Raw genomic sequence first — 126,470 nt, 5'->3', positions numbered from 1 at the left:
GGACAGCAGACAGGCCCTGTGTGGTGTGCAGGGCCATACAAAGTCCCAGACTTTGGGTACCTCTAATCTGATGAGGGAGGTACAATTCCCGCCCTAAGATAGCCCCCATTCTGATGGGGGGAAATGCCTCTAATTTGGTGGGGGAGAGCCAGATGCTGCTTGTGGAAATAAGGGAGACACACTCCAGCGATCCCGAGGGGGGCCCGGACAGCAGACAGGCCCTTTGTGGTGTGCAGGGCCATACTAAGGGTGAGCGGGGTCACCCGGGCCCACCCCTACCAGGGGTTAGGGAAGACTTGTCAGAAAAGGCACATTGAAGCTGAGCCCTTACTGATGAGTGGAGTCAACAGACTGGGGGAGGAGAGTATTCCTGGCAGAGGACGCAGCTCAGCAAAGGCCCCAAAGAGAGAGACAGCAGAGCACACAGGAGGCCTGGGGAGGCTCCTGTGCCTGGAGCCCAGAGAGAGCAGAAGGTCGGCAGGGCCAGATGGGGAAGGGCTTACAAAGAGACAGGCTAAGGGGTCTGGACTACATTCTGAGAACACTGGGGAGCCATTGAGGGGTTTTGAGCAGGGGGTGCCACAGCCAGCCTTCATCTAAGAAAGCCCTCACTCTGGGGGCGGTTGGGAGGGTGGAGGGCGGCGGGAGAGGCGGGGAGGTGCAAGTCAGTGGCGGCCAGAAGTATAGGAAGCCGCAGGGATGGTGAAAATAGGCCATTCGGAAAAGCTGCTCAGAGCATGCAGAATTGGGAAGGGGGGCCGGAAGTGGCTGCTACTGGCCTGGGGTCCCCAGGGGTAGCGGAGCAGAGAGCCTTATAGCTTTCATGCCACAGATTCGCACCCCCTCCCCCAGCACATTGTGGAGAAACCCTCTCTGCCTTCCTTCAGCCTAAGCTCCACGCCTCCTTCTCTAACTCCCGCTGCAAAGGCAAAAATGCTTATCAGCTTCCCATCTGTAACCCTCAGAGGGTTGCATGAGGCCCCTGCCAGCTCCTGCACACTCACTGCTTTGCTCCAGCCATCTTCATCCTCTTTTGTGTTCCCCCACACCAGCCCTCTTACAATTCTTCAAGCTTCAATGTTCTCTTTGGCCACAGGACCTTTGCACATGCCGTCCTTTCTGTCTGGAACACTTGCTCCTTCTTTCCCAAGGGCTTCCTTGGGGAAGCTCTCACCATACTCTAGACACAAATCAGGTTTCTTGATTCCACGTCCGAGGACATCATGTTCCACTCCTTTTCTTTGCAATCAGGGACTATTTGAGTGATTATTTGATTACTGTAAACGCCAAGAATCCAGAGACAGGGTCTGGTTTTGCTCACCTTCTAATCTTCAGCACCTGGCCTGGCATAGAGCTGGCACCCAACAAAAATTTGTGGAATAAATGAGTGAATGTGCTCTCAAGCAGCACTGTCCAATAGAAATATTGGATATATGTGATTTTTAATTTTCTAGTAGCCACATTACAAGAGTGAAAAGGAGGCAGGTGAGATGAACTTCATATTTTATTTAGCCCAGTATAGACAAAGGATTATTTCAACATATAATCAATACTTTTAAATTGTTAATGAAATATGTTTAATTTTTTTTCCTACTAAGTTTTCAAAATTCAGTGCGTATTTTATTCTCACAGCACATTTCAATGTGGACTAGCCCCATTTCAAGTGCTTATAGCTGCATGTAGCTAGTGGTCATCACATTGGGCAGCCAGCTCTAGGGACTCATACCTCCCAGAGTAGGAACTCATTCGGAGCCCCTAGCGGGCTCAGAGGACCCATAGAGGCTGCCTTGCTTCTTCCCATGTCATCAGTCCCCTTATAGTTCTATAGTTCTCCCCTCCCACCCCACCCCCACCCCCATGGCCTCTCTCTGCTCAGGCTGGGAAACCTCCCTTTATCTCTTTCATTCTCTAGGCTAGAGGATGAGACCCTTCATCTTTGCCCGCCCATCAGGGCCCCTTGTCTTCCCCTAGTGCCTCCCTTCCCTCTTTCATCCAGTTCAGTGAAGCTGAGATGAGACTGGAAGCATGTGAAAGGCCTCTTCATCCAGTGAGGAGGGGTGTGGCGGGGCCACTGAGCCTGGAGCCCAGTGCTGGGGGGGGGGGGGGGGGGCTGGGCTAGAGCTCGGATCAGGAGAAGACATTTCCCATGATGCTCCAGGCTGGGGGGGTGGGGTCTGCTGACCGTATGCCTGGGGTAGGCGGCTCCTCAGATAATGCAAAGCAGATTCCTCCCCAGCTTTGTGGCAGCTGGTGGGCAGAAGGCCAGGGGACAAAACTGAACCCCCTTCTGGGTGCAGGAGAACAGAGGCAAAGGGGGCACCTTCGGCCTCCTGCCCCCTGTTTTCTGACTGCCCCCAACACCCCTGCCCTCACTCTGACCCTCCCAGCTACAGCAGGCTCCCTGCTCTGGGCCCCCTGCCCCAGGCTCCAGAGCCCTCTCCAGCCCCAGCAAAGTCCCCCACTTCTCAGCACATGACCTTGATGGTCTCTGGGGCAACGCCCTCATTCATTCGGGGACCCAGTATTCTTCCCAAGGGAGACGTTGAGAGGGAGACCCTCTTCATGCCCACGTGCAGGGGGATTCCTCCCAGGCCTGACTAAAAGTTAGGGCTCCGCACAGTGGTCCCCATTTCCACAGCCCAACTCTACCCTCTGAATCCCCCAACCACGTCGGAAGATGCCAGGAACATTTTCCTAGGGCTCTGTCACGGAAGAATACTCCGGAACATTCCAACTCTCACCCTCCGTCCCCCCAGGGCCCTGAGTCCAACCCTCTTCCCACAGCATCCGGGTACTTCCCAATCCCCGTGCCCTGCCCGCAATCCCCGCTCCGGCTGTTTCCAGCAACATTCCCAAAGGGCTCCCGGGAAAGGTAGGACCAGGTCTCCTCCCTGCTCTGAGGCTCTCTTTGGAAAAGTCTGGGAATCCTCCCATCCCCTTCCCCTATTCGAGTGACTCATAGAATCCGGTGGCCCTTGTGCGTCATCCAGTGGGAGCCCAATGTCCCCCTGAGAAGCCCTCCACACTCTCTGGCCTGGGCTCGGGGCTCAACGTCCACATTCCAGGGGCCCAGCCCTACGCCGGGGCCTACGGCTTCAATCAGCAGTCCAGATGGTTCTCATTCTACTCCTACGGACCGTGGGATGCCAGCAGTCGGCGCCGGAGTGCGGGCCAGGGGCACAGAGCAGCCCAGCTTCCATTGGTCAACCTCGGAGCCCAGGGAGGCCACACGGTCGTGACCTCCTGGAAGATGGTGCGGACAGCCCGGAAGCCAGCCACCTGGGAGCTCCCCTCTCCTCACCCTGCGTACCACTTTAGATTCCTGCTGCAAGAGGGAGAAAACCCAACCCAGGGCGGTTTAAGGGAATGTACTCTCCGTCGGAAGGAAAGGTCTAGGGGTAGGGCCGGCTCCAGGCACAGCTCGATTCAGAGGCTCCAATAACATCTCAGGGCCTAATTTCTTCCTCTCCATTTCCTGCCTTCATTTCCTTCCCTGGACGATTCCCTTGTGGTGATCAGAAGGCTGCAACAGCTTCGGGTCCAGGCCTGTGGGAACAAGAACGCCTCAGTTCTAGAATCCCCCAGAAAGTCTCCAGGCGTCCTGGGTTCCGCCTGGCCCGTCCCGTGGCCGTGGAATGGCCATCACTGATTGGCTCAAGTGGAGGTCATACTCCACCCCGAGGCAGGAGTGTCGCCCCTCTTGAAGCATGGGGACCGGTGGGGGGAGCGGAATTGAGTACAGTTACCAAAAGGGGGGCCCCCCTAAAGGACAAATGTAGCCCCCAACCTAGCTCAGCATTTGAGTTTCTTCCTCCTCGCCAGGCAACCCAAGCGAGACTCCACCCCCAGACGCAAGGACGTCTTTCTAGTAAGAAACGCTGTGAAACAACACAGACGTTGAGGTCAAGGGCAGCCAAGAGGCACTGGGGTTCCAAAGGTGGAGGAAGTCTTCATGGCTGCAGGGACCCGAGGAGGAACCTGGAGGGGAGGCTTGACCTGAGCCTTGAACGATGGGCAGGATTTGGATTGTGCGGGGTGGAAAAAATGGAGGGAGACTATTTCGGGCAGAGAAAACAGCTGGAACAAAGACCAAAGAATGAGGACTCAACTTTGACTGGCATAAATAATAAGGGGAACAAAGTGAAGATGAGGCCAGAGCTAGCAGGGCCCCCAGTGCCAGCTACTGAAGTTATCTAAGCAGGAGAATGTTCTGGAAGGAGAGGCAGGAAGCCCTGCTGGGAGGCTGGTGCTTCAGGCACGAGAACTAGCAGTGGGGAGGAAAAGACGGGAGCAACTCAGGAAATATTAAGTAGGGAGAATGACCTCGCACTGGCACCAGATGGGATGGGAAGCAGCACGGCGGAGAGGAGTCTCCGTGACTCCCCGTCTCCAGCTTTGGCAGCCGAGGGCATGATGGTGCTGTGTTGTTTATCCAGTCGGCAGCCGGGGAGGAGGAGCAGGCTTTCGTGGAAGATCTTGCACTCCCTTTTAAGTGTGAGAAGCCTGGGGGCCATTCAGGGGAGAAAGGCAGGAGGCATTCGGTTATCCGTGTCAGGAGCAGGGAAATTCCAGGGCTAAAGTGGAATGTTTTTAATCATCTGCCAGCCCCTGGGTGAGGTCCCCATTGGACAGAAGGAGAGAGAGCCCTGGGACAGGCCTGCTGAAGTGCCCGAGAAGAAGGAGACAGAGATGATCAAGAAGGGCCAGTGAGTGAGTGCCTGGACCTTGCAGCATCAGGGAAGTCTACGAAGAGAGCAAGTGTCCAGGAGGAGGTGCAGGTGATCCCCAATGCCAGTGCTAAGGGGACACCTGGGGGGGGGACTGGGATGAGCCACTGGATTGGAGGAGGGTGTGCAGGAGACAGATGGCGGTGGCCAGAGGAAAAGGCGGTAGGTGAGACAGTGGAGGCCCTATATAGCTTCTCCTAGAAGCTTTGCTGAGAGGGGAAAGAGATAGGGTTGGCCTGGACGAGGGACTTTGCTGTGGGGAGCAAGAGGAAGGAGGTGATCTCCATGGTCAAGGAGGGCTGACCTTGAGCCATCCCTCTCCTCTTGGACACCAGAGCCTGGCTCCATCAGCCCAGCCCCTCTGTGGGATGCTCCACAGCCTGGAGGGGCCAGGCCAGCAAAGGGGATGTGCTTTGGTCCTCAGGGCCCTACCCCTCTTGTTGCCCCAACCGTCTCGCCCTCTATCCCCCACGCATTTCTTGGTCCTCCTCACATCCACCTCACTGCCCCCGGTGCAGGATTAATTGGCAAGAGCCAGTGCCTCGTTCTCAAGGAGCTCAAAGTTCAGTTAAACGGAAGAGGGAAATTGTCTGAAAATCTAAATGGGATCGGATTCTGCCCGGAGAACCACAGCCCAGATCCCCTGTCAAAATGCCACTTCTTTTGAGACTTTACTAACAGCCACTGGGCTCTGTGAGTGAGGGCCTCGCCCCAGCCCTTCCAGGGGGTGACCGGCTGAAAGCCAGGGCAGGAGTGAAAAAGCCCCCAGCATCACATTAGATTCATGCGGAAGCCACCTGACCGGCTCTGGGCACCAAGGCCCACCTCTTCCTGGGGTCACACATGGGCTGGGCACGTGCCCAGAGAGTGCCACATGCCTGTCAGGCTGAGGCCTGCCTCGCGCCTCTCCAGGGAAGCTGCCAGAAGCCCCGGAGCAAGGCAAACCAGAAGAGTGACTCAGGCGGGGGGCGGGCCTGGGGCGGGAAGGCTGCAGTCCGGGCCAGACCGGGGCATTTCCACCCCACCCCCCACTCCCCAGCACCAGGTGCAGGCTAGTCAAGGGACATGAGAGGGAGCATGGGTGCCAGGGGTGGGGGCTTGGCTCCCCCATCTGGGAGCGTGCTACACTTTAATAGGAGGGAAGTCACCTTGGCAGACTGGCATAGAGGCTGTCTCAGGCTGACCCACACTCAGAGTTGGTGCCTCGATGCCAGGCAGTCCTCCGTCAACAAAGAGTCTCTATCGAGGAAGGGCTGGTGCAAAGGGCTAGTCTGGGGAGGCGGGTAGTCTGGAGTAGGGACATGAATTCAGACAGAAGGATGGAGGGTGAAAATAAGCTGACCCCATCGAATATTTCCAAAGGCTCATTCCTCTTCCAGAATCCCCTGCCCCCTCCCACAGAGCGGCAGGGACAGCTGGAACCCCCCAGGGGAAGAAGACAGGGGATCCCAGTTCAGAGCCTGATGTCTTAACCTTGATACCACCACCCACACCCCCTCCCCTCTGCTCCCAGCCCCCCACCCAGGCTGCAGGAGGCTGGCGCCACTGGGAGCCTGGCACGGAGCCACATAGGTCAGCCCCGGTGCGGGGGGTAGACTGGCATGGCCACTGTGCCATGGACCCTGTGCCTGGACCCCTCTGCACATCCCCACCTGCCCACTACTCTGCCTGTCACCCTGCTGGTCCACAGAGACTCCTCGGGGTTTGAGACCTCAATTTGGGATTCAGATAAGCCTGCCTTTTCGAGACATCCCACCCCTCCCAAACCCGGGCTCTCCTGGCTCCTACTGGGCAGCCCCACACGGACTGTCCCTGGGCCCCTAAAATGAAGGCTCTGTGCCCCAGCCAGAACACTCCTCACACCCTTGCTGTTGCTCATTTTGCCTCTGTCACCCAAGGGACACAAGTGGAAAGAAAGTGAGTGTTCAGAGTCACAGCGTCCTGGGTTCAAACCCTAGCCTTGCCACTTCCTAGCTCTGGGATCTTGGGCCTGGGGGTAAGCATCCTGACAGAGCCTTTGTTTCCCCACTGTAAAATGGGAATAGACGGCATCTACCTGGGAGATTTGCTGCGAGACTTAATGTTAATATATGGGAGGCTAGAATTAGCATAGCCCTGGGGCCCAGTGGGTATCTGAGTCATCATCATCCCCACCCTGGCATCAGAGGCCCCGTAGGAACCCCACGCTGCCCTTCCAGCCTTGCTGTGCCTGCTGCCTGTGGGACTGTCTCCTCAGCCCTTTCCAGCTCCTCAAGGAAGCCCTCCCAGACCTCCTTCTCACAATGCCTCCGGATCTCCTCAACGCCTCGCATAGAAAGGACCTTACTTCATTTGGGGTCCTTGCTTCATATCTTCTATTAGATTTGTATCTTTATAGCTTTAAGAAATTTTTTATTAAATTCTAAGCTGATTCCTCTCTGCAACCCATCCTATCCTCACTGTGTCCCCCTTCCCCCAGCACTTGGGGGCTCACGAGGTGCCCCAAACCCAGGGATGCCGATCGCCTTCCTCTTCCCTGGATCGAGCCCAGCCCATCTCCCTTCCACCTGCCTGGACCCACTTCCACACGGAGACCTCACACCATCCAGTGAGGACACTGCCATTCAAGGGGAACCCGAATGGTACTCGGAGAGAGAGAGCAGAGAGAGAAGCACGTGAACGCCGGCCAGCCCTGTGATTTAATCCAGCTTGACACGGTTTGGCAAAAGCCAGTCACGGTTGTCCCTCTGGTTCCAGCCAGGCCGGCAGCTCTCGCCTTCCCCCATTCTTGGCTGACGATGTGGAGAAGGAGAAGCCACCCACAGACAGCCGTTTGCAAGACGGACGTAGCCTGGGCCTCTGGGCTGGAGCTGGAGGAAGGCTGTGGGTGGGGGGAAGTAAAGTGGGGGACAGTTCGGAGTTGGGCTGCAGCTGACGCAGCCGTGGAGACTAATACATCAGACACCTGTTTGCTTTCCGGGCTGCTCCCCCCCCACCGAACCCCCACACAACCCCTTTTAGACTTTTACTAAGGTCCCTTCATTTCACCTGAACTGTAAGCTCTGTGGGAACAAGGGACTGGCTCCTACTGATTAATCCCGCACACCTCACGCTGTGCCTGATGAACAGCTATTTGCACAACCACCCCACTCTATAGATGAGCAAATTGAGGCTCAAAGAGTATAGTGACTCTCCCAAGGTCACACCATGGGTGTATAGCAGAGATGGGAACCCATTTGAGACGTTCGCCTCAAAACACCTTGGACCCTTGTCACCGTCCCCTGGGGGCAGGGGTCTCAAGGGCAAGGTATTGCTGCAAACAAACTCCCAAAGCTCAAAAAGGTCTGGAGGATTCCAGGGCAGAAAGCAGGCTCCTTTGGCCTGCCCCCAACCTCACCTGCATGTACCCCGGTTCTCCCAAACTGACCTCCCAGCTTAGAAGGCCCTGAGCAAGGTCACTCACCACAGACCAGAGGAGCTTCTGTCCGGTTTTATAGCAAACCCCCACCGCTCCCCCTTCCCGTGCTGCCCTGGTTCTGCGGGGAGGACCCAGGACCCCTGCAGCCAGTGAGGCCCATGGAAGGCTGTGCAGGGGTCTGGTCTGCAGGTTCCAGTCTGTCTCACACTCTGAGCCATCCCTGTGTAAAAGCTCCTATCCCTCTCTTCTGCTTTAGGTTTAACCTCAGTGTCTTCTGCTCTTTAGAGCAGATTTTAAAAACGTGTAGAGCAACTGCTAAGAAGCCCCCAGACTGAGGAAAGGCATGGTTCTTGTCTCGAATCAACTCCCAGTCTGATGGTAGAAACAGGTCCCACACGGAGGACAGCAGAGACCAAGAGCGGTGGGCATCCATGCAGGGGATGGGGGAGGCAGAGGGAAGTCCACGTGGATGGACTGGTCAGCAGCAAAGAAGGATTGGGTGGGAGGGGGGAGTGTTTTTGGCCTGCGGAAAGGCCTGAGGGAGAAGCGGAGGCTTGCGTGGGTGGGGACAGAGGCCGCCTGCCAGGACCAGCAGAGGGAGCCGAGGTGGGGGAGTGGGCAGGACCCTGGCCCTGGGGGCCCCAGATCCTGGACTGGGCTCCTTCTGAGAAACATAAGCCTGGGGGTCCTCCCCCTTCCCAAGGCTCCGGTGCTAAAAAGCCCACGACATTTACGACTTCAGGAGGGTAAAGAGCCTGAGAAACGAATCACAGACCATATGGATTTGTTTCCTGGGTTTAAAAAAAATCCCTCTAATTAGGCCGGGAAAAGCCATTGGCCTCTGTCTCGAGGCCCTGGATTCAATTACCGCCCAGCTTCCCCCACTCGGGCCGAGACCCTCCCCACCTCCTCCACGCACGGGGTCAGGGCTGGGTGCACTGAGCAGGGTGGCCAGAGGGAAATAGGGGGACACAGGGTTTATATTCATTTCTGATGATTCCATATTAAATCCCAACCCAGCACCCCCCCCAGTCCCCTCACCCCTCCCAACCCCTAGTCCCCACCCCAGCCCCTTTGTCTTCCCACCAGTCCCCCCTCCCCCAACCCTAGCCTCCTTGTCCCCCCCAGCCCCCTCATCTGCTAGGCTCTGGGAGGGCCAAGGTCTTGGGGCAGGACCTCCTTGGTTTCCCTTCCCTTCTGCCAGGAAAACTTCTTGACCTCAGAAGAAAAAGGAATCTTTGAGCAAGTTGAGAGCTGTAATTATGGGTGTTTTCCAAAAAAGAATGTTTTAAAGTTGGTGTAATACCTTTTCTACAATAAATCGAAATAAGCCATGAAAAAGTCCCTTACGCCTCCACCTGTGCTCTGGATTCTCTCAGAGTCTGTCCCCTTAGTCTATAAACACTCTCCCACTTCCCTCATCCTATAAACACCTTCTCTGAGCCCCGCCACCCTCAGGCTTCTGTCCTCTCACCTTCCTGTCAAACTCCAGATTCTGGGAGAAAGACGTTCACTCCGTCCTCCCTCCTGCTCTCAACCAACAGCACCCTGCTCTCCTCCCACCCCAGATGGCCCCCCTCTTTGTGTGATCCAGTGGGGCCTCCAGAGACTCACCCTCCCAGCGTCTAAGGAAGGGCCTCACCTTCCCTGGACTGCTGTCCTCTCTGATACAGTTACCTGTCCTCAAGGCCAGAGCTTCGGGGTCCCCTGCTGGGCCTTCCCCTCTCTCTAGGCCATGCTGTCTTCCTAGCTCATAGGATCTACTGCCATGGTGACCCCTGTGTCTATTACCTCAGCACCCCCTCTCTCCTACACCCGATTTGCCAGCTACCTATAAAAGCCAACAGCTCAAACTCCACACGCTCAAAATGCAACAAGAATTCCTCTTTATCTGCATTGCCCCTCCAAAACCAAAACAACAGTAACGAAAATTCTGCCCCCAGTGCTCTGTTCTTTTTTGTGTAATTAACAAACTTGATTTTTTTTAGAGCAGTTTTAGGTTCACAGCAACATTGAGTGGAAATACCAAGAGTTCCCACATACTCTCTGTCCTCGCAACACACGTCCGTCCCTACTATTTGCATCCCACACACCGCACGTGCGTTACAATGGATAAAACTACACTGACACATCATGTCACCCAAAGTCCATATCTACACTAGAGCTCACTTTCTGTGTTGTACATTCTATGGGTTTGGACAAATGTATAATGACATGGATCCACCACTGTAAGTATCAAGAAACTGCGAAATCATCTTCCAAAGTGGCCATACCATTTTTGCGTTCCCGCCAGGAATGAATGAGAGTCCCTGTTGCTCACCAGCATTTGGTGTATCCATGTTTTGGATTTGGGCTGATCTAATAGGTGTGGAGTGGTGTCTCACTATTTTGATTTGCGCTTTCCTAATGACATATGATGTGGAACATCTTTTTGTATGCTTGCTTGCCATCTGTATAGCTTCTCTGGTGAGGTGTCTGTTCAGGTCTTTTGCCCATTTTGAATTGGGTTGTTCATTTTCTTATTGTGGGCTTTTAAGAGGTCTTTGTATATTTGGGGTAACAGTTCTTTATCAGATGTGTCTTTTGAAAGTATTTTCTCCCAGTCTGTGGCTCATCTTCTTGTTCTCTTGACATTGCCTTTCACAGAGCAGAAGTTTTAAATTTTAATCAAATCCAGCTCATCAATGATTTCTTTCTCGGGTTGTGCTTTTGGTGTTGTATCTAAAAAGTCAGCAGCAGGGCACCTGGCTGGCTCAGTCAGTGGAGCATGCGACTCAATCTTGGGGTTGTAGGTTTGAGCCCCACATTTGGTGCAGAGATTACTTCAAAAGAAAATCTTTAAAAAATAAAAAGTCATCACCATACTCAAGGTCAACTAGGTTTTCTCCTGTGCTTTCCTCTAGGAGTTTTATAGCTTCACACTTAACATTTAGGTCTATGATCCATTTTGACTTAATTCTTGTGAGTAATATAAAGTCTGTCTAGATTCATGTTTTTGCATGTGGATGCCTCTGTTGTTCCAGCACCATTTGTTGAAAAGACTATGTTTCCTCCATTGTATTGCCTTTGTTCCTTTGTCAAAGATCAGTTTGCTGTATTTATATGACTCTGTTTCTGGGCTCTCTGTTCTTTTCCTTGATTTATTTCTCCATTCCTTTGCCAATACCACACTGCTTTGATTACCATAGCTTTATAATTAAGTCTTGACGTCAAGTATTAGTCTTCTGACTTGTTTTTCTCTTTTAATACCGAGCTGGCTACTCTGGGTCTTTTGCCTTTCCACATTAAATTTCAGAATCATGTTGTTGATATCCAAAAAATAATGCTGGTATTTTGATTAAGATTATGTTGAATCTATAGATCAAGTTGGGAAGAATTGAGATCTTGGCAAAACTGAGCTTTTTAATCGATGAACATGGAATGTCTCTCCATTTATTTAATTCTTCTTTGATATCTTTCATCAGAGTTTTGTAGCTTTCCTCATATAGATCTTATACATATGTTGTTAGATTTATATCTAAGTATTTCCTTTTGGGGGATGCTAATGTAAATGATGATGTGTTTTTAATTTCATCCGTTGCTGGCATATAGGAAAGTGATTGCCTCTTGTATATTAACCTTGTATTCTGCAATTACTTATTAGTTTCAGGAGTTTTATTGTCAATTCTTTCAGATTTTCTGCATAGATGATCATGTCATCTATGAACAAAGTTTGATTTCTTCCTTCTCAATACCTTTTATTTCCTCCTCTTGTTTACTGCAGTAGCTAGGACTTCAGGACAGTGTTGAAACACAATGATGAGAGAAGCATCCCTGCCTTGTTTCTGATCTTAATGGCTTCCAGTTTCTCACCATTAAGTGTGATGTTAGCTATAGGTTTTTGCAGATGTCTTTCTCCAGTAGAGGAAGTGCCCCTCTATTTCTAATTTACTGAGAGGGTTGTCTTTTTTTTTTTTTTTTTTAATCATGAACGGGTGTTGAGTTTTGTCAAATGTTTTTTCTGTAACTATTGATACTATCTTGTAACTTTTCTTGAGCCTGTTGATGTGATGGATTACATTAATTGATTTTCAAATACTAAACCAGCCTTGCATATCTGAGATAAATCCTACTTGGTCATGGTGTATAATTCTTTTTATACATTGCTGGATTTGATTTGCTAATATTTTCTGAGGATTTTCACATCTGTGTTCACAAGAGATACTGGTCTGTGTTTTCTTTTCTTGTAACGTCTTTGTCGGCTTACATATTTGGGTAATGCTGGTCTCATAGAGTTGGTTAGAAAGTATTCCCCAATCTTCTGTCTTCAGGAAGAGCTTGCAGAGAAATGGTAAAACTTCTTCCTTAAAGGTTAAAATTCACTCATGTGGCCCATCTGGGCCTAGTGGTTTCTGTTTTGAAAGGTTATTGTTGATTCAATCTCTTTAATAGAGATAGGCCTATTCAAATTGTCTACTAGTACTCTACTCTTAACTGATGACACTTCTACCCATGCAGGTTTAGGGTCTTGGTTATCATTGACTCCACCTCACCCCTATTTCTAACTGCACTTTTTTACCTCTGGCACCAAGATTCTCTAGGCTTAACTGGTGTATCTCCTGCCCAGTTCTTAAAATCAGCCATTTTTTCCCTCCAAGAACCCCTGGTTCCTTTTGTTGGAGAATGGTATTAGAAATTAAGATCTGGAGACATTTGCGAATGTCTTACCAGATAAAGGTCTAGTATCCAAAATCTATAAAGAACTTATCAAACTCAACACCCCAAAAAACCAAAAAATCCAGTCAAGGAATGGGCAGAAGACATGAACAGACATTTCTCCAAAAAAGACATACAGGGGCGCCTGGGTGGCTCAGTCATTAAGCGTCTGCCTTCAGCTCAGGTCATGATCCCAGGGTCCTGGGATCGAGCCCCGCATCGGGCTCCCTGCTCAGCAGGAAGCTTGCTTCTCCCTCTCCCACTCCCCCTGCTTGTGTTCCCCTCTCTTGGCTGTGTCTCACTCTGTCAAATAAATAAATAAAATATTTAAAAAAAAGACATACAAATTGCCAACAGACACATGAAAAAATGTTCAACATCACTCAGCATCGGGGAAATACAAATCAAAACCACAACGAGATACCACCTCACACCAGTCAGAAAGGCTAAAATTAACAAATCAGGAAATGACAGATGTTGGCAGGGATGTGGAGAAAGGGGAACCCTCTTACACTGTTGGTAGGAATGCAAATTGGTGCAGCCACTCTGGAAAACAGTATGGAGGTTCCTCCAAAAATTAAAAATAGAGCTACCTTATGACCCAGCAATTGCACCACTAGGTATTTATCCAAAGGATACAAACATAGTGATTCGAAGGGGCACATGCACCCCAATGTTTACAGCAGCAATGTCCACAATAGCCAAAATATGGAAGTAGCCCAGATGTCCATTGACCAGTGAATGGATAAAGAAGATGTGACACACACACACACACACACACAGAGGAATATTACTCAGCCATCAAAAAGAATGAAATCTTGCCATTTGCAATGACGTGGATGAAACTAGAGGGTATTATGCTAAGCAAAATAAGTCAGTTAGAGAAAGACAAATACCATATGATTTCACTCATATGTGGAATTTAAGGGAAAAAAACAGATGAACATAGGGGGAGGGAAGGAAAAATAAAACAAGAGGAAAACAGAGAGGGAGACAAACTATGAGAGACTCTTAACTCTAGGAAACAAACTGAGGGTTGCTATAGGGGTGGGGTTGGGGGGATGGGGTCACTGGGTGCTGGACATTAAGGAGGACACCTGATGGAATGAACACTGGGTCTTGTATGCAACTGATGAATCACTCAATTCTACCTCTGAAACTAATAATACACTATATGTTAAGAAAAAAAAAAGAAAGATCTGGGCACTAAGTGTGCTCATTTCTAATTTGGTGTGGTTACTTCAAGGGGCTCTCAGTTGACAGGACAGCAAAATATATGTACCCTAACCCTTGTAGATAAATATGTCTATAAATATTTCTACAGGTAACCATCTGTATCTATATTAAGCTAAACATACAGTAATGCCTCCACCTCTAATCCATAAATCATCCTATCATTCTAACCCCCTCTCCTTGCTTACCTACACCACTACCCGGTGAGACACCTGGCCTTTCAGGTTTGCCATGCATTTCCCTTGAGTTCAATTCCCGGATACATCTATACCGGTATCAGAATTGTTAACTTGTACCTCTGTGGGCAAGAACTATCTACTAGAGGGGCGCCTGGGTGGCTCAGTTGGTTAAGCATCTGCCTTCGGCTCAGGTCATGATCCTGGGGTCCTGGGAATGAACCCCGCGTCGGGCTCCCTGCTTGGCAGGAAGCCTGCTTCTCCCTCTCCCACTCCCCCTGCTTGTGTTCCCTCTCTTGCTGTGTCTTTCTCTGTCAAATAAATAAATAAAATCTTAAAAAAAAAAAAAAGAACTATCTACTAGAGTGCAGTTCTAATACACAGTTTCTGTTGCTATTAGTCTCACAGATGCTACTCATTTCCAAAGCGACTTAGAACAGCACCCTCTCTCCCCATCTCCTTTTGTGATGTTGTTTCATACATTTGTAATAGATGCTTTTGTCACATTCTGCATTCTTTCCTGAGATCTCCCAACCTCCTAAATGATTTTTAAAATTCGCATACGGGGCTCTTCACTTTCTGCAAAGTTCCATGGGATTGACAAATGCACAGTGGCATCATGGCGGTGTGAGAGTTGTGATAGTTTCATCAACCTAAAATGAAATCCTCTGTGCTTCCACCATTCAATCCTTCCTTCTTCCCCCACAACCTCCTTGCAAACATTGATATTTTCACCATCACCATAATTTTGCCTTTTCCAGAATCATCTAATTGGAATCTTATGTAGCCTTTTTAGACTAGTCTCTTTGACTTAAAATATACATTTAAAATTCATCCATATCTTTTCTTTATCACTGAATAATAATCCTCTGGAGATATATATATATAACATATATATATATCTCCAGTTTGTTTATCCATTCACCCTTTGAAAACATCTTGATCGGTTCCAGTTTCGGGCAATTATAAAGCTGCTAAAACATGTGTGTGGACATAAAGTTTTCAAGTCAGTTGGGTAAATGCTTCCGAGTGTGATTGCTGGATCATATATTTAGCTTTGTAAGAAACTGCCAAACTGTCTTCCAAAGTAGCTGTACCACTTTGCATTCCCACCAGCAGTGAATGAGAGTTCCTCTTGCTCCCCATCCTTGCCAGTAATTGGTGGTGTCTGTTTTTAAAATTGGAGCCAATCTAATAGGTGTCTTGTTTTTGTTTTAGTTTGCAATTCCCTAGTGACATATATGTTGAGTATCTTTTCCTATGTTTACTTGCCATTTGTGTATTTTCTTTGGGGGAGGTGTCCGTCCAGATTTTTTGCCCATTTTTTAATTGGTTTGTTTGTTTTCTTGTTGAGTTTTAAGACTTCTTTGTATATTTTGGATACAAGTCATTTTTCAGAAATATGTTCTGTAAATATTTTCTTCCCAGTCTGTAGCCTGTCTTTTCATTCTCCTACCAGTGCCTTCAAAAAGAAGATTTGTATTTTAATGAAGTCCAAGTTAGCAACTTGCTTTTTCACAGATCCTGGTTTTGGGGTCATAGCTAAGAAATCTTTGCCTAACCCAGTTATAAAATAAACAATATCTTATTAATATCAATCATTAATATTTTATTAATAAAATTAAAAATACTTTCTCTTATGTTTTTTCCTAGAAATTTTATAATTTTAAGTTTTACTATTAAGTAAAACTTTATGACAAATTTTGAGTTTGTTTTTGCATATGCTGTGATATGTGCGTCAGTTTTTTGTTTTTTGCTTTTTGTTTTTTTGCATATAGATATCCACTTGTTCTAGCACCGTTTGTTAAAAAGACTGTCCTTTCTCCACTGAATTGCCTTGGTGCCTTTGTCAACAATCAGTGGCCCATACATGTGTGGGTTATTTCTGCACTCTATTCTGTTCCACTGGTCTATTTGTCTATCTTTACACCAATACCATATTGTTTTGATTATTATAGCTCCACAATAAGACTTGAAATCGGGTAGTGTTTGCTCTCCAACTTTGTTCTTCTTTTTTCTTTTTTTAAGGTTTTCATTTGTTTATTTAAGTTATCGCTACACCCAACGTGGGGCTCGAAATCACGACCCCGAGATCCAGCGTCACACACTCCACCCACTGAGCCAGCCAGGCACCTCGTTCTTCTTTTTCAAAAGCAGGTCCAGAGCAGCACTTGGTCTAGGGCTAATTATTCCCCATTCCTGGGTAGTCTCCCCAACGCTGCATGGGTTGTGAGCTTTTCCAGTCCAGCTGGTGAGAACAGACACTCTTGCCAGATGGGCACTCCTTTCAGAGGAGAGATCATCTTTTCCAGCCTTGGGTCGTTTCCTCACCCACATGCGCTGGTCAGTACTCAGCCTAACACTCAAGGGGTCCCCTCTACAGATCTGGGGGTACCCTCTGTGCAGACCTCTCCTCCCGGGTACTCTCTCCTGCCAACTCTAGACGCCATGTGCCTAGCTCTCCACCACCCACCCCCAGACTCTCACTTCTACCCCTCCTCTCTGGGAGCCCCTCTACCCCCCTGCCTGGGCCCTGCCTTGGTCTCTCCCCCTGGGCCACAGCCTAGACACCCTCTCCAGGCAGGAAGCTGGGGGATCGGAGGGTTCAACTTGTTGTTTCCTTGTTTCCTATCCCTCGGGGATTATTGTCGTTGCCTGACCTTGTTTCACACATTCTGTCTGTCTGGTTGTTTTGGTTCTATTTGGGAGGGAGGGCAAACATAATCCCTGTTACTCCATCCGGGGCAGAAGCTAAGGGAGTGTAAAGTCTCTTCCATCTTGAAATCTCGCCGTTAATTAAGACTCCTGGCTGATCTCCCTGTGCCACACCGGTCTCCTTGCTAAGTCCAAGGAGACTCTGCCGGGGCGCAGGAGGGGGAGATGGGTTGGGCAGGGTGAACTGTGCAGGGCGTGGAGGCAGGGGTGGGCCAGGGGCTATGGGCAAATAAGAAGTAGGAGAGCAGCCCCCCGGAGGAGCAGAAAGGGAGGGCAGAACCAGATTTTCCTGGGCCCAGAGGTGCATCCTCCCTCCAGGAGGCGGAGGGGAGCCCCTGTTGTATGAGAGGCTCTGGCCTGGAGATTTCACGGGAGTCCAGAACTCCCACCTCGTGCCCCGCGTGGCGCCAAGGACTGGGGGCAGGAGGCAGCTCACGGTAAGTATTTTATTGCGCCCCTGAAGATTCTGAGGGCGGGGGGTGGTGTGGCCCTATCGTGTCAGCCTGGCAACTTGCTGAAGGTGCACCCCCTGGAGATTCGGGTTCAGTGGGGCTAGGCCTCGGAGCCCCAGGTGATTCTCGTGGTCTGGGATTCCATCTTGAGAAGCACTGTTCCATGCAGTGGGCATCTGTCACCCACAATTTTTTTTTTTAATTTACTTGAGAGAGAGCGAGTGAGCACAAGTGGGGTCAGCAGCAGAGGGAGAGGGAGCAGCAGGCCTCCCGCGGAGCAGGGAGCCCGATGCAGGGCTCGATCCCAGGACCCTGGGATCATGACCTGAGCCGAAGGCAGATGCTTAACGACTGAGCCACCCAGGCGCCCCATGTCACCCACAATTTACTGGGAAAGTGGCAGGCCGGGTAGTCTCTGTGCTCTGGGAATCTCCCAGTCAGGAGCCCAGTGGGACATCTAGGTCTGGGAAGAGCACTGGTTGATGGGGAGGGAAGGAGCCCAGGCAGGCAGAGGTAAGCCTGCAGGGGACGCTGTAGGCACCCTTTCAAGTCCCTGGTGTCCTGGGTTCTCTCCCATCCCAGATCTTATCTTTGGGTGCCTGTCCCTGGACGGAGCTTTCTCTGGGGCACCTCAGGATCCCTGGGGCAGAAGGGGGGGCAGATCAAAGGGCAGGCGCCTGACAAGGGAATCTGAGATGCTTTCTTTGTCTGCATCCTGGAGAGGCCCTGCCTGAGACAGGATGGATGGGAGCCCTGGGCCGGGGGCTGGGGAGGGGGGTGTGAGCAGAGAAACACAATCCTGGGGTATTCACTGTGGACAAAAGAGTTTGGAGAGAGGGTCAGTCTCCTCTCACCAGCTGCTCTGGCTGGAGGCTTCCAACAAGGTCTTGGGACATCTGGGTCAGGTTCTCTTCAGGGGCAGAGAAGACCCAAAGGGGGTGGCGTTTGCACCCCTATTGGTTGGGGACCCAGGTTACTCACATCCAGGAGGAAGCCTAGGAGCAGAGCTGGGGAGCGGGGGATGCAGTAGGAAATAGACCCCTCCCAGATTCTCCAGTCCCAGACACCCCTGACATCCTTGTCCCTCCTGGGAGAGCAGACCAGCCACTTGGGTGTAACACTATCCCTAGGCTCTGGGCTCCCCCACATCTGGAGCCCCAGCTGCCGACCCACCATGGAGGCTGTGAACTCTTCCCCTGAAGCCTGCCTGGTCCCAACAACAGGAGAAGAGCCGAGGGGAGCAGCAGCTGTGTGTGCTGGGCTGTCTGGGCCATAGGCAGGCGCCGGGGTTCTCAAGGGGGGCCGGAAGGGGGGAGGATCCGTGTCCCACCTGCCTTTATGGTAATTTGGGGGCTTACAGTTGTTGTTAGGGTTGGGGGGGCTGTTTGGGATACTGTTAACCTTATCCCAACTTTGGTCTGAATTCAAGGAAACCCCGAGACAAGGACCCCCAAGCCATGTACCCCTCAAGTCCCCCACTGAGACCTACTGGACTCCACATAGGCTCACTGGACCACACCTCAATACTGCCAAGCCAGGTCTGGAGGTGGAGATGGGTGGGGGCTGGGGCAGGGCATGGGGTTCCCTCATACCCCATGACCCCCACCCCCGCCCCCGGCATCCTACCCTGAGGTCGGTTGTTCTTAAGCCCCCTGGATTTGTTGCTGAGTAACAAAGTGCCACAAATTTAGCAGCTTACAAAACAACACACATTTATTATGTCATGGTTTCCATGGGTCAGAGTCTGGGTCCAGCTTCACGTCAGGGTCTCACAAGGCTGCGGTCAAGGTGCTGGCCGGGCTGCACTCCTTCCTGAGTTCGGGGTCTCTTCCGAGCTCCCTCTTTTCTTGGAAGAATTCAGTCCGCCTTCCGGAGGCTGCCCTCAGCTCTTTGCCACGGGGTCCTCTCACTACAGGGCAGGTGACTTCCTCAAGGCCAACAAGAGGCTCTTTCTGATCCCCCTCTTAAGAGCTTTCACCCGATTAAGCCAGACCCACCCAGGACCAGCTCCCTTTTGATAACTCAAAATCAACTGATTTAGAACCTGAGTTACATCTGCAAAAGCCCCTCACCTTTGTCATAGTTTATAGGCTAGAAACGAGTCACAGGTTCTGTCCACGGTCAGGGGGAAGGGATTATCTGAAGGTGTGATTCACTGGGCATCACCTTAGCCTTGCCTCCACCACACCATCCACTGAGGGTCTTTGTAACGTAACTACGTCATCTTCGCAGACCCCTGCCATTTCTGGGCTGTGTGACCGCCACCGTGCCCCCGGCCAGGGGAAGGGGGCCAGGTATGGACACTTTCTTTTCTCAACTTCTACTTAACAAAGGACAGTTGAATGTGCACACAGCATGCAGATTAGTGAGGCCATGACTCTGGCCTCTGAGACCCTCATCCTCAAGGGGGAGCCCAACCCCACATAAAGAAGCCATTTTATACCTTTAGGGGCGTCCAGGAAAGCTTCCGAAAGGAAGGATACTCTGAGCTGGCTCCAGTGGGATTGTGAAGGCAGCCAAGGTTGGGAGCCGGCAGGGGAAGGGCTGTTCTGGCAAAGGGACAGCTTGATGGCAGTAAATTTGGGGAGCATTATGGCTGCTGACCACAGGGCTTCAGACTGAAAGATCAGACTAGAAAGCCAAGAGGGAGGGCTGAGAAGGGACCAGGTGGGGAAGCAGCAGGGGATCGCGAACATGAACTTCTACGAGCAGGGGAACGAGACATGACGATATCTTGTCAGGGACAACTCCTGAGAGTCCCACCTCCCTCTCTGTATTGAGCCCCCAGAATGAGACAGACACGGGGTTTGACGCTGTGAACCCAATATTGAATCAACAGAGGGGGGACCTCAGGGATCTCAGACGAGTCAGGGACACAGACATCAACCAAGTCATCAGTTACATCTGGAATATGCGCTAGGAGGTGTGAACGGGCTGTTAAGAGCAAAGACCTGGACCCTGACCTCGTCTGCTGAGTCCACTGAGGCTGGGGGCGGGGGAAGGTGGCCCGTGTGTCACACCCCAGCAGCACCAAGATTAGGGGAGAGCACCTGGCCTGCTCTCCCACATGCATCTTCAGTCTGAAAGCAGACTGTCCCTAATGCTCACCCTCTCTCAAAGCAAGGCCACCAACACTGCTGCGTGCCCAGGACTGGGCCAGCACGCTCGCTCCCTCTGCCTTCCCACGCTGCACGGGCAGAGGCCACCGCCAGCTGGAGGAGCGCAGCCCTGGGCCCCCAGGCCCAGGGAGCCCCGCTGTGCCACCACGACAGCCCCAGGGACCCTGCTGCACTGGCTTGCAGCTCTGCAGACCCAGCCCCAGATGTTCTCACGCCCCGTCATCCCAGACAGAGCCCCAGACAACTGCACAGCTGGCTGGCTGGCCTGTGGGACAGGAGGGCAGAGAGGGGACACCTCAGACACACAAAGCCAACTCCCTGAGCCAAAGCACACACAGGTCAGAGGCCTGAGCAAGCAGGCTTTGTGTGGGTTTGTGTGTGGGGGAGGTTAACTCTTTCTCTCCCAGCGCGGCCCCAAGAAGTCCCCCACGAACTCATCTCTGCCATTCCCCTCCCTCCAGCCGGCTGTCTGCACTCCTTAACCGTGCTGGCAGAGACTCTTTGGGCTGGACAAGGAGAGTCCTTCCTCCCTCTCCAGCGAACAAGCTCACTCATTCACTCCTGTGTACAGAAACAAAACCCACTTGTGGTCCCCCAAGGAGCCAGGGTCTGGAAGTTCTTTCTGTTGTCTGACCTTGCTCCCACCCTGCCTGGGTCACCGCTGTCCATCTGCTATGGCAGCGGCTGACCACCCCCCTCTCATCTCTAATTCCCCTCAGTCTCCAAGCAGAGAGCCAGGAGATGGGTCTAGGAACAGTCGGAGCAGAAGTGGGGGTGGCCGGGTCTGGAGGAGGCCCTGTGGCCTCCGGACAGGCGGCCGAGGTCTCTGCTACCGTGTCTGTGAGGTGGCATCTGTGCTGAGCCCCTAGACCCATGTTGGCACACCGTAACTGCTCCGCCAGCGCCCTCCTCGATCCTTCCCACAACAGCAGTGCCCAGCTTTCGCCAGGCAAAGACCCAGTCCGAACCATCTGAATCCACACTTTAGTGGCCGAGACGGACACTGATCATGTAAGCAACCAGCAAACAGGATCATCCCAGACTGTGACAGGTGACAGGAAGGGACTTAGAAGGTGGCGAGCAGAGCTCTGGGTGGATGGTTGGGAGGCAGCGTGGGGTGGGTTGGGTGTTCATAGAGGGAGGCCGTTGGCCCCTCTCTCCAAGTCTGTGTCCTGGTGTGCAGACAGAGATTTGCAGGTGAGAAGGCACCAGGCCCTGTGCCCGAGACTTCCAGGTCCTGATGGATGCTCAGAGAGACACAGGTTACAGGGGCCCAGAGCGGGCAGGGGGGAGGAGTGAGGCTTGGGACCACTGGGGAGGACTCTGAGGCTGGGATGATGGAGGTCTTATGAGGCCAGGTGTGAAAGGCTCTGAGTGCCAGGCAAGGAGTCAGGATGCTCCTGGGGCAGTGGGGAGCCATGGAAGGTTTGAGGCTCGGAAGTGACAGTTTCAGGTGCTTGTTTTGGAAGGACCATCTGGCTGTGATGAGAAGAGATTGGAAGGGCTGCCCACCCACCCCCAGGGGTAGAGGGAGCCAGGGAGCCCAGGCAGGGCCACGTCTGTGTTTAGGAGGAAAATCAGTAGCTCCTGGAGACTTCCTGGACCTGCAAGGGGAGAAGCACATTCCCCCCAGAAGCCAGACTGGGACTCCCCACACACTGTTCACTTCAACACCTCTCAGTGAGCACCTGCAGGGGGCCGGGTGTGGTGCTCGTGCAGAGAGAGCTGCAAACAAGTCCGGTGAGGATCTCACAGAGATCCCAGCCCCTGGGGGAAGACAGACATTACACAGATCGCAAGGGGAAAGATGGACTTACAAATTATTAAAGGAAAGTGTCTGCTGTCGGGCTGTCCGCTCCAGACCTGGGCTCCCTGAGGACAGGGGCGGTGTCTCCCCTTCACCCTAGAGATGCCTGAGGTCAGGGCAGTGTTTTCTCCATGAGGCTGGAGGGTCCCTACGAGAGGGTCTGCCTCCTGCCAGTGCTGGGGCTGGTCGCCCGCCCTGCTCCCCACTCCTCCCAAGGGGCCAAAAGGAGAGGGGAGCGGGTTGTGACATCCTGGAACACTCGCAGGCTGCCTGCCATTTCCTGGATGAGTCCACCGTCGCTGGGGTGGCAGGGCCCCCACCCCCACCCACCTCAGGCACACCTCTGGGGTGTGGCCGGGCCTGGGGACAGTCAGCTGCCCACGGAGTCTCCCCTGGGGCTCAGCCCTGCTGCCTCCTGCCCTCCCCCCAGCTGTAAGCTCACTCAGCTGCCCACCTCAGCGGGGAGTGCTCACTGGGGCACTGGGCTGAGGCCACAGGTCTACACTCACCGTCAGGAGGGGCCTGAGGGCAGGAGCAGGGTTGGAAGAAGACTCAGGAGAGGTTGCTAGAACAAGGAGGGTCTAGAGACAAGTTCTGGGAGGCCTCAGGCCTCTCCCCTCAATTCCTGTGGGCCCTGGGCAAGCCCTTTCTGTTCTATTGGCCTGTTTTCCCACAATGGGATGGGCTTAGGAGGGTCACTGTGGTCCCTTCTGGCCCTCAGGTTTTCCCCTTTAATTACAAAAGGGACAGTACATCTTGGAAAACTGCAAGGTCAGGAGACCTCATGTGAGAGCCCCATGAAGTCAAATGAGAGGAAATGCTCCAGCGTGAGAGAGTTGAGGCTGATACTAAGAAGGACTTTCTGGAAGGAAGGGGTATGAGTCCCTGGACAGGCCCTGTGTCACTGCTTCCCAGGACCCCACCTGGCTGAATAGCAGGAGGGACCTGTGGCCAAGGCAGCATGGGGGTGGGTGGTTTGCGGGGCTGGGGGGGGAGGGCGGGCGGATACCTCCTGGCAGGATTGGGTCCTGGTCAGGCTGGATTTCCCTTCCAGGCACTCTGACATTTGACCTTTGACCTTTGGCTTAGTCATGCTCTAAGGCTGATTGTCCACCCCCCACCCCCTTAGGGTTAGGATTGTGCAGAGCCCCAGGCCGGCTCTGAGAGGGGCTGGCAATTGGTCCGTCTGTCCGGTCCGTCTGTCCCGTCCGTCTGTCCATGGAGCAGACATAACCCCTGCTCTCGGGACACCCTCAGGGAGCTCTCATCCAATGGGCCATGCTTGGCTTCTGCCTGCAGGGCCCCCAGTGGAAGGGAAGGGTCGTAGTCCCTGCCTCAGGGAAGAGAACTGTCCCGGGGAGATATGACCCAGGAGTCAGACAAACACCAGATCCCCGACTCTGGAGGCAGCTGGACCCCCAACTGCGTGTGAACCTGAAACTGGAGGCAGAGGGATGGCAGCATGCCCAGCAGTGAGTGCAGTACGGCGGGGGCCTTACGGGGGCCAGGTCACCATGCACCCCTCTGCCCCCCGCCTGTCTGTAGACATGTGCAGGGGTGCAAGGGAAGGGGGGTGGGCGAAGGCCCTGCTGCAGGCTGTGTGCACCTGTGGGCCGATGTCGGGTACCTGTGCTCAGGCCTGGGGGATGGGAGTGCCCAGGTGAATGGTTCTAGGTGCTGGAGCAGGCTCCCCATGGAGACTTTGCGTCAGGATGTGGACCCCTGGTGAGGTGGGAAGCCTGGGCCCATTGAATCCCATGAAGTCGTGCTGGGTGTTCTGCATGCCCTCCCCAGGCCTGGGGTCCCCTGCACAGAGAGGGGGGTGTCAGAGGGCTGTGTGAGTCTTCCCCAGCTCCATCGATCTGTGCTCTAAGCTTCAGAGCAAGCCCCAGGGGCACCCCCAGGGGGCCTGTACGCCCACCTCCAGGCCTCTTGTCTACCCCTGATCCCTGTCCTGTGCCCACCAACTGTGCCTGACCATTGAATGCAGCCTGGGCCAGCTGTCACTGTGACTTCCATTCTCCTCGGAGGGCTGGGACCGCCCACCCAGCTCCCAGCCCCACTCCCTCCCCCCTTTCCCCCTTCCCATGGCACTCCCACAGCTGGGGATCAGGCTGGTGGCACCTGGGAGCCTCCCCGGGTCATGGGGTCTCCTGGGGTTCTGAGCCTTAATCCCTGAGATGGGAGGGAGCAAGGTGACAAGGAGCTCTGCTCCTGGCACCCCCAGAGCCCCCACTTTCCACTGCCCCTGCCCTGAGGACTGCCGGGGCCTCAGCCCAGGCCGGGAAGAAGTCTGCTCATTTGCATATCACTTACATCTGATTTACATGTGTCTCCTGGCATGTCATTTCCAAGCAACCCCGGATTCTGATCTCAGGGGGTGCTGAGCCTTCTCTAGAGGCTTCCTGCTCTCCACCCCCCCATCCCAATGCGGCCTAAGGGAGAGTCACACACACCCACAGCCCCAGTGCCCTCGGCACACCCAACTCAGCTTCGCCCAGGGGCCCGGGGCCTGGGCTGGTCTCCGTGCCCTGGCTGGCTGCCAGACCCCCAAATGGGCAAGACTGGCAGGGGTCCTCACAGGAGGCGGCACTCATCAAGCTTCCCGCCCAGCGGGTCCCCAGGTCACTGCAGTCCTGCAGCTGGAACCTTCTCCCCACTGAGCTCCGCCCGCACTTTCTGGCCTCACGCGGCTGCCCGGCCCAGACCTTGCCCCAGTAACCCTCAGCACAGCCTCCTTGGGTGGCTCTGCCTTCTTCCCGGATGGGCTTCCCTCCCGACAGCACACGCCTCAAGTCCCCCCTCAGATGTCACCTCCTGGGTGAATCAAGCAGAAGTCACCACTCTTCACCCCGCAGCTCCAGACGCTGAGCAGAGGGCAGGAAAGACAGGGTTGGCCCCGGTATCCGTACAGGGGCTGCGGAGGGCTTTGGGGGCCTGCGATCTTCCATTTGTAAGAAGGTGCTAGCAGATGACGCGGAGAGCACTTGGGTCTAAATTATATTTTATTTTAGGGGGAGGAGCTCGTGCACCAGGGCCAGACGACGGTGCTTGCACCCTCTCTGCTGTGAGCCTTTGGGCGAGTGTCGCAGACTTGGGCCTTGGTTTGCTAGTCTGTAACATGGGTTCACCGCAGGGGATTATGAGGACCAAAAGAGAGCTTGAACATTTATGGTCTGAATTCTCATTCATCAAACAGTACAGACTAATTTGGCTCCTAAGATTTTTTTTTTTTTTTAAGATTTTATTTATTTATTTGAGGGAGAGAGAGAGCCAGAGAGCTGCATGAGCATGGGGAGGGGCTGAGGGAGAGGGACGAACGGACTCCCTGCTGACACAGGGCTCCATCCGAGGACCCTGAGATCATGACGGGAGCCGAAGTCAGACACTTAACCGACTGAGCCACCCAGGTGCCCCTGGCTCCTAGGATTTCTGCGTACTTCTCTGTCTCCCACTGGACTGGAAGTTCCTTCAGAGCAAGGGCTCTGTCTCTATCTACAAAAATGAGGATAATAACAGAGCAACCTCAGGCGCTCACAGTGAGGGTCAGATGAGTTAATTCGGGTACTACTCACTGTTTGTTCTGGTTATTACTACGTACTCTACTGTTCACTTCTTCTAGCAACCTTGTGTGGCTGAAGATACTGTTTTCCCTACTTTACGGGTGGGGAAAGTGAGGCCAAGTGTGTAGGGCTGTCCTTGCCCAGATTTGAAGCTGGATTGGACAGAGTCTTCACCACGGTGCCCTCCTGCCACCCCATCGCGGTGACAGTTCTGGGCAAACTGATCAAGCGCCCAGCCCAAGACTTGCCCATACAGCTTCTCCACACATGTCCACATCCTGCACTGTGTCTCTAAAGCACATAGGTGGGGGGGTCCATCTGGACTCAGGGACCAATGACAGTGTAGGACACCCTGAACAGGAGCTGCCCATTGGCCCGATTCCCAGAGCCAACTGAGGTTCATCCGCATCCTGAGAACAGGACTCCACATGGGGAAGGGGACACAGGGGAGGGGCTTGGGCTGTGGGGTCTTTGTCCACACGGGCCCAGGGTGCTGACCGTTCAGTTCCTCCCCCCACATTCATTCAGCATCCCAGCCCCGAGTGCCTGGCGGGAGAGACACTCTCCACTCCACGTGTCAGGTGGCTGGGGCTCCTCCTGGGAAGTTTGCCTTGGAATGTGTTTTCCTGAAGCCCCACCAGCCAGGCCTCACTCCCACCACTGGCCCATGACAGACCCTGGACCAACAGCTTAATGGGGGCCCAGTCCTGCGGGGGAGTGATCCTGGGGACCACAGGGTGCCAGGGAGGCAGGGCCACATGGGTTTCCCTTTTGGCAGCTGGGCAACAGCCAAGCCAGAGAGTGATTTCTCTACTTCACACATCAAGTCTGGGCCTGCTTAGCCCCGGAACTCAGTGGGAATCCCCTTCCTTGGCCCACAGGCAGCAGGAGTCCTCCATGTTCTGCTGAGGACCTGGTCCACCCCTGTTCCCCGTCAGCTCCAGGGAGAGTAGCCCGGATGGCCAGAATTCCAGGAGGGTCAAACAAGGCGTCTGAGAGGCAGCAGAACTTCCTCTGATCCTGGGACAACACACGCCCAAGAGCCTGCCGGGTCTGGAATGGCAGAGCCAATGAGGCATGAAACAGGGAAGGAGGAACTTTCTTGGGATGAGATGAAGCAAGACACGGGAGTGAGAAGCCTGCAGCTCGGGGCTGATCCTGCCCACAGATGTCGGGGCTGGGACCCAGCCAGCTCTGTACTGGGGGGTGGGGGTGGGGGTGGGGAGCACTCCAGGGAGGGAGAGGAGAGGCAGGGATTAGAGGCAGGGGCATGGAAGGAATGACTTCTTGAGCCCTTCAGGCTCCAGATCCAGCCTGCCCTCTTCGGCCCAGGCCCAGAGAACCGGACACCCGAGTGCTGTGGACATTGGCGTGACCAGGGGAGCAGAGAGGAGAGTCCGTGGACGGGGAGGCAGTAGACGCCGGGGCACACCCAGGACCTCAGCCCGCCGCGAGCGGCTCTGGATCGCGCGGAGTCGGCCGGGTGCGGCGGCGCCGCAGCGCCCTCTGTTGGCCGGAGGCGGGGGCTGCCCGTTCAGAGCTCTGTCATGGGCGGGAGGGGGGTCCGGGCAGCTGCGGGCTCTGGCCAGACGACGCGAGTTCCCTGGGTCCCAGGAGTCAGCGCCATTGATGCGGCCATCCAAGCTGGGAGAACCCTGGTGACTCCTGTGTCAACGCCTATGTTATTGTTGGAAAAACTGAAGCCAAGAGAAGGGCGATGACTAGCCCCCACAGGGGCGTGGGCCAGGGACTGGACTCTGGGACGGGTTATGTCCCAGGGGTGATGCCAAAGCCACCCCCGCCAGCCATGCTCCCCACCAACCACCCCAAATCAACCCACTTCTAGCTGACTCTAGGCACGCCTCCCGGTTCCACCTCTGCCTCCCACCCCTTCCACCCAGACCCTTCCTATAACAATTCTAGAATCTCCCTGTCTGCCCCCAACCCCTCTTCTGCCACCATACCCTCCATCCTCTTCAGCTCACCCCAATGCCCAGCCTCAGGAGACTCCCTGTGCTCCCTGACACACCAAACCATTTCCCACATGAAGCCTTCTACTTTTTTCTTATGTTTCCCCAGGAAATGAAAACTTTAATTTATTTCCTTTCTTTTTTTTATTAACTTTATTGGATTTTCTTTTTAATTAGAAGCCATAATACTACATGTTCTTCGTAACAGCTTAAACAAACCGGAGGGATCTAGAGAAAACTTTGATAATCTCCTCTCTCCCTTTCCAGCCCCACACCCCTGAGGTCACCAACATGGTTGAAAGAGTGTTGTCTTTGTTTCTCTAAGGCCATTTGCTCAACGAGTAGGAAGCAATGAGACCCACCACACGTTCGCTGCCTGCCCTGTGCGAAGCCTGGACTCCCCGGGCAAATCAGCCAGCAGTCAGGATGCCCGCCGCCCTCACAGGGCTTTTGGAGGAGGGGAGACAATAGAGAGGAAATGAGGATCTTCCAAATGGCGATGAACTCTCTGGGGGCGATGGTGGGGTGGTGGGCCGGGAGTGATGGCTTCCGGGGCAGGCACCAGGCTGCTGAAGGGGGGCACTGCCAGGGAAGGGCTCCCTGAGGAGGGACATTACGAGTGGAGCCCCACTGGAGGGCGCTGGAGGCCCCTGTGACGGGGTTGAACGTTATTCTAAGGGCACCAGAAAGCCACGGTCAGCAGGACAGGGTTTCACAAGTACCAGAGAAAGCTGTCCCTGTCTTCTGGGGAGGGAATGAGAAATAACAAAGTGACACAGGGCGCTGGGGACTGGTGACTCTGAGGGAACAGTGGTGGGAGACGTGGCAACTCCATTTCAGGAAAGCTTCAGGAAGGAGATGCTGCCTGAGCGGGGGGAAGCCGCCGCAGGTGAGCAGATGCTGCCGGGCAGCCGGGACCCGAGGCCAGTGGAGCGAGCCGTATGCATAACGGCACCAGGGCCAGACAAAGCCTAGCGTGTGGGGGGAGCTGCAGGCGGTTCCAAGGCCCCAGCAAGGGGGCGAGGGTAGGGACGGAAGGGGAGAGAGCTGCTGGCCGGGTAAGCAGGGCCAGAGCGACTGCCCTTCTCCGCAGAGGGCGCTCCCCCGTGCTCGCCAACACCTGGTCCGGGGCTGGTGTGTACTGAGCACCTGTCGTTCAGTTAGGGACTTCTCTTCCCTAGAGTGAAATTCAGTTTCAAGTGTATGACTCCCATAAATGGGAAAACAGTATCCCTTGCTGTAAGTAAAGGAAAGTAGAAGAAAAGCTGTAAACAGAAACATTTCTATGGAAATTAAAAGTGTTCATCTGTGCTATTAAAAAAAAAAGGAATCTCCTCACTTCTGGACACCCTGGTGCAGTGGGTGAAAGTGTGCACTCTGGAAGCCAGACCGCCCGGGTTCGCATCCCAGCTCTGAAGAGTATTCACTGTGGATCCTTGGGAAAGTCACTTTGTCTCTCGAAGTCTGTTTTCTCTTCTGTAAAATGTGGCAGTAATAGAAACGACCTCACTGGGTTGTGCAATTCAATGAGAGAATTTGGGTAATGTTTAGGGAGTGTTCTCAGTCTGGCTTGGCTAGTTTGGGGCTGTGGCCAAACTTCCAAGGATTTGAAACAGGAGAGGGACACCATCTCGTTGGCGTCTTGGAAATCAGTCTCCCTCTGGGTAGGGAAGGAACGGTGGGGACAAGCCATTGGGGAGCTCCTGTGGCCCCATTGAGCAATGGTGAAGCCATGAAGCCTGCAGCATGGTGGAGAAAATGCTATTGGATACTGGGGAGAGAGGCCCACAGCGAGGCTGGCACCTCCGATGAGTTGGAGGGTGGGGCCCCTCGTGGAGTGGGGAACACAGGGGCCACATGTCTGCGGGTCAGCGTGTGCGGAGTGTGATTTTGCATTCCCTGAGTTGGCACAGTTTGTGAAATCCTGGAGGTGGCTGACTTCAGGCCTGGCATTCAGGAGTGAGGAGGTTATGCCTTCGGGCTGAGGTCAGGTCCTACCGGCCTGCAAGGGCCATGAGCAGGCTGGTGCTGAGTTGGCAGGAAGTGGGTGTGGGCAGCCACACTCCCCTGGTGGTCCAGGACAGAACAGGGATCAGAAAAGCATTTCCAGGGGGCGTCCCTCCCGCTGCCTCTCCAAGTCTGCTGCTGGTCCTTAGGCCTCCACGGCTGCAGACTGAGGCCCCTTTCAGGCTGTGGCTATTCCTAGGCTCACCCCCCACCCCGCCCCCAGGCACTGCCCCACACCACTCCCACTGAAATCTTGGGGCACTGAAGCACCAGAGGGGAACAATGATGACCCCAAATGGGGTGGAGGGAGAAACTTAGGGAAGTCTTCGTCTGAACTTCCCTGAACTCCCTTAGTCCCGTTCATCTGGCTCCTACCCCAATCCCCTCACTCCGCCTGCTCCATCTGTGATCTAGTTTGGATGGAGAACCCCAGATTCCATCTCTCTAACAGAAGCCCAGGTCCATGCGGCCCCGGGAAGCTCTTCTACCTCCTGGATCCCTCTGACAGCGCCTGTCCCCCATCCCCACCCCCCACTCCTACCTAGCGGTGCCCAGCGCTACCCCTAAGAGCTTCTCCGCAGGGAGTCCTTGCAGGGTCGAGGTCGCGGTTGTCCCTCCCTCTGCCGCCAGGCGTCACCACAGGCCTGGAAATGGAAGGCGCAGCCCGGCGCGTCCAGACGCCCTGGCGACAGCCGGCCGGTGAGGGGCAGAAGTGCCCCGCCAGCCTTTTGGGATGGAGGGTGGGGGGTGGGGGGCGGGACGCTCCCCGACCTCCGGAAGTGGCTGCCACTTGGCGCTCTGGCCCCATTGTCTATGGGGGGGGGGGGGTCCAGAGGGGCGTGCATCCCTGTATTCAGGGCGGTGTGGCCGCGACTCAGGAGGCAAACCCGAGGACCAGGGGAGCAGGAGAACGTGCGGCTCCTGGGGTGCCCTGTCTCTTCGCCCACCCCGCGCCCCTTCCATGAAAAGGAAGCGGGAACTTCTCACTGCAGATGTTATATTGACCCGTTTCATAAATTCAAAACCCGAGGCTCGTTTCCGGGCACCAAGTCATAGGAGCCCCTCTCCCCCTGGCAGCTGAGGCTACCTCCCCCACGGAGCTACCCCCCCACCCAGCGCCCGGCGTTCGAAAATCCGTGGTTGAACGAGTAACTGAACGCGAATGTAACAGCCAGCATTTATTGAACACTTACTATGTGCCAGACGCTGTTCTCAACAGCCGTGGATACTGTCATTGTCCCCACGAGGGAACTGAAGCACAGACAGGTGAAGTCATTTGCCCGAGCCGTATAGCGGTCCCAGGGCTGGGACCCAGGCCATCCGGCTGCAGACCTGGGGCGCGTAACAAGGCCTCTGAATAGCACTCGCCATGGGTTGTTTTAAGGGGTCTTTAGGAAGCGCCTGGACGCGGGGCGCGGGACCGGGGCGGGCGGGGAGGTCTCCGCACCAGCAGGCGCGGGGTGGGGGGTGGGGGTGCGCTGCGGGCGGAGGTCCTCGCCTTCCCCGGGAGCCCCAAGTGCCCACCAGGTGGCGCGCTGACCCCACTCGCCTGGACACGCCACGCCCGCGCAATCTCTCCATCGCCCCCTGCGGGAGTTGGTGTTGACCACAGCGACCCGTGTCCAGCCGACAGGTGGCGGACAGGTGACCTGGTGCCAGGTGTCAGTTCCCTGCCAACATGTCCTGCAGGTTAGTGGCCCAGCTCGGGCCTTGTTTTCTCCCCCTTGCTCCTCACCTTTGAAGATACTGAGATGTAGCAGCAAGGAGCATGGCCAGACGCCTTTTGTTCAGTGCTTCTCTGTTTACAAAGCCCTCTCCGCTAGCTCAGTTCTGACCAAAGACCGGAGCGGGGTTCTATGAGCCCAGTAGAGAGCTGGATGCTCGCTCACTCATCAGTCCCCACCCCATGAGATGGGCACTCTGATCCCCCTTAACAGGGAGGTTGAGGTCTGAAGAAGAGGAGAGATTCACCCAAGATCACCCAGACAGCAGATCTCAGAGATACGCCCTAATCCAGGCCTGCTGGATTCCACGTGCTCGCCCTCGCCCCTCTAGGAGAGCACATGTGGGAGCCTTGACAGCCAGGAGAAGGTCCCTCTTGGCTGGTGAGATCCTGCGAGAGGCAGGGGCATAGACAAAATGACCTCTCAAAGCTTGAGGCATGTAGGCTTGGGATGTGAGTGGGCAGCTTCCCTCAGGGCTCTCAGGGCCAGCGGTCTCCCACCTGCTTCCCTGGCTCCTCTGCCCCTCCCCTGTCCTGGTGCGCCCCTCTCTTCCCTCACTCCTTCCTCTACGACCGGCCCTGGCAGCCTCATTTTACACACTTGCTGTGCTCTGTTCTGTGCAAGCTCCTCCCAATCTCACCTCTGCTGACCCTCCAGGCTCCTACACCTCCCAGTCTGGTCCCTCTAGGGGGTCCTGCACTGCCCCTGAGCACACCATAGCACCTGATACTCCCTCTGTTGAGGATGGGTGCTGCATCTCCTCCAGCAAACCTGCTCTTAGTCCCGTTCTCCGGGCCAGAAAGCTGGGGATCGTCTTGGCCTCCTCAACCCTGTGCCCTGAAGTCAAACTCCTCTCCATCGTACCCCTTAAACATCTTTCAAGGCCATTCCATCGGTCCCATCCCCCTGGAGTCTGCCCTAATTCAGCCCACCCTCACCTCCCAGCCTCCAGTTTACCCCCTCCCAAATCCACCCTCCATGCTGTTATCAGAATGATCTTTCTAGTGATTGTTCTGAGTGCAGATCTGACCCCGTTTAAAACTTGTAATCAACCCAAACCACCTGAATCACAGGATGAAACCCAAAATCTTTAACTAGATTCATAAAGCCCCGGGGCCATCCAGCCCCGGCCACCCGGCTGGCTCTCAGTCTCCTTCTCCCCTCCTGGGCCACACTCCAAGGTGCTGGACTCTTCCTGGTCCCAGGGTCCTAGCATGTCCGATCCCCTCTGCCTGGAAGCCCCTTCCCCCGCTGTGTGGCGGCCCAGGTCTCCCGGCCATTGGATCCCAGCTAAAATGTCACGTCTCGCAGAGTTTTCCTGGCCCCTCTTGAGCTTCCGTCTCGCTGGGAACTTGCTGTTCTACCTTCACACCACTTGCCACCATCTTAGAGCTCATGTTTCCGTGTGCTTGGCTGGTTCATCTCTGTCTCCGTCAGAGCCCAAATTCTGCGAGCGCGTAAGGACTGCCGATCACAGCTGTACCCCCACACCCAGCCCGGGGCCCGACATAAAAGTCGAGGCCCGATGCCTATTTGTGGAACAAATCATCCTTTCATCTCGGCCTCTCAGAGCCCCACTCCCATTGCTCTCATCTCTGGCCTTTGCAGTTGCTTCCTCTCCCAGAAAGCTTCCTTCCTTCCCCTCCCACCTGGGCCCGTCCTCATATCACAGGACCAATTTCTCTGCCACGAGTCCTTGGCCCCCTCATTGGAATTAGGGTTTCCCTCGGGGCTCCCTGAGTCCCCTGTACATAGCACCCCATCACAACACTTCCGCCTTGCAAATTGCCAGGTAAAACATGAGAGATTGTTAACAATCAGGATCTGCTGCCCCACCCCCCCAACCCCCCCGCCCAAGACCTCTTGGCTCCAGCTGGCGTAAGGGCATCCACTCTCTGCCTTTCAAAGCATCAGGAACCCCATTTCCCATCCATTCGATAAGTGCGCATCAGGCACTGCCTGTGCTGTTTGCTTTCCTGGTGCACTTGGGGGGCAGGAGGGGGAGAGGGAGGCCGACAGGACCCCGCCCAGGGTGAGGCTGAAGCAGGTGCAAGCAGAGGGGCTGAGCAAAGGCCAACCGCACCCAGCGCACCGTGGAGGCACCGAGGGGGCCGGGACCTGGGGGCCAGGGGGCGGGCCTCGTGCCCTGAGTTCTGCCCCTTCACTGAGCAGCTGCCCTGTGTCCTGGCATGGTGGGGTCGCAGGCTTGGGGACACGGGGAGGTTAGCCATGCGGGGCGGGGGGGGGGCAGGGGGTGCTGTCTCCAGCACAGCTGTGCACAGAGTTCACTGTCGCTCTGTCTTCCCACCCTGGGAGCAGCTGGAGGGACCCCGGTGGGGTACAGCTACCAGAGGAATCTCAGCCAAACCCAGCGGTCACTTCTCCGTCCCTCCCTTGCCTCGGTTCCTTTGAGCGGCGGTTCCTCCCTCTTTCCTGATACTCCCCCCACACCAGGGTTTATCGGAGTGAAGTTCAGAGGCAACCTCCATTGGCATCACCCGGCAGGGGCATATAAAAATACATAGTTGGGGGCTCCCGTCTCCTGAAAAGCTCCCTGGGTGGGATTCTAGAATCTGCATGTGTTGTAAGAACCCCCACTCTACTTGGCACGCTCAATTGTGAGAACCCCACTGTTGCCACGGCTTCCAGGACCAGCCTGCCTGCCCTCCTTGCCCCTGGCGGCCCCAGAACCCACTTCCCTCCCTGCCCCCTGCCCCCCGCCCCCCGCCTTTGGTGCTCACCTCAGCAAGCATCCTGCCTTGTTGCCCACGCCAGAAACTTATACTCAACTCCTTTTCTCCCTTCCTCTCTCATCTCAGCAACAACCACAACCTGATTATTTCGCCTCCTAAAGACGTCCTTGGCGTCCCCCCTCTCTCCCCAGACCCTTGCCTCCATCCCCTAACCGGTTCCCTCCCCTTCCCTCCCTTCAGTCTCTCCTCTTTCCAGTCTCTCCAAAATACAATCTGACTATATTCACCAGCCCCCTGAAACCCCTTCAAAGGTCCTAGCGCATGACCCTCCCGCTCCTGCCTCTTCTCCCCCCCATCCTCCCCTCCATGCTCCAGTGACAGCACACGGCTTCTGCTTCCAGCCTCCTACCTCTGACCAGTCAGTGCCCTCTGCCAGGAATGGCCCTTGCCTGGCTGACTCCTCGTCACGGCTTCGGCGTCACCTCCTCTAGGAGGCCATCCCTGATGCTCCCGGATCCTGCCCGCACTGTACTTGGTGCAGCCATAACGCCTGTTACAGGGATCCGTTATTCCACTCACCACACTGAATTATCATCATCGATTTCCGTGTCTCGGTTGCACACTAGCCTGTGAGATCCTTGAGGGCCGGGATGGTGTCCCATCCATCTCCGTATCCCCGACCCTGGCCTCGCACCTAGCACCGAGGACAGGCTCAGCTAGTGCTAGATGGATGAATGAAGGGGGGGAGCCTGAAGGAAGTGAGAGCCAGAAATGGCCGAGAGGGCAGGGAGGGCAAGCCTGGCAGGAGGCACAGCAGAGCAGATGTGTGGGAAGTAGAAAAGCGAGAACTTCCCTTTATTGCACTCCCACGACTGCCCGAGAGCCATTGTGCCTGAGCTTTGTTTGCACATTTGTCTCCTTTAGTTCTTGCAACAACAGATCAGGAAACTGGCATCAGAGAACCAAGCAACCTGCCCAAGGTCACACAGCTGGGCCTGGAGTGGAATCCAGGATTGTCTGGCCTGAAAACCTGCGCTCGTTCTCCTGAGCTGCACTGCTCTCCTGGGGATAGGACCTTCTGGGGATGGACAGGGAGTGGGCCCAGCTACGCCTCTGCCTGGCTGAGCGCTGGAACCAGCTGCCCACGCTCAGGCCAACAGCTTCTTCCTCCCAGCCGGACCAGAGGCTCAGAGGCCAAACAAAGATTTATCGGTTCCTTCTTCCCCTGACTTCGGGGGTCTTTGACAGACATGCACACACACACACACACACACATCCCCCCACCAGGGAAGGGCTGCTGCATCCTGGTACTGCCCAGGGTGCCTGGGGAACACAGGGGGCTCTGCGATGCTGTCTGGGTTCTGCAGAATCTGTCTCCCTCATCACACTTGGCCCAGGCTGATATTAAGATTCATCTGCATTCCCCGCGCACCCGCCTGGCAGATGGTGGGGGAGGAGGCTGGGTGCGTGCTGGGGGCTGCGGCCAGAGACCAAGCTGGGCCTGGAGGGCCCCAGAGCAGAGTGTCCCCCTCTCCGTGTGCTCCCTGGGCCCCAGCCCAAGCTGGGGCCACTCCAACTGCTGGGGTACCTCCTCACCCTCACAGCCTCCAAGGGGTGCTAGGACTTGACCTTTGCTTTTCCTAAGGACTAAAGAGGTCCTGGAATGCCAGCAAGGAAACACGGGTATAAGTGGGATGATGGAGGATGGGACCCACCATTGGGGGTTTCAGATCAGGGTCCTGCTCTTCCTCCTTGCCCTGGAAGTATGCAGAGGCCAGAGATAAGGAAGGACCCCGTGGGGATAGGAGCACAACGTCCCAGCCTGGTCACTCCCTGAGTCACAGGGAGGGGAAGTAGTGAAGAAGGCAGACACAGCTTCCAGGGAGACCTTGCCCACCTCAGTCCTCAGCTTCTCAGGAGGCTTACCTCTAACCCCAGCTCCAGAATTCAGTCCGGCCCCTAGTGACCTTTTCAGCCCAGGGCTCTGGCCAAAGGTTTCCTGTCACAGTGATTGGACAGGGTGGGGGTGGGGGGTTATCCCAGCCCCTCTGAGTAAAGTAGAAGAGGAAAGAAACTGACATTATAACAAGGGAATAGAGGCTAGACACCTAGAAGAACTTCCTTCTGCACAGAAGCAAGTCTTGCAGAAAGAAAGTGACTTTCCGCTGTGGGGACAGGCTCCTCGTTATTGACGTTCTTTTTTGGCTGTAGGAATGGGTTTGGGAAAAATAACCTTTCCCAAGTCCAGGTCTCCTGGGGCTCGGGGTAGGGCAGCTGATTCCCAATGCCCGCTGCGGAGGAACAGGCGTCTTGCCAGAGGGATGGAAAGGGTAGGGTCCCTATCCCAGGGCCACCACCCTCTCCCCTCCTCGCCGAGAGTTCCTCCGCCCCCGCGTCCTGCCCCCCTCGTCCTAGGTCCCCGGGCTGCGGGCCGGCAGGGGAGGAGTTAACTCCGGAGGTACCGGCTGGGCTCACCGTACCTGCCGCCGCCGCCGCCGCCGCCGCCGCCGCCGCCGCCGCCGGTGGGAGGGACGAGGAAGCGGGAGCCGCCTGGGCGCCAGGAGCGCTCCAGTCTGGCGGGGCGCTGCGCGGGGAGCGGGCGGCGGGGCCCGGCGCGGCCAGGGGCGTCCGCCAGGGGGCGCGCCGCGACGGGGCGGGAGGGGCCGTCTGGCCTGGGGAATTAGCGCCAGGGACGGGCGCGCGCGCGGGTCCCCAGCACATCTGGGCGAGAGCGGCGCCGCTGGACCGAGGGGGGCGCCGAGCGCAGATCTGGAGCGGCAGAGGCACCGCGCGGCTGGGGCCCTTCGAGGCGCTCGGGGCGCACATCTGGGACCTCGAGAGGGGGCCGCGCCGCGCACAGCTGGGCCGGGGGAGGGGGGCGGCGGCTGCACAGCTGGACCGGAGGGGGCGGGGTCGGTCCCGGGCGGCCGGCAGAGGGGAGGGCCGCGAGCCGCCGGGGACTGGAGCATGGGACGGCGCGCCTGAAGGCGCAGGGGCGAGGCAGGGGCCTGGGAGCCCGGCAGGAGAAGAGGAGAGCAAGGGGCCCGAGAGCAAAGGAGGAAGATGCAACTGACTCGCTGCTGCTTCGTGTTCCTAGTGCAGGGCAGCCTCTATCTGGTGAGTGGCCCGCGGGGAGCTGCGCGGAGGGGCGGGGGCCCGGAGGACGGGGGAGAGCCCGGAAACTTTCTCCCTTCTTCCCCCCCTCCCCCCCGACATCCCCGGGATGGAGGGGAAGCCCGGAGGCCGGGGGAGAGGGCGGGTCCGAGCACCCAGACTGGACCGCAAGGGTTAATAGGGGCGGGGAGAGGGTGCTCGCCTGGCCCACCCACTCGGCCGCCGGCGGCGGGAGGTGCGACCCGCACGAGGGAAAAGGCCAGCCGCGGGGCGCCAAGGTTACTCGACCCGGTCCCGGCGCCCCGGGACGCGCAGAAGGGGAGTGGGGGTGGGTGGCGGAGCTGACCACCTGCCCGGTCTGGGGCCCTGGGCTCTCCTCTGACCTCGGGGACCCCGAGGCCCGGGGCCGGGGTCCCCCGGCGCGCGGAGCCTGTTCAGGCAAGGGGGGGCGGCCCCCCGCGGCCCCCGCTCGCGCCTTCCCTCCCGCTCCCTCCCTCCCCGCCTGTTGTTTTCCTCTCCTCTCCCGGCCGCGCGCAGCCCGAGCCCCACAGGACCTGGGCAGGCGGCTCCCGCCCCGGGCACCCGCGGCAGCTGAGCGGAGCGCCCCAGAGCCCGCTCCCCGTGCGCTCGCTCGCCGCGTCCCCGCCGCCCGGCCCCCCGGCCCCAGTCCTGCCGTAGAGAAGCCTGGGCCCCACATCTGGACCTGCCCGTTTCCTCAAAACAACCCCCCTCGTGCCACCTCCCCTTTGCCACAGTGTGGAAGCACCCTTCCCTTCTCCTGTCCGCATCTGCGGCCCTTCTCCCCACCCTCCAGCCATTCCGCGGCGACCCCCAGGGCCAAGAGAACACGGGGCTGCAGCCCGGGCCCTCCTGGCTGGCCCTCTACCCTACCCCTGGGGCCTAGCAGGGAGGGCCATCTGGCACACCTCTGAGGGTATGGGCTGGGGCCAGAACGGGGGTGGGGGGAGACATGAAGACCCCGGGGCCCCTTTAGAGCCCTCCAGATCCCAGCCCTCGGGCATCCCCCCATCCTCACCCCAGGGCTCACCAGCAAACCCGAAGCTGCCTAGCTGTGAGCTGGGGCCCCAAGTGCTGGTAACAGGACACATAGGGCGAGTACTCTCTTCAGAAGCTGAGTAAGCACACGCCAGGCGGCTGCCCTCAGGAAACCTCGTCTACTCCCTGCCGCCCTCCTGAGCCGCCCGGTGTCTGAGCCGGGTCACACTGTCCTGCTAGCCCTCCCCACAGTGCCTCCAGGAGGCCTGCCCAGGTGTTGCCAGTTGCCAGAGCCGACCCAGCAGAGGCCGGCCAAGCCTTGGCAGTTTGGCACAAGATTCCGGGTGGGGATGGGCTTGGATAAGAACCTCCACAAACAGACCTATCTTGTCCCTGAGGCCAGGAGTGAGCGGTGGAATGGGAGGGCGGACCCTATGTGACTCAGCCTTGTAGGGATGTCGCCTTAGAATCCTGGTGGCCTCATCTGTAGAACGGGCATAAGAACTCCCGTCTCGTGGAGCAATAGTGTCTGGGCACATCCTCATTGGTGACCCCCAGAGTTTTTGACCTTCCCTATCTTGGCCATCCTGGGTCTGTTGGTTCTCTTAGCCTCAGAGGACAAAATATCCTAGGGTTAAGGGTGGTGGTGTCTCATCCGACAGACAGACGAGCAAGTGCCAAAAAGCAGGGCTGCACCTCTCCCGTCAACCCCAGGGGCTCTCCCAGCATAGCGATGGAGCTTTCCTATTCTACTTGGGGCTCCTTGAGGGCAGTGACTGTGCCTCCCCATCATCACCTTGTGAACTTCTCAGAGGCGGGGAGTTTCCTCTGTGAAATTGTGACCTTGTAGCCTCTCCTATAAGACTGGGGGCTCCATCAGCACAAGGCTACGCTTCTGACATCTGATGAGGACTCTCCCAAGATCGGGAGCTAGACCTCCCCCATCAGACTGGAGACTCCCTAGGGGCAGGGACAGTGTCTCTCTGGTCCACTGGAGAGAATTCTTGATCATCCTTCCAGACTTTGAGTAGTGGCCAAAGGCAGGACGGGGGTGGGGGGCTGGGGGGGTGACCTGAAAGTCAGAAGGTGAGCTGGGACCATGACACAAGGCAGAGTGTACACCCAAACCCTAGCGAAAGTGGGTGATGTGCGGGGGTCCCTCAGCCTCAGGTCAGTAGAAGGGACAGGCTGTTGGTGGGAAACAGGGACCGCAACTCCTGGGTCCTCTGGGGACAGGGCTCTCACTCTCCTCCCAACTCCCCCCACAGGTCATCTATGGCCAGGAGGATGGCCCTCCCGGCTCAGAGGACCCTGAGCGCGATGACCATGAGAGCCAGCCCCGGCCCCGGATACCTCGGAAGCGGGGCCACATCTCACCCAAGTCCCGCCCCATGGCCAACTCCACTCTCCTAGGGCTGCTGGCTCCGCCTGGGGAGGCATGGGGGGTCCTTGGGCAGCCCCCCAACCGCCCGAACCACAGCCCCCCACCTTCAGCCAAGGTGAAGAAAATCTTCGGCTGGGGTGACTTCTACTCCAACATCAAGACGGTGGCCCTGAACCTGCTCGTCACCGGGAAGATCGTGGACCACGGCAACGGGACCTTCAGCGTCCACTTCCGACACAACGCCACTGGCCAGGGCAACATCTCCATCAGCCTCGTACCCCCCAGTAAAGCTGTAGAGTTCCACCAGGAGCAGCAGATCTTCATCGAAGCCAAGGCCTCCAAAATCTTCAACTGCCGAATGGAGTGGGAGAAGGTGGAACGGGGCCGCCGGACCTCGCTCTGCACCCACGACCCGGCCAAGACCTGCTCCCGAGACCACGCTCAGAGCTCGGCCACCTGGAGCTGCTCCCAGCCCTTCAAAGTCGTCTGCGTCTACATCGCCTTCTATAGCACAGACTATAGGCTGGTCCAGAAGGTGTGCCCGGATTACAACTACCACAGCGATACTCCCTACTACCCCTCCGGGTGACCCTGGGCAGGCCACAGAGGCCAGGCCGGGGCTGGAAGGACAGGCCGGCCCACAGAGGAGGCCATCTGGCTGGATACTGGGCAGGGAAAGGAAGGGACCTCAGGCAGGGAGTGGGGGGTGGAGAGGAGGAGATGCCAAGCGAGGCCAGGGCCAAGTCTCCAGTGGTGGCGGGGAAGGGGTCCCGAGTGCTGGCCCAGCCTGAGGCTGTGGAGCGACTGGGACACGGGAGCGCCTGAGGAGCAGTGGGTTCTCTGCGCAGCCCCGCAGGGCTTCCCCACTGAGCAGCAAGGAGATGCTGGGTCCTGGAGGCTTCTGGCGAAGGCACACCAGTGCGGCCCCAATAAAGGGATGAAGAGGAGCCCAAAGCCTGGGCTCCCTCCTTGCCATCCTGAGGAAGAGCAGCAACAAGGAGGGGGCATTTCCTCAGCGTGGACTCCCAAGTAGGCGACAAAGGACGGCAGAGATGGGGCTGCCCGGGAGCCAGCTCTGGGAGCGGGGAGGGGCGGGGGGCAGGAGGAGCTCTTGGGCCCCACTGAGGGGACCTTGTCCTGGACTGTGGACTGAGCTTGACTTGAGGCTGAAGTGGTGACCCTTGAAGTCTTTTTGATGTCTTGACAAATAGAGCCTCTGTTCCCAGCCAGGCCATCCCTTTCCAAAATTCCCTCTCCTGCCATAGCTGTGTACTCCGTCACCCCTGCCCACCCTTGTGCTGAAGGGACACCCATTCTTAAGCTGAGACAGAGGGTGATTGTGGTTCTCCCCACACCAAGGCCACAGATGGAAGCCCGTCCTTGCGCTGTGTCCCTCCGCCACCCCACCTCCTGCCGGCTCCTCTGGGAGTGTCCTTGTCCAGCCAGCGAGCCTTGCCTGTCGGCCTGGGGCTCCCCTGGATAGAGCCGGCACTTCCCTCTTGTCCTTGGCCGTGGGGCCGGGGGACGCCAGACTGTCCAGGGCGTGCTGGACCCGTTCCATGGTGTCTGTCTGTGGGTGCGGGAGGGGCGGGCGGGGTGTGGAATCACCTGATTGTCAACTTCTGTGCAGAGTCTTGTTCTGGAGCCGGGAATAAAGCTTTCCCAAGGCATTGGATTCCGAATTGTCCGGGGAGGAGGGAAAGGGCCCTGGGTGCCCCAGCGTCCAGCCAGCCCCGCCCAGATGGCGGTAGGACATGTCCTGGAGACCAGAGCTCCCTGAGGGCTCAGGGCTTCCCTCTCCGGCCCCCTTCCTGGAGCCATCGGGAAGGCTGGACGGACACTGCCTGACGCTCCGGGGGTGGGGGGGGTGGCAGCTGCAGAGCAGCTTGGGGAAGAAAAGCTAGAAGGTGGGATGGGCCCTTGTGTTCCTCGTTGCCTCCCTAGGCGGCCATCTGGGTGGGCCCGGGGTGGGGGGCCCTTGCTCTCGCTCTCGCTCTGTCAGTATTTTGCTCTGTGGCCTCGGATAAGTCCATTCTCCTCTCTGGGTCTCTTTCCGCTTTTTGTAAAATGAGGAGCTTGCCCAACCCCGAGCTTCTCCCGTGTGAGTGGGCCTCTGAGCCACTGAGAGTGTTGGTGAACACGCATTTCTGGGCTCCGGAGTGTCTAATTCGGTAGGTCTGGGGTGGGGTGTAAGGATTTGCCTTTCTGACGAGGACCCAGGGAGACACCGATGCTCCTGGCCCCAGGGACCACACTCTGAGGACCACTCATATGACCTCTCCGTTCCTCTCTGGCTCTGGTTCCCCGACCTGGACAGATACTTGTGAGGCGCTCTCCCACCTGTGACTTCCAGCTGCTTCTCCTGCGCAAATCTCCTGGAAGGGTCCTTTCAGAGAATCGGGGTATTGGGGTTTCGGTCTGATGACGTGCTGGTGCAGGAACAGGCTGGGTTGGGGGGAAGTGGGGACAGAAGGAGGCTTGAAAGCAGCCATTGCCCTGCCCCCAGCCGAGATGAGGCCTTGGGATGGGTGTCTGCCGATGGCACCTGGCCTGGGAGTCAGCTGGGCCCTTTGGGGCTCAGTGAGCAGAACGCTGAGCCCCAAGTACCAAGATCACAGTGCCCTCTCTGAGGTCATCCTAGGTCTGCTGGCTTGGGAGGGCAGCACTCAGGTCCCCTGGGTCCCTTTTGGCCATGCACAGCGAGGAGAGTCCTAGCATGAGGGGAAGGGGGTCCTGCCGCCCCCAGCCTGTCTCCCCCTGCACACCGGCACTCAGCACGGCCCAGTGCTCCCCTCAGTACAGAGCAGAGCTGGACGAGGCCTTAGCAGCCTCCTTGCTGGATGAAGTGACCCAGAAAGGGCACATGACTCAAGCTCACACTCCTGTTGCAGCGTTCCCCTGCACCATGCCTCCTGGGGCCACCTCTCCCCAGCAGAGATTTGAGACACACCCCCGCCCCGGCCATGGGGACAGGTGCTCAGAATTCAGACAGGCCCAGGGGCTCAGGCTCTGCCCTGGGGGAAGGGGGTGCTGGAATCTGGGGTACTCTCTCACCTGCGGATGCCCCCCAGGCCCCACCACCTCCCACAGCCGTGTGGGCGCTGGAGGAAGAGAAGCAGGCCAGTGGTCCTGAGGCCTCCTCACCTGGCCTGGCTGAACTAGCAGCAGGCCCCGGGGGACACTGCCCCACCCCCTCTGGCTCCTCTTTTGTGGAGAGCCAGATGCCGCGGACAGCTGGAGGGCTGGCCCGCCTGGCACACATTCCGCCTGAGCGGCTGGGGGGGGGGGGCGCATTTTAATAACTTCATTTCACCCTCGCGCCCACTCGGCTGCCTCATCCCTCCTTTTCTGCCTTCCCCACTAACCTGGCTGCTCCTCTCAGCTAGGATCTTGCTAATAGATTTTCTCCTGAGTTGTAATTCTTTTGGAATAGACCTCTGGGCCCTGATATTCTTGCCACCCGCCGATATTTCCTATGCCCCCTTGGACCTCACAAAGGTAAGGGGTCTATCCAACTGCCTCTCGTTAAGAAGGCACTAACCTCTGCTCCCCTTGGTGAGTGATGTCTGTGACATCTTCCCAGGGGAGATGGACCCCCAGTCACTCCCAAGTGCTCTCTGATCGTCTGATCTTGCCATTCCAACACAGGGGAGTGGATTCCTCTGGAATGAACCTGTCTCCTCTCCCAGGAAGAAGCTCTAGGTCCTACCCCCACCCCTACCCTTCAGTGACAAAGCTTTCGGTCCCATGGTCCAGCTCCCCAGTCTGCTCAACCCAGCTGGGGAGCTGCCCCAGGGCAGAGTCCTTGTCTCCTTCATCCGAGTGGAGCAAGCTTTGAGGTCACGGCCCATATCACCCTATGAGACTGAGGAGCCAGGGTCTGTCACCCCGTGAGGCCGGCACTGTGCCTCCCTCATCAGACTGGTCTCCCGAGGGCAAGAACGGCAATATGGACACAGGTGGGAAAGCTTGCCCTCAGAGCACCGGGAGGCTGCCTCTGCCCTTGGGCCCTGGGCACAGGTATTGTCTAGGCCTCAGTGTCCCCGTCTCTGACGGGGTGAATCTTCCCAGCAGTCTGTGAAGCTAACAAGAGGGAATCCGTGTTGGGTCAACTGGCAGCAAAGCCGAGTCTTCCTCTGAATGAAGCTTGAGGCAAACACAGTAGGTGTCTAGGTCCCTCCTCTCTCCTCCTTCCCCCTCAGTTTTCCTCCCTGGGATGAACAAGCGGGAACTGAGTCACCCCCTTCCCCAACCTTGGCAGGGATGCTGGTGACCTCGCATGTGGCAGTCTCCCGAGGCGAGGCCCGTGGCTCAGAGCTGCACGAGGTGGTGGGTGGGTAGGGAAGTGGGGGAAGGGGTGTATGGAGGGTGGAAGCAGCTGAGGGTCAGGGGGTGACCGGGGACCGGGATCATCAAGTTGGGTAGGTGTAGGGGCTTGTGGGAGACACACGAGAACCAGGTGCTCCGGGTTGGGAAGTGATCCAATGCCATGGCGGGGAGTACGGGAGAGAAATGTTACTTCCAGAGACTGAGTCCCGGGGTCCGGCAAGGAGAACGGGGGCTGGGGCGACAGGCGAGGAGAGGCCCCACAAGGAGGAGGCGAGATTGGGGTGGGGTGGCCCCTACCAGTTCCTGGAGAGGCAGCTGCCGCCATCCGCCGGCGGAGACCCGGCACTCGGTGGTCGGGGGCTGGGCTCTGGTTCCGCCGACCCCTGTTTCCTGTCGGCCTGCCAAGCTCAAAATGCAAGCGACGGATGCCTACTTCAAAGCTCTCCAGTGCACCATGTCGGGGCCACCTCCCGAAGGCTGCCCCCGAACTGACAACATGTGTGCCTGCAGGAACTGACATCTGCGTCCCCATTAGCTGGGTGGCTTTGGGCAAAGGACATCATCTGCCAGACCTCCTTAGGTGAAAACCTAGGGATCTACCTACATTGGAGCACTGGGGGGGGGGGGGGGGGGGGGGATTAAGTGACTTCGTTGACAAATGTTACCTCTTCCTCCTTTGTTTTGGGACGTGGGTATACGTCCACTTCAGCCTTGCTCCTGGTGCAGCTGGAAGGGCCCCCGGGGCTGGAGCGAGGAGCCCGGGCTTCTCATAACGCAGGAGGCAGAGGCCGCTAACTGTCTCGTATTAGCCATTTCCCCCTTTTCCATAGGAATGGACTCCTCAGTGTTTAGCTGGGCATATGGCTGCCTGAGATAAACACTACATCTCTCTGCCTCTCTTGCCCCTGGATGTGGTCCCGTGACTGAGATCTGGCCAGCGACACGTAAGCCAAAGGGCTATTTGGCAACTTCTGGAAAGAGTTGATAAGACAGTTGAAGGACAGTTCTTGCTGCCATCAGAGACCATGGGCCTAAGAGTCACATCCTGCAAGTGGCAGAACAATGAGCTGGGGGAAGGCTTGGTTCCTGAACGCCTCGTCAAATAGGAAGTGGTGTGGACCAGAAGCACCATGCTAGCGCTCGGCTGCCTCCCCCTTCGGCCTTTTCGGTGAGAGAAAAATCAAATGTCTGCCTTATGGAAGGCACCGTGTTTCGGGTCTCCGTTTCTTAGTTGAATCTATCGCCACCTGACCCAGTGGATGTGTTTGAGCTCTCCCCTTCTGCGGATCTGTTTCCTCATCTGGGGAAATGAGAGAAAGCTCCCGGATCTTGCCGCACATCAGTCAGGTTCTGTAGGCTGGCGGGCGAGAACGAACTTGGGAAAGCTCTCCCCCGGCTCCCTGGCATCGGGGCACAGAGCCTTCATTTTCGGGGTGCCATGAGTTGCTGTGGCATGGCCAGGAGCCCCCGTCTGAAAGGCCTCCAGTCCCCAAGTTCAACCCCCGCACGTCTGAGTCCCCATCCGCATTCTGATGTTGGTGACACACAATCCTCGTTAAGGGCCTGGCTGATCCCAGCCAGATGGGATCCTAATTTAATTAAAACCCTTTAATTACCTGCAACAAACACAGCTTTGGAAGTCCGGTGCAGGAGGGCCCCTGTGATGGGAGGGGAGAGGGCAGGACAGAAGGGTGGCTGCCCTCCCATCACCCCGCGAACCAGGCTTTCGGGATGGTTCTCCCACCCAGTGGACAAAAACTGCCCAGAACAGCCAGTGCAGCCCCCGCCTCTGACTTGGGCTGCAGCCAAGCTGGGGAGCCGGGCCAAGCGGGCCCCGGGGAGCAGAGCAGCAGGCTCTAGAAACTGATGCTGGCAGGTTGGTGCAGTGCTTTGCACCGGGACCACCACAGGCTGCGGAAGCTCAGGTCTGGGCTGCCTGAGACCCTGGCCCCGCCCAGGACACTGGGTAAGAACAGGCATGCTTCTGATTCCCCCCACCAATTAGCCCAGCCTATTCAGAAACAGGGGTACCTCCGCATCCACCAAAGCCATGCCCCGCCCCTGAGAACAGGGTCTTCCCTCCAGGTGTCATCCCCCTGGGGAGGGGGATGAAAGCGAGAAGCTGAGGTGGGCTGCAGATGGCCATGTTGTTTCTTGGGTACCAGTAAGGACCGCCATGGCACTGGGCCTCAACTGGCTCCTCCCTAGGAAGGCAGACGGAAGGGGCCCAGGCCAGAGCCCACCAAGCCTTGGCAGGGGCAGATTCTGTGAGCCAGGCTATTCTTAAGCCTTGTGGACATCATACACTAATACCCATCTGTTCTCCCTTAGTGCTCATTCATTCAACAAATACTGTTTAATAAAGCCTCTGAAAGTTCCAGCAGGTCTCCATGGTGCCAGGAGATCCAGAAGAGGTTTCGGTTCATACCTGAGCCACGGCCGTCAAGGAAACGTTCTCTTGGGGTCAGCAGGATGTCAGTGGCTGGAATTGGAGCAAGAAACCCCAAGGGGAAGGAGAAACGCAAGGGGAAAGATTAGGAATCATTAGGCCCTGCCACTCTACACCCCAAAGGTTCTCCTTCCAAAGCTGAGCTGGGGAGACTCTGTACTTTGCTCTGTTGGACACACTTCCCGGGACCTAGGCCTTTCTGCTCCCACCCTTCCCACCACTTTCCCCCCTTCTTGCGCTCAGCCTCACCCTGTGCTCCGTCCCGTGTCCTCTGCTGTCCCCTAACCCCCCACAGCTCTCTCTGAAGATCCTGCTCCTATCTCTGACTCTGGTTGAGCCTGCAGTGCTGTGTCCCTGCCAACTTGGGGACTGTAACAATAGGATAGTGGATATCCCCCCTAGACTAATGAGGGACTGGACACAGGAGCTGTTGCTCCCTCGGAACGAAACGGAGACTCCGTGAGGGCAGGGGCTAGGTGCCAATAGCCAGCTGGCCTGCAGGCTCCCCAGAGGCAGAGGCCCTTCCTCCAAGGCCTAGCTAATGAGCTACCCACACCCCAGTGTCCTGCACACCGAACCCTCCATGCCCAGGCATGACCACAGCTGGGGAGGGGAAGTGACGACAGGAGGACAAGCCACTGTCCCCTCTTGCCATGCCCGATCTCCTGGCTAGGAGAGAGCCCCACCCCTCCACCCACCTGTCCCCGGTATTGTATGTTGTCTTCTCTAGAAGGGTCCTCAGAGACCCAGGTTAGCTCCTAGGGCACAGTGAGGGGTAGGGTCTCGACCTGAATCACTGAGAATCATGGGAAAAGCCAGGGCCCTCTGGATCCTAACCCAGTACCCGCTTTTTCCATTAAACCAGTCTTCCTTGCCCCAGATCCCCTTCGTGGCTTACAGGGTAGCCCCACCGGGGGAAGAATGGCCTGCTCAGTCCCAAGGAGCCAGGGCTCCCCCACCTTGGGGTCAAAGCAAGGCCATGCCCCAACTATGATGTGTTTGGAGAGAGTTGGGTATACTTCTTAGTTGCCATGTGATCTTGACCTAGTCTCACCGGGCTTCTCTGGGCCTTGGATGGCAGTTCTTTTCCCTACCTGCTCACATGGTTACAGTAAGGGACAAACCGACTCTGAATGGCGGCACTATGTCAGGCAGGCCTACTGGCATCTAGCACCGCCGGCCCTCCGACCCACCTGCTGGGGCCCAGGGGCATCCTAGAGCCTCACAGGAAGGAGGAGAAACCTGGTTTCTCTTTCTTTTTTTGGGTAGGCTGTGTAGGGTAGTGGTTGCGAGCATGGATCCTGAAGCCAGGCTGCCACTTCCTAACTGTAGACCTTGGGCAAGTTACTGAACATCCCTGTGTCTCGATTTCCCCATCTGTAAAATGGGGATAATCTCTACCTATCAGAGGGCTGTGGTGAACTGGAATGTGTGTGGCAATTGGAACTGTGTTTGGCCCCGGGGCAGCGATTAGGGGAGCTGCTCTGAAGAGTCCCACAGTATGGCCCTCCTGATCTTGGCCCAGCCTGGGAAGGAGGGAAGGAGGGAGAAGAACGGCCATGGACACATTCATTCCTCGCTGCAAGAAGAATGCGCGGGAGAAAACCGCACAGGGGAGGTCAGAAGTCTGTCATGTCTACAAAGGATGATGCATACAAAGGAAGCTACTTTTGTTTTCCTTGGTTCTGCCTAAGAGACGGGGCCCTTGGTGGCGTTGCTACTGCTCCTTGGTCCCAGAAGCCCATGTCTGCACTCCAGAAGCCCTGTGGTGCACTAAGGAGGTTCATCTGTGTTCGCCCCGCCCGAGACCTCTCCTTGTAAACGTAACACAAGGCTCAGAGGATGCAGGTGGCCACAGGGTCTTTATTTAGAAGCACGGAATTACAGAGCAGGCAGCCAAGCGTATGGAGGCAGCCTGCCCAGGGCCCCTCCTGCCTTACGTCGCCCTACCCCCTACCTTGCCTGTCTTCGTCACCTCCACCCGTCACCGCCATCTGTCACCTCCACCCTACGGATCAGTTTCTCATCAGCCTGGAGGGCCCGTAGTCCCTTGTCGGTACCCCCCTGAGAACTGGGCGTACGAAGCATGCCCATCTCGGACTGTACCCCTGAGGATGAGTCCCCCTGAGGACTGGGCCTTGTGTGACCCATTTCTTCCACACTTTGAGAAGGGCCAAGGGCATGGGGTACACAGACAACCTAGCCAGTCGATCTTGACTCACAGATGACCCCTGAACTTCATGGCTATCGTGGGACCCTTTCACAGGGACAAGAAGGGGAGAGACACAGGTCAAGAGGGAGCTAACCCCTGCTGGGCAGCATCTACACAAGACAAGAACGGTGCTGGTTTGGGGAGACAGGGGCTAGGTGCGGAATCCAGGAGCATGGAAGGGTATACAAATGCCCCATTTACCAGTCTTGGCAGCACCAGGCCTGGGATAGGAGGGGCTGCTTACTCAGGCTCTGCCATCTGCCTCAGCTCAGCAGAGATCAGCACTGGAGGGTTCGGTGTAGGCAGGCTTTTTTATTTTTTTAATGCGGCAGGATCAGGCTCAAGATGTCACTCCAGTGAGCCGGACTGGAGACGGGGGGAGAGAAATGTCTAGGAAAACAGGGGAGAAAGAAATGGAAGCTTCCATGCTCCAGGAGGAGGGAAGGACAGGGAGTAGAGAAGGAAGGTAAAAGGAAGAGGAGCCCAAGAAGGAAACTGGTGTGGAGATGGACTTGGTTTAGTGACTATGCCTCATCCATCCTTCCCCGGCCCCTCAGAAGCCAGCAAGAGTCCGAGAAACAGGGCTCCTGGGTCCCAGAGTTACTCTTCTCACATCTGCAAGCCCAAGGGCTTCTGCCCCGCCTCCCACCTTCCTCTCTGGAATGCCTAATGCCAAGCACTGCTGGCTTTCCGAGATGGTGACAGTGGTGACAGGGGTGACCATACACGCGCTATCCCAGGTGACTGAAAGATTTGGTGCAAGCGGACTCCTTCCTGGGACCTCTGCAGACTTCCCCTCCTCCACACACGCCCGCAGCCTAAGAACTGGGAGCTCACAGGACACCAGGCTCTCGACGCAGGTCCTCTCCCCACAGGGAATTCTGCTTCAGACGATCCCCCCATGCTCCCAAAGGTGCCCATTTCAGTGTCTCATCAAAGATTTATATTCCATTCCAAGAAATCCTAAAAGGGAACGGACTCCGAAGGCTATATATGGGGTAGGCTGGAACCAGCGCGAATTATGTGGTGATCACATTAACATTAGAAGCAGTGTGTCTTTCTTGTTCAATGGCAGTCACTGAATTAAGGACTTGACATATGTTTTCTCATTAATTTCCCAAGAGAACTCTATGCAGGATGCCCATTTTATAGATGAGAAAATTAAGGACCACGAGTGGTGGCGGGAGTGCAGAGCCAGGCTCCCAGACTCCAGATGCTGTGCCGCCAAACACCAGCCCGGGCTGGACCCTCCGTGCTGCACTCAGTTCAGACCACTCCTCCACCCCACCCCGCTCCCAGCAATTCTCAGCCATTGGCCTTATTCCCTAAGTAACACCGGAAAACATACAAGTCCCCAGGGGCAACCTTGCTCAACTTCCCACCCTCACACAAAGGCGCCTGTGTCTGCAGGACTCTCCTCACACCCAGAGAAGGTCCCTCCTCTTCCTTCTTCAGCCCCCCAACCCCCTGCGTGCTCAGGACCTCAGGGCACGGACCATCCCCTCTCTACTGGAGCCTTCCCATCAGCTTTAAACAAGCCCACCTCCCTCTCCTCATTTCCCTCCTCCAGGCACTGCCCACGCTTCTTCCTCCCTGCACAGCCATACCTGAAGCCCGCGCCTGTCCTCCCTGCTCATCCCTCACCTCCCCCCCTAACTCCTCACCTCCCCCCTCCCCCCGCCCCCCCCCGGTCCCTTCCCTGAATGACCCTGGCTAAGGCCACCAATGACTTCCATATTGCTAGATCCAACAGGCATTTTTAAATCCTTGTTCTTATTTGACAGCATTTGACACTTTTAACTCTTTCGTATTGGTCCTCTTGACTTTGATTTTCTTCCTATCTCCGGCCACTTCTCCTTCGTGACTTACCTTCCTCTACTGGCCTTCAGAGCTAAGGGTTCCTTAAGGTTTAGTCCCAGGCCCCCTTCTCTCCACACTCTGTATTCTTCCTTGGATCCAACACACCCAGGGCTTCAGTTCCACCTATAGACCAGTATCTCCTGAACCTTCTCTCCAGTCCCCATTTCCCCTCTGAATGCTAGGCTCATACATTCAACAGCCCACGTGATGCCTCCACTTGGATTTCTCAGGACAACTCATGATCAGCAAGTCAGATGAAATCAGTGATCTCATTTCCCTCCAGCCTGTTTATCTTCCCATCCGTCTCTTTTTGGGGGGACTCCATCCTGGTGGCTTCTTTGTCCCTACTCTATCCAACCATCATCAAGTTCTGCCAAATCTGCCCCCTAAATCTCTCTCAAATGGATCTACTTTTCAGCTCTACCACCTCCCCAGTGCAAGTTCTGTTATCTCTGGTCTTCCACTGTCACCACTGTCAACATTAACTTTTCTAAACTCTAGCCAGAGATCTTATTAAAATGAAATCTTGCCACCCTCTTCTGCGTAAACCTCTTCAATGATTTCCCACTGTTCTCAATTAAGTACCTAAATCCTACACGTGACCTAGGGAGGTGCTCCCAGCTCCTGCGTCTAACTCACTGCCACGCTTGTCCGCAGGCCAGCCACCCAGCCTCCCGGGTTCCTCGAGTGCACCGAGCTCCCTCCCGATGCTCAGAACTTCACCGTGCCATTTCTTCTGGGCAGAATGTGCCTCCCCCACCTTCCCAGGCTCACAGCCCTTTACCCTTCAGCTCTCACTTCAAAAGCTGCTTTCTTAGGGAAGCCTTCTGGATCCCCCAGATGAATTCCCTACTCACAGGCTCTCGCAGTGCCCCATACATTTCTTTCAGAGCACCCAGCATGGTTTGACATCACGTATTCGTGAGATCATTAAGGATGCTCTCGCCTCATCAGACTCTAAGCTCCATGGAGGGCAGGGAGCAGTTGGTGGAACTCCCTGTTAACCCCTAAAAGCTAGCCCAGCCCCTGGCACATCATATACTGAATGTGTAAATGAATAATCAGCAAGGAAAATGGAAGAGAATTCATTCTTACAAGGCCACACCGAGGCAAGGGTGTCGGTGGAGTGGGTCTTAGGTTGGAGTGGAAGGCCCTGGGGATCACCCAGTGGTATGCTGACCGCTCCCAAATGCTTGTGCTCCTTCGCTTTTGTTCAGAGGTCATGGGGGCAGCAAGGATACTCAGTGATCACATCCCTGGAATGACTGGAGATTACACTGGATCATGTTGTCAGGGGATATGCCTATTTTTCATTAGTGGTTCAATAAAATACTTCTGGTACTGATAAGAGATAGAAATAAAATGTTTATTTACCCAGAGAGATTAAAATGTGTAATAGGACTATTGGTTCACGTTATCAATGTCATTCAATATCTATAGATTTCTTAAATGGGTTTGAACTGCACGGGTCCACTCACGTGCAGATCTTCTTTGATACGGTGCAGTACTGTAAATGCATTTTCTCTTCCTTATGATTTTCCTAATAATATTCTTTTCTCGAGCTTGAATACAGCATATAATACACATACCAAATATGTTCATCAACTGTTATTGGTAAGGCTCCTAGTCAACAGGTTATTAATCATTAAGTTTTGGGGGAGTCAAAAGGTACATGCAAATTCTTGGCTGCACAGTGGGAGTGAGGGTTGCCTCTAATTCCCTTGTTGTTCAAGGGTCAACTGTACTTCATTTTGCCATTAAACTAAGGAGTTTAAGGCATTCGTAAGTGCTGTGGGATAACAGGAAATAATGAGGCGCACAGATGTCAGGAGGACAGATTTGAACTACACCCTTGTGCGTGCTAGAGCTGGTTCACCCCGGCTGTCTAGGTGAACTGTGGACAACATTTTTAAGAATTTTGAGAGCTGGTTGTTAAATAGCCAATTAAAATTTAAGTTATGTTAACGTGCAATTAACAGCAAAGGTAATAAATGCTCCAAATTCATCTCTTCCAAATTCTTTCCCATTCTACTATTGCCTACGCTCTTGAGGTTCTCTATGGCTACTGTATCTGCATGGTGGAAATACTAGGCAGCAGTGAGCTGCGTGCTTTCCAATTCTGCGTTCCTGTGATGTCACCTTTGAAGTCTGAACTGGGCCCTGGTGGGAGTATTTACACCATGGAAATTGGCAAAGCTACCAATCACGGCGTACATTTTGGGGTACTAAATGTTATACCTTTTGGTAGCTCACCGCTGAGCCAAACCACTGGCTCCTTAAAGCATTTTAAAGGTCTCTAGTAAATGTGAAGCAAACTTTTACTTGGAAGATGGATAGGTTGAAGAAGTACAGAAACATATGTCTGTCTAAATTTAGGAAATCATTCTCAAAATTGTGTTAAGGGCTGAAGGTGATTGTTTTCTTCTTCAACTTAAAAGCTGTAACTATTCTACATACATTTTATTACAAAGATCAGTTACTGAAATGTAATTTTATGGAACAACCTGTACATGATGACTTCTAGACAAAAATAAACGTGTTGACTAAATTGAGGCGTAAGTCCTTAAGAGTGGGCGGGAGAGATTCCTTTTCTCTCTCCCTGCCAAACTTCTGGAAAGCATAGCTTCTACTCATTCTATATTTGCTTACCTTCTCATCAGTCTCGGCTTCTGCCTCCTGCCTCCACCATTTGACAGAAACTTCTCTCAGGTAACCACTGACCTCCTTACTGCAAAAATTCTGTTCTTCTCTTCAGTTCTCAATGTTATGACCTCTCTGCTTTGTTTCTGAGGGCCACTCCCCTGCCTCCCCCATTAGACTGAATTGGTAGAGCAGAAATCCCACCCTCCACCCCAATCCTAGCCTAGCACAATATTTGGTACCTTCTGGGTGCTCGGCCATTGTGTGCTGAATCGCTGGCCTGAGTTTAATCCCTGTGACTTGAACATGTTGTCTCACTTGGCTGGATGTCTGGTTTGCTCAGACATCAAAAGAAGGTGAACCGTGGCGGGGGGGGGGGTGCTTCTTTCCCTTTGGCTTGTCAAGAGCTCACCTTTAAGGTCTTGAGAAAGTTACAACTCTCCCCATTTCAACTCAGGTGTGTGTCCACTTTACTGCCAGGCAAACTCTTGGATTTTCATTTTCTCTTTGGGCCTTGGGCCTAAGGCCCAAAGCTACTCCTTTGCCGTCTGTTGCTTATTAGCTCAGAGCCAGGTTGAGTGACCTTGAGCAAGTTACGTTATCACCTTCCCAAGCTATACGACTGGGATGAATGGGAACCGTGCAAGACAAGCTGGCAGGTGTTCAGAACTCCTGTGAGCTCTGTAAACCGCGGGTCCTGATGCTACATTCCTGTACTTGAGTTACACGTATTTTATCTTCATAATGTTTTCCCCCTAGAGTTGATCCCCTTCAACTCCTTAATCATTTCTGTTGCTTGTGCTGCATTCCCTCAAGTCTAAAATTCTTTTTTTCCTAGAGCTGCAGGAATCAGAACCAAACAGTATTCCAGATGCTGCTTTCCACTCCAGCATTATGGGATTTACAAAGGGGGAGCGGCTTAGCGGCATAAGGATCCCATCAGTCAACAACATTCAAGTTTCTGCTCTCATCTCGAGGTCAAAGCTTCTGGTTCTCCCAGCTCATTATCCCAGATACTGATCGTCCTACATTTGCTTTCTTGCTCACTGCCTCTGTGAGGTGTCCACCTATTGGGTCAAAGGCCTCAACGTGGTGCGGTCACCTCTGAAATTAAAAGGGGGAAAACACATCCACCCTGTGCATACATGTACATAAAGAGCAGCCCAACGATCCTCACCTGAATGTTAGATTAGTCAGCAAGCCATTAGAAATGAATCTAAATGATGTAGGACAGAGTTCAGGGAAAAGTCATGAGATAAAGGAAACACACGGGGCCCGGGCTGATTAAAAAGATAATTGGTTGTGGAAAATAAGGTTGGGCTCCAGCCAAGAGTTTGTCTTTGACGAAGATAAACCAAAGGATCCAATAGTTATGTTGGGGGATTTCGCTGCTGTTCCTGTCTAGGAGTTGAGCAGCCAGAACAAAGCAACAGTCAGTTTTAAAGTGCAGCTCGACTCCCCCTCTGTTTGTTGTTCTGCTCATAAACATACAAGCTGTTTCCTTTCATCTGCACAGGCTCACACAATACAGAGAACCCACAATAGGTTTAAACCAGATTTATAAATGGATGCGCAGAATGGGGAAGCCAGAGATCTTTTGGCCTAAGAAAGGATCTTGACGTCCTCGGCTAGAATTAAAAACGACAACAACAAAAAAAAAACAAAACCAAACCACAAAAACCCACACAAGACTCTCTTCTAAAGACCCGCAAGCCCAGCAGACTAGCCAGTGATCAGGAAGAGAGAGGCCTCTCTCACCTGAATTGTTAAATCCCATTAAGGTGTTGGAGATGCCTAATAGCAACACAGACAGGTTTCATCTGCACACAGGGAACGGGAAGATATCCCATGGATGGCCAGATATAGGGGGGCTGACAACAGGGAGGAGGGGGAGTGGGGAACGATGCCAGATACTCTATTTGGACCTCAAACCTCAACTCCAAAGGTTCTGTGAAACCACTTGCCTGAAATATTGTTTAGAGAAATAAGCTCTCTCCTCGTGGACTTGCCATCTCCAATTGTCCCACCAGCACGGACATCTACGTGCCCCAGACTGTGGGGTTAACTTGAATTAAATTTCAGATGTGGGGGAGCTGAGGGAGGGGGTGGCGGCAGTGGGAGGTTTATGGACAGTACGCTGGGGCTCTGATGTTGTCATGACCAGATGGCTTCAACTGTATCATTTAAACCAAAACAAACATGTCCAGAAATAATGTAATAACGACAGGAGAAGCATCGAGCCGTTTCACCTGTACCTGAAATCTTAACAGCTTTGTACCCACAGTAAAGCCCACATTGGAGATTCCAAAAATATTGGAAAATCCTCAAAGAGACCTTCCTCCTGACGAAGCTTGGCACTAGGACTGCTACCCTCCCGAGGACATGCTCCCTGAACCCACCGGCCCCCAACCCACAGCTTTCTATGAATGAGGAGGAAAGCAAATCTGAAGCCAGGCTGGTCCTCCTGGCCCCTCAGAACAGGACAGCAGACGGATCTCTCTAGAGAGCTTTGCTCTTGCTATTCCCATGGGAAGGAAGCTTTACCAGCGATCTGGTACTGAAACTTTTCAGAAATGGAACTTCCTCCTGTTCCTTACATAATCTTTTCAGGGGATTGTGTCAGAAGAACTGTCACTTGACAGTTGTGGGATCTGACGCATGGCACTTGACTTCTCTGCGCTATAGAATGGGAAGGTGCTGTCTGTCACTTGGTTGTTGGGAAGTTTAAATGAAATACTGTACATGAAGGCTCAGTGAAAACCGAGAAGAGCTAAGCGAACGAGCGAATGCAGTGGCCCGAGAGGCCACACGGGCGGAGGAGACTGTGCATGCTGGAGCCCCGGACCAGTGTGCTGACCTGGAAAGTGGGGACGAGGCAGCACAGGACACTTCCTCACGGACGTGACCCATGGGAGGAAGCTGAGAAGTACCGTGGAGTGGTTTCTAATAAGCACATCCTGGGTGTGGTTGTATTGATGCTAGACCACAGCTGGTCCAGTCTACGACCGGCAAGATGAATGAAAACTGGAAAATCTGCAAAGGCCAAAGTCACTGAAGGGAAATGGAAGGTGGAATACGTTGAGTCCCCATCTAAGGTCAAACGGTACACACCCTGACCACATGGCCACTGCATTTTCCAGTGTGTCCCACTGTCCTGTCCTGTCCAACACTGCTGTGACAAAGGCGGAGGAGCCCCGGAGTGTCCTCGTGAGCCCACTGGGAATTCAGACATTAACTTTTCTGGAAACACATCAAGTCAGTGACAGAACCAGTCAGAGATAATGATTTCCCTTTATTTAATCTCCACATTCATGTCCCCTTGATCTTTTTATAGTTAGCCAGGAGAAGGGAGATTGGGAGTTAGGTGTTAGCACATGTAGGGTGTAGAAAAGCCCACTCCCATTACTTGCCTTGGCAGAGGCAGGAGCCTGATCCCTCATTAGAATGTGGCCTGCGAAATACTGAAGGAGGACAAGACTCTAGTAGATGCTGGGAGCTCACAGAGGCAGCCCAGGATGAGGGAGACGCAATAAATCCCCATGGACAGCCATTTCTCAGATAATCTCTGCAAGCTGAAGGATCAAACTAGGCCTTTGCAATCCCTTGAGGAACTCAGACCCAAAAAACCAGCCAGGTGAGTGAAACAAAAGACCAGAGATACCACACAGTACAAAATAGTAATTATTTATATTTTCAAAAAGAAAAAAATTAACATTTGGAAGTTCTCCCCTGTAGGAAAGGGGTGAATTGGAAGGAACAGAACCGGCTCCTATGCAGGTGGCAAGTCAGGTACAAAGAGCTGAGCAATCTGGGCTGGGATTTTTGTCACACAGCATTAATAATAAAATTTCCCTTTCTTTTCTCTTCTTTTTGTTGTTTTTGTTTTGCGCTTTATTTTTTTAGAAAAGGGGGGGAGGGAGGAGAAATAAAATCAGAGAAAAATGCCAAAAAACATTTTCCACAATATCTAAAAACAGAGAACCATAGTTCTTGTCAAGACAGTATGAATTCTGGATGAATTATTTTTTCCAGTTTTCAACACCAATGAAGATTTTTTGCAAAAGCCACCACATCAGAACACGCATCTTCCAGCTCAAATAACCTCCTTCCCCTCTCGCCTTCACTTGTCATTTTTCATAAAAGGATAAAAGGATGTATTCTGTTCTTGCAAACAATAAGTGCTAACAACAAGAGAGCTCTTCTGATACTTGTATGGTGGTGAGGAGTTGTCACAAATATCCAAGTTTTAGCACAGCTGGATGGACTAAAATTTCTCTCAACATAAATACTACTGGAATCCACAAACTGATTTTTGAGAAATTCTGCAAAAATCCTTTCTTCTTTCCGCTTCGTTTCCCTTCTCTTAAAACTAAATGTCCTTTTTTTTTTTTCTTCCTTTTTCCTTTTTGCTCCAGGCACCTGACGATTTGTTCTGCTCAGTCAGATGCATACAGGTTTCTCCGAAGTACCACCGCTGGGACGTCCTCAGGGCCGGCGCCTAAACTGAACCCCCACAGTATCAAACTCGGCCAGGCCAAAGGGAACACAGTGACGCAGCAACAGGGTTTTCATTAGGTTGAGCAGCCCCAGGTCCCGGGCCCTTCCCTCCCCCCGTTTCCCCCAAGTTTATTTAGTGCTGTTTTGAAAGTCTGGGGGCCACGATGCAGTCTCCTGCCCCCACAAGAGAGTAAAGCTCCACAGATCGCGCTGTCTACCTGGTGGTCAGTGGCAGCAACGGTGGCTGCGGCTTCAGGAAAACAAACGGAGTCTTACGACAGGCAGGATCTTAGGACTGCTTCAGGCGCTTGCGTGGGGGTCCCAGAAAAGGGCACTGTGCTGAAGCCAGAGAGCGGTAGGCCTCGGCCACCAAGTGGGGATGTGACACCACCATTGACTTCCACCCGGAGGTCTCCAAGACATCCGAAGCATGACTAGGAGAAATGCGGAGAGAGGGATTACCAAAGGCGCGGGAGAGGAATGGGGTCAACAGCCCCTGGGGCAGTCTAACCTCCCGGAGTTCGCTGGGAGGGGTGCCACTGGGAGAAACACTCAGGCGGAACCCTTAATAGACACCGAGTCCGTCAGACGCCGTGCAGACAGGTGACCAGGCTGGGGCTGCCGCAGCTCTGAAAACCTGCACTTTGAGCCCCTATACTCTCAAATACAAAAGGTGAAATGTTCCTCAGGCCCTTCTCTACATTGTCAGTGCTCTTTATACTCACTGGTGATGCTAATACAGAGAAAGAGCCAGGGCTCTCTTGGTCGGGCAGCTCTGAGCTTCCATCTGGCTTTGCCATTATTCTGGTCCCTCACCACAGAGCAGATCATAGCCTGGGGCTTATTCGATCAAAAAGGAGGGGATCATAACCACACTCTACTGAATGGTTAACATCTAAAGAGCACCAAGCAAGTGTCCAGCACGGAGCGAGCAGTCACTAGAAGGAACGTTTAGGGGTCTCTTCCCACCTGCCTTTGCCGTAATTGGTAAACTCCTTCGAAACAACCTTACAAACAACCTTACACTGAGGAAGTTGATTCCTGTTTGGGGGCATTTTCTGTGTTGAATTATGTTCACCCATCTACTCGGCAACCTTTTAGGCCTGCCTCAGCCCAGAACTGCTGCTGTGAAGGCTTTTTAAGGCCTGCTTCTCCCCTTTGGGTATTTCCCTACTTTTGTTCTCCAACAGGCAAGGGAGTAGAACATGACCCACTGAGAATTACTGCAGAAAGGAGTAGGTCATCTGTCATTTAGGATGAAGGGACAGATCTACTGGAATGAACGTTTCCTTTTCCAAACAGTATTTAACCACCTCGACTACTGGCCATCCCTTCTCTTTTCCCCATTCCACAATCAGCTCTTAGATACGTTTTACTACCTCATACAAAACACACCTCTGTTCTCCCAGAGATCTACACGTCTAAGCCCAAGAGTGGGAAGCGAAGGTGCTACCGTTCGGGGCACACCGCCTTTCCAGGCCAGCCACTTATCATTTCATTGTTTCCCATCACCACGAGGAAGGAAAGCACCTCGCTCACCAATCGGATTAGCCCCACAAGAGAGGAGAAAAACATCTTCCATCCTGTCAAGCTGAAGAGAAAGATGAAAACCTTCTACTTACTACTACAAGGGGCTAACGAAGCCATTTGCCTGCTTTACTCGCTAATTCAAAGTCTCTCTCCTTTCTCTAGCTAGCCCAACTCTCCTGAAAGAACAGCTTTGAAGATGCCGACTCACTAGTTGATGAAATCCACCGCCTGAGTTTTCAACTGATCGGCGCTGTGGAGGTCAGCCAGGATGAGGATCTCTGCGGCGTTCTCCACGGAGAGGTTACTGCACAGGGCGTCCTCACACATGACCTTCAAGCGCTCCAGGGCGTACTGTAAGACACAAGCACTGCTGTGGTCAGGGCGGGAGCGCCTCCGGGCTGCCACCGCCGAAGCTCTGCTCCTCAGCGGGACCGCCGTGGAACTGGATTCCCGAGCAAAACTGCACAGAACGTGCCAAGGCTACTGAACTACTCAATGATAAAGCACAAGCGCGCCCCGAGGCTGAAAAGAAGGCCGCGAAAATAACGTGCGTGGCTGCCATTCAAGTTCTAAAGTCCACCTACTAGAAAAACGGCCATCAGGGAATACACCCACACCCTCCAGGTCACCTGCCCCAAGAGGGACTCAAGTGTTTCTTGGACCACCACCACCTACCCTCCCTTACAATGAGGCATAACCCTGCTTTCAAGCCAACGGGACATTACTTTTCACATTTCTGCTATCCTTTCAGTCAGAGCCAAACTAGGGTGAAGCACAGTCCTTTCTACTTAAGCAATGTCACCAGCCCGGCAGGTATCCCAACTGGCCCATTGGGCTGTAAAAAAAGGAGCCCCGTGGTGACTTTCACCAGCATCTCCGCCACTAACTGGTCCTGAATGAGGGCCAACCAAAAGCCTCCTTTTAAAGAGAAAGGGATAAATGGAGTCCTCTTTACTGGGGTTGAGGTTAAGATTCTCAGGGTAGGAACAAAGCAGCAGAGACCCTGGATCCGGTTTTGGTCTAAAAACTTCCTATTTTCCAAGTAAAGGGTATAAATGTCCTGGAAATGAAGGTCTAGGTTAACACTGGGCACATCTGATCTGGTTAATCTGTTCTGATGCCACTGTACTACGTGCTCTCAAATATGAGATTATGAACTTACTAAGGAACTTCAGGAGTGAGGAGGAGGAAGGGATAAAAGGCGGCACAAAATAAAACGTCATTAATCAGCTCATAGGAGGACGGTCTGCTTTAAGGGTATCCACAGCCTCCGTATCGGTCCCATCTTGAGGACCTCAGAACTCAGTGACACAATAACTCCTTCAGGCTGAATCACGGCAATCAAACCAAGACAATTTCATTTTTATGAGTTCTGGGTGAGGAGGCATATCTGTTGGCACTATGATCTCCTGCAGCAAAAGAAGAGTTTTATTGCTTTTGGGGCAGCTTTAATTTTTTACATTTGAGTAACTGGAAAACAGTTTCCACGGAAAACAGGAATGACACTAGACAAGCAAGAAATCAGGTTGCCGTTTTTGTTTTAAAAGGCTGGAAAAGGTGGAGCAAATGTTCAGTCCTTATACAGTGCTGCACAGAACATTCCTCTTATTCTTTCTCGATACATTCTTTTAAAAGGACTTTTACCGTGAATAGTTCTGATCCCTACTGCATAATTAGACAAAAGTAGCCATTCTTGTCCCTCGGGGGACAAAGTTTTTTTCTTAATTATGCTTCTGAAAAACCTGCCTAATGGCTGTACTTACCCAGGAGATTGAAATTGTGTCTCCCAGGCCTGGCCGACGTGTTTTGTTTTGTTTTTGGTCTTATTACACGTGTCCCCAGGAGACTGGAAAAGCTCAGAAGAAGCTGTTTCAGCCTCTTGGGTAAATTCTAGATGTTTAGATCCTTCCATGAACGATTTCTTATTCTGTTTTCCTGAAGCTTACAACAAGGTGTAAAGGTAAAAATGTTTTCAAATAAGCTTGGAGCAAAGACTGTCTGATAGAAAATTCTGAATGGAATTTGAAAATGTACCCTTCACTTACTTCTTATTCATAAATTTAAAGCACTGCTGTGATTCGACTACTTTATCTTTTAAAACTGTAAGTTAACACACTATACTGAAAATACCACCCACAGAATGCCAATTCAGGCTGATTCCCATGCTCTGTGTACTTATAGGGGGGTTCCCCAGTAGGTTCTCTGGCTGAGGAGCAGGAATTAAAACCCACGAATGACACAGATGTCAAACCCTGGCCCTGAGAATATATACCGCTGAACCTCAGTATTTCTGTCTGAAAAGTGGGCTTTTTGATACTACTCATCCTTATGGGAGCTAGAAGATGAGGGAGGTAAATACCTGGCATGTATAAACTTCACTGAAAATCAGAAGGCAGGTGAGGCAGGATCAAGGATCATTATAAATGCATGTTTATAAAAAGCTGTGTCTTCTACTTCTCCAGAGCTCACAGCGTATATTTTCTTACTGCCACCATGGAAAGCAAGATCCCTGTGGTCAGAACGGCAGAGACAGACTGGGAGGGTAGGGAATGTTCGCATTGCCTAACTGGATTCATAAAATCTTGAAAGGACACAGCTGCTATTCAATCCTTTCAAACCTAATCAGTGAGGTTTGATTTACGTGCCTCATCCTCTACAAACACTCCAAAAAGCTGATCAATAAAGATAAAGCTCCACTGTCAAAACATGCACTTCCTCTGTTCTCAAGGTGCAAAGGAAGGGTGGAAGGAGACTCTTCCTACAGGGAAATCTTGGGAATGCTCTAGTGCCCCCAGGTCTGAGCCAGCTCTGCCCCCAGATGGGGGCCACAGCACCACGGCAGGAAGAGGAGCAACACCTTCCAGCAGGGAACAGTCGTTCTCGCGGGCTCTACTGCTGGCCAGGTGTAAACGCTTTTAAGAAAAACTTCCGCAGGAAAAAGAGCTACCCACACCCCAGCCTGTGCTTCCTTAGACCACAGGGCCTTGGAGGACAGGTTACTGAGCTCTTTCTGGCAGATCTACATAATGAAAGCTTCCCGAGGTGTGTCTTGGGGGACACTAATCCCCAGCGGTGATTCTTGAGGAAAAGGATTTCAGGGTTGACTAAGTTAGAGAAATGCAGTCTATCATATTCTTTTAGAAAACTCACACTGCACATTAACATACTAAAAAGATTCTGAGAAATCTTGCAGTTAAGACAGCAACACACAAGAACCCCAATTTGACTTGTTTAAACTCAGTGTTTCATTAACATTTTCCCCCAAACTTCTTTTGGGAATCACTGGCCTACTGTTTTTGGTCCTTGCTCTATTTCCTTGATTCTAAGATCCATACTTTAATTTTCACACTTTAACATTTCTCAAATCGAAATGGGTCTTATGATCAACGTACGCATTTATTGCAGTAGTATTTCTTTTTTCCCAAAGAGTTACTGATCATCTTGTAATTCTGAATGCAGTATATTTCAATAGCTACTTAAGTAAAAGTTGAAAATGCTAACGACAACACTAGTAAAAGATTATTCTCTTCTTGACAAATTTAAACATAAGTTCATGAACTCAAGGGGAGGTGGGTGGGGGGAAGGGTGAAACAGGTGATGGAGATTAAGGAGTGCTCTTGTCCCATGATGAACCGCAGGATGTATGGGATTTTTCAATCACTATATTGTACACATGAAACTGATATAACACTGTATGTTAACTAACAGGAATTCAAGGAAAAACTTTAAAAAAATAAATAAAATCCCTCACTATTTAGAAAGAAAAAGTTAATGAACTCAAAAACACTTTGTAAATTATAAAGCCAAATGTTAGTATTACCTGAATCTTTAGTATCACTGTGCTTACATGTGAGATGGGGAAGAGAAGGGAGGTAAACATCGAACTTAACCTTTTTTTCTATAATTAGGGGGACCATGTAAATTACTTCATTCAAAGCAGGACACTTTGGAAAATAAAAAGTATGCTATCAATAATTGTAATCCAGGATTGTCCTGGCCACACTAAGATACATGCTCATCTTACCTACTATGTAAGACAGAGGCCCAGTCATGAAACTAAAGAGGTCACAAACACTCCTTCCTCTTGTGATTCTTTTTCTAGTCTTATCTCACCTTGTCAGCAGCTGCCAACAAATCATCAGCCATTTTGTCGAGGTTCGGAGCCTTTCCCGTGTAAATGAAGCACATCATTTCCTTAAAAACTTCAGGCTCCACATCATTGATTTCAACCCGATTCTATGCCAGAAAAACTGAAAATGAGAAACATTCCAACAGAACAAAATCCCTAAACAATTTTCATGATTTTAAGCTCTGGTGAGAGAAAGGCTTGTATCGTCTAAAACCTAACATGGATGGGAACTCTCTCTTTTTCCTATTTCATTAGAACAGCCTTCTCTCCCATCATATGCACCACCTTTATCTTCTCAAATATAAGAGCAAGACAACTATATCTTTGATTTTTTTGGTGTTTTTTTGCCTGAGTAGAAACACATGTCTAAGACCCTCACCCCAAACTGGATGATCTACCTGGGATAGAGTGAGTCCGCGTTACCTAGAATGCTTCCGGACCACCTCTCCCTGCTCTCAGAAAGTGTCTGTTCATAGAATGGTACTCCATTTTAATAACACGACTGGAAAAATAAATCGGGTGTCAAAGTGGGAAATCATCTGGATCCAGTCACCTAGCTAAAAAGACATTATCTTCATTCTGTCACATACCTTTTTGCTCTCCTCCATTTCATGTTCAAACATGGCACTAAAAACTGGAGAACGAGCTATAAAGTGAAAGGGAAACAGAGATAGATAAGGTTATCACACTGAAACCTCTTGGTTCTTCCGTTATGAAGAGGAGATCACTTTCTTTCCTGTCCCATTGCTACAGGAAAGGGTCTTAGCCTCAAATTATATAGGAATAATAAAATTCGTCTCTTCTTACATTACACCAAGAAGTGAATAATACGACAGAGGGGAAAAAAGAGATCAGTACTTTCAAAATAATTTCTCATTAGCTCCATTCCAACCATTCATATTTGAACGAAATTATTCAAATGACCTATGTTGGATGACAATGATCTCCTCTGGGTAGATCTGGGGGTTCAAATGGAAGATCCTTCATGGTCTAATAATAAGCAGGGTGTCCTAACACCCAGATTTTTGCCTAGAACAACACCACCAACTTTCTCCACTTCTAGGGGCCACACGGCAAGGAGGCCAAGAACAGGGCTCAATGGCATCCATTAACTAGATGAAGTGCATGCTTGTTTATAGCAGGTGGTCTGTTCTTTCAAGCCATGCACTCACAATAGAGATAACACCCCAAAGAGGCAAAAAAAAATCTAAGGTATGACAACCATTTGTGGTCCTTCAAAGCTCAACCTTTCCTGACAAAATCTTAATCCTTAGTATTTAATGTCTCCCATTAGGAATCATTTGATTTTTTTCCTTGGGGGAGTGGAGATAATGAAAAAAGGTTGAGAAATGGTGTTCTAAGCCATGCCCATTGTGGTCTAATGAACACAGAAAAGTAAGTCAACTTAATTTCAACCATGAAAGTAATAAAAGGCCTAAAAATCTCAAATTTTATCATGTTGTCCAATAAATCAGAGGTTTTGATGAAGGCGGAGACTACCAAATTTCCACCTGAGAGAGGAGCACCAGATGGAATATATAGTAGGACTCTGAGCTAACAGGTAACCTGAACTTCGGCCTATAGTTTATGTCAGAAAGGATTAATTTTGGATCTGTCATTTTCTAACCACATTATCTTGGGCAAATCACTTAACCCTCTGAGACTCAATACTTTAACCTATTCCAAAGGGACATTAATTCTCACTGCTCTTATCTCAGAAGGCTTATCAGTTATAAGGTACTAAAATAAGTACATCACAGAAGCTGAAGACTAAAAGGACTGGAGGCTTTTAAAAAAAAGGGAAGGGTCCAAAGCACCGGTGTGCTTAGAGGGTCTTCAGTGGCTAGACACAAAGTGCTGTTATGAGAATAAATAAAATCACCTGGGGGAAATAAGCAGAGGAAAAGAGAACTGAGGCAGACCCTTAGGGTCACCTGTGTTGACAGGGACGTGTGAAGAAGAGGGAGGCCACACATCAGAAGTAGCCAGAGCACCAGGAGAAAACCAGAAGAAAGAAGTCAAATAATATATGAACTAAGGAATCCCTCAAATTCAGGAATTAGCAGGTCACAGAACTTTCAAAAACTGCTTTCGTGGCATGGAGGTGAATTGAGGATAAGTGGGAGGAAAGAAGTAGAGACATAAATGTGCTAACTCAAGAAACTTAGCTCTATTTAAAGAGAAAGGGAGAGAGAGAAGGAGAGAGACAGACAGAGAAAATGAATATGAATGAATAACTAGAGAGAGACGGCTGAGCCAGTTTCCAGGCTGAGGGTAAACAGGCAATCGGAGAAAGAGAGATGGTGGAGATACCAGACAACAAGGGTATAACTGGCAGAGTAAGGCTTCTGAGAAGGCGGCATGTGATACCAAACAGAAGCCGAAGAGACAGCCTGCTCTGGACACGAGGAAGAACACCTCCTCCACGGAGAATGCAGGGAAAATTCATGTTAAGGCGACAGGCAAGAGCTGAGGGAGAAGGGCCTCAATTTTCTCTCAGAAGAAGTAGCAAGCAACTCTTTTACGAGTCGGGAGATCAAAGGAGATTGGTAAACAGTCTGAAGTATCTGTTGTTAAGGAAAAAGAAAGGGAGCTAACTATGTATCTGTAGAAGAGTTCTTGGCAGTGCCAAGAGCCTGGCTGAGCGTGGAGACACTAACCTAAGAGTAGATGACTTCCTTTGGCAATAGACAGTAACACCTAGTTGAGAGCAGGAACAGGAAGACGGTTAGATTGAGCCAGACTGAGGTTTTGCCAGGTGTGTATTTTAGAATGACAGAGCTGAGAGTCTTGGTAAGAAATTTGTTGCCTGAAAGTTCACGCAATTTCCTCTTATATCTTGCGGTCGGAACAGAAGTCTGTGGCTGACTGCTACATCTTCATGGGAAGTAGTCAGTCCTGCCTTATCAGCTCCTGCTCTTTGTCAGTCTTTCTGGTTGTAAGGACAACGGCCTATTATTAGAGCCAGACCTAATCCTCCACATCACTAGCAAATTCTCATTCTTCTAGTATGTCTGTACTGAAGGAAGGGCTAACACTCCAGGACTGGGGGACTTAGCTAGATGGTGGTTTAGTCCCAAGTCCAGAATCTTCTCCATTACATCCCAAGTCCCTGTCTAGGGGCTAATACCTGCTCTTAACCAGTGTTTTGACATCTACCCTCTAGGTGCAAAGGCATTTAATACACATCATCATCTATTGCTTGACAATGGTGGCCTAAGTCCCCTAGACAGAGGAAAAACAGAAACACCAGTATTTTATGGAGAGTAGGATTTTTGGTTATGACGACGGATGTCCCCACCATAAAAAAAAGTAAATTCAGTTGCAGTTTTTTGTGCACCAGTTCAAAGAGCTGATGTTATTCAAAAGGTGATTATGTAGCCACTGTTTTTCCTTTTTCACCAGAACTAAAGCTTCCTGTGAATAAAGACCAACCTGCCAAGATAGCTTTGTGCGCCTGGAACTCCTGGCCAGCAACGCACAGACAGCAGTCTGTGAACCGGGAGTTCTCCCACAGTCCTCCCAGCTCATCGGCCAGCCGGCACTCAGGGACCTTCACCATATTCATGGTGTTCTGGCCGGAAATGTTGACGGAATCCTGCACCACACTCACCTGTGGAAGACAAGGAAACACAGTCCAGAGGTTTTGTTACCAAGAGTTTTCCTCCCAGCGGAAGAGAGGGCTTCTACCTTGATGCTGTAGTCCATTCAGATACAGACGCTGGTCGTGCTCTCTTGAGACCACCTCCACAAAACAAAGCTTTATCCTGTGGATCAAGGAACTTCCAATCTGCCACACTCATACTTACTCTACACCATCCTAGGGTGAGAGGCAAAAGCCCCACAAATCTGCTTCTCCTCCAAATGCTAATAAACTCTGCCTCCCTGCCTTGAAAACCTGGGCAAAACCATGGTGAGGAGGGGAAGGATACTGACCTAAACACACATCAAACCTCAAGTATTTACCTTATTCTGCCTTAAGCAAAAGGTTAAATACAAAAAATTCTTATGGAGGGGCACCTGGGTGGCTCAGTCGTTAAGCGGCTGCCTTTGGCTCAGGTCATGATCCCAGGGTTCTGGGATCGAGCCCCACATCGGGCTCCCTGCTCGGTGGGGAGTCTGCTTCTCCCTCTACCCTTTCCTCCTGCTCATGATCTCTCTCTCACTCTTTCTCAAATAAATAAATCAAATCTTTAAGACAAAGAATTCCTATGGAAACTACCATTTAAAACTCTCTAAAAGGAAAAAAATCTCTAATAAGCCTAAAAGCATTTCACTTATTTTAGTTAGGTCTCGAACATGAAAATAAATTGCAGCTTCTCGGGGCACCTGGGTGGCTCAGTCGTTAAGCATCTGCCTTCAGCTCAGGTCACAATCCCAGGGTCCTGGGATCGAGCCCCGCATCAGGCTCCCTGCTCCGCGGGGAGCCTGCTTCTCCCTCTCCCACTCCCCCTGCTTGTGTTCCCTCTCTCGCTGTGTCTCTCTCTGTCAAATAAATAAATTTGTAAAAATCTTTAAAAAAAATAAATTTTAAAAAATGAAAAGATAAAAATAAAAATAAAATGCAGCTTCTCTTGGGCCTGGTAAATAATTAGCACTTCCTCACAGATGTTAGTCTAATGAACAGAACTGGGCTTGGAAGATCTTCCCCAACAGTGATAACTGGGTGGGTATCCCACACCACTGACAGCGTTGGTGGTATAGTGGTGAGCATAGCTGCCTTCCACACCACTGACACCCTTCCTCAGTCCTTTGTGACAGTGACCTATAAGAGGGCTGGCTCCAGCCAGGTGTGTACTTTTAGCTCTGGAATAGAATGACAACAACAGATTTACAGAGGGATCCAAATCGCCCCCATGACTTCAACGGCAGCATGCTTTAACTAGTTGAATTAACTGCTCAGCCTAGATAAAAACCAAGGTCACTTCTAGATAGGTCAGTGAAACTCAGATAAATTTGTTAGGATGCCAAGTACAAGGATTTATAAATCATTTAGCATTCTAAAATAAATGGAAGCTACCAAACTGAAGGTAAGACCCAGCAGATCGGTCTTCTGCCTAACAAGCACTGCTATGCTTCACCTCGTCCATCATATGAGGTTAGAAATGGTAATATCAAAGCAGAATTCACAAACCTTGAGAATCTGCTCCTCACTCTTGCTATATTGCTACAAGTTAGATGAGAAAGACAGCTTAGGAATATCCTTAATGACCCAAATTTCTCTCAACCTTCAAGATGCAAGTCATCTCTTAAATGCAGTCATAAACCCAGCGGCAAAACGAATGCCCTGGCATCCAAATGACCCGTAGTCTCTTTTGTGAAGGAGTGAGACATTTACTATCAGGTCAAGAAATGTATTCGTTTGTTTCAAACTAACCATTATGATCTGGAGCGATGAAGCAGCCAAGTTAACCAATTATGAATGGACTTAACATTAGTAGCACATTTATCGGAGCCAGACTATAACATTATTTTAATAGCTCAGGACCCAGCACAAACTACCCCACAGAGATTTTCTCTTGTCTTTTGTAAGATCTCTAATTTGATTCAGTCACTTTCTCATACTAACACCAAAAGTAGAAGTTTCCTGTCTCTAGTTATAGCCTCAAAATACTGATTTTAAAAAAAGGCACAAGGAAAAGACCGATTAAATCCAACTTCCTCACAGGGAAAAGCAGGAATCTCTTGGGGTGGCCAATGGAGGGAATGGAGAATGCTTTTGGCACTGGGTTCCTAAGCTTAAATTAAACCAGGCTGATAGAAGCCCAGAGTCATTAACACTGATGGCAATTTACTAGATGGGGTAAAATGAACTGGCAAGAACTAACCTGAATGTCAAACTATGGTTACCAGTGGCCCCTCTGCTGGTTAGATGCACGCTTGGTAATGAGTGGGGCCCAAAGACTGTGATTCGTCTCACTGGGGCAATTCCTCTCTCCAGACACAGACAGGAACACAGCAGGAAGGAGAATGTACCTTTACTGTCTGAGCCAGACTTGTTCTGTAGATATATGGATGCCTGGGGTCTCCAGAGCGCTGAATGTCTGGCACCTCTTACCAACATTAAATACGCTTAATTAAAAATAAATTTTAAATGGCATTCACAAATGAGTCTTCAGGGCCCAAACTTTTAACTTAGGAAGGGATTGTTTTCCTCTGCAAATGATGATGCTAAAGTGAGACCATTTTGAGAACAACTAAAGATTTTTTTAATGCCTATGAAGTTGACTATGGAGACCCATTGAGAATTGCAGCTGTGAAGATGACGTGACTGTGACATTTATGTCGTCTTATAAATGACTACATGAAAATGTCTCAGGAAGGCTGTAGAACCCTCTACATTTCAAGTCATAAACGGGCCTCACTTTTAAAGTCAATTCCTTTTCTTAAAAAAGAAAATTTTATAAAAGACTAAAGATTGTGCCAATTCTTGTACGTTTTTATCTAAACATAAAAGTCAAAGACCAATGGAAATGTATTTTTTTAGCTTCTATATAAAACAATCAAGGAAAAAATAGACTCTGCATATAGATGGATTATAGCAGCAGCCTTACTTCTAATCCAAAGACTGGCCATAACCTAAATGTCCACCAACAAGATAATGAGCAAACAAACTGTTGTACATTCACACAACACATCATCACATAGCACTAAAAATGAAAGCACTATAGTTACACCCACCATATAAATAAATACATTTTAGATGTATAATATAAAAAAAGCAACGTGGCCTACATGACCTACATACATTCTGACACCATTTTTATAAAGTGCAAAAACAAGCATACCTAAACCAGTACATTGTTTGGGCATAGAAATACTAAACAAGGGAATGATAACATACAATTTCCAACAGCTACTTATTATCATCCTCTGAGTGGGGGGACAACAGGTCTAAGGGATAGCAAAGAAGCATACACAGGTTAGTTCTAAGTTATTGGTGATGCTGTTGGGTTGAGTGCTAGGTCTACTACAGTATGTTTATAACCTAAATAACGTTACATATTAAAATCACCATTTTCGTAGGTCAAGGCCAATCAAATGTTGGCGTTATCATATAGTTCAACTACTATATCCAAGTTATCCATTAATAAAATGATTTAAAAAAAGAAAAAAAGGAGAGACCCACGTATTTAAAATTTGGTAAACACATATTCCCAGGCTATGAAAGGATATTCCATGTTTGAGAAGAAAAGGGATATTTTAAGAGTCAACTAGTGTCTGCATGGTTCGTATTTGCTATTTCATACTTCATACAGTATCTCATATTTCAACTTTAACTGCAACATCCTAAATGGACACTGGAGTCTTCTACCTGTCAAAGGTATGTACAGTGAAGGGGGAATATCTGCACCTTTATTGTTAGTAACTATCTGTTTTCAATATAAACAAATAGGGAAGGGTCAACAGAAGCTGAAACATTTCATGCAGCTTTTTCTGTGAACCGAACTATTGAAGAAAAATTTAAAGTGTAAAGCTTTCCTGATTCTTTCATTACCAAAATAAATACTCTGTTAAGAAAATTTGGTAGAGGGGCGCCTGGGTGGCTCAGTTGGTTAAGCAATTGCCTTCGGCTCAGGTCATGATCCTGGAGTCCCGGGATCGAGTCCCGCATCGGGCTCCCTGCTCAGCGGGGAGTCTGCTTCTCCCTCTGATCCTCCCCCTCTCATGCTCTCTGTCTCCCATTCTCTCTCTCAGATAAATAAATAAAAAATCTTTAAAAGAAAAAAAAAAAAGAAAATTTGGGAGAGCACGTTTCCTTGGTGAATGGCATTCAGCTCCACTTAGTGCTGCGCAGCAGACTAGAGGTGAAAAATGCAGAGCTGACATGGCCTGACACTGATTTGCTGTACAATGTTAGGAAAAATTACATGACCTCCCTAGGTGCTGCTTCTCTCCCCAGGAACATGAAATGAAGGTAACAGAACTAATCCAGCTCAAAGGATTGTGATAAGAGACAATTCAGGGAATGCTTTGAAAATGCTTCCAAATATGTTAACTACGCCACATCAACTTGGAAGAACCGGCACATTTCTTAACGGACAAAAACATCACTGAGAATTGGAGGTGAACCCAGTGTGGTACATTATAAACAAGATCAGCCATTTAGCATTTGGAGAATAGGCAATCTAATTTCATTTAAGTGTTCATTAACAGTAATACCACTGAAATAAGGCCCAAACACAAGTGATTCTCAGTCTTTCACATTAGGATTCCTTCCTGTGGCCTCTAGGAACAGCCAAAAGAATCCATAGAACAATGTTCTTTTTTATCAAGATGCAATAAACTTGTTTATAAATAATCCATTGGCAGATAGGATGGAAGTGACCGGGCCAAAGGCTGAATGCGGAACAGAGCAGTGGAGGACTCATCACGTAAATTTGTATGTGGACATCAACTTCATAAAAGCCTCTGAATAATAATAATAATAAAAAAACCCCACTAGCTAAACCAGTAATATATAAAATAGAAATATGAAGTAAAATACTTATTTATAAATAATCCACTGACAGAAGGGAGCAACAGGTCAAAAGGACAGAATGTGCAACACAGAATGATCTAGCTTTGAAAAACGCTAAGAACTTAGATGAGCTGCAGACATTTTTAAAACCCACACATCCAACACACGCCCCCACGCAACCGTCTTGCAATGCTGAATGCTACTAAGTCCACAGAGAGCCTTGGAACAGAAACGAGTCTCACTAGGCACAAGCCCAAGTATGAGAAGCAACACTCAGCACCTGTGGCCAAGAGAGAAGTGTGATAGGAACAGATGGCACACCTGGTTCGATGGGAAGAAACCGACGGCATCAGCAGAACTCAGCAGACGCTTCCCTGTTCAACATCTCCTCACTTCCAAAGTGTCATCTCACTTCCCTTCTAAGTCAGCAAGACAAATCTAAACTTAACCACAGGATTTCTCCTCAGAGAATTTCATACGGGGAAGCGAAGCCTTGGACTTAGCCACAGGATGAGAGACTGCCAAGTGAGGGCAGGCCAATCAGTTCCCAAATCAAGAATGTCAGGACAGGGGCTGGAGCAGCTGGAATGGGCTGGGGGGAGGGGGCGGAAGGGGGATCATGGGAGAAAAGGCTGGGCCCACTGTGGACTGGAAAATGCGGCAATAAAGGTGAATACTTTGCCTAAAACACCAGAGGCAGTATTTAGAGGAAATTTCTCTTCCTTGAGAACAGTTCAAAGACTGGTTTTCATTTCCAGCAGAAATTAGAATTTTCCACTATTTTTAAATCTTTCTGAAATACAGGTCTCTAAGGTAGGTGAAGATTAAATTGATGGTCTTAAGTTTTCATCGAACCTCACACGAAACCAACTAGTTGTTCTCATTTCTTCACTTGGGCAACTGAGTATGATCTGTAACTAGTAGGACTTACATGGAATTCCAAACGCAAGTTCACAGACAAAAACAACTACAACATTTAATATATTTATAGAGATGCCATCACTCTAGTATTTCCTTCTTTTACTTCACAACAAAAAAGAAAAGGAGGTAGCTATTATGTAACTATTCTATGTATTCGGTGTAGTACTTTAATAAACTGTGCATCCAGACCTGTCTAACCCCCAGCAACTATTCTGCAGAAATATTCAATGAGCTGTGACTGGGGAGAGAAGCCAGCTACTGCTGGCTAGGCCTCTTCCGTGAAAGGACAAGATCCCTAAGGGACACCCTGCTCTGCTGCCCAGGTGGCAGTAAGCCTTTGGAACTGTCATTTACTCACAGCATGAGCCCATTATTTGGCAGAACACACCGGTAGTTGGGGAGCTTGCTTGCACCCTCCCCATGAAAACACAGTGGTCACTCTCAAGTGGTGCTGCTCAGGAAGTGGTTCTTGACCATACAAAGTATAGGGAGCACAAATTTCCCATCGGACTGGAGGTTTTATTCATTTATTACACTGTGAGCTTATGAGTATTTGTAAATGATAATGGCATGAAGTGACTGATTAGAATATATATACCCATTAAATAAGCCACTTTCCAACTCACTCTTGGGAATACTTCAAGGCTTCTCCTGTAACCCCAGACAGGCTTAGGTCACTGGTGAGAGAAATACTCTCCTGGCTGACGACAGATAACCCTCCTAGCTAAGCACAAGTTAGAGAGCTTTACCCACCCTTCACTCTAGAAAAAATGGTTCTCTCCATTGTTTCACAACTACTCCAGCAAGACAAACTGGATAAACTCAACTCCTGGTAAGAGTCATCTAGTAAAGCAGAAAAGGAAAATGATCTGCAGTCAAACACAAGTGGACCTCATACTTCAGAAGTCAGAAAGTTTAAGGGACAGATCCACATAGCGAGTTGCTGGCCATTCTCCTCAGCTTGCAGTGCCAGTCTGTCCACATGCTACCTGAGAACACCCCCAATGAAAAAGCCAGAATCCTGACCCAAGCAAGTAAAAAATCGCTCATACCAAGATAGTGCACAATCTTTGTTTTTAAGAACGGTAACAAGCAGAAAGGTGGAGTGCCCAACAAGCCTGAAATCGTGACACAGTTTCAATCATAGAAATCACATTTGTGCAGTACCACTCCACTCGGGGATTTTTCTCACTCCCTATCCCTGACACAATGTAATTAAGTCTACCGATACCCATCAGGTTTGGGAATTGCCAGTCTCACCTTGGGGTAAAGGACTCACCTCACAGAAGAGGGTAAGCTTGTCATCAGGGAGAAGCCCGTTCGCCTCATCCAAGAGAAAATCTCTACGGATGAATTTTTTGAATCCCCAGTCTTTGCCTTGCACAAACCTATATGCCCGCTGACTCTCTGGAATGAAAAAAAAAAAAAAAGTCATATTTAGATTTACTAAAAAAACAAAACAAAACAAAACCACCCAGATCAAATCCATAACTTGTCTGCATATGAAGTTGCTTGGTGTGAAAATTAAGAGTGGAATGAAGACGGGAACATTTACCCATAGCTTTGGTTTCTTCTCCCTTGGCATTCAGGATGGAGAATTTGAATTTTGCCCGAACTTCACTCTTTGGACAGCTGACCAGTAACAGGTAAAGTGACAGATAATCTTTGCTTTCTTCATCTAGTCCTTTTGGGTTTACTCGCAGACACCTGCCCAAAACAGATAGGGGAAAAAAAAAAAATGTTGGAAGCATTCACGTTTATAGGCTTTGTGAAGTGACAGGAGAAACAGAACATCTATTTCCCAAGAGAGGAAGATGTTAAGAAAACCAATCCAGGCCCCATAGCAGGAGATGCTTACATCTCTGCCTCCTTCCTCATAATCTCCTAAATCACTCTTTCTCCCTGTAAAATATTTTAAAATTGAGCCTATTTCCACTCTGTTCTAATCCTCAATCTCAGAAAGGCAGCCCCTTCTTTTGTCAGGATTATAATGAAACCATGAAAACAAAATGTTGGGGGCACACGGGTGGCTCAGTCAGTTAAGTGCCCGACTCTTGATTTCAGCTCAGGTCATGATCTCAGGGTTGTGAGATCAAGCCTTCCATCAGGCTCTGCGCTGGGTGTGGAGCATGCTTAAGATCCTCCCTCTCCCTCTGCCCCTCCACCCCTAAAAAAAGTGTCGTTAAACCCTTTAATATCACCTTGGGAGAGAAAAAATATTCCAGAGAAATATGTGAATACTACATAATCTTTTACAGATATTTTATCAATCTGGCAATAATATCCTAAGATTGAAATAAAGAAGGCAGTATGGAGGAAGCACAGACAAAAAAGTAAACTCCCATTACACAGGACAGAGTTCCAAGCTAGGTTTCCAAATGGAGTCAGAGATGACAATCTGTTGCCAATGAATCAAAACAAATTTCAGACAGATTTAATAGGTTCAATTGAGTTAAGTTGTAAATGTCATTAGTTGAACTGCATGTGGTTCACACTACTTCTACCACATATAATACATAGGCCATACGTATCCTTAGGCCTTGCCAGTGTTACGGCACCTCTCTCGAACAGGTGGTCCAATCCAGTGCCTCTCCCGGAAGTGCATATACCATATACATTGTGCTCAAGATGTGAATTTGAATACAATGCCTAAGTGGGGCGCTTGTGTGGCTCACTCAGTTAATAGTCTGACTCTTGATTTCAGCTCAGGTCATGATCTCAGGGTCATGAGATAGAGCCCCACGCTGGGCTCTGTGCTGGGCATGGAGCCTGCTTAAGATTTTCTCTCTCCCACTCCCCCTGCCCCCCTCCCCTCACCCCCTGCTCGCTCATGCTCTCCTCTTTCTTAAATAAATAAAGAAATGAAATGCCTAAGAATAAAGCATTCTCTCAGCACCTAGTAATACACTGCTTAATGCACACAGCCAACAAATACTAAAGGGAAAGAGAGTGGTTTAACTCTTCAGCGGGTTATCGGAGATCAAAACTGGGTGGCTGACACACATGTGTTCTGTTCTTGGCAGCAAAGATATTGTTGTATCCTTAACTGCCAGCTCCTCTTCAAGGGGATGCACAGTTTGGATGGGACTGACCCCCACTCTCAGATCATATTCCCCTTGCTGTAGAGATTAATGGAGGGAACCCAAACCTAAACCAGTCAGTGCATGTAGGACATATTCTTGGCCACAGAGTTAATTCAGAGAAAGTTCAAAGACTTCTGTTGGATGGTAGTGGATTACACCCATTGCTACTGCCAGTCATCCTTTAACCACAAGGGAAGCTAGACTTGAGATGTCCAACAGTGCAGAGAACAGAGAGAGATGGGGTCCTCAATCTCACCACCGGGCTGCTGGATCACACTACCTTCAAAACCATCCTACAAAAAAACAAACAAAAACAAAACAAAAAACCATCCTACACCCTGGGCATTCCGGTTACATAAGCAAATAAATCTCCTTCATTGTTGAAAAGCAGGCAATTTAAAAGTTGAGATTTTTATGCTAAAATCTAAATTTCTTGCTTTTCTTAAAAAATCAGCAAATATGACGATGGTCAGCCCTTATTCACACACAGCTATGGCGCTGAGCAGCCACCACCCCTTTCAGAAGGTCACTCAACACTCATACCAGGTATGAATATCATTTACAACACTGGCCCTCTGTACTCATTTATATTACCCTACAGCCATTTGAGTTTGCTGATTCCTGACCTGACACACTCACTGAATTAATTCAACAAATATACAGTGAGGGTGCCTGGGTGGCTCAGTCGGTTAAGTGGCCGACTCTTGATTTCGGCTCAGGTCATTATCTTGGGGTCCTGGGATCGAGCCCTGAGTCAGGCTCTGTGCTCAGTGAGGCATCTGCTTGAGGATTCTCTCTCTCCCTCCGCTTGTGCTCTCTTTCTCTCTCAATCAAATAAGTAAATAAGTAAATAAATAAATAAATCTTTAAAAATATATTTTTACAGTGAACACCATCGTGTGCCAGGCAGTTCTAGGCACTGGAGAATATGTGAAGAACAAAACGAAGTCTCTGCGTTCAAGGATCTTACGTTCTAGTCAGGCTCTGTCATAAAACCAAGCAAAACAGGCAACTTTTAGAAAAATTTTTACAGCTAGATATAGTCTTCCTCACCATTTCAGTTTATCATTGGCTCCTGATGAAAAGGTTGAACTTTTAATGACTTCACCCATTTCCTCCCGGCAAAAGCTAAAGTTATTGATGGTCCACATGTAGGAGAATTTCACTACCTTGATCTGTTAACAGAAAACCAAGAAGCAATTAAATAGGAAGTGGGCAACCTGAAAAACAGGCTGCAGATCAAATAATCATTTCCCTTCCTCCCTCTGTCTGCGTGAGTCCCATAGTAAGACAGCCCTGTCTGGGCGGCATGGAGGCTCAGCTTTTTCTGTCCCTCACCCACATTTTAAGAAATCTCACAGTGACCAACTGCTTTCATAACATTTTTCCACTTCTGAGAAACACTGGGTGGAAAGTGAGAAAAACATGGGCAGGGGTGGGCAAGCAGATAATAAAGCTGTACCTAAAACAAGCCTCTGCGCAGAGCACCGTTTGACAATTGAGATGCTGATGCCACTGCTTGGGGTTGCAAATCTCAAACCTGGTTTCCTGTGAGTTGCCCAAAGAGGAACACATTTCCATTAAGGTGGCTATAAGTGGATCTAGTTTCAAAGATCCCTCCCACTTCAACCTCCAATGAAAAACACCAGCCTAGTACATTCAGATGCCATGTGGATAACCAAGGAATGGAAAGCTGACAAGTACTTTATCTGCTCTTTGACAGTTATGTCCTAGAGAAAGCAGGAAACCTAATGAAGAAATCTTATTCTTTTCATTCACCAAAATCCTCCCAAGATACAGGATTTACAGGGTGAAACCATGAACTTACCTGTGTGTAGCACCAGCTCTCAGCTACAGGGCCACTCGACATTTCTGCCGGAGGTGGAGGACTTGGAACCCTTGACATCGCCAGTTTGAAGGTTAAACAAGATCTCCAAAGGCAGCGGACAAAGATTTCTGTTCTCTCTTCACCCTGATTGACCCAAGAAGCATGAGGATTTTATTAGATTAATGGTATACTATCCTATTTCCATTTGACCTTGCAGACTGGAAACTGTGTCTCCTGCCTGGAATGCTCTACCTTATCATTCAAATGGCTCCTTAGTATTCAATGTTAACGTCAGAGAAGACCACCTACTCGAAAGTAGCCTCCTAGTCACAATTCTATCACCCTACTTCCATCCTCTGCCCAATTCTTAATATTATCTTACCAAATGAATTTCCTCAAAGGGCATATAAAGTACATCCATGAAAAGGCTGCCAAAGAGGAGACAGCATAGTGAACCCCACATACAACTCTGCCACTGGCCCCTTTCTCGGGGGCACAAATATTCCACTCCTAAAAGAAAATGAGCTTGTTACCTCTCTAACTACCATCTCATCTCCTCCTACATTTCAGTGCAGACTTCTTAGGAGAAGTCTATTCTTCAACTCAGTGCTGGCTGCTCTCTTGAAGGGCAACATTCACCGCTTTCTTAGATGTGTCCCTTTCTCTGCAGCACAAGAGATCTCCTCGCTTACATGCTCCATCACTATCCAATTTTCCAGATTCTTCTTCTTGTTCTGTTCTCTGATCATTCCTCAATCTCTCTTACTGGATTCTCTTTCTCCAGTGTCGTTCCCGTGGTTGAATTTTCCATCATTTTCTCAAACTACATTCTCTTTCAGTTTATCCACCCCCAGTGTCAAAGTTTTGCCTTTATACAAATGACTCCCAAATCTCTGTGACCTGTCTCATAAGCCTCAGACCACCTTCAAATAACTGCTGTACATCTCAACAGGATGTCCCAGCAGCAAATCAAATCCAAGTCCAACTTCTCCTCTCCAAGGCCTTTCTTTTTTCTTTTTTTTTTTGAAGATTTTATTTATTTTTTGACAGAGAGAGACAGTGAGAGAGGGAACACAAGCAGGGGGAGTGGGAGAGGGAGAAGCAGGCTTCCCGCGGAGCAGGGAGCCAGATGTGGGGCTTGATCCCAACACCCTGGGATCATGACCTGAGCCAAAGGCAGACGCTTGACGACTGAGCCACCCAGGCGCCCCTCTCCAACGCCTTTCTAAACACAAAGCCATTCAAAACATTGGTGAATCTGGTTACAATTTTTAAGTACCATAAACAAAGCCAAAAAAACAAACTGGAAAAAAAAAAAAAGCTTGCAATGCATAATGAGGGGATAATTTATAAATTGATATGTAAGTTTTCTACAAAATTCATAAGAAAAAGGCCAACTACCCTGTAAAAATATTGTTCACAAAAAAGGAAATAAAATAGCTCTTAAAGTTTTACATCTTTCAAACCAGCAAGAAAAAAAATCAACCATGCCATGTAGGGGGACATGGGGCCTCTCCTACACTGCTGGTAAGACCATAATCTAGGATGTATTTTTGGACAGGAACTTCCTGTATGCAGTACGTTGACTATACATGCACCCTAAGACTTAGTAATTCTACTTTAACTGTAGAATTACTACAGTTAGTAATAGTAACTAACTATTACTAGTGTAATAGTGTAGGGGTTTCTCAAACTTCAGTGTGCATCAGAATCACCTGCTGGCCACCATCCCCAAAATTTCTGATTCAGAGATCTAAGCTAGGCCCACAAATCTGCATTTCTAACAAGTTCCCAAGTGACCTTGATGTGCAGGTCCTGGCACCACATTTTAAGAACCACTGCCCTAGAGAAACCCTGCACGTGGGCAGAAGAAGACACAGAGAGGGCTGCTCAGTGTGGCAGTGTTCATAACAGTGAAACACTAGAAACAAACCAAAAATCCATTAGGAGGGAAACAGAAAACTAAATTGGGTTATTTCCATATAATGGAAAACTATATTTCAGGATTTAAAATTAATGAACTAGATCTGCAGCACCATGGAGATGAGATCAAACACAATGGTAATGAACAAAAGCAAGTTCTGGAATGTCATGTGCAGTACCTGATTTATGCAAATTTAAGATTTATATATTATTTACAGATATGATATATGCATTCAGTAGAAGTAAAAAAACAAAAAACAAAAAACACACTGACAAGCTATACATCAGATTCACAATGGGAGAGCAGGGGAGAAGAATGAGGCCAGGACAAGGATATAAGAGATCACAAGTTGCTCTCTCCTGTTTCTTTCCAAATGAGGATGGTCTGAAGCAAATATGGAAATATATATATCTTTAATTTGGGATGATATCCACTTGAGTATATACCATTTTTCCTACTGTTCTGCTTTATTTTAAAGAATATATTGTAGGGCGCCGGGGTGGCTCAGTTGTTTAAGCAGCTGCCTTCGGCTCAGGTCATGATCCTGGAGTCCCGGGATCGAGTCCCGCATCGGGCTCCCTCCTCAGCAGGGAGTCTGCTTCTTCCTCTGACTCTCCCCCCTCTCATGCTCTCTATCATTATCTCTCTCAATAAATAAATAAAAATCTTTAAAAAAATAAAAATAAAAAATATATTGTAAGAATAGTGTAAGGACGTATTCCATTACATCAAACACTGGCTTCACTAAGGGAGAAATTTCGTTCCTGAACACTTGGTTTGTTTCCAGCTGTGCACAGACAATATGAATATAACTGATCATGTCGTCCTCTTTGCCTGGTTACTAGGAAGCCCTGAGACGTATTTGTAAGCTATCTCCTAAAACTCTAGAATCACATGATCATTCTATAACAGCTTTATTATTATTTTTTATTTTTATTTATTCATTTATTTTAGAGAGAGTGAGAGCAGGAGGAGGAGCAGAAGGAGAGGGATAAGCAGACTCCTTGCTGAGGGCAGAGCCCGATGCACAGCTTGATCCCACGACCCTGAGATCATGACCTGAGCTGAAATCAAGAGTCAGATGCTTAAGCGACTGAGCCACCCAGGCGCCCCAGCTTTATTATTATTATTATTATTTTAAGATTTTATTTATTTATTTGACAGAGAGATAGCGAGAGCAGGAACACAAGCAGGGGGAGTGGGAGGACAAGCGGGCTTCCTGCTGAGCAGGGAGCCTGATGTGGGACTCAATCCCAGGACTCTGGGATCACGACCTGAGCCCAAGGCAGACGCTTAATGACTGAGCCACCCAGGCGCCCAGCTTTATTATTTTCTTAACACTGTTACTCACTTTGCTATAATTCCCTCAACTGTTTACTCTTTTATATGTTAAGTACTTCTGGAAACCACCCCAAATCCTTTGTAGAAAGAGGTATAAATGAACAAAAAAGATCACTCAACTTACACACACATTCACTGGCAACTTAAGTAATAAGCATGGAAGGGGATCAATAAGATACAGTTGTATCCCCACAGAGTAATACCATTGGTATTACCAGAGTCCCCACTGGTTTTAAACACTATCCTACAGACATTTACAACTAAAGCATCCCATATAATCACAGATGGGAGTTAACAGTTTTATACACACACATGCTATTTCACTTAAGCTAACAAACTAAGCAATGCAGTGGCATTTGGGGCTCCCTGGTTTGTGCAATTCATGATTCCACGATATACTCAAGAAACCAAATGCTATACTTGATCACCTGCGATGGAGGTATGCTTCCATTTGATGGAAAACACATTCTCAAGAACTATTTGTCTAGTAATGAGTAAATGCACCTTAGGCAGTTTTACAAATCCCAGTTACCATTACTGCCAGTAGGAGCCAGAATGAAATTTCAAAATTCCCACTTAAAACTATCTTTTGGGCAGACTGGCAATGAAGATGTGAGTTTTACACATTAGTTAAGAGCATAAAATTTGGCTCTGGAGGTGTGCAGTGCAGCTCTACACTGAGGGATCATAAAATACTAATTTGGGTTTATTTTGAGGTTTTAAAAAATACTTCATATTTATCTAACAATTAATTTAAGGATTCTCTAAGCCTAAGAAAAAGACAAGTTTAAAAACAGTTTTTTTTTTTTAAGATTTTATTTATCTGAGAGAGAGAATGGGGGGGAGAGAGTATGAGAGGGGGGAGGGTCAGAGGGAGAAGCAGACTCCCTGCTGAGCAGGGAGCTGGATGTGGGACTTGATCCTGGGACTCCAGGATCATGACCTGAGCCGAAGGCAGCTGCTTAACCAACTGAGCCACCCAGGTGCCCTAAAAACAGTTTATTTTATTTTTTTTAATTTTTAAAGATTTTATTTATTTGACAGAGAGAGACATAGTGAGAGAGGGAACACAAGCAGAGGGAGTGGGAGAGGGAGAAGCAGGCTTCCCGCGGAGCAGGGAGCCTGATGCGGGGCTCGATCCCAGGACCCTGGGATCATGACCTGAGCCGGAGGCAGTTGCTTAATGACTGAGCCACCCAGGCGCCCCAAAACAGTTTATTTTAAAATGGCTTAAATGCTGTTACTGAACCATCGTCCATTATTACAACCAGGAAAAAAAAAATACTACTTTGGTCTTGGCCATTTTTTCTATCTTTTTTGCTTCTCATTTATTTTGTAGCCAAGTCTTTTTGGTTTTTCTTTTCTTTTCTAATAATATCACCTTTATTCCAATTTTAAAGAAATGTCTAACCCAACAGCTAGTAGCACTGGAAGATGAGCCTCAGACTTTGAGGAGCTTTAACCACACAACCTGCTGAGAGGGAAATTGACTAGGATAGCACAAGTCTAATTAATTTCACTCATGGCAGGCACCATGGGCAAAGTGTTCATCAGCAAAGTAGCCTAGGGTTACATTCTCTAGCACTTCATGCCAACTGCTGCAGGTGCTCAGCAGAAAAACAATTTCAGAAAAGAGGAGGTCTATTTGAGGGTCATGATTTGAGAACCTTTGTAGGAGACAACTAGCACCAAAATATAGTATCCCTGGCTTCAAACAAGTTAGGACAAGACCATCCAAGTTGTCTAGTGAGAAATTTCTTTTCCAAAGCTTAGCAAACTTCCCAGTATGCTGACAACTCTGAGGCTGAACATGTCTATGATATACCACCATTTATTTTCCTGTTTACGCTATTAAATCCTGACCCATGAGGTGATACCTCTTTTGCGTCACACCAAAAAATATACTTTAGAATATCTGTCCACTATAATACTGCTCAAATTCCAATGAAGGTAGTTATCAAGTTAGCAACCAATGGCAATCACTAACAGAATGTGTCTTAATAGGTATTAGGAGTCCATAAAGTTGCAAGTTATTTTTGCCAAGAGACTCCAATCAATATAGTATGATTTCTAACTAGAACATTAAACTCTAGAGAGTAGACAAATAAAAAAGATATTTTAATGCTGTCATGATGCACGTGCATGATACTTTCAACCAAACTTATACAGTGTACTTCTTTTCTGCCTTCTTTTACACCTATGAACACTTCTGTTGCCTTCAGTAGACTTGAAGCTCTTTAAAAGGAACTTGCAACTCTTCTTCTTTGTGTCCCCTTATCACCTAGCAGAGCCTGCCTAAAACAAGGCATTCAGCAAAAATACTTCGATGACTGAAAACATTTATCCAGTTGCATTCTAGTTCATTAACTTTTCTGCTTGTTTCTCTCACACATCTCTAAAAGAGCCTTTGAACAGTGCTGAGTATATTAGATTTGCAATGTAATGAGAATCATTAATTTGTTCTTTTGGATGAGTTACACACAAAGCCAAAAACTCCTAGCCTGGCACTCTCAAGTATCTGCTCTGGTAAAACTAAGGTTCTCATCCAGTACCAAGTGTATCTTCCTTCTACAAGGGGAAAGAGACCGGATATAATTTCCTTCATTTTGAAAACATGAATCAGTAATTTGAACTAAACTCTTATGTAATCAGGATTCTTTGAGGACAGATGAATTCCCTATACAATGGAGGGAAATGTCCCAATAGTTTAACCTGCAGTATATGCAGAGCTAGGCTACAACACTCTCTGAAAAGTGTTACAAAGACAGCTTCTGCAGTTCTTTTTTTATCTTTCTTTTATTCCCTATAAGCATTCCTCTATCTTCAATCTAATCCCGTCATCCAGAGAATTAAAAAAAAAAAGAACATCACCAACCAACACAGGCCTATCATATACATGATATCTGTAAGTTAGCCATATAGATCCATCGGTCTTAAAATTACAGGAATAAAAAAAAATAATTACAGGAATAAGACTGAGAAGATAATATGAGACTGAACCATGAAACTGTTTTGTAAGCCAAAACTAGTCAAACATCGGCAATTTTATGTGGTTCAACATAATACACAAACATGCACAAGCCAGACGGATGGGAACATAGCTTCTTAAAAGAATGGTTTATTAGGGACTTTGCAGAAGTCTATTACTTTTTTTTTCTTTTGGTTTAAAGCCTTGTACAGTTTCCAAGTAAGGAAAAATCCCAATGTCATAACTATTTTAAACCTGAGAGACGTTGCATTTTCCCAAACAGAAGATGCCAAAAAGATTGCTGACCAAAAAAAAAAAAAACCCACAAAACTATGGGAAGACTTGGATATATTCATTTTTGAGAAACTGATGTGACCTCAAAGTAATGTTTGTATTTCTCCTGTTACAGTGTCTTCAATAATATACAGTCTGTGAGATAGTAACTTCTTTCTCATTACCCTACGGATAGATTATTACAGGTCATACTGACTTCCTCTGTTGCAAGGTTTGAATGACTTTTGAAAATTTGTCATAGGTAAACTTATTACAATTCAATCTAGTCTAACAAAATACTAAATATAGCTTTTTTTTTTTAAATTTACAGACACTTCTTAAAATGAAACTAAGGGTACTCAAGAGAGACCTCAATAAGCAAAGGAAAGACTGGGGTTTCTCTTATATCCCTTATCAGGTTCATGCTTTATAAAATTTACAAGTTAAAGATGACTGCTTTTGTCTTTTTTTTTTTTTTTAAAGATTTTATTTATTTATTTGAGACAGAGAGAATGAGAGACAGAGAGCATGAGAGGGAGGAGGGTCAGAGGGAGAAGCAGACTCCCTGCTGAGCAGGGAGCCCGATGCGGGACTCGATCCCGGGACTCCAGGATCATGACCTGAGCCGAAGGCAGTCGCTTAACCAACTGATGAGCCACCCAGGCGCCCTGCTTTTGTCTTTATTGAGATATAACTGACATTTGTTTTTGTTTTTTTAAATTCTTTAACAAAAGGATTTCGTATTAAGTGAATCTAAAGATCAAGAAGAAAAAGTCAACAGCCTAATGGAAAAATGGGCGAAGAACAGCCCATGGTTTGGAGAAATGTAAATACCAGTGGCTCTGAAATATATGAAAACATGTTCAACTCTCATTCATATAAGATAAATGCAAATTAAACCACACACTGATTCACCAAGTGAATTGGCAAAGATCAAAATGTTTGATAACACTTGCTCAGGGTAAGGAGAACACTTCTGATTAGAGTATAAATTGTTACATTCTGCATGAAGGGAAATGTGTATCAGAATGAATAAGAAATGCACATACCCTTTGATCCAGCAATTTTACTTCTAGAAATTTACCCTACTGATATATTTAATATGACAAATATTAACAGATTTTTTCACTGTGGCATTATTTGTAATCACAAAAGAATGGAAACAACCTAAAAGTCCATCAACAAGGGTTTGATTAAATGAATTATGATACAAACAGACAATATAACAAAAATCTGTTTAAAATGGGGAGGTTCTTTCTATTTAAAAAGGCAAAAATATTTATTTATTTTAACATATACATAATATTCTCTGGAAAGCTATACAAGACCCTAGGGACACTGGTTACTTCCAACAAAGGAAACTAGGGTACATGGGTGGGAAGGAACTTTCCATTGTATTTCCCTTTTGTACTTTTTGAATTTTGAACCATGTGAATATATTATCTTTTCAAAAAAAATTAAAAAAAATTTTTAAAGCAATTAGCAGCCTTTACAATTAATTTTTCTAAGTGAGGAGATGGCTTATAAATCAGACCCTTATGAAAGACAAGATAGGAATTATCCAGTGGTTTCCATTGTTATCTGAGTAAAATCTACCTCTGTCATGACTGCCAAGACCTCAGTCTATGTCCCTGACCTCATCTAACACTTACCCTTCACAGTCACTATGCTTTAGTCACTCAGGCCTTTAATTCTACTTAGTGAGCACACCAGGCTCTTTCCTGAGCCTGGAAAGCTCTTTTTTCCCCTCAGATCTTTTCAGAGCTGGCTCCTTATCATTTAAATGTTCTATCAAGTATAAGATCTTCAGAGAGGCCTTCTCTGACCCCCTACTTCCACCCTGTTCCTCTCATTACATTACCCTATTTTATTTTCTTCATGATCACTACCTGAAATGATCTTGTTTCAAGTTTCTTACTTGTCTATTGTCTTCCCCACCAGAAGTTAAGCTCAATCAGAGAACAGCATCCCCTGTACCTAAAATGGTATCATAACAGGCACTCACTAAATATTTGTTCAGTGAAATTGTTGTTGAATAACTAGACTACTGTCTTTGGGGATCATATTCTCCCTTAATGAGCTCTAGTTAAAAGGTTAAAGTTTGGGAGTTGCTGAGTGAATAACAGCTATAGGAATCCAGGCACACTTTTAAAACAATAAAACATTTTCAAAAAGAAAAGCATCAGTTCATCTCATTCCAATTTTAAATAACTCATTCAGTATGTTCCAAAACTAGGGACACCTGGGTGGCTCAGTCGGTTAAGCGTCTGCCTTCGGCTCAGGTCATGATCCCAGGGTCCTGGGATCGAGCCCCACATCAGGCTCCCTGCTCAGCGGGAAGCCTGCTTCTCCCTCTGCCACTCCCCCTGCTTGTGTTCCCTCTCTCGCTGTGTCTCCCTCTGTCAAATAAATAAATAAAATCTTAAAAAAAAAATACGTTCCAAAACTATACTCTCCTTCGATTAAAAAAAAAAAAAGTCCAGGAAAACTTGGGATAAAAGGTAAGCCTGTACAGCTAAATGGGGGAGTTCCTAAATCCATAAGACAACAGTAACATAAGCAAGTTTTCTAGAATAGGGCAATCCTGGTTATAGAAAGTACCACTACAACAGCTGCCAGGAATTCAGGCTAGACCTTGAGAGTTCTTTGAAGTTGAACCCTATATAATAAGATGCCAGTATATTGATAAAACTGAGGCAGATCTTTAGCATCTTTACTTAGATTTGACCTTAAATTTTCACATCTGACATGAGGTTCGATTCCCTTAAAATTGACATGTAGAGAAAACATATTTAACATTAAATATATACACATGTAAACATGTCCCTGTATAAATATATAGAGACAGACATATCTCTGAACACATAAGTAAGTTTTTTCTATACCAGGCTAATTTGTAGAACATATTTTCTGCCGTAGCCAAATATTTATCTAATTAAGAGGTTGAATTATTCTCCCAACTAATGTTATTTAAGGAAAACTCAGAAACAAGTATACTAGTATGTATGCAGGTCAGTACCTTTAAGATTCCCCAGTTTACAGATACCTTAGGCAAGCATAGACACTGAAATGATTGTTAAGGATTAGATATCCTTTTAAACATAAAAAGGCTATTTTACCTTCTTCTCCTCAATCTAAGGGTTACAAAATGGGAGATTTACAGAAACAGCCTGGCTAGTAAGGCTCATCCAAAGCCAAGATGAAGATGAACAAGAAGGTACATGAAAGAATCTCAAGTCATGGAAAGCAGTGGAATAACCAACAGATAGCTCCCACTGGCTCCCAAACCTTAGTGTGTGCTGGCTGTTTACAGGCTTTTACTGCCCTTCTCTACAGGTTATAAATAACTGCAAAGTGTCCTTGTCCCCAAGGAGACCTTCGCAGCCAGCTCAAAGGTTAAAATATGGAATAATTCTCACTTTGGATGAAACTCTTCCAGTTACCAGAAAAATGAAAGAGCAAAAAAATTTATTGCCCATCTAAGTTAAAGGCTGGGGAATCATTCCCTCTCCCTAAAATCTATCAATTCTATAAAAGTTGTTATACAGACTTATTAGCATAGTTCACCACCCCAAAAATATATCCAGGGAGGATGCAATACATGCTCTGTTCCAAAAGCAAAGGCCTGTCCTGGAAAGGAGCAAATGCCACTCAACGGTCTTATAGGATAGCATCTCTTCAGACCTCATCTCTTCAGACCTTAAAGAAAGACTTCTTGAATTCCTTTGCTTTTTAATTTAGGTAAAAATGACGAACTGAGCTAAATGCATCTCGTCTCCACTTGGATGAGGGATGCAGCACAAGCAATCATGGTTGCACCAAGCACAGGTTTCACAAGGTCTGGGCTAATACAATCAGGTGATGTGCTAATGTTGTTAATTACTGAACCCCTGCTAGGAAAAAAAGTAAAAACAAAAACAACTCTTCCAACTGCTTAAAAAAAGGCAGGGTTCATCAGATCAAGCTTCTCCACACATCACTTTCAAAATCCATCATTTGGGAGATGTCTGAAATGGAAAGACAGGAATCCAAACAAATCTGATTATAAAGGGGCTATTTCACTTCAAAGTGGATCTCAGTTCCAAAGGAAAACACCTTCAGAAATGAAGTTAGATAGGCAGAACCAAATAATCAGCAACTTCTCTCTTTTCACAAATTATAATTATGTGTTGATTCCACTGATGACTTGGACAAAAATCTCCAGGGCCACAAAGAGCAAACTTAGGAAAGATGAAGATTTTAACACATCCCACGTGTTATCAAAGATTTCTCCTCTAGGTTGAGAAAATTCATTCTAAAACAAGAGCTAGAACAGAATTTAAAAAAAGAAGGAGGAGGAAGAGGGGAAAAAACCTTATGGCTAAGAAGATATGTTTATTATATAATTATATTCTCAAAGCTGTTTCGAGATTTGGGAGGTTATAGTTTTTCACCCTCTCCCCTCACTACAAACTACGAAGAACCTTATAAAATTCAAATAGTAAACAGATGAAAGGCTTGGCCCTAATACAATTTAAATGTGTCCAATCTGCAAGGAGTTCAAAAACAGAAGACTCATTTCATGAAACAAACAGGCAGAGGTTGCATATCCCCACAAGGTCCTCTGGCCTTTCTGGAAACCAAATTCAACAGGCAGTTCTCTTCGGCCATCTATACTTTAGTCAAGCCATTTAAAAATATTTCTTAGTTAACACAATTTGGCTACAGAAAGAGCTCAAGGAATACATAGCAAAGAAGATCATCTAAACTGGTCTTAGGGTATACTATGTGGACTAAGTTCATTAACTTCAAAGCTGAAAAAGCCCATCTCCTCCAGAAAATCTGGTATACTACAAGGGCAACCATTCTCTTCAGCATTAACTACTACTATCTAGCAGTACAGAATTTCGTATTCTCTGGAGACACTGTTCTTTGTAAGAGACTCTAAGGTCTCCCTTCAACTATGAAAGAGAGAATGAAGTGTATTTTTGCTTTAATCTCCTTTAACCGTGGTCTTACTAGAAAAAATCTGATGACTGTTCACATGGATCCATGTCCACGCTCCTTACTTAGAAACCATCTGCAGAAAATAAATTCCCTCTTCTAAAGTTATTAAAAATAGGGGCGCCTGGGTGGCTCAGTCGGTTAAGCGTCTGCCTTCGGCTCAGGTCATGATCCCAGGGTCCTGGGATCGAGCCCCGCATCGGGCTCCCTGCTCCGCGGGAAGCCTGCTTCTCCCTCTCCCACTCCCCCTACTTGTGTTCCCTCTCTCGCTGTGTCTCTCTCTGTCAAATAAATAAATAAAATCTTTAAAATAAATAAATAAAGTTATTAAAAATAAGCCAATTTCTATGTTAATGTTAAGGGTTCTAACTAAGCTAAATGGAACAAAGGACGGGCAGGAAGTTCTCAGTTTTAAATGTTCATTCCAAAATTCATGACACAAGGAAAAAGTAAAACCACACAGGCAGACAAAACAGGGGCAAGTTAGACAGAAAGTCTGTCTTAACAGAATTTCCTGGCTCCCAACAGTTTGTGTCAGATTTTAAAAGACTAAAATGCTGTAATACCTATTTTACCCAATAAAACTCTGTAAAAACATACATAAACATTTGAGGCATGAATCTCACATGAAAAAGTAAAATTTTTAAGATGCTGGCCTGAATGGCAGGAACATTTTTTTAAGTTACCCATAAAGAGATAAGCTCTACATACATACACAAAGGCAATTTGCTCAGAATCAAATGCCTTGAACAGAGTAAAATGAAGCCCATGGCTTGCTTTATTTCCTTTTATAAACTGTAATTCTCATTTCCCTGAAGATCTTCTCTAGGGAGAAAAATCATCTTACTCTAAGGTCTCTCTCTATATCATGTATTATCAACCACTGATTACAAATGTAAATCCCAACTTTTCTCCCTTCCACCATTAGTGCAAAAGCCTTATATTATATGCTGCAGTCACCAGAGAGGATCTGAACAAATAGCTATGGTTTACTCCAGGAAAGAATATTTAAAATAAAACTTCTTTTCAAGTCACATATGAAAAATGTTTCTTTAACATCATTTGTAATGCTCATTATTAAAAAAAAAAAAAAAACCTTACATGTTTACCTTCTATGACTTCCAACTTTACATACCATTTGCACTGAAATGAAACCATAGACTGCACTCAAGATATGCATTTTTTAAAGTCATGGTAAATATTTCTGTGTATTTCATTCTGCTTTTTTCCTCATGATCTTAAACTATGTTTAAAAGAAAACTATGTAAAAACTCACCAAGTTAAGTCAGTAGGAAGACTCTAATTTGTCTTGTCTAACAGGAAACCTCTGTTGGAAATAGAGATGATGAATCAGACTTAACCAGATTCTGAATCTCATACAAGTCTTTACTTATTTTGGCTATTCTGAAAGGGAAAACCTTACAAAAGCAGGTAATACATTTGCTAGGAATTCCTAGTCAAAATCACCATTCTTATATTTTATCACTAGTTCTGGATATGCTATTTTTTAGTCATCTCTGAAAAAGATTATACTTTGATATGGAAGTCTGAAAAATCCAAGCTAATTCTTTTAATCAACTGGCCTATGAATGCAGCAAAAATGAAATAAATGGTTTGCTTCGTGTCAACATGTACAAGAGGGGGGTCATCATCACATTTGCCAGTTACCTCACAAACTGTTCAAAGAATTATTTCATTTTTATGTCAAATGTCCTTTATAAAAAGTGCTCTGTGGGTCAACTACATGAAAGCAAGATACATTTAAGCAAAGCAATGTATTCTATGGTTTAAACGAACAACTACCATAATGAGGTTCCTGGTGAAGACTGAGGAGATGTCTTAACTAAAACACCACCACCACCCTAATTATCGACCATAGCCTACAAAGTAACTCAAAACAGAAACAGGGCTAAGAGTGGTTGCCAGGCTTCCAGAAGCCTAACATAAGCAGAAAATTCTAGCACTCTCTTCCCTTTTGTGGGAAAATAAGTACTGCATACATACTGGGTGATTCCTTAAAAATAGAATCTTTTCTTGAAAATCTAAACACTAATTTTAACCGGTACACCTACAAATAAGCTTCTCTTATTTTCATAAACTAGTCTAGTTACTATCAATAATGGAAGGAGCCCTCACCAAAAACTGTCCTCAACTACTGATGCTAAAACAGGCCAGTCTTGATCAGAAGAGTTAAGAGTAGCAAGAGTCAGGCTGAATTCATTTAACAAATATTTACTCAACACCAACTGTGCAAGGCATTCTTTCAGACACAGAGGTTAAAAAAAAAAAAAAAAAAAAAAAAAAAGACAGACAAGGTTCCTGACCCTCTGAGGGTAGACAGACAAATACCTCTTAAGACTCTGTAAGTAGTCCCAGGCGGAAGATGCCAACCAACTCTAAGAAATGAAAATGCTGAATGTTGGTGATTCTTAAACAGAAACCACTACCTTTAGTTCCTTACCCTGTAAAACAAATTTTTTAAGTGTAAGGCTTTGGTTTCTCAGTTAATTTGCTACAATGAACATTTTCAGGCCCAGTGGATCAGCAAAATGTAAGGAGTCTGACAATACTGATGAGGACTGGGAGGAACAGGGACACCTCTCACACTGTAGGTAGGAGGGCAAATTAATACAACCACTTTTGAAAAACAGTTTTATCTAATAAAACTAAAGATCCAGCAATTCCACTCCCAAAAATGGCCCAGAGAAATTCCTGCACATCCATCAGCACACATAGACAAGAATGTTCATAGCAGCCAAAAACATCAACAGTAGAATGGATACACAAATTATGGTACATTCATATAACAGGAAGCTATATGGCAGTGAAATTAAACTACTGTTCTACATAACAACATGGATGAAAGTTACAAACATATTGTTAGGTTCTGAAAGAAGACACAGAAGAACACATACTATATTATTCTATTTATATAAAGTTCAAAAACAGACAAAACTAAATTATAATGGTTTGTAAGGATTCCTAGGTGGTAAAATCATAGAGAAAATGATTATCACAAATGTCAGACTCTCCACAAGAGTATGGGTTATGATCTAAAAGGCATACACAATATAGCAAGCTTCTAGGTGCCGGCAATGAGATATTTCTAGGTCTAACTGGTGGTTATATAGGTACTTTCTTTTTATAATTCATCTTTAAACTATAGTTATGTTTTATGTATTTTTCTATGTTTTATATTTCATAATAAAAATGTTCGAGACATATGTTAAAACAGAGTAGCTACAAAGGTACATACATACACACACACACATATATATCCTCCTACATCTAAGGGTGAATACAATGTCTTGCACAGAATACACCCGTGTTTTTTTTTTTCCAAGACAATTCATAAGGAGAAATCAATAATAAAGAAGGGTCACCTAGGAATGAACACCTATAGACAGACTTTCCTATCATACTTTCTTTCTTTGAATTTAACTGAAATACCTAAGGTCTGTATTTCAGGGAAATTTATAGTACTGACACAAATGTTTAAATCTGGCTACTCACCAGGAGCCATTAGTTAAAACCAGTCATTAGTTAAATAAAAAAATTATTATAAGAAATAATCCAGGGGCGCCTGGGTGGCTCAGTCGTTAAGCGTCTGCCTTTGGCTCAGGTCATGATCCCAGGGTCTTGGGATGGAGCCCCACATCGGGCTCCCTGCTCCGCAGGAGGCCTGCTTCTCCCTCTCCCACTCCCCCTGCTTGTGTTCCCTCTCTCGCTATCTCTGTCAAATAAATAAATAAAATCTTAAAAAAAAAAAAAAAAAAGAAAGAATCCAAAGTTTCTGAAGGCAAAGCCAAGATACAGTATTTTTTGGTATTACCTTTTTAGCTTAATCATGGCCTCTCATGGAACCTCCAATGACTTCCCATCTCACTTGGAGTAAAAGCCAAAATCCTTGTAATGGCTGAAAAAGGACTGCACAATCGGACCTCATTACCTCTCTGGCCTCACCTCCAATTATGTTTTCCTGACCTCACTATGTTCCAGTCAAACTGCCCTTCTTTGCTGTTGTTCCTGAGACAGAACAGACCCATTCCTGCCTCAGGGCTTTGTACTTGCCTTTTTCTCTACCTGGGTAACTCTTCCCCTAGATATTCTCCTGGCACGCTCCCTCACCATTGTTGGGTCTTTCTGTAATAGTCACCATCTTCTGTGAGGCCTTCCCTGACGCCCTTAAAATGTCATCCCCTTCCCCAAGGCCACACTCCTATTCCTCCTTCATTACTTCATTTTTTTCTCTAGCACATAAAATCATCTACCTTAAAATACCTGGAATGTATGAAAGGCAGACTCCTGTCTGTTTGTTCCCAGACTGTGTATGGCACAAGGGAGGCCAGAAATAAACGTTTATTTAATAAATGGCTGAATTAATCTTTTTCTTTTCCATTTCTGTTCTTGAAAGATTAGACAGTAAATCCATATATTTAAAAAAAAAAGTTTCCCCTCTATGTCAAATTTATTAACAAAGTTTGTTTTACTAACAAGCTTCAGGTTTATTAGTATTAATGAGTCACGGGTAAGGTAAGACCTATGAAGAGCTGATACAGAGCTGCATTTTCCCCCTAACAAACGCGCAGTCCCTGTTCTAGTGATAACAATGCTGGGAAGCCACTGAGAGACAAGAACTGCTCTAGCACACTGGTGTACCCGCTACGGGAGCTTCCTGACAAGACATTGCATGAAGACGGACGGCTGCCTTTAGTTAGGCTTTTTAAGTTTAGGGTTTTTTTTAATGAGGTTTTATTTTAATAGAAGGGGGAAAAAGGTGTTTTTAAAAGAATTATGTAGGGGCGCCTGGGTGGCTCAGACGGTTGGGCGTCTGCCTTCGGCTCAGATCATGATCTCAGGGTCCTGGGATCGAGCCCCACATCGGGCTCCCTGCTCGGCAGGGAGCCTGCTTCTCCCTCTCCTTCTACTGATCCCCCTGCTTGTGCTCTCTTGCTCTCTCTGTCAAATAAATAAATAAAATCTTAAAAAAAAAAAAAGAATTATGTAAACAAAATATAACTTCAAGAAGAAAGTTCTTTATATTTTTACTCCCACAAAAACGGAAGGCTTCTGTTATGTATCCCGATGAAATATCCCAACAAGGTAACTATGGTTAGAGAAAAAAAATTATTTTTGAGTTAGGTACCAAAATTGTTATAGTAGTTTCCAGAGTGAAAGGGAAAAAAAAACTCCATACTGTTAGTGTATCATATTATCCTATTCTAAAGAAAGATTTAAAATAGGAACATCTCTCCCCAGTATAAATTGTGGGATTGATGTGATAAAGAGCAGGTAAAGAACTCCATTCAAACTTAGTGATTACAGTGGCAAACGGGAAATAATTCTCTAAACAAAACTGCCTGTCAGGTGATATGACATATATCTGAGCATACAGACAGAGCTTATACTTTTGATGGAATGCTTCGCTCAAGTTAAAACTGGAGTAAACTTAGATCCAAAGGTTACTTTCCAACCACAATACTTGTGACCTGAACCATATCCTAACACATGAATAAATCTGTGAGAAAATACACAGGCATCTGATATTGCATGGTTACACTTATTACTAAGGCCAACATTAAGGTCTGATCAATTGTTAAAAAAAATACTTCACACATAAATTCTTATCAAATTCTTAAAGATAGTTCACATATTCATGAGGTGAAAATATCATGACTATATATTCATACATGACGTGGCGGCCCAAATTAGTTGTTAAGAAAGGAAGTCCTACTCAAACACTTGCAGCAGGCAGAGTGTATTATTAGAGAAGAGTAACAGTTTTCATGTGTAACACTTCAGCATTCCAAGCGCTCAAAGCTCTGAATAGCATCCACATTTAAAGGGGAAAAGACACGGAGCATAAAAATTAAAAATATACTCAACCTTGCAATAATTAAGAAAGTAGAGTGGATTAAAGACTCCAGACAAAAAAATTATAAACAAAAACTCTGATCATTGAAACATATGGTCCCTGAACAAACTTTATCAGTAATAATTCTAATATAAGGTGAAGGCTTATATTTTTTAATGCTTAATTTGGCTAAGAATGCTCCAAGAAACTCTTTCATGAATATCAGCTATGTCTGGATCATGCTGAATTTAGAAGGTAACACAAGAATTCCCTGAACTGGACTGGAGATCAGTGAACAGTCCTACGCTTGGTGGGACGTATTCTAGGAGTTAAAAAGTAGTAAAAGAGGAAGGGTTTAAAGAAAGAGGTGAGGAGTCATTAACATTTATGAAAAATAGCTACTGGATATGAGACAATAAAAATACAAAATACTGGAATGCAAAAGTTGCCAAATTTAGCAGATTCCAAAAAGAATCCATAGGAAAAGAAAATTTTAGAACCTCTGACCCTAATAAAAGTTGGGTTTCTCAGTTATGAAAGGGTCTCCTCATCCCTCCCCCTCCCCCAAGTGATGATATGAATACCTAAGTGGTGGCCCAAGTGGGAGAATTCAGGTAAGATACTGAGGGAAAAAAAAAAAATCAAACCAGGGAAGCAGCAAGAACAACTATCACAACAAGAAGGAGGAGGAGGACGACAAGGAAAGCATAGGGATCCACATGAGGCTGTTGTTCACTGGAGTTCTATAACAGCAAATAAATGGAAACAACTTAAAGATCCATCAAAGGGTTTGGAAAAACTGAAATATTCATAGTGAAATAAAAATTAAACAGCTAAAACGAGGGACCTAGATTTATATGAATCCAGATGGATAGATCTTGAAAAACAATAAGCAAAAAAACAAATGACTGTCATAGAATTTATATATTCACACACATTCTCTCTCTCTCTCTCACACTCACACACACACACACACACACACACACACTGCACTGCAAGGATGCACACTAAATTCAGGGTAATAGTTGTCTCTAGGGAGTGAGGGTGGGAAAAAGAACAGAGAAAGTAAATAAAGAGGGATTTCAGCTAGAGAGGTTTGTCATAATCTCTCCATTTTGTTTGCCTTTTTAAAAAATGTTTCAAAAACAATGAATTCAGAAGGAAAAGTAAATTAGAAAAGATTTTTTTAAATCGACATCAGGGAAATATTTTAAATAGACAATAATGTAGTCTGAATCAAACCAAAAAAAGCCAATGAATTCAGACCAGATCTTCTTAATAATGAAAAAACTAGCTCTTGTTGGTAAAATACTTTTCCCAGTTGACTGGAATTACATAGCACTGGGCTTATTTAAGCAGAGGGAGGAGGAGGCTGACTTCATATACCTCAGCAAGAAAGCACATTTTATTATTTTTATTTATTTAATTTTGAGAGAGAGGGAGAGAAAGCATGTGTTGGGGGGGTGGGGAAGGTGGGAGAGGAACAGAGGGAGAGGGAGAAGGGAGAAAGTGCTGGGCGTGGAGCCCCACATGGGGCTCAATCTCATGACCTTGAGATCATGACCTGAGCCAAAATCAGACTCAGTTAGTCAGACGCCTAATTGACTGAGCCACCCAGGCACCCCCAAGAAAGCACACTTTACATACAACTAATACAGTAATCCAGCCTATCTTCAGGTTGTAAATCCTTATAAAGGAACCAGATTTCCACAGAGGACCTTCTCTTTCCTCTCCACCATCCTACCTTCTAACCTCATGAAGACCTGTCCTCCATCCTTCCCTAATTTTATTCATTGCCCTCATAGGACTAATCCCTCCTTTAATCACGTCAATTTTTAGTGCCTGAACTCAAAGACAGATTTATTTTTAAAGAAAACTTGAGACTTTTTGAAATGACTTAAGCTTTTTCTCCTCTTTCAATTACGTTTTTTCCTCTCTCTTCCTTTGCTTTTTGCCATCCCCAACCTTTTTTCCCCCCTTCCATTCTCTTGCTGACCAACAGTTGCTTTCAACTGCTTGTAAGCCTCTGGCATATTTATACTTTTTGCTTCTTAAGGAAAAGATACTCCCAAACCAAACAAAATCCCATGCCATAGCCCAAAGGTCAACTAAAGAGGAGAAAACTTAAAGTAAAAAATACTAACCATATTTTGCTGTCTTTCATTTTGGCATGAAGACCAGGAATACAGTTCCAACTACCAAATAAGACAGCAAAACCAAACTTCCTTTCACATTTTATCATCTTTATATCATTGAAATGTATCTGGGGCCGTCTGTTTCACAAGACACTTTGGTTAAGAATTATAAGACCACTGAGAATAGGTCCGTACAGTTAGGTATGACAACCTAGTGGAAACCGCAGCCTCAAGATTCACAACAGACGTACGATCCACGCACTACTCCCCCATCCTCCTGGTCTTCGTTAAAAGTACTTCTGAGGTCATCCTGTGTTAAATGCTTTAAGCTATATAACCATTTCCTCACAAATATCAGTCACTGCCTCAGTCTCCAAAGTACTCTGACATTCATGATCTTATTTGGGATTTTTAACAGCTCTGTGAGGCATGCGGAGCAAGTATTTTACAAATAAGGAAAGAGAAGCTCAGAAGTCATGATCACATGGCTATGAAGGGATCTGAATTCAGAACTCAACTCTTTTGAGTTCTCCTAACCCAAAACTTCGTCATTCCTATGACTGATTCTTAGATCAGGTATGGTCTTTTATTCAACATGTAGGAAATGGAAAAATATCTGATAGAAGGTATATTTATATACTCTAGCTTTCAATTCCCATTTCATTTTCAAGTGGCAACTCTGTTGAAAAGTATGCTTCTTTTCCCAATGAATTCTGAGCACCACTATTAAGGGAGACCTGGGCTAATCATTGACAGGCTCATGCCTACTTTCAAGGCTGGACCCTGGGAACAAATCATATGTTCTAATACTTTAAGAAAGACTTTCCATACATTAGCACGTAATCATCATTAATTTTTTTAAATAAAATGCGTTCTAACATGCCAGAGTAATTTTCTACCCTGAGTTTCCAAGAAACTAGCGTCTTTTCCCTCGAGATCTCTCTCTCCATTGCCGTAAGCTCACAGAATTAAAAAGCCCAATTTCTATCATTAATATTTATTTGAGATGTATACCACGACTAAAATACTAAACAGCACCATGTTCCACCCAACTGCTTAAGCCAAAAAAACCCCTTTTCCTAGGGTTCCCATCTATCAGCAAGTCCTGTCAGCACTCTTGCTTCCTAACACATTCCACATTTATCCATTTCTATGCAGTTTTCTCTCACCTGAACTGGTGTTAACAGGTTTCTAATTGATCTCCATTACTAGAAAGGATACTGGCAACAAACCAGGAAACACTAACATTGGCATCCTCCAATCTAGCTTTCCAGTCTTACCTAATGTGACTGTTCAAATTCAGTCAACTGCCAGACTATCCAATTCCATTGCTCAGTCCACATTCACAACAGAACTAACGTGGCTATACAGACTGGATTCCTCCCTAAGGATGTGGGATTACAAAGATAAATTTGCCACTCTATCTGTTCTTGGCCCTATATGAACCTCTTTTCCCTTTCAAATTCAACCAAAACTTTACTGATTAAAACTGCACAGACATGATTTGACTCTGATCCTCAAGATGTTATTTTTTTAAAAGATTTTATATATTTATTTGAGAGAAGAGAGAGCGCGCTTACGAGAGAGAGAGAGAGAAAGAGAGCGCATGCATGTGCGCGCACAAGAGTGGAAGAGCGGGAGAGAGAGAAGCAGACTTCCCACTGAGCAGGAGGCCTGACGCAGGGCTTGATCCCAGGACCCAGGACTAGGACCTGAGCCGATGGCAGACCCTTAACTGACTGAGCCACCCAGGCGCCCCCTCAAGATGTTTTTAAAAGGCTCCTTTATTTCCTGAAAACCCTCTCCTTTGAAGCAAAGATTCACCTTATCAGCCTAATCAAATTATTTTCAAATAAAGTGCCCATTTTGAGAGGCCTATTGATTATTTAAATTTTGGAAGAGTAACTTCTCCCCACCTATACAAGCAAAGACAGATATTTATCCTAAATTCAACAACTAATTTTTTTTTAAGATTTTATTTATTTATTTGAGAGAGAAAGAGTGCGCGCGTGAGCGCACAAGCAGGGCAGACGAGCAGAGGGAGAGGGAGCAGCAGACTTGAGCCTGACGTGGGGCTTGATCCCAGGACCCTGAGATCATGACCTGAGCAGAAGGCAGACACTTAACTGACTGAGTCACCCAGACGCCCCCCCCCCCAACAACTAATGATAACATTACTAAATATGTTTCTATTGCTGGAGCCCTAGAGTCAATCAACCATAAAAAATATTCATTGACTATCTCCAGTTCCATGTTGAACTACCAGCTTTAACACTACCAATTTCTTTGCCTGTTTTTTTTTTTTTTTAAGATTTATTTATTTGAGAAAGAGAGACAGTGCAAGTGCAAGGTGGGGTGGGGGGGAGAGGTAGGGGAAGCAGAAGGAGAGGGAGAGGGAAAGAGAGAATCTCCAAAAGACTCCCCACTGAGCGCAGAGCCCACACACAGGGCTCGATCTCGTGACCCTGAGATCACGACCTGAGCTGAAAGCTGAAATCAAGAGTCAGACATTTAACTGACTGAGCCACCCAGGCACCCCTACTTGGTTTGAATAAAGAGAAAATTGTTTCTGACCTTGAAGAGCCAGGAAAAAAGACTCAACTCATAGTTAAAAGAAGAACTGCTCATATTTTCAGCAACTGAGAGCTTCTCCTCAATATATGTTTTCTTCCTTTAAACAATTTCCCTACCATCTTTCACAGTACACTTCACCCTTAAATAGCAAGCCCTTTTGAAGTCACAAAAATTATTTCTCCATCTACTCAACCCCTGGATACCAGATGGAACGAAAACTCAGTAAAATCAATTTAAAAAAATCTAGAAGAGTCAGCGAGGTATTCAAATCAAACAGGGAAGCTTTGGACTCTAAACACAAATTCATTCAAATATTAAAACTTACAGAACTCATAAATGAATTCACTTTTAAGGGATTGGGCCTCCAAAGTTACAAAATGTGGCCAAAAGTTACCACTATCACTTTATCTTTACTGCTAGAGGTAGTTACCTTAAGAACTATCTTACATTACAAAGGTCAACATTTTATTGGGTCTTCCAAAATCAATTCTTCACAATGAGAAATGGACATCAGTTAGATAAATAAAGTAACAATAGAACAAGTCAATATATTCATAAGCTTCTGCTGTCCTTGGGACCCGAATTCTAGTGCAGGTTTTGCAGATGCTTTCCTAAATCTGACTTTTCTCAGCCTTAAATTGAGGATGACTGTCCAAGGTCTCTTTCAGAGCACAAGTCTATGCCCCTCTAGAAATAATGTTAAAATTACATCTGCCTGGGGCGCCTGGGTGGCTCAGTCGGTTAAGCGGCTGCCTTCAGCTCGGGTCATGATCCCAGGGTCTTGGGATCGAGCCCCACGTCGGGCTCCCTGCTCAGTGGAGAGTCTGCTTCTCCCTCTCCCTCTGCCTGCCTCTCTGCCTACTTGTGCTCTCTATCTCTCTGTCAAATAAATAAATAAAATCTTTGAAAAAAAAAAAAATTACATCTGCCTTGGGGCGCCTGGGTGGTTCAGTCGGTTGAGCGTTCGACTCTTGGACCCTTGGTTTCGGCTTAGGTTGTGATCTCATGGGTCAAGGGATCAAGCCCTGCATCAGGCTCTGCCCTCAGTGGGGAGTCTGTTTTAAGGATTCTCTCCCTCTGTCCCTCCCTCCACTCGTGCACACACTCTCTCTCAAATAAATAAATCTTTTTTTTTCAAATAAATGAATCCTTAAAAAAATTGTATCTGCCTCTCTTCACATGTGCTTTCTGAAAACTAAAAGCAATACATACAGAGTACAAATAATTCAAAAGTGATAGGAAGCTATAAATGTAAAGTAAAAGCTTCCTTCCAGACACCCAAATCCCTCTTCTAAAGCCTAAAGACAACTACTGTTTGAAACAATCCCCAAAATGCACAAAACCAAAAAAAGGCCATGTACCAGCAAACACACACACACACACACACACACACACACTTCCTGGAGGCACACATAGACCTATCCTTTCTAAAGGTTGTAAAGAACTCCAGTGTACCGTGATGTGTGGTTTCCAGGGGTCTGCTACAGCAAACAACCCAGCAAACTGGTATATCTGAACATACATGCAAGCAAGCCCAAGAGCCTGTACATTGTTTATTTTGATAGATAATGCCAAATTGCCCTGTAAATGTTTTATATATATATGTATATACTCCCCAGATGATTGCCAGATTCCTTGCACCTTTGAGCATCTACCCACTTGACAGATATTCATCCAGGATGGCCAGAGACAAAAAAACAGAAACAAAAAGAAGCAGTGAGAGAGACTTAGACCCCCCCCAAAAAAGCTCAGAAATATCTATTAATTAAGTAGACAAACTTCATCCAAAAATACAGCAAACATGATATGTGATACTTGTTTGTTTATAAGATTTAAGTGCTGCTGTTTCCTTGAGATGTTTAAGAAGATATTGATAGAAAATAAATTTCAGGTGGGAAGCAAAAGGAGAGTAGGTGAGCAACTTGTATTGCAGCGTCTATGTGAATCCCAAGAACACACAGTTTTTAGATCAGGATGTGGATTTAATAACATGTACAGCTAAATTCCTTCACATATAAACTGGCTATTTTCACCCCAGAAAGGTTTATCAACACAGAAGTCCATTTAGTTCCTTATCTCTGTCATTGGCAAAGGATCCCTATGAAGTCAGCAATTTATCCCCAAATTAAATGGGATAGTATATGATTCCAAAGGTGACAAAACTGCTCATAAACCACATAGGAAGCAACTCTTGATGTATTCCTAACGTGTTCATCCACTTTGAAAATTACCTTAATTATTATAATAGGAAGTATTTACAAAAGACCATGTAAACATCAGGTGACTCTCAAAGTGTGTGTGTGTGTATGTGTGTGGGTATGGGTGCAGCACATGAGTTTCTAAAAACAAAATAAATATATACAAAAGCTCTCGTTTTACTTTCCTATAATTTATTATCAGTATTACATCTCTATCGCTTCTTGGCCTTTTGGCTAAGATGGAGTATAGTATTACATCTTCAATTGCAGTACGCTATCACATTTTGGGGGAAAGACAAAAAATATGTTAGTGTTACACTGAAATGTAAAAAAAAAAAACCCAACTTTTTAAAATTTTACTATCAGGGAAGTGCAGTATGTCTAGTGCAGTATGTTTTGTTTTCAGCAGGAGCTCCCTCTAACTTTATAAGAACACTGGGAAAATACACTTTAGGAACACCTACTATGAGATTATTCCCAACACATTCTTTCCTCTCTTCACTCAAGTAAACCAACCACACCCAACACTAAATATCTCAAGAAAATTGCCCCCAGTTTCTTACATTATCAGGGGATCACTAAAAAAGACACACACAAAGCCTCATAATCTTAAGTATCAATCCAAGCACTCCGAATCAAGGCCAACCTTACATACACCTACATACAAAACTAACCAAGCACAGCACATCCTACACTGAGAGCCAGAAGCATCTCTTTCAAAATGAGAGTTAAAAAGAAAAAAAGAAAGAAAGAAAGAAAAAATAAAAGAGGGTGGTTTTCTCAGCCCTTGCTCTGACTACACCACAAATGATCAATGGGTCCCAACTCCAGACACTGGACTCAAAGCAGATAGTTCCAGGTATCCAATGAGCATCAACTGGGCAAGGAAGGGGGAGTTGAACTAAATGGGATGCAATGTCAAACACAAGGATTACCTGGCAAGGGTCCTATGATATTATCAAAAAATCACTTGAGAGGTCCATAAATTCTGCCACTAATTAAGAAGCCCTTACCTGTAAGACTTATCATTTGGGTAGGCCCTTTAAGATTGCAGCTGTAGAAAAATTAGTCTTCTAGGAGTTGGCAAATTCTACCTAGTGGAGTTTAATGCCCCATCTACCAGACTGAAGTCCACAGCTTAGTAGATAAAAATTTTAGGTTAAGAGTTTTCAAATAAAAATTATAAACCAAACAAAAACAAATATTCTAATCACATAATTAAAGAGGCAGACCTCAGACTGAGACAAAATAATTACGTCCTTCACTGCAATCTACTGTTTCCAAGACAGTTAAGAATCTGTTTCTTGGATTTGAGATTGGTATTAAGTGGCAATGAATCAAGGACAGAAAAACAAATGACTACTTGAAACTAATCCAAAAATCAAATCCAAAGACATTCAATTTAACACTGAGCTTGTACATACTGTCAAGAACAAACTAAAGCAGCATTTGGGTTGAGTTGCTATGTTGAATGGCAGACTACTATGACCTAAGAGAACGCAATGGCTTATGATTGGCTACAGACAGTCTGGGAACCCAAATACATATTTATTGGTTACTGCCTATCCTTGCCACAAAAGTTTATCCAATCAGATCATGTAATACAAATAATTTCCGAAAGTAAGTAGTTTGGGTTTTTTTCCATTGTATCAGTTTTTAATTAACATGTACCCTATACAAGGCACAGCAGTCAAGGCAGAGTCCAACAGAGAAAAGGAGGCGTCTTAGTTTTCTACTGTTGCATAATAAACTGCTAAAATCTGATGTCCAATGTCCTTGAGACTTCCACATAATTTATAATTAACTCAATCACTTCTATTTTTTTTTTAAGAATTTATTTATTTATTTGACAGCGAGAGAGGGAACACAAGCAGGGGGAGCGGGAGAGGGAGAAGCAGGCTTCCCGCTGAGCAAGGAGCCTGATGTTGGGCTTGATCCCAGGACCCTGGGATCATGACCTGAGCCGAAGGCAGAAGTTTAACGCTGAGCCACCCAGGTGCCCTCTATCACTTCTGTAAGTATCTCATGTCTATAAACTCTGACTTTTCACAACTGACATTAATTTAGCTAATTCAAAATATCTTTATAGTTGGCAATAAAGATGATACTGTTATCCTAATTCTTTATTCTAGAATGAAATTATGACCTCTACTTCAATCCCTACAGTACTTGAAGATGAAAAATTATTCAAAAAGAAAAAAATGTTTAATTATTTTAAAAAGTACTATGAAAAAGTACTATACACATTTATAGTGAAATCATTCACAATTTATGGGCAGGAGACTGGAGTTAGTATAGTGCTCACTATCCAGTTTGTAGACTCTTCAGATCTTTTCTTGCCTCTCTGCCCTCAAGTAGTGATAATCAAGTTAAGAGAAGAATGGATAAATTTAAATCCACCCATTTTAGTATTTGTGAGCTTGGTTAAGGAACTGGAGACTAAGTTTAGAAAAAATTGTTAAAATGAGGTTTTGGCATTATATAAAGCTCTAACCAGATCCTTTTAAAAGGATCCAAACTCTGGACGTACTTTTTTTTTTTTTTTTTTACAGTTTTTATATACGGTAAAATTAACCTTTTTGTGTACACTCTGTAAATTTTAACAAAATTCACGTGTAAGACCACTGCAATTAAAAAAAAGTTTTTATGTAAATTTTAAGACAACAACCATAAATAAAAGAATTATTTGAAGCACTTACTTCAAAAGACAAGATTTCTACCAAGTCAAAGGCAGACAAAACAGGACCTAAAAATTTAAACAAGGATTTACTGAAAATAGAGGAATACCAGCCCCTCTCCACTTTTGCTCCTGCCTTCTAGCCAATCCAAATCACTACAATTGCCCCCATTTCATTAATTCCCATGGCTTCAGTCACCACGTACATGCCTCTCTCTTCTCTATTGCAAACCAGCTTCCTGCTACTAGACATCACATGACTATCTCATAGGCATCTTAAACTCAGCAGGTCCCAAAACGGAAGCCCATCCTCCCCGCAAAACCTGATTGCTTTGAGTGATCCTACCATTCACCCAAGGGCTCAAACCAGATATCCTGAAGTTAGCCTTAACTCCCCACTCGCTCTCACAACCCACACCTCCACTTCCCATCCCCCAATTTAGTCATTCACCATGTCTTGTCAATTTTACCTCAGAAATATATTTCAAGCCCATTTGTTTCCGTTCCCCACAACAACAGCTTAATTAGTTCAGGACATTATTATACTGCAGTATTACCTTAATTAGTACAACACTTTGTTTCATGCCTGCAGAGTAAGCTAGTGCTTGGCACAACATCTTTGCACAAAATGTTTTCTCTATCCAGAATGCCTTTTCTTCACCTCTGTAAACAACTACTCTAATCTCTCCAAGTAGAATTTAAATGGTTCCTCCTCCCCACTTCCAATGTGTAAATCTCTTGCTGCTGTAATTACCTGCCTTTCTCACTAGACTCTGAGTCCCAGGAGGGCACTCAACTATGATATTTACCTTGGCAAGTCTGGTGTCTAGGCAGTGCCCAGCAAATAGTAGGTGCTTAATAAATGTTTGAAAAAGGAATGACTCTATCATGATCCAGATAAAATGGCCTCAAGGATTTTTACTTCCCTTTGCTAAGATTCTATGCTTACCAAGTGACCTTTTGGTTAATACAACACAGTAGTTACTAGCTGCATGATCTCAGGCAAGTTATTAAAAGAAACCTCTAGGCCTCAGACTCCTCACCTGTAAAATACAGGCAAGAATACTTCCTTCATAAGGTTATTATGAAGATTAAATGACTTATACACATGTAAAATGCTTAGAGCAGTGCCTGGGACACAGTAAGTCAGTTCTCAGTAAACATTAGCTACTATTAGTTTTTGCTAATTAATACCTGGACACTAGAAGGGTAACATTAGCTACTATTAGTTTTTGCTAATAAATACCCGGACACTAGAAGGGGAATGGACTGAGCAGACATACGTTTTCTAGGACATGGAAAAGACCACCCCTCAATGAAAATTAATGCCTGGGTGGATCAGTCAGTTACGCACCGGACTCTTGATTTTGGCTCAGGTCATGATCTCAGGGTCCTCAGATCAAGCCCCATGTTGGGCTCTGCGCTGGGAATGGAGCCTGCTTAAGATGTTTCTTTCTCCCACTGCGTGCCACACCCCCATAAATAAATGAATAAATGAATGAATGAATGAATGAATGAATGAATGAATAAATAAATAAATAAAATGGCATGCTGGTTTATCTGTCAGCCCCTTATGAGTTTGTTTAGCCACTTTTCCCTGAGACCAATCAACTCTGGTGACACTGAAGAGACAGTTCACTTGCAAAACTTTAGAATGTATCCTGAATCCTGAAGACCCCATCACACTGAAAGCATCCTGGGAGGGCTTATCAGAAGAGCTAGTTGGTCACCTTATGACAGCTTACCTTGGTTCTCTCTAAAACACAACATTTTGGTCAAAGGCACTACAGTTTAGTTAAAAGAATGTGATGCTAGGTGGGAGACACTTAAAGTATGCCACTAATTAGCTGTGAACCTGATTGTGCACTTTATTTTTTCTTTTAATTCCAGTTAGTTAGCATAGTGTTATATTAGTTACAGGTGTACAATATAGTGATTCAACACTTCCATACAACACCCTGTGATGATTGTGCACTTTAAACAGAGTCTCTGAGTTTGAAAAAGTACTAGTCAGTTCTCAAAAGGAGGTAAAAAGTGGTGTAAGTAATTCAAAACAGAGAGTTAAAAAAGAAATCCTTAACATTTTGCTTTGGAATGTATTCTGTAATTTTTCCTATAGATTCATATCCAAAATTTTATCTGGGCTAAACTTATAACAAAATGTATTTACATAGCATGGCCATACATTAAAGTCATCATGGGAGTGAATTCAAAATAAAAGAAGGAGGCCAGCATGAAATAAATTCCTATGAATAGTAACAGGAAGATCATTTAAAACTATTATTATATAATAATTCCTCTCAACCTCACAGCATCTTCTTGAGGCTCAATCTTAGCCATAAAATTCTTTTAACCAAAAATCTCTAAATGTCATTCAGAAATAAAAGATGAGAACAACTGAGTTTCCAAAGGTGAATCATTCTAGACCTGGGGAGCTAGGAGACAATCATCCAACTGAAGATTTTTGCTCTCACAGATGTGGGGGTGCAAAGGAGCTAGAAGTGGGTATCAGCCTAACTACAGGCCAATTTATGTCATAAAATCAAGGTATTCTTGAAAGGTTACACTGCAACCTCAGCCCCAGAAAGTACTTCAGCAACCACCTTGTCTAAACTCTTTGATTTTATAGAAGAAACTAAGATCCACAGAAGTTGCAACACATCTGTGAAATTATATAATAAATATTTAAGTACTGGAAGTTCACCTATTTATTTATTTATGATATAATTGACATGTAACATTGTATTAGCTTTAGATGTATAACATAATGATGTAATATATGTATAATACTACAAAACGATCACCACAATAAGGTTAGTTAATGTCCATCAATACACATAGTTACAAAAATTTTTTTCCTTGGGATGAGAACTTTTACGATCTATAGAAAGTTCATTTAAATAATACACTTACATAAATAAATAACCTTCTCCTACACTTCTTGGAAAAAAAAGAGACTTTAATGTATTCAGTTTAAGTTGGGCCACATCTATATATCTGTTCTATCTTCCAGTTCTATACTGAACAACTTCATATGCGCTAAGAATAAAATCAGTCCTCTGGAATATACCTTAACTCCCATACAAGCCTCTCCACTACACCGCCACATGAAGCCTCCTCTCCAACTAGTCTGTCGGTTAGGCTATAAGCCTGCGGGTCAGCTCACACACACAGTCATGTGCCTTCTGCAAATCTGGTCGTACCACTCTGAAAGCCAGGAATATTCTCCTACCTCTTATGTGCATATTACCCTTCTGGATCCAGGTCAAGTTCTACCTTGTCTTGAAGCCTTTCCTGATCACCCCAGCTCCCTCTGAATTCCTATCATACTTATTGTCACTTTCTTGGCAGTTAAAAAAGGTTACTTAGAATCCCTTACCTGATAATTAATGTAGGATGCCGAGTACTGTAATTCTTCTGTGTATGTCTTTCCCTACCCCCAAATTCTCTTTAGGTAGGTCTAGTGAGACCTAAGAATGGTACTTAAGAAACAAACAAGTTATCAGATGGAAAGGGGAAAATGGCTGACAGAATAATAGATTCCTTCATTAAAATGTTCTTTAATGCTTAAATGTATTCTGTAATTCTGTAATTCTGTTTAAATATCCTTCTAACTATAAAAATATCTGAATAATTATGAAAAAATGGAACACTGCAGACCCTTTAACGCAGAAATCCCACTTCCACTTCCAGAATGCATCCTAATGAATCAATCTGATCAGTATATACAAATATTTATGTATTAGGATGCTCATCAGAGCATAATTTACAAGCAAAAACTGGAGAAAAAGGAAGTTCATTTGTAGGGAATTGACCAAATATGATGCATTCATACAACAAAACTCTGTAGAGGAATTCTATGTAGTTATTTTAAAAGATTATTTTTAGGGGCACCCAGGTGGCTCAGTCGTTAGGCATCTGCTTTCGGCTCGGGTCGTGATGCCGGGGTCCTGGGACTGAGCCCCATATCGGGCTCACTGCTCTGCAGGAGGCCTGCTTCTCCCTCTCCCACTCCCCCTGCTTGTGTTCCCTCTCTCTGTGTCTGTCAAATAAATAAATAAAATCTTAAAAAAAAATAAAAGACTTTTTAGTGACATGTAATGTTTTAAGTTTTTATTTTTTTTTTTACTATTTTTCTATTATTTTAAAATCAGAAAAAGGAAATCTTTTCATTCTGAAAAAAAAAAAATACAGTATAGATTTTGCAATTACATCCATCTCGTTTTAAGGACTCAAGTGTATAGTGCATTACTCACATTTACTGCTATCACCACCACTAAAGGAGTGATGCACCAGCCCATGAAGAGAAGTAGTCCCTAACAATGGACCAAGGTCAACGTGCAGTTCATTTCCCTGCTGTTTTCATGTTGTTTCTTCAAGTCAAAAGTTTCTGAAATAATTTACCAGCAGCTTTCAAAAAGGAAGTTTCTCACCTACGCAGAGGACATTTCCATAAGTGGTGACAGGAGGGCAATGAGTCAGGTTATCATCAAGTTGAGTTATATTCCAAAGGTCGACCATCACTTCCACTGCCACTCCATCGTCAGACAGCCAACGTGGAGGGGAACTACCACTGACTGAGCCTTTCTGGTGAACAGATTCGAGTCCGGGGTACACTAAGACCAACATGGCACTCGGTGCCTTTGTGTTGACAGAACTGCAGCAGTCTGGGGCTCCCATTGCCGTTCTATTTCAGATGCTCATCCAACACTCTCTACCTAACCAAGGATCTCTTGGAATATTCTCTACTCCCCAGATACCAACTTCTGAAGTTTTTTCTCGGAACTCCTATTCCCTCTACCAAGCGGAAAAGAAGAGTCAAGATGAAAAAGTGCAAAAGCCCTGAAGAAGGACTTAGCTGGATATATTGGAAAAATAAAAAAGCCAGTGCAGCTTCATCATGGTAAACAAAGGAAAACACCATACACGAAACAGGCAGGAACCATATCACAGAGGACCTAACAGGTTATGATAGAGACTTTGGATGTTTATTTTCATAGAGTTTGCCGCTCCCACGGTGAATCAATTTTATATAAATGAGACCTAGATCTATCTTTCAGACCTCACCTGCTCTGCAAAAACCCGGTGCAATAGATTCAACTGCCTGCCTGCTAGGCAGCGTATCCTAAATGTCAATACATGCAAAGCCAAACACTATCTTTTTTTCCAAAGCAGCTCCTCCTGACTATTTTATATCTGCTAACAGACCGATCATTCACCCAGGCTTGGTATCTCAAAGTTGTCTTGCATTCCTGGCCTACTGTCCGCCCCCACTCCTTACAAGCTCCCCGGGGCCTCAGATCTCCAACTTACTCTCTTTTCTCTTCTCTAGTCCCACTGCCACGATTCCAGTTCACACTAGCACCAATCCCTGTGCAGTTTGCTGGAACAGGTTAACCAGTTTCCACACCTCCAGTTCATTCCATCAAATCTATACTATGTGATGTCATTTAGATACTTTTAAGACCATCATAAGCACATGATAATACAAATTTATTACCTCAAGTTCTTACTTCAAGCCCCACTCATATATCTGCCTACTTAACATGTTTATACTTAGCCACGTTCGCATCTCAAATTTAACATGTCTAAAATTGAACTCCTGATTTCTGATCTTCCCTCCAAATCCCACACCTACTCCCCCCATTCTTATCTCCCACTCCCATCTCAGTAAGCGGCACCTCTACACATCCAACTGCTTAAGCCAGAAAACTGGGAGTCAGTCTTGACACTCTTCTTCCTCAACCCTCACATCCAATCTATAATTAAATGGATTCTTTCTTTAACAAATCCATCTACTTTTCTCCATTGCCACTGAGTCCCACGTGCAAGATTCTTATTTCAGCAGTATGAGGTGCAGCCCGGGCACCGGGATTTGTAAAAGCTCCTCGGGTAACCAACATGCAGCTCCAGGGGAGAACCACTGCTCTGCAGCTTCTGGACCCCCACTAGCCTCTCTGATCTCACTTCGGTTACTTTCTCCCTTGCTCACTTAACTCCAGCCACGGCTGGCCTCCCTGGTTGTTCCTTGACCGTGCCAGGCACATCATTCCTCATGGCGTTTGCCTTTGCTCTGGTTCACTCCTTCAGCTTCTACAGATATTTACTCAAATGTTACCTTTGTAGTGCTTTACTGAGACATTCCATGGCCATTCCACTTAAAATTATAACCTCCACATCCACCCCAACATACCCTATCACTTTCTTCGGCTTTATTTTCCTCCTTGGGACATACTGCCTTCTAACATACCATATAATTTATGTATCTTATTTACTACCTGAATCTGCATTTCACGAGAGCTGGGATTTTTGACTCTTCTGTTCCTTATATATCCCCAGTACCTAAAACAGCATCTGGCACAAGGGAGGTACTCAGTTCGTATCTAACTTCCCCAGCAAGGCCTTTCCAGATTCCCCCAACTAAAGTGAAGTACCCCCATTATTCCCCAATAGTAATTTATTCCTTTCTTTCATTAACAATTTGTAATTACATTTGTGTTTATTTGTTGAAGCTCCCTTCCTAGACTGGAAATTCCAAGAGAATAGGGATTTTCTATTTGGTTCACCATTATATACGCTGTTTTTCATGCTTAAGTGGCACCGAGTAACTATTTTAAAAAATAGTTAATGAATGAATTAATGAATGGGGCTGAATACATTTTCTGAAAGCACACTCTGATCGTGTTATTTTTCAATCAAAATCTTTCAAAGTCTCTCCATCATTTACCACACTAAAGCCTAACTATCTGGCCTTGGTAGAAGACCTTTCATGTTCAGGGCCAATTTCTCTCTTATCTTAGCTCCTATTATCTCAGGCATCTTTTGCTTCAGCCATACTGCACGGTTCACATTTCCAGTACACACCCTATACTGACAAACACTGCATGTCCCCACCTCCACATTTTTGCTCATGACATTCCTTCTGCCTGAATTCCCTTCCCATCTCTGCCAATCAAAATTCCAGCCTTCAAAATACCTACCCTTCAAAACCCAGCTCAAAGGTAACCGTCATGAAGACAGTCCTGACTCCCACCCCAACTTCCCCAACTAAATGATCCCTTCTAATTCTAAACACCAAAATATGTAATACTGGTTTAATTCCCCAATCATTTCACAACATACCCCTTCTCCACCTTTTATAAGACCTTTCATTTATAGTCACTCAATAGATATTCGTTGAAATGAAGTCAGTTAACACCACTACTCCTGTCTGTCATAAAGCATATTTAAATGGGGGGGGGGGATGGAGGTTCTCTTCAGCAAGACCTTTAATAACCAAGAGATATAAGGCTGGAACGGCAGATTCCCAGCCTTAACCTCCCCTTCTATGCCTTTTCTGCAAAGGCAAGATCTTCCCGGATTTTTGGATCTCAAGTTTTTTAATGTATTCAACTGCTTGAAAAAAATATTAACTTGCACGTGCTACTACCAGGACAGAAATCCTATAGGCTATATTAAAATGGGTTAGCTGGGGGGCGCCTGGGTGGCTCAGTTGGTTAAGCGACTGCCTTCGGCTCAGGTCATGATCCTGGAGTCCCTGGATCGAGTCCCGCATCGGGCTCCCTGCTCGGCAGGGAACCTGCTTCTCCCTCTGACCCTCCCCCCTCTCATGTGCTCTCTGTCTCTCTCATTCTCTCTGTCTCAAATAAATAAATAAAATCTTTAAATAAATAAATAAGTAAGTAAGTAAGTAAGTAAGTAAATAAATAAATAAATAAATAAATAAATAAATAAGGGTTAGCTGGGGAAATCGGAGGGGGAGACGAACCATGAGACACTACGGACTCTGAGAAACAAACTGAGGTTCTAGAGGGGAAGGGGTGGGGGTATGGGTTAGCCTGGTGATGGGTATTAAAGAGAGCACATATTGAATGGAGCACTGGGTATTATACGCAAACAATGAATCATGGAACACTACATCAAAAACTAATGATGTAGGGTGCCTGGGTGGCTCAGTTGGTTAAGCGACTGCCTTCGGCTCAGGTCATGATCCTGGAGTCCCGGGATCGAGTCCCGCATCAGGCTCCCTGCTCGGCGGGGAGCCTGCTTCTCCCTCTGACCCTCCCCCCTCTCATGTGCTCTCTCTCATTCTCTCTCTCTCAAATAAATAAATAAAATCTTTTATAAAAAAAAAAACTAATGATGTAATGTATGGTGATTAACATAATAAAATTTAAAAAAATAGAAAAATTAAAAAAAATGGGTTACCTTAAGATTATCACATACTTGAAAGAATATCTGGCTGAAAGATCTGGATAGCTTAAGCTCTGCTGTTTGAAAATGATCATGACTAGGAAAACACTTCTGTTCAACAAGAAATCTGAAACTTTCAAAGTATTCCATTCATTTCTACATCATGTTAAATGATGGCCAAGAACAGCAATAACAATGCAGTAAAATCCTACCACGAAACATTTGTTGTACCTCAAGTAATAGGCCTTTGTTTCCCTACCCACACCCTCTCATAAGGCTGTGGTTCCCAAAATGTAGTCCACGGATCCCTGGAGGCCCCTTTCAAGGAGTCCATAAAGTTGAAACTATTTTCATAATACTAAGAAATCACTTGCCTTTTTCACTGCATTGACATTTGCACTAGTGATACAAAATCAACCATGGGTAAAACTACTGGTGCTTTAGCATAAATTAAGGTAAAGGCATCAAACTGTACTAGAGTCTGGTGTCTTTCACCATCATATACTGGTGATTTTTTTTTTAAGTCAATTTCACTTAAGAATGTTTTTGATGAAGCAATAAATTTTCTTGGTAAAATTTGAGCTTTTAATAAAAAATCAGAATTCTGAAAATCTTGTAGCTGCCTGACAGATTCCCAATACTTACCGACTTTTCTGATGAGATGGGTGATGATATTAACTAATGCGGTATTTTTTTTTAAAGCAGTCTCCAGGGGCGCCTGGGTGGCTCAGTCGGTTAAGCGTGTACCTTCGGCTCAGGTCATGATCCCAGGGTCCTGGGATCCAGCCCCGCATCGGGCTCCCTGCTCCGCGGGGAGCCTGCTTCTCCCTCTCCCACTCCCCCTGCTTGTGTTCCCTCTCTTGCTGTGTCTCTGTCAAATAAATAAATAAAATCTTAAAAAAAAAAAAATAAAGCAGTCTCCATGCCCAGCATGGAGCCCAACGAAGGGTTTAACTCATGACCCCGAGATCAAGACTTGAGCTGAGATCAAGAGTCAGTCTCTAAACCGACTGAGCCACCCAGGAGCCCCTACCTTGTTTTTTTTTTAATTTTTTTGCATTATGAAATGTGTCATCTGGAAAATTTGCTTAACTCAATGAACCAATATTTCCCAAACAACCAATGCACGTTATCAAATCACAAATGGGTAAAAAACCCATTCAAAGTGTAAGACAGACCAATGGATTTTTTTTTTTTTTAAGATTTTATTTATTTATTTGACAGAGAGAGACACAGCGAGAGAGGGAACACAAGCAGGGGGAGTGGGAGAGGGAGAAGCAGGCTTCCCACCAAGCAGGGAGCCTGATGTGGGGCTCGATCCCAGGACTCTGGGATCATGACCTGAGCTGAAGGCAGGCGCTTAACGACTGAGCCACCCAAGTACCCCCAGACCAATGGATTTTAATGTAACAGTAACATCAATGATTTCAGTTTCCACACTGCAACTTAACTTTTAAGAAACTACCAATTGTTGGGGTGCCTGGGTGGCTCAGTCGTTAAGCATCTGCCTTCGGCTCAGGTCATTAACCCAGGGTCCTGGGATCAAGACCCGCCTAGGGCTCCTTGCTCAGCGGGAAGCCTGCTTCTCCCTCTCCCACTCCCCCTGCTTGTGTTCCTGCTCTAGATATCTCTGTCAAATAAATAAAATATTTAAAAAATAAAAAAAAATTAAAAAGAAACTACCAATTGCCAAGTTTTGTGTAGAAGAATATGCACAACTGTCTGAAAATACTTCTCCCTTTTCCAACTACATATCCCTTGCAGTTATATTTTCTTCAAATACTTCAATCAAAACTATCAATCACATCAGACTGAATCCACAAGTAGGTAAGAAAATCCATCTTCTCTTAAGCCAGATATTAAGAGATTTGCAAAAGTGTAAAAAAAAAAGTCACATTCCTCTAATTTTTTGAAAAAGTTATTTTTCATAAAGATTTTATGTTAACATGAGATAGGTTTTTTTGGTAATTATTTATTTATTTTAGAGAGTGAGAGAGTGCACGCTCACTAGTGGGGGGAAGCAGAGGGAGAGAGAATCTGAAGCAGACTCCCCGCTAAGTGTGGAGCCCAACACACAGCTTGATCCCACGACCCTGAGATCATGACCTGAGCAGAAACCAAGAGTTGTATGCTTAACCGACTTAGCCACCAAGGCACCCCTAGGTAATTAATTTTTTTTTAACTGTTATTGATTTTAATTTTTAGTTTGGTAAATATCAGTAGTTATAAACCACATAAACAAAAGCTCTTAGGGTCCTCAATAATTTTTAAAAGTACAGAGCCCTTAGACTAAAAAGTTTGAGAACCACTGCTCTAAGAGAATCTGTCTCTGATTCCAGCCACCCCCAAAATTACCATTTGTAGCAAATCTTCCATTCCCCATCCTCACCCAGAGTTGAACTTGGGGCAGACATCTGGCCCAGGGAAAATCATGCTGTAGATTGGCCAAATCAGATATCATTCAGGAATCTGAATTAAGCCTCATGGATACTGAGGTCTACTTATGGCAGAACACTAGAGTCCATTAAGTCTTATTGCTGAAGTCCTTGGAACTGTTTTGGTTCCAGCCTTAAGGTCTTGTTGTTCAGCTTTTTCTTGGATTCTACTACAACTACTTCCTTTTGAAAAATCTTTTATATGTTATTTTAAATAGGTTTCTTTTTTTTTTTTTTTAAGATTTTATTCATTTATTTGACAGAGAGAGACACAGCGAGAGAGGGAACACAAGCAGAGGGAGTGGCAGAGGGAGCAGCAGGCTTCCCGCGGAGCAGGGAGCCCGATGCGGGGCTGGATCCCAGGACCCTGGGATCATGACCTGAGCCGAAGGCAGACGCTTAACGACTGAGCCACCCAGGTGCCTCGTTAAATAGATTTCTTTTCCTTATGATCAAGAAAGCCTTAACACCACAGAACTTCAATACTGTTACCAAGAATGTTTTATTTGGTGTCCTTATCTGAGACACCAAATTATAACAAGGTTCTCCTCCATTTGAAGATCATATCCCCATATAAAATGAAAGTCATTCCAACAAAACTAAAATTCGAATGGAAATTATAGGCTTATTCAGAACAAGAGATAACCTTAATGGTCAGCTGCTAGATTAAGGGAGGCTTGGTTTGTTGGGGTTTTTTTTCTTTTTGGAGAAGGCCATTATATATTATGTCAATATATTTTAGACAGCAAATGGCTTCTTTAAAATATACTAACCTGACAGGGTTTTTCAGGGAGGCTGATGAACAGAAAAAGAACAAGGTAGGGAGACCTGCCCTACTAGATATGAACAATTATAAAGCTAAGATAATTAAGGCAGTGTAGTACCAGTACGAGATACGTAAACGGACCAACATTACAGAACAGAGTATACAGAAACATGTAAGTGGCATTATAAAGTCATAAGGGGCAGACCATGATGCTGGGATACTGGGTTATCCTTATGGAAAAAAAATTAAATTCCTACTTCAGGGTTATCCTTATGGTAAAAAGTTAGATCCCTACTTCACAGCAAACATCAAAATAAATTCTACGTGGATCAGAGACCCAAATGTGAAAAACAAAACTTTAAAACTTTTAGAAAAAAATATAAGATATAATTGTTACCTCAGTATAGGGGAGGATTCCTTCATTAAGACACAAATACACACATGATCATGGAAAAACATAATAAATCTGACTCTGTTAAAGTTTAAAACTTAGTTTCAATAAAAGATAAAATTTTAGGGACGCCTGGGTGGCTCAGTCGTTAAGCGTCTGCCTTCGGCTCAGGTCATGATCCCAGGGTCCTGGGATCGAGCCCTGCATGGGGCTCCCTGCTCAGCGGGAAGCCTGCTTCTCCCTCTCCCACTCCCCCTGCTTGTGTTCCCTCTCTCGCTGTGTCTCTCTGTCAAATAAATAAATAAAATCTTAAAAAAAAAAAGATAAAATTAAAAAAAATTTTAAACACACCCTTAGGATGGCTACTATCAAAAAAACCCCCAGAAAATAGTAAGAGTTAGTGAGGATGTAGAGCAACTGGAACCCTTACGCACTGTTGGTAGAAATGTAAAATGGTGCAGCCTCCATATTAAACAGTATGGCAGTTCCTCAAAGAAATTAAAAATAGAAATACCATATGATTCAGCAATTCCACTTCTGGGTATATACCCAGAAAAACTGAAAGCAGGATCTCAAAGAGATAGCTGAACACCCACGTTCAGAGCAGCATGATTCATAGCAGCCAAAAGGTGGAAGCAACCCAAGTGAACACTGATGGATAAATGAATAAACAAAATGGGGTCTATTCACACAATGGAATATTATTCAGCCTTAAAAAGGAAAGAAAGTCTGACATGTGCTACAACACAGATGAACCTGGAACACATTATGCTAAGGGAAATAAGCCAGATACAAAAGGACCACATGACTCCACTGATATAAAGTAACTAAAGCAGTCAAAATGATAGAAAATAGTACCTGTTTCTATATGCCAAAAATTGTATAAATCTTAAATTAAGGAGATGAACGATTACATACGTTTTTCTTACAGACAGACAGACACACTGGAGAGAATGAGAGGCTTTCAGAGAACTACTGCAAGCCCTTCTCTAACGTAGCTACTGCCACAGTAGAAAGATTTGTGCCAAGAGCTTCTTAGAAAGAGTCAAGAAGAAAGGTCTTCACAGTCAAGGAAGGGTTATTGCCTGAACGTTTAACTCCCACTCTGAGTTCTGCACCCAGCTCTCCCCAAGCAGCACGACCAGCTTTGCCACACAGAACAACGAGGCAACTCCTGCCAATTCTATTAAAACGTGACTACAGTTGTAAGAATGAAGGCCCAAGCATTTCCTGAAGAGATTATACTTCAGAATCTTTTTTCCTATAATGTGAGCTTGTCAAAAACAAAAGGAAAAGAAGCTATTGGATCTTAGTGGCAAACGTGTCAGCAGAGCCTTTCAGAGTGATTCACCATGCCTGAAACCAAACACACACACAAAAGAGGTATGCTTCCCTGAATACACAACCAGATTTTCATATGGGGCCAGTACTGTTATGAAACCAGGTTGAGAATAACCTCATTAAGTCTGGAAGTAAATATGACAAGATAGTAAAAAAAAAAAAAGAATTTCAGATACATATTACAATACTCTTATCATCAGGCCTTGAGTAACTTGAAATCAGTAAGATTACTCAAAATACCACTACATGGTAAAAGTCTAATAAAACATTTCCTGCTAAGGCAGGTATTAGTCCAGCCCCTAAAACCAGCTTTAGAATGCAGTTCCACTGTACCTTTTGTTTGTATTAACCTTCATTAGTATGATGGATTTTAAGAAAACACTGTGGATGTGCCAACATTTCTCCTGAGTCTACAGTACAGGACAGAAATCCACAGGATTCAGCACTGTTCCAGACCCTGAGTTAAGACCACTAGATATCAGAGTTCATGGCCTATCTGAAAAATTTCCCTAATTAAGAACAATTTGTCTCATTCCTTTTTTTTATCAAGAAAATCTAGTGATAATGAAAAAAATATGCTATCACAGCATAATCTTACATAACGCTCCAACTGTGTGGAGAACCGTGTAGAAATGAGGAAAAGGAAGGAAAGACAAACACATACTTGTGCATGTACACGCTAAGATGCTTTTCTCAAACCCCACATCTCCAAGAAAGCTTATAAACACAATTTCCGTCTCTAAATTCCATCTTGTGTACCTTTCATCTCGGAAAAAAAGCAAGGTTGCTCATGAGAGAAGAAATTCCCAGTCTCCTCTACAGCTAACCTTCTACTGGAGAGCTGGGGGAAGGCAAAGCTGTCTTCAGAGGTGCTGCCTGTCCTTCACAAAGAGTATTCAAAACAAGGAATCTGGGAGGTCTAAGATCCAGAATCCAGCAATGTCAGTGGCACAGAGGTGAGTCAAACACTAGGTGCATTGTGTTAGAATAAAGGCACCTACAGTTTTTAGATGTTGGCTCCAGAAGCTCCATGATGAACAACATAATAAAAGGGAAAATGTGATATATATATAAATCCTACATATGGGTGTGTATACACACCCATATCTCTCTCTCTCTCTCTCTCTCTCTCACACACACACACACACACACAGATGAGGGTTCCACAACTAGGACAAGAAAAACACAAAGTGAGGCAGGAACTTCTTGTACCAGACGGCAAGGAAGCACTCATAAACCAAGCTTAAAAGGTTTCTACAAGCCAAATATGGAACATTTTGAGCTTCAAAAAATGTCTATAATTGTTGGTAACATGTAGAATAAATTAAGGTCCATGAATTTACAATGATACTAAAGCAAAGAAAGTGAGAAAAACAGGGCGCCTGGGTGGCTCAGTCGGTTAAGCGACTGCCTTCGGCTCAGGTCATGATCCCAGGGTCCTGGGATCAAGTCCCACATCGGGCTCCCTGCTCTGCGGGGAGCCTGCTTCTCCCTCTCCCCCTCACCCTGCTGGTGTTCCCTCTCTCGCTGTGTCTCTCTCTGTCAAATAAATAAATAAAATCTTAAAAAAAAAAAAAGAAAGTGAGAAAAACAATTCATTTGCCACCATTCGAGGTGATTATTACACCATCTCCTTACTCAGGAAATTGTTAAAAGGAAAATTAAGAATTTACCTAACTTTTGATAGAAATTATAATTATTCCTAACTGATGAGGGAAATCTTTACAGAAGATTGAAGGCTAATGTAAAAGGAATAGCAGAATTAGAAAGTTATCATTTTGCAACAAGATTCAGACAAGGATCACTATCATTAGGTGACAGACTGCTGGAGAAGCAGAATAGTATAGTTCCAAAGTGTCACCACTCTACAGATTACCTCCTAACTACAAAGGGAAAAAAAATGTCTACACTGGAGATATGGTATTTATCATTTTAAACAAATTATCAAACAAACTAAACATCATGAATAATGGGATATTATGACATTATTTCTCTTATTGTGACCCAATATGAGGTACAGAGCAACACCTATGAAGAATTCTTACCAAAAGTATTTACTCTGAATCTAATCAGACCATAGACTTAAATGCCAGTTTATAGGAAATACGGGCATAAAGGAACAAATTAAATGAAACCGTGAGGAAATAAACAGAAAATTCCAGAAGTGATATATTCTAGAAGACAAATGGGTTGGTCTCTTCATAAAGGCAATTTCTTGTGGCTCTAGATTTAAATAAACCGCTCTAGATTTAAAAAGACTAAAGATACATGTTTGAAGAAAAACCTGAACTTTAACTGGATATTAGATGGCTTTTAGAAAATTACTGTTAATTCCCTTAACTATGACAATATATCCTAAGAACAATTAAGCAAAACAATATCTTTAAGAAGATGCATCTAAAGTATTTAAAGTATGAAAGTATTAAGATGTTATGATGTCTGCAATATGAAAATTTATACTTATGTATATAAACATACATGCACATATATACATAAAGCAAATATAGCAAAATGTAAATTATGGAATCTAGGGGATAATTGGTATAAAGGTAATAATTGTACTACTCTTTGAATTTTTCTGTATTTTTAAAATTTTTTACATAAACAGTTGTAAAAGGGGGGGGAAGGGCTCAAAATGCACTTCCTCCAGAAAGGCCTCCCAAACGAACTCTCCTCTAAACCTTATCACTCTCTTACAAAGTCCTCTCAACATGGAACACAGTGTATTACGTTCCCATTCTAACTGTTCTCTATTTCACATACTCAGTAGATTTGGTTTTTCTAACAAGACTGTGAGCTCCTTCAGGCCCATGCATTTTTAAATTCTTTTCCATTTCCTCACAGCTCATAGTGAAATAGTCTACCATCAGCAGACTTTTAAAAAGTACTAGTACCAGTATCTTGTGAAAGCACTCAGGAAAGCACCTTTAACTAACTGGGTTAGCTTTTCAACTCCTCAACAGAATGGCAGTTCACTTGTACAAACAATTTCGAGTCAAAGCTATCAAAAGGAGATCATAAAACATCACTTATGGGCTTACTGAATTTTGCACAGAGAAACTAGCATCTAAGAGTTAAAGGAAGCATAAGTTTTACATGTCTTCTGAGAAGTGTCATGGATTTGCTGTGTTATCCAGGCATATGACTTTAGTCCCATGACATTACTCTTCAGTCGAACACTATCTTCCACCACCACTCCCATCTGCAAAACAGTTGATGGTATTTATCCACAACTCCTGGGTATAATGAGGCTTAACAAGCTACATAATGAACTTAAAATCTTAGATAAAAGACTGTACAAAGATAAAAAAAAAAACATTTTGGTAATACAGTGCTGGTGAGGAAAGAGACTCACAGCACTGCTGGCAGGAATATAAATTCGTACAACCTCTATGGCAAGCAATTTGACAGTATCTAACAACATTAAAAATGCATATATCCTCTGATCCAGCACTTCCACTAGGAATTCACCCAAAAGATACCCATGTACCTAGAAAGTACATACAAGGAATTAATTGTAGCACTGGAAACAACCTAAGTATCCAATAATAAGAGCTGGCTGAATGATGGTACATCTGTACAAGGGACTATCTGTCATCTTTCAAAAAGGAAGAGGTATTCTATTACTCTATAGAATGATGGCCAGGATATACTAAGTAAAAAAAGCGAAGTGCAGACTAATGGCTATAGTATCTTACCGTTTGTGTAAAACAGTAAATATATACAAAAACTTAAAAGGGTACATAGTTGTATATGCTTGTAAAAGCACTGACTATCTCTGGAAGGGTAAACAAGATACAGGTAACAACAGTCTCCCTTGCAGAGGGCTTAGGAGGGTTTAACTAGATGGATGAAACGAGGACAGAGAAGGAAGATTTTTCTCTCTGTGTACCTTCTGAATTTTGTTTCATGTGTGTTACCCATCTTATTTTTTTAATGATTTATTTTAGAGAGCGAGTGAGAGAGAGTCTTAGCAGACTCTGAACTGAGTGCAGGGCCCTACGCGGGGCTCGATCTCAGGACTCTGAGATCATGACCTGAGCCAAAACCAAGAGTGGGATGCTTAATCAACTGCGCCACCCAGGCGCCCCATGTGTTACCCATTTTAAGATTTTATTTATTTGACAGAGAAAGACACAGCGAGAGAGGGAACACAAGCAGGGGGAGTGGGAGAGGGAGAAGCAGGGCTCCCGCGGAGCAGGGAGCCTGATGCGGGGCTGGATCCCAGGACCCTGGAGGATCATGACCTGAGCCGAAGGCAGACGCTTAACGACTGAGCCACCCAGGCGCCCGCATTACCCATTTTAAAGAGACTTTTTAAAAATGGCTCTGCACCAATACAAAGTGAGGATAGTCATCTTAATCCTAAAAGCAATCATGCCTTCACACCATAAAAATTCCTGAATAAGGCTTCAGTAAATTCAACCAGATGAAATGCTTCCAGATAAAAACAAAGGATCACAGATGACAGAAACCTCCTGAGAAATGGCTACTTATTACCTCAACAGTTTTATTTCACTTGCACCAGAACCTGATGCAAGTCTGGATGTAGGCAACACTGAACATCTTCCAGTTCACTAACCACTATGAAGAGCTCTAACAGAAGTCACCAAAGTGCCAATGGACACCAACCATCCCCACCCTAAGTGTGGAGCTGTCACAATAACTTATACTCCTTAGTCTTCACACAAGGAAAACAAGATGAGTCTCCAGATCTTTCCAGGAAACAGAATGATATATGCCCCCCAAATTCCTGTGCTGCTTCTGTGTCATCTCTTGGCTCCCATTGTAACCATGGCAACAGAAAACAGCACAAAAGAAAACTGAACCTTGCAAAGGCCAGGGTTAAAAGGGGAAGTGAAATATATATATATATACACACTTTAAGGCCCCGAAACATAAGGCCCTACAGTTAAGAATGGCAGCCAAAAAAGCCTTGCTAGAACACCAAAGAAAGAACACAAAGGGAAGAAAATAGAAAATAAGGCTTACTAATATCACTCATCCTCAGTTATCCAGATAGGAAACAGGTCTGGCAAAGATAACTGAAAAACACACAAAAAGCTGTTCCCCCCCCCCCCAACAATTCAGCTATTCATTTCATTGCTATTCAGCAAAACTTCTGTTTGTAAGAATTTATCATTTCCTCACCCTGTTCGGATACCAGAGGGAAGCATCATCCAAGTATCCAAGAGTGGCCATACAGCAGCAAATTAAGGACCATGAATAATCTGCCAACTGAAACCTAGGTCCTAGATCACTGAAATATTACTGTACTTTAGAGTTCCTTATTTTACACTGCTCTTCCTTACTTGCAAATAGGCAAGAAACATCACTCCCACTGCTTAAAGTTAAAACCTCCACTGGGTAAGTTATCCTCCACTAGTAGTTTCAAATTGCTTTTGTTTTCGTGTGATGTTCACAGAGCATCAATAATGTACAGCTAAAATGAAAGCGCTAAGGAAGATCCTTTTTATTTTTCTTTAAAGGAAGATCTTTTACAAAAAAAAAAAAAGAGGTAAATAGGTCACAAGAAGTAGGAGGGCTAGACATGAGAACCCTGATGTCTTGATTTACAGTTACTGCTCTAAGCCTTACACTGTGTTCTTTATCTCTACCTCATCTAGTTCTACGATAATAATTAAGAATCTTACTAAAAGGTACTCCCCTTACTTTCTTTTTTGTGACCCTTAGTCCTCCTTAGAAAAGCCACCAAAATTCCCTGCCAGGATAATTGAATGGGTTGGGGCACCTACTCCTAAGTTTAGGGGATGTTTGTATTAAAAGTACAGCATGACTGGGCGCCTGGGTGGCTCAGATGGTTAAGCGTCTGCCTTCGGCTCAGGTCATGATCCCAGGGTTCTGGGATCGAGTCCCACATCGGGCTCCCTGCTCCTTGGGAGCCTGCTTCTCTCTCTCTCTCATGAATAAATAAATAAAATCTTAAAAAAAAAAAAAAAGTACAGCATGACTGTGGGAGGAAAGAAAAGTAATGCTGGAACTAGAAGTTGCAGTGACAGTTTCAAAAGAAGGGTCAGCGTGGGGCACGTTGGCTCTGGAAAGCGTTAGTAGCCTGGGAGTCTCTAGGGCAACACGAGATGCAAATACTGCTTTGTCAGTAAGTCCGTCAAATAATTTAAACTCTGCCTTTTGGATAGGAGCAACAGGCGCGCTATCTGGCAGCCCACTGTCTGGGCAGAAGGCGGGCGCGTGGTCAAGGGGCTCTTTATCCCGCAGGTCCCTGCAACATAGCGATGCGCATGCGCCCCGGGGGCAGCGAACAAGCACCCCTAGCTCGTTCACACTCGCGCATGCGCAGTCACCCATCTCGCCGCAGGCGACAGCTCACTATTTGGCAAGGGGGATGGGGCTGGGAAAATGATGGGGGGGGGCTGAAGGCAGGGGGCGCATTTGTGTCTCCTGAATGCTTGGGATTGGGAGAAGGAACGGTTGATTAGGCTCTGGCATTCCCAGGCCACGTAACCCAGGATGTGGGATATGGGACAGAGAAGAGTATGTGTGTGGCGGGGGGGGGCGGGGGGGGAGGTGGGGGTCAGTCACCTCTTAAGGGAGGCGTCCCCCCACACTCCGACAGGACAACCCTCTCCCTTGACTCTCCTCCCCCCACTCACCTGAGAACGGCGGCGACAGCTGCTGGTCCCCGTACCCCTGCGCTCGCTTCATACTGTCCGCAACATCCGGGACCTGCGGGACCGCCGATACACAAATACACACACACTCAGAACGCGCACACTCACACACACACACACCGACACACACCGGCCGGGGCGTCATGGCGTCAGCACGTCGACGCAGCGAGCGCGTACCCGCCGGGCCCCACCCCGCGCGGCCTCCGCCCCTCTTCTCCCCTCCCTGGGTTCTCCTGCCCCTCCTCCCTCTTCCTCAAGACTCCGCCTACCTCCCTTAGTGCGCGTGCGTCCCGCCGGCTCCCCGGGGCCGGGGGATTTGAGGGGAAGGAGGGGCCTGACTGGAAAGAGGCGGGAGCACGGAGGGGGTGGCATGCACCACGCAGGAGGCTGTGCGGAGGTGCGAGGACCAAACAGAGGCCTACCAAGGGTTGGGGGGGGAGGGTTGGGGGGGCAGCGTAACAATAAAGGCATTGAACCATAGTAATTGATATTTGCAAGAAGTGTACGGATTACCAAGAACTTTAATTTGCATTCCCTAACTTTTTCCAAACAGCTTTGTGTCAGTAAACTATTTTTTGGACTTTATGATAATTCTAAAGACTTTTAAGTAACTTAGATTTTGGCATTTGGAAACAAAACCAAGGATCATCCTCTTGGGGGAAGGCGGGCATGTGGGTGGCTTAACTGAAAAGGACTTGATTCAGTGACAGCTTGTTATCTTGGACGCCTGGGTCCCCAGCCGGCCTCACATCCTGGCTCCCAAGGGCCATCAGTGACTCCTGAGTTGAGTAAAAGAAAAAAAGCCTCAGCATCTTGGCCCTGGGAGGAAAAAAAAGACATCCCCATGTTAGAGTGTTAATGTCAGTGATGGGATATTTGCCATTGCTACAATCCTTCCCGTTAGCTTGAACTTTAAAAAATTGTTCCTACTGACTCAAGCCAAATAACCCGGAGCAGCTGTTGTCTCTTTTCCGCACTCTGATAGTGTCATTACCCAGACACACGCATTCAAATGTCAGAGGCGTTGGACCCAAAAGCGCAGCCAGATGAACCTGCAGGTCATGGGGTGATAAACTGTGGGCCCTGCCTAGGGAACAGCTTCTGGAAGCTTTGCTGCCATGGGACTGTCTCCAGGAGACTGTGCTCACTTGTCTCCTGCCACATGCGTCCTGGTGCCAGGTGGCCGGTGAGTCTGTTCATTAGGGAAGGCCGGGAGTCCGTGAGCAAAGTCACAGGGGTTTGGAAAGAAACCCCTGACGGTCAGGCTGCCTTCCACTTTCAAGTACACAAGCATACCCTACAATCCCACAATTTAAAATGTCCTAGGAATCCCAGACAAGGCCCTCCAAGCTCCTAGAGCTTGCTCCAACCGTATTTCAGACAACATGATCAAGAAATGGAGGTCCTGGGCGCCTGGGTGGCTCAGTTGGTTAAGCGACTGCCTTCGGCTCAGGTCACGATCCTGGAGTCCCGGGATCGTGTCCCGCATCGGGCTCCCTGCTCAGCAGGGAGTCTGCTTCTCCCTCTGACCCTCCCTGCTCTTGTGCTCTCTCTCTTTCATTCTCTCTCTCAAATAAATAAATAAAAATCTTAAAAAAAAAAAAAAAGAAAGAAATGGAGGTCCTAACTTCCACCGTCATGTGAGTACTGGGCCTACCTTGCTTAAAACAAAAAGCTTTTGTCACCTAGTAGACTGATGCTTGAAACTTTCCAATTAGGTTCCACTCATCATCATCCTCAACAAACATTTATTCCTTTAGCTGAAGCCAGCAAGGTTTTTGGTCCTTGTAAAAATTCAGAGTGCCCCATAGGTAACCAGGTAACCCGGTTCAAGTAACTGACTCCTGGTGTCACTGAGGCTGTTCAGTTCCTGTTCTCCTCACTTCAGAGTTCACAGGTTGGCAAGGAAGAAAGAAAAAAGGTGCTCCTTGGAGGGAGGATCATAGAGAGGTAAGGGGTGCAGAAAAAGGAATCTGGAGGCGGGGACAGCATAGTTTAGCTACCTCACACTTGGGGCTAATCAATACGGTGTAGTCAGATTCTGCCTGGCACCTGG

General features: G+C 47.1%; 2 protein-coding genes across 7 annotated transcripts; one reads left to right on the top strand and one right to left on the bottom strand.

The window, feature by feature from the left end:
- Window positions 1-36,976: 36,976 nt before the first annotated feature.
- NXPH3 (neurexophilin 3) lies at window positions 36,977-41,437 on the top strand. The gene is made up of 2 exons (XM_045888091.3): window positions 36,977-37,395; window positions 39,657-41,437. Exons 1-2 carry the CDS (start codon window positions 37,342-37,344, stop codon window positions 40,359-40,361), a joined length of 759 nt encoding a protein of 252 aa, XP_045744047.1. The 5' UTR covers window positions 36,977-37,341; the 3' UTR covers window positions 40,362-41,437.
- A 15,493-nt stretch (window positions 41,438-56,930) lies between these two features.
- Window positions 56,931-124,579, bottom strand: SPOP (speckle type BTB/POZ protein). Of its 6 annotated transcripts, XM_045889098.3 has the most exons (12): window positions 124,397-124,577; window positions 91,550-91,662; window positions 90,477-90,527; window positions 77,712-77,855; window positions 76,937-77,058; window positions 74,356-74,507; window positions 74,080-74,207; window positions 66,854-67,031; window positions 64,009-64,064; window positions 63,403-63,525; window positions 59,498-59,640; window positions 56,931-58,193 (listed from the first exon to the last, which is right to left on the bottom strand). In XM_045889098.3, exons 4-12 carry the CDS (start codon window positions 77,787-77,789, stop codon window positions 58,049-58,051), a joined length of 1,125 nt encoding a protein of 374 aa, XP_045745054.1. In that variant the 5' UTR covers window positions 77,790-77,855; window positions 90,477-90,527; window positions 91,550-91,662; window positions 124,397-124,577; the 3' UTR covers window positions 56,931-58,048. The 6 variants fall into 6 exon arrangements, with proteins under 6 accessions (XP_045745054.1, XP_064439333.1, XP_045745057.1 ...); XM_064583263.1 differs by lacking the exons at window positions 90,477-90,527; window positions 91,550-91,662 and adding an exon at window positions 104,661-104,707 and having other exon boundaries at window positions 124,397-124,576; XM_045889101.3 differs by lacking the exon at window positions 91,550-91,662 and having other exon boundaries at window positions 124,397-124,576.
- Window positions 124,580-126,470: the final 1,891 nt, after the last annotated feature.

The sequence above is a fragment of the Mirounga angustirostris genome, unplaced genomic scaffold, assembly GCF_029215605.1.
Source record: "Mirounga angustirostris isolate CCGP_5_RB_7025 unplaced genomic scaffold, mMirAng1.0.hap1 SCAF_17, whole genome shotgun sequence".
Taxonomy (NCBI): Eukaryota; Metazoa; Chordata; class Mammalia; order Carnivora; family Phocidae; genus Mirounga; species Mirounga angustirostris.
Note: the sequence above shows the minus strand (reverse complement) of the source record. Positions and strands in the feature narration are given on the sequence as shown.

Coding starts and splice junctions, on each gene's coding strand:
- NXPH3 (XM_045888091.3), top strand. CDS start 37,342: ATGCAACTGACTCGCTGCTGCTTCGTGTTCCTAGTGCAGGGCAGCCTC. Junction 37,396..39,656: donor TGCAGGGCAGCCTCTATCTG/GTGAGTGGCCCG, acceptor CTCCCCCCACAG/GTCATCTATGGCCAGGAGGA.
- SPOP (XM_064583263.1), bottom strand. CDS start 124,559: ATGACGCCCCGGCCGGTGTGTGTCGGTGTGTGTGTGTGTGAGTGTGCG. Junction 74,508..76,936: donor GCCAATGATAAACTGAAATG/GTGAGGAAGACT, acceptor TGTTTTGGGCAG/GTGTCTGCGAGTAAACCCAA. Junction 63,526..64,008: donor AAATGGAGGAGAGCAAAAAG/GTATGTGACAGA, acceptor TTTCTGGCATAG/AATCGGGTTGAAATCAATGA.